The following is a 103,973-nucleotide window of genomic DNA, read 5'->3' as shown; positions in this document are numbered from 1 at the left end:
ATGGCTGTGGGGCTGTCGGCACGTGGCAGCAGCCAGCTGGTAGGGAAGGGGACATTCTTGTAGTCTAACAGTGTAGTCTAACAGGAGCTGGTGGAAGGCCAAGGCTTACGTAAAGCTGATAAGGGGGATTCAGACGGGAATGCAGACCGTCTAAACAAGAACCATCTGAAATATCTGGTTTTGGGAACCATCTGAAACAACTAGTACAAGTGTGATAAGAATCACCCTCATGCGAACTATCCTCATTATAACACTAAAAGCCACAACCCTCAAACTGGAGACCCTGGACCAAGCAGAGACCCCTCACCTCTGAGCATGCGCAGAATATTAAAATAGCACTGTAGCTCTAAGTTGAAATAAGAGAAATGTAGACCAATAGAAAACTGCTTTGTGTAATTACTTATGCATATGCATAACTGGACTGTATAAATACTGTACCTGTATGACCGAACTTTGTGCTAGCTTTGTGGAGCTACCACCTAGCACCCATCTCTGCACAGACACGAAATAAAAGACCTCTGCCCTGTGTGTACATTGGTGTCTTGCACACCGGGTAAACAACCGCACACTTGTGGGATAACAGTTTTGGCAACCCAGACGGGACTGAGCTAACAGCCTTGCCTGGTTCGTCTTGCCGCATCCGATGGGGAGAAGAGACCTGAGTGGACTCCAGCGCGCACCGACCTGTTGATCGGGGACTCCTTCAGCTCCTCTCCTGCAGTCGGGCGGTAAGCAACACAACGGTGCAATGCTACTGAAAAGAGGTATTTTGGGGGGGGATATGAGAAAAGGGGGGTAGGGGCAAGATCTCTTGGGAAGCAGGCACCATCTGTTCTGTTCTGGGCTCTGCATAAGACGCATCAGGGAAGATACGCAGCAGCAGCAGCATAGTTCTGTTTGTTTCTTCACGCTGTTCTGTTCTGATTAACAGAGATGTCCCTCCTTCTGGTTTGTGTAGAAACGCTGGGTTTTTTGGTACCGATATGGGTGCTGCTGCTTCCCAGAAGGCACCCCTTTACTCTCGTCTCAGATGCATCCTGAAGAACTGGAAGAAATTTGGGGGGGATCCCATGACTAAAAATAAGCTAAAACGATATTGTAATCAATGGTGACCACAATATCAATTGGAAGATGGTGAAAAATGGCCTGAGAGGGGATCCTTGAAGTATAACACTATATTGCAATTAATGTTGTTTTGTCGGAGATATTGCAATTAATGTTGTTTTGTCAGAGAACTGAAAAATGGGATTAAATACCTTATGTGGATATGTTTTTTTTGCATTAAGAAATGATTGGGATATTAGGAAGAAATGTGGCTTAGTGGATTCTAAACATCAGATTGGAATATACGCGTTAAAAGAGAAAAAAGGAAAATCTTGTTGTATTGAATTGAAACAATCCAGAAGGAATGTACAGTACTGTTATAATTGTAATGATGACTCATAATCCTAACTGGGGAGATGTACAGGCTCTCCTAGAATATTTGTTTACCACTGAGGAGAGAAGAATGATTTTAGAGAAGGCTAGAGAGGGACTAACTCAAGAACACGGGGGGGTGCCTAATACCAATATGTACCTCCCTGACGAGGGCCTGGCTCTGACTCAGCGTGGGCGGGGACAAGAGTGATGGCAGCAATTCCCTTCCCGTACAAGAGCAGCCCCCAGGGAGCACGAGCGACCAGGGCGTGGTGTGGCAGTTAGTGCAGTCAGGGAGTGTAGGGAAGGCGAAGGCACCTACTAGCTCAAGAGGAACTGTGAAAAGTGAGTTCATTCGGTAGTCCCCATCCTTTCAGAAGAAACTAAGCTATGGTCTTCACTCGTCAGAAAGCGATGCCCTCTGTGCTTGCCAGAGTGGATGTGGCTACCCAGATGGAGCTCCCACAAAAACATGTGGCCACCCAGGTCTCAGGCTGCAGGGAGTGCCAGGGCCTCTCACTGTTCACACATGGCAGCTGTGAGGACAGCTGTGTGAGGTGCAACCAGGTGGATGATTTGCTCTGCATGGTGGCAGAGCTATGGGAGGAGGTAGAAAGGTTAAGGAGCATCAGGGAGGCTGAGAAAGAGATAGACTGGTGGTGCCATGCTCTGTCCCCCCCGAGACAGGAACAGGAGCAGCAGCAGCCACCAGTAAGAACCCACGATCAAGGGGATCCTGTATCCCCCCACACCGGGCTGAAGGCAGCAGCTCAAAGGAGGAGAGTGAATGGAGGCGAGTCCACGCTCCTGGCGGCAGGCGAAGGCCCTCCCTGCCCACCTCGCCTCCCCAGGTGCCTCTGTACAACAGGTATGAGGCCCTGGAGGTGGAAGGCCAGTCAATGGATGATGGGGATGACAGTCCATCTACGCCAGAGGTGTTGCCCAGGTCAGAAGAACGTACCTCTCGTATTAACACCACCTCCATAAGGAAGAGAAGATGGGTTATAGTTGTGGGTGACTCCCTTCTGAGGGGAACCGAGGGTCCGATATGCCGGATGGACCCTCCTCTTAGGGAAGTCTGCTGCCTCCCTGGGGCCTGGGTGAAGGATATCACGAGGATACTCCCTAGCCTGGTACGGCCCTCGGACTATTACCCTCTACTGCTCTTCCATGTGGGGGGCGATGAAGCTGCAACACGAAGTCCTAGGGCAATCAAAAGAGACTTCAGGGCCTTGGGACGGCTAGTAAGGGACTCTGGAGCACAGGTTATTTTCTCCTCTCTCCTTCCAGTTGTGGGCAGTGACACTAGAAGGAACAGAGACACCCAATCTATTAACTCATGGCTCCGTGGCTGGTGTCATCGCCACGGTTTTGGTTTTTTTGATAACGGGATGGCCTACACAGCACCAGGTTTGCTGGCGTCTGATGGGATTCATCTTTCTCAAAGGGGAAAGAGAATCTTTGCTCAGGAGCTTGCGGGGCTCATTGACAGAGCTTTAAACTAGACTTGAAGGGGGAGGGGGATAATATCAGGCTTGCCCGAGGGAAGCTGAGGGACAACGTGCCACGGTTAGAGGGAGCGGGTGCCAGTGAGGGCACTCAGCCTGTGTCTCTGAGATGTGCAGGGTACGCTGGGGCACAGCCAAAGTCGAACAGAGTTGAGCTAGGGGATACTGAGGCAATAGGAGCCAAGAGGGAAATGCCAGTGAAACACCTCAAAGCACACAAGGGGTGTTCTTCTATGAAGGAGACATGGACGACAGCCCAGCTGAAGTGCCTCTACACCAATGCATGCAGCATGGGCAACAAGCAGGAGGAGTTGGAAGCCATTGTACACCAGGAAAACTATGATATGGTTGCCATCACGGAAACATGGTGGGATGACTCGCACAACTGGAGTGTGGCGATGGATGGCTATAAACTCTTCAGGAGGGATAGGCGAGGCAGGAGAGGCGGTGGGGTAGCCCTATACGTTAGGGAGTGTCTGGATAGTTTAGAGCTTGATGATGGTGACGATAGGGTGGAGTGTCTATGGGTAAGAATCAGGGGGAAGGCCAACAAGGCAGATATTGTGGTGGGAGTCTGTTACAGACCACCCAACCAGGATGAGGAGACTGACGAACTATTCTATAAGCAGCTGGGAGAAGCCTCACGATCGCTAGCCCTTGTTCTTGTGGGGGACTTCAACCTACCAGATGTCTGCTGGAAATACAATTCAGCAGAGAGGAAACAGTCTAGGAGGTTCCTGGAGTGTGTGGCAGATAACTTCCTGACACAGCTGGTGAGGGAGCCAACTAGGGAAGGTGCCCCGCTGGACCTCTTGTTCACGAACAGAGAAGGACTTGTGAGCCATGTGATGGTTGGAGGCCGTCTTGGGCAGAGTGATCACGAAATGATAGAGTTTTTGATACGTGGAGAAGCGAGGAGGGGGGTCAGCAAAACTGCCACCTTAGACTTCCGGAGGGCAGACTTTGGCCTGTTTAGGAGACTGGTCGACAGAGTCCCCTGGGAGGCAGCCCTAAAGGGCAAAGGAGTCCAGGAAGGCTGGACATTCTTTAAGGAGGAAGTCCTAAAGGCACAAGAGCGGGCTGTCCCCAGGTGCCGAAATACGAGCCAGCGGGAAAGAAGACTGGCCTGGCTGACTAGAGAGCTCTGGCTCGAACTCAGGAAAAAGAGGAGAGTCTATGACCTCTGGAAGAAGGGGCAGGCAACTCAGGAGGACTACAAAGGTGTAGTGAGGCTGTGCAGGGAGAAAATTAGAAGGGCCAAAGCTGAGCTAGAGCTCAATCTGGCTGCTGCTGTAAAAGACAACAAAAAATACTTCTTCATATACATTAGCAGCAAAAGGAGAGCTAAGGAGAATCTCCAGCCCCTAGTAGATGGGGGAGGGAACACAGTGAGCAAGGATGAGGAAAAGGCTGAGGTACTTAATGCCTTCTTTGCCTCAGTCTTTAATAGCAGGGCCAATTGTTCCCTGGGTACCCAGCCCCCTGAGTTGGAAGATAGGGACGGGGACCAGAATGGAGCCCCCATAATCCAGGGGGAAATGGTTAGTGACCTGCTGCACCACTTAGACACTCACAAGTCTATGGGGCCTGATGAGATCCACCCGAGAGTACTGAAGGAACTGGCAGATGTGCTCACCAAGCCCCTTTCCATCATTTACCAGCAGTCCTGGCTAACTGGGGAGGTCCCAGTTGACTGGAGATTAGCAAATGTGACACCCATCTTCAAGAAGGGCCGAAAGGAGGACCCGGGGAACTACAGGCCTGTCAGCCTGACCTCGGTACCGGGGAAGCTGATGGAGCACATCATCCTGAGTGCCATCACATGGCATGTAGAGAATAACCAAGGGATCAAGCCCAGCCAGCATGGGTTCAGGAAAGGCAGGTCCTGCTTGACCAACCTGATCTCCTTCTATGACAAGGTGACCCGCCTAGTAGATGAGGGAAAGGCTGTGGATGTTGTCTATCTAGACTTCAGTAAAGCCTTTGACACGGTTTCCCACAGCATTCTCCTGGAGAAACTGGCTGCTCATGGCTTGGATGGGTGTACTCTTCACTGGGTAAAGAACTGGCTGGATGGCCGGGCCCAGAGAGTTGTGGTGAATGGAGTTAAATCCAGTTGGCGGCCGGTCACAAGTGGTGTTCCCCAGGGCTCTGTGCTGGGGCCAGTCCTGTTTAATATCTTTATCAATGATCTGGATGAGGGGACTGAGTGCACCCTCAGTAAGTTTGCAGACGACACCAAGTTGTGTGGGAGTGTTGATCTGCTTGAGGGTAGGAAGGCTCTGCAGAGGGACCTGGACAGGCTGGATCGATGGGCTGGGGCCAATTGTATGAGGTTTAACAAGGCCAAGTGCAAGGTCCTGCACTTGGGCCACAGCAACCCCATGCAACACTACAGGCTTGGGGAAGAGTGGCTGGAAAGCTGCCTGGCAGAGAAGGACCTGGGAGTGTTGGTCGACAGCCGCCTGAATATGAGCCAGCGGTGTGCCCAGGTGGCCAAGAAAGCCAATGGCATCCTGGCTTGTATCAAAAATATTGTGGCCAGCAGGACTAGGGAAGTGATCTTGCCCCTGTACTCAGCACTGGTGAGGCCACACCTCGAATACTGTGTTCAGTTTTGGGCCCCTCAGTACAAGAAGGACATTGAGTTGCTGGAGCGTGTCCAGAGAAGGGCAACAAAGCTGGTGAAGGGTCTAGAGCACAAGTCTTATGAGGAGCAGCTGAGGGACCTGGGGTTGTTTAGCCTGGAGAAAAGGAGGCTGAGGGGAGACCTTATTGCTCTCTACAACTACCTGAAAGGAGGTTGTAGAGAGGTGGGGGTCAGTCTCTTCTCCCAGGTAACAAGTGATAGGACGAGAGGAAATGGCCTCAAGTTGTGCCAGGGGAGGTTTAGACTGGATATTAGGAAATTTTACTTCACTGAAAGGGTTATCAAGCATTGGAACAGGCTGCCCAGTGAAGTGGTTGAGTCGCCATCCCTGGAAGTATTTAAAAGACGTTTGGATGAGGTGCTTAGGGACATGGTTTAGTGGTGGTCTTGGTAATGTTAGGTTTACAGTTGGACTCGATGATCTTAAAGGTCTTTTCCAACCTGTGTGATTCTGTGAAAAGAGGATCTGGAGCGGGACCCAAATACAAGCAAAGGATTACAGAGGACAAAGGAATATCAGAAGTTAATTTTGTATGGGATTCAACATGGAGTGCAAAAGCCTAAGAATTTATCTAAACTGTATGAAGTAAGGCAGGGGGAGAAGGAAACCCCATCAGCCTTCTACGAGACATTGTGTGAAGCAGTTCGAAAATGGACGAATCTGGATCCGGAAGATGATAGCAATTCAAAGTTATTTAACATGCTGTTTATTGGTCAAGCGGCAGCAGATATAAGAAAGAAATTACAAAAGGTGGATGCGGATGGGGGGTGCAGATGGAATGACAATCTCACAGTTATTGTCAATCGCATATAAGGTGTATAAAGTTTCCCCAGCCGATCCTCCGGTTCCAGTCAAGCTGGGCAATGAAATAATAGATTTTTTTAATTGATAGTGGAGCCACACATTCTGTAGTAACTAGTTGTAGGGGACCCTTAAGTAGAACGAAAATAAGCGTTGTTGGTGCAACAGGGAAAAAGACTTTAAGGCCATTTTTACAGCCTATGGAATGTTCAATTGGAAATACTAAATTAACTCATGAATTCCTTTAGATGCCAGAATGCCCCTTACCATTGCTTGGACGAGATTTACTTTGTAAACTGAATGCACCACTAACTTCTTCTGAAGACTCTGTTCAGTTGCATATTCCTCCAGAGACTGCCTGGAAAGCCCCGATATGTTTGTTAACCGAGAAAGATCCTAATGAAGAAATGAATATTCCAGAGGAAGTACTGAATGCGGTTATACCTCTGGTATGGGCATCGAAGATACCCGGATGAGCGAAGAATGCGACCCCGGTAAAGACTGAACTGAAACCAGGAGCTCAACCGGTAAGAAAGAAACAATACCCCATTAAGCTGGAGGCCCGAAAAGGATTAGAACCTATAATAAGCTCTTTTTTAGAACATGGATTGTTACGGGAGTGGCAATCGAATTTAATACTCCCATCCTACCTGTAAAGAAGCCCCATTCTTCTGAATATAGACTGGTACAGGACTTAGGAGAAATTAATGCAAGGAGAGTAGATGTCCACCTTGTGGTTCCAAACCCATATACCCTCCTTACTACAATCCCTAACAGTAATACTTACTTCACAGTGTTAGATTTAAAGGACACCTTCTTCTGTATACCTGTGGATAAGCAGAGCCAGACCATCTTCGCCTTTGAATGGGAGAATCCAGCTACAGGACGAAAGACGCAACTCTGCTGGACTGTCCTTACCCAGGGATTCAAGAACAGCCCTACCTTGTTTGGTAACATACTAGCCAAAGAATTGGAACTATAGCAAAATGATCATGATGCTGTAACATTGTTGCAATATGTTGATGATTTACTAATTGGTTCTGACAGTTATGAGGCATGTCTGGAAGGCACCATCACTTTGCTTAACTTTCTGGGCTTGGCAGGGTATCGGGTTTCTAAGAAAAAGACTCCGATTGGGAAAAAAAGGTCCAATATATGGGGTTTGAAATCACCGAAGGACAGAGAGAATTAAGTACTGAGAGAAAAGAGGCAATTTGTAGAATTGCTGCACCTACATCAAAGAAGCAATTAAGAGGATTTCTGGGAATGGCCAGATGGTGTCGCTTATGGATTCCCAATTTTGGACTAATTGCCAAACCACTGTATGCTGCTGTGAAAGGACCTGAGGGGGTTCTCGAATGGACACCTGAATGTAGGAAGAGTTTTGATGAAATTAAAAAGAAACTCACGGAGACTTCTGCTTTGGGACTCCCGAATTTGAGGAAACCCTTCCAATTATATGTACGTGAATGACAGCAAGTGGCATTAGGAGTTTTGACACAAAAATTGGGGAGCTGGAAAAGACCGGTGGGATATTTTTCAAAGCAATTAGATGAAGTCAGTAAAGGCTGGCCCGCTTGTTTGAGGGCAGTAGCAGCTACTGCAACTTTGATTGAAGAATCTTGGAAATTGACATTGGACCAACCGATTACTGTGTTTGTACCTCATGCTGTGTCTTCTCTCCCTCAAAATAAAGGGCATCATTGGATCTGCCCAAGCAGGTTAGCTAAATATCAAGTGGTGCTGCTGGAACAAGATGATGTTGTAATCTCCCTGACCTCTGCTCTAAATCCTGCTACCCTGCTCCCAATTTACGAATCCGGTGAATTGCATCATGACTGCTTAACCACCATCGAACAAGTGTATTCTAGTAGGCCTGATCTGCGAGATGAACCCCTACCAAATGCAGAACTGGAGTTATTTACTGATGGGAGCAGCTTTATGTTGGAAGGAAGACGGAAAGCTAGATATGCAGTGGTAACACATACTCAGGCCTTAGAAGCTAAACCTTTGCCTAGTAATACATCTGCTCAAAAGGCAGAATCGGTTGCACTAACACGAGCTTTGAGCTTAGTCAGGGAAAAAGAGTCAATATTTACACAGATTCTAAGTATGCATTTGGAGTAGTGCATGTACATGGGGCAATTTGGAAAGAAAGAGGACTATTAAGTTCACACGGGACTCCGATCAAATATGGAACAGAAATAATGAAGCTCTTACAGGCAGTCCTTCAACCGAAGGAGGTTGCTATAATGCATTGTAAAGCGCATCAGAAGGAAACAATGAAATCACGAAGGGAAATCGAAAAGCAGACCAGTTAGCAAAAGAAGCAGCATTACAGAAATTGAAATTTGAAGGAGCTTTAACTCCAGTACCCCATTTGGAATTATCACCCCCACAACATACTGAGAAGGAAAATCAATTGGCAGGGCAATTAGATTGGTCCAAAAATGATCAGGGTTGGTGGGTGACACCACTGAAGCAATTATTAATTTCTGAAAATATGATGGAAATTCTACTCAAGAAACTGCACCAAGAAGCACACTCGGGAGCAGATGCATTAGTACTAATTGCCAAAAGACACGTCATTGGGCCAAGAATGCAAAGCCTAGCGGATATAATAGTCAAAAAGTGCGCTGTTGCGCCAATAATCCAAAAATTGCAAAGAAAATAATGGGAGGAATCGTAAAACAAGGAATAACTCCCGGGGAATACTGGCAAAGAGATTTTACGGAATTGCCAAGGTGTAATCTGTAGAAATATTTATTGGTAATGGTAGACACCTTTTCTGGTGGGCCCAAAGCTTTCCCTTGTTGCACTAACAAGGCTAGGGAAGTGATTAAAATTTTATTGAAAGAAATTATCCCCAGATTCGGTGTTCCAGAAGGTATATCCTCCGATAACGGACCCCACTTTATTGCAGAAATAGTGCAGGGAGTTTCTAGATTTCTAGACATTAAATGGGATTTGCATACCCCTTGGAGGCCACAGTCCAGTGGCAAAGTAGAAAGAATGAATCAAACTCTAAAAAGACAGATTTCTAAAGTGTGTCAGGAAACTCAAATGAAATGGGTAGATATTCTACCCATGGCATTAATGAGAGTATGAATTACACCCAGAGTTAGGGAGGGTGTTAGTCCATTTGAGATCCTGTATGGGAAACCATATCCAATCAATCATTTAACCACGAAGGGAGACCAAATGCATATAAAGGGACAGGCTGTCATTAAAGAGCATTTGATTTCTCTCTCGCAGAGTTTATCCTCCCTGCATAGGTACCTAAACCAGAAGACTCCCATTCCCTTGGATACAACGGTAAAGGTGAACGGGATCGACTCCTGGATTCGTCATACTAGAGTAAAGAAGGCACCAGACCAGGACAAGTGGACCTCTATGCCAACTGGAGAACTGAAATTCCGACTAACCAGGGACTGTCAATGAATTGTATCAAGGTTTTTCTTTTAGAAAACTACTATTGAAATTACTCCTAGGACACTCTCGGAAAGTGTTATTAATTTAGCATAGTTATAATGAAAATTGTATCTATCATCTCTGACGTTGATTAACCTAGCATTTACTTTTTGTAACAGAAATCTAGTCTTAAAACTTGTCCAATCCTTTGGAAGAATCCATAATGTCAGCAGTATAACAGCCTGTTCACCATTACCTAAATCTGCAGCCGATCCCCTTGAGTGGGGAATTTTAACTTTAGATTTAAACCGAAACTTTCCTCAGTCCCCAAATTACCTCCTTTCAGAGTCGAATGTGGTTGTACAATCTAACAGGACAAGTAGAACTATTAGCGAATGCAACCAGAGCAGGATTACAAGATTTAAAACACTCAATTACAGGAAACTTCAAAGATGACGTTGCAGAATAGGCTAACCTTAGATTTAATGTTATTACATGAACACGGGGTATGTGGGTACCTAAAACTGAAAAACAAAGGTTGTTGCATCCATATTCCCAATATAACTGAACATTTAGATCAACACATAGACGAAATAAAACAAGTGGCAAAACTAAGTAGAGATATTCAGGCCTCTAAACAAAGTATTACAAAGTTTTGGATTCTCCCTAACTGGATGGTTGGCAAGTTTACTTCAAATGATAATGGTAATTGTACTCATCGTGATAATCATCTGTATTGTTGTTAGTTGTGCCTTAAAATGTGTTAGATGACTAATTGTACAAGTTACTAATGAGAACTAATAATGAGACATATGAGGACTATGAAGAAAAGTCTTAGTCTCAAAGGGGGGAATTGTAGTCTAACAGGAGCTGGTGGAAGGGCAGGGCTTACATAAAGCTGATAAGGGGGATTCAGGCTGGAAAGAGGAATGTCTAAACAAGAATTACTGTCCTTGGGAGAGAAGCACATCCTGGAGAAATATGTAAGCTAATTAAGATGTTTTGGGAACCATCTGAAACAACTAGTACAAGTGTGATAAGAAGCACCCTCATGCAAACTATCCTCATTATAATACTAAAAGTCACACCCCTTGAGCTGGAGACCCCGGCCCAAGCAGAGACCCCTCACCTCTGAGCATGTGCAGAATATTAAAGTAGCACTGTAGCTCTAAGTTGAAATAAGAGAAATGTAGACCAATAGAAAACTGCTTTGTGTAATTACTTATGCATATGCATAACTGGACTGTATAAATACTGTACCTGTATGACCGAACTTTGTGCTAGCTTTGTGGAGCTACCACCTAGCACCCATCTCTGCACAGACACGAAATAAAAGACCTCTGCCCTGTGTGTACATTGGTGTCTTGCACACCGGGTAAACGACCGTACACTTGTGGGATAACACTGCTGGGGACCACAGCCTCTGCAAAATAGCCCCTGCTGCCGGGGGGGTCATGTGGTGCTGATGGTGCCCGGTCCTGTGCCCCCCACGTACCCCCACGCCGGGCAGCCCAGCCCCGGGGCTTGTGTCCTCAGCCACGGTGGCATTTCTGAGCCTTGGGCTGGGCTCACTTGGCGGCACGGGCCAGAGTGCACTGTGGGGCAAAGGGGCTGGCAGCAGCCTGGGTGGGAAAAACCTTCTCCGACCTGTTCTCTCCCTGCCTGCAGTGGGCAGGAAGCAGGCAGCCAGTCACTTGTCTAGGAGGTGGTGGTGCTGTCGCAGTGTAACCAGATGTAACCAAAGTGATTAGTTTGTTCTTTTGTAACTAAGCAACATAGAGATAGGAGCGGGGTAGGCAATGCTTTAATATTGTGTTTGTACACCTATGGCTATGGATATGCTACTATGCCCAAAGACAATTGGACAAGGAGTACTACGGTCATGCTGCTATGCTCCCCGTACAGCCCCAGCCCATCTTGACAATGAGTCAAGGAGTAGTTGGTTTGTGTTAGAATAGGAATAAGGGTGCCAATCATTGTTAGGGACCATGCACCATGAAGAAGGGAAGCAAGTTACATAAGCAAGGTGATGTTGCACATGTCCAGAAGAAGGGGTCAACTAAAGGACACACCTGTATGGCCACCAAGGACCACCAGAGACCCCCACGGAAGCCCCTCGGAGCTCAAGGACGCATGTGTAATGACCATGCAAATAGGATAAGTAGTTCTGGGAAATATAATGAATATGCATGATCATTCTGGGAAATTTGATGCATATGTATGGAACTGGACAATATAAGTTTTGTCTGATGTAACCTGTGGTATTCACGCTAGGTGGAACGATCCCCCGTGCATCCGGCACTGTAATAAAGAATGCCTGCTTCTTAATACTACATTGGTGTTAAGGAGTTTGATTCCTGATTTCGGTGACAGCAGGACCTGCCGCAGGCAGAGTGCAGCCAGCAGAGGCAACGACCCTGGCAAATTAAAAAAACAGAGATGTGGGGGAAAAAAGCAGATGTGGGTGGAGGGAGCGTTGGGGCAGTCCGGGGTGACTCGCTGCAGGCAGGATAGGGTGCATGGGGTGTCCCGTGCGCGGGGGCCGTGGATGCCGGAGCACCCACGTGTTTGCGTGTGCATGCCAGCAGAGGGGGCCCGGTCACCGCCGCTTGTCCACCGTGCACCCCTCCAACCGGGGATACCAGCTACAACCTACACGGCTGCGCCCACTGCCGCTCGGACACCCAGGCATCCGGAGGGCACGTGGGGCGGCTGCCCCGGCTCTGCGTCCCTTGTGGGACCAGGGTATCCCCCGACAAGTGCACATGGAGGGGGAGAGGAGCCGAGGTGGGGATGGGTTTTCCCAGGGCTTGGTGCGTGGCCAGCGCTGTGCCCCGGGCAGGCAGCCAGGCATATGCTTGCTGTCCCCCAGCCTGCTCCCTGGGGCACGTGGGGCTGGGGCTCGCCATGCCTTAGGGTTTCTGTAACTCCATCTCGCCTTCCCTGTCCCCTGGTCTCACGCTGAGTTTTAGTCTTTCTGCACTTGGCATCCCACGTCTTGGAGCTGACAAGTTTTCTTTCCACGAGGCTGTGCCCATCACCCTGGTCCTGGTGGTCTGTGGTGGTCCATGGTGGTCTTTGGTGGTCCATGGCAGTCTCTGGTGGTCTCTGGTGGTCTCTGGTGGTCTGTGGTGGTCCACGGAGGTCCATGATGGTCTATGGTGGACTGTGGTGGTCCATGGTGGTCCATGGTGGTCTGTGGCAGTCCATGGTGGTCTGTGGTGGTCCATGGTAGTCTGTGGTGGTCCCCGCACTGCACCAGAGCATGGTGGGCACCAAGGGCACAGCTGTGCCCCCCTGTCCCAGGGAGCTCATGCCCATGAGGTTCCCGTCTTGTTTTCTGTGTTCCATCAGGCGAACCCAAGCCCCAGGTCCCCAAAGCTGACGACTGTTTAAGTTTTTCCACCTCCTGGAGCACAGCAACGCAAGCTAGTGGGCTGCAGGGCCCTGCCAAGCACCTTCACCTCTGCACCGAGAGTGGGGCCAGAAACCCGTCAGCCCCGGGAGGTGGCTGTAAAGAGCGTGGCAGGCATCACAAGTGGGTGCCTGTGGCACGGCTGGCTCCTCTGGGGCCAGGTGGAGGAGCCATGCGGGCACCACTGTGCCGGGGCACATACAGGACTGGGGCATGGGGAGGTCTAGCATGGATGGTCAGCAGAGCCATCCTGCTGGAGGCTGGGGGCTGTAAATAGAGTTGCAAAGCGGGGGGCACGGGAAGAGGGCAGGGATGGAGAAGGCACCACTGCGGGTCCTCATCTCCATCCAGGCAGGAGCCAGGGCCCCACTGGGCTCTCCATCCCCAGTGCTGGAGGAGCCCAGCATCTCCAAAGGCCACCCCATCCCAAACAGGAGAAGAACATCTCTGGAAGGTCAGGGTGGCTTTGGCCAGGCGGGCGTGAGAAGGGCACAGGCATGCAGGGTGATCTTTGTACATATGGGCTTCCTGTGCTCCTGTTGTCAGGGCATCCCGAAGGGCTCCTTGTTTGGGTTTGGGGTTTGCATGCCAACAGCAGAAAAAATGGAGCAGAGGCAAATGTTTTAAAGGGAAAAATGGGGGTAATGCAGCAGCTGTCATCTCCCTGGTTCAGGGCAGGGGCTGTCCCAGTGTGTCTGTGGGGAGAGCCCCCAGCACCCGCACCCCTCTGTGCCCCAGACCCACGGCAGGGCCCTACGAGTGTCCTTGCAGGGCACCGGGACAAGACGTGTTACCCACGCCCCCCCCCTCAGGTGGGTGCTGCCTGTGACGAGCTGGGGGCATGCTCTGTATTGCTTTCCCCTCCATCTGCTCCGGGACCCCCAGGCTGAATACGAGGGGTCCTGGCCCCATGCCCAGATGGTCTCTTCCACCGTGAAGCCACCAGCCATCCATGGCTCTTCCTGTAGGGTGTCCCCAAAGCAGGGCAGCACCCCAAGGTGCTCCTGTGGGTCCCAGCCAACAGCCTGTGATGTACTGGGGCAATGCAGGGTGCAGGGGGAGTAATGACTGGAGCAGGGGATCTTTCTTTCTGATCCTGGAGAGAGGCTGGCGAAGATCTGCGGGATTCATCCAGGAGCCAGAAATCCCTGGTGTCCCCTGGGGCTCTCTTTGTCCCTGCACCCCGCTGGCACATAGTGCCCAGGACAGGTCTGGGAGTCCCCAGGGGCTCCCCAGCACGTCCCAGAGCAGTTACACACCGGGGTCGGCACCAGTGGCACAGCACTGTTGTGGCAAAGTCCCCTCCATTGGGGAGCTGCCCCAGATGGCTTCTCCATCGCGGTGTGCCTGGACCCCGGACGTCCCCGGTGGGTCCCCAGGCCTGACAGGCACATGGCACTTTTTTGGCTGGCGTGGCTCCTGCATGGCCCAGGAATGATCTCCCAGGGCTATTTCTGACTCACAGGACAGGAAACATTTAGGGGTTTAAGCCAAGCTGAATAATGTGCTCATTTCCTTGTGCCGACTACAAAGCACCTGCTCCAGGGGATTAATGGAGTGCCAGCCTCTCACACTCACTGAGCGGCTGCACACCCAGATGTTTTTATTTTCCCAGGATGGCCAGCAAGTGCCAAGGCCTGTTTTCCTAAACACCCCATGCCCTCCTGGCACATTTCCCTTGAGGGGAGCCTGGGCAGAGCCACGGGCAGCAGCACACCTAGGGTGCTGGGGTACCTGGGGTGCTGGGGTGCCAGCACTCTGCCAGTGCTGAGGGCAGTGGGGATGTGTGGCTAACCCACTGGTGCCAAAACCTGGCCTGGCATGGAGCAGCCACAGCTGGGATAAACGGCCCAGGAGAGTGCCAAAGGATGATGGAGAGGGATGGAGCATGGGGGCGAGCAAGGGAGGATGAGACCGTGTGAGGGAGGGCAAGGGAGGGCAAGAGGGCAAGGGAGCCTGAGGGAACTGTGGCGTGGGGCTGCCCAGACTGCGGAACCCTGCCTGCCACCAGCAGTGGGGAGGAGGCACCCAGCCTGGGGTGGGCAGAGCCCATCTCATGGCTGGGGACCCACAGACACCATCCAACCCAGGCTTGTAGAGCCCCTGCAAAACATTGTGTCCAATCCATGGGGTGGAAATGGCTCTCCCCTGCGAGGAGGGTTGGGGTGTGGGTGCTGAGCCCAGTGACACCCATGGGAGACACAGGGCATGCCAGCACACCTCCCAGCCCACGCTCCTCCGGTGGCACCGAGCTCCATCCAGCGGGCAGCCAGCCTGCAGAATAAGGTGACATCAAGGTTTTCATCATGTCCCCTCTGCTTTGTCCCCTTTTTAGACCAATAGCCTCATTGCTTAGTTCTGGTGGGGTCGGCTCTGATCCCACCCATACTTCCAACCTCCGGGAGCTATCCCATCTGGCTTACCAGCTGCGGGACGCAGGATGGTGTGAGCCGGCTGTCACTCCCTGGGTAGCGCTTTGTCCCATCCTGTCCCCCTTCCCAGCTCTTGGTTGCCCAGCTCTCTCTGACTCTCCTGCTCAGCTCTCCCCAGGGTCCAGTCATTCTGGTGAGCGGTCAGCATTCAGGTGAGTGGACATGGCTCAGAGCTGGCATCTGCCTGCATGCTGCCTACACCCTGCCCGCACCCTGCCCCAGTGCCCTGGGGGCTCTGGGGCTGAAGCATCTTCAAGGCACTGGGCGAGGAGTGTGCCCACATGCCACAGCCTCCCTGAGGCCCAAGGCAGCACCAGGGCAGTCGGCCCAGCGATACGTTGGGGTTGGGGTTTTTTTTGCTGTTTAGAGAGCAAATAAAGCCCTTGTGGGGAGCAGGAGCCAAGCTCCCCAGTGCCTAAAACAGCAATTGCAGCACTTCCTCGGATTTATGGTGTTTGCTTTCACAATGCCAGCTGGGATCCTGTTTGCTTCCTGCTCTGCAGCTGCAGTCCCAGATGAAGGCTCAGGAGATTCAGGTTTTATAACACTCCTGGATCCTGCCAATGGCAACTTGTCCAGCATCATTTATTACCCCCCCACCTCCTGCGGGGCTGGGGTGGGCCATTGTCATCCTGTCCCAGCACCCACTGCCACTGGCTCGGGTTCTCAGGCTTCACTCGCCCATCCCTCTGCTTGCCCCTGCTGGTTTGCAGGGTCCCATCCTCTGGCACCGGGGGCTTGAACAGCAGCTCTGCAGAGGGAGCGCCAAGCCAAGAGAGGAGCCCAGTGACGCTGTGCCCTCAGTGGGATGCAGCACCCAGCTCTTCCCAGGCACAGCTACCTTCCCGGGGCCAGGCCAGGCAGGAGCAGGTAGCTCTTGCTGGGGGGATGCTGAGACTTGGATGTGACCTTCTGCGGGGTCCTGGGATGCTCACGGCTGGTGACTGCTCCTCACTGGCATGCCTGGACATGCAGTCACTCCCTGCTGTTGGCCTCCACCTGATAAATCAGTGACTGAACTTACAGCGAGGCACTTCTTCCAGCCCCTACATCCCTTCTGCAGCTCTTCCCTGGGTCTCAGTTGTCCCCCCGAGATCTGAGCACCGAAACTGGCTGCCCCCTTTCACTCCCTGGGGCAAAACCTCCTCCGGGATGCACCAGCTAGCGCAGCCAGAGAGGGTGTCGGCTCCTCCAGCCATGGCATCCCTTGGGTACCCGAGCTGAAGCTCTTGAGCATTGAGTCCATCTCCAGCTGCTGCTTTCCAAGCTACAAGCCCCTGCCAAAATGCTCTGGACTCCTGATGGAGCTGTGTGCTGGGGCCAGGCGGGCACCCAGGGAAGCAAAAGGCAGGGAAGGAGAGTGGCTGGGAGGGGAAAGAGTGGGAGTGACAGGCTGCAGGGGACCACCAGCCCCATCCCTTGATGCACAGCCACGGCATGGAGGGTGCTTCGCCGCCTGGGTCCCTCTGCAACGCGTCGAGGGGCGTCCTGACCCCCTTTCCTCCTCCTCTGCATTTACCCAGCAGACTGCTTTGATGAAATACCCAAAGGCCGCGAGCAGGCTGGTAACCTTAACCTTCTCTTTGGGAAACCAGAACGGCCAAGCTACAGAAATCCCAGGAATGTCTCCCCACATCCCCGGCAGAGCAGGGGCAGTGCCCCTCCATGTGGCTGAGATGCTCTTGCCCCAGATTTTTGGCGCCCTTCTGGAAGCCTGGCCAAATTATGCAGGCCTCCAAATGAAACCCACTGCTTTTGTTTAACATTTGCTCTACTTGGTGATGAAACGATGATGGATTATTTCATCGCGGTTGCTAGTGTGCCAGACTTCTTTTTCCAAACACACAATAGGAATATTAATTTACTGCTCCAATGACAAAAGCTTTTATCCTCCTTATATAGTAACAACTCTGCACCAAAGAGCGAGTTTCGTTTGTCACTGATACACTTCACCATCCTGGCTCACGGCTCCGCAGTCAGCAGGTTATTCACAGGTGCCCCAAGTTTCTCTGATTTATTATCAGCCTTTTCCAACTGATCTCACCCTCATTGCCATCCAGCCCAGAGGGCACAGCAGCATCCAGGGCACTACGAGAGGGCTGGGGTAACTCTCCGAGGGGGAGAGGGGATGCAAAGCCAGGGCTGCTCCCTCAGAGGCGAGACTACAAGATGCAGGATGGGGATGCAACGGGATGGCGAGGGGGCCTGGAGCACCAGCGCAAAGGGAATATGCCTTCAAATCCGAAGGTGGTGAATACAAAGCAGATAAAAGGAAGTGTGGGGGTTTTTTTTCCACTCCATGCTTAATTAGGCTGCCACAGGAAAATGCTCAGGCCAAAATTTAGCAGGATTCAAGGAGGGATTGGGCATTTATGGGGATAACAAAAATATCCAGCTATAATAGCAGATGCCAACACAAATTCTGGAAGGAATATTAAGCCTCACATGTCAGGGTGTAAACCTATCCCAAACTCCCAGAAAGTAGGGAGCTTAATGCAGGGGCAGATGACCCACATATGCTACCGCTGCCACCTCCCTGCCGGCACGGCCCCGCACTGGCCAAGCTGCCGGCTGGACCGTCCCAGGAGCCCTGCTGTTTCCTGCTGCCAGCAGTGCCTCTGAAGAGGGCTGCAAATTTCTTCTGGCAATTCAGCCCTTCACTTGTAGCTCCCTGATCTCCTCCACCTCACCCATCCCCTCACTTTGCCCACTGATAACAGACTTATCACTTCAACCTAGAGGCAGCTGCTCTGGGCAAGGGTCTGTGTGGATCACGGGCATGTCCTCAGGTAGCGTGGCATCTTCCCATGGCTTCTTGCTTCCAGCCAAGACCCTCATTTGCCTCTCAGGTCACTTGTTGCCCAAATTTACCTTTGCCTCCTGTATTTCATCCCTTCTGTTCCCTGTTTCTGCTGGGGCTGGTCTCCAGCCTCTGAAAGGGGCTGCTCAGCTCTGACGTCTCAGGGGTGCTGCACATACACAGGCATAGCCCTGCTCTCACACTCACATGGGCACTGCTGAGCTGAGCCCTGGGGACATGGGTGCCTCGTGCAGAACCTTCCTTATCTGCTCTGCATCGGTGGCAATCACCATACTGCCTACTCTTGGCCGAAAAAACCTGCCATCGCCCCCAGCCCATGCATGGCCACAAGCCTGGCACAGCTGCAGCCCAGGCTGGGGTGAAACTGCCCCCCCGTGGTACCCAGGAGCTGGGTGCAGGCATCTCTGCGCCTGCTGAGGATGGTGCCCTTGTGTCCCACACTGGTTGTTAATGGGATGCCTGTGCCGCTCTGGTCCCTGCGAGATAGGATGCTCCCAAGAGCTTGGTTGCTGTGAGGGATCAGAGATGGCTCAGAGCAACCAGAGGGGAGCCCGGAGCTCTTCTCCTGGTCAGGGGCCAGGGGCTCCCGCGCTTGCCACTTGCACACCCGCCACCCTGCCAAGGGCAACCCCGCTGGAGTCCCTTGAATCTCCCCTCACTGTGGCACCTTGCACCCACAGGGGCTTCCAACTGGAGACGTTTCTGGAGGGCATGAATCAGCTTTTCACAGCTTGTTAAAAATCTTGATCTTACCTCTTGTTTTCATGCCTTTCAAATCAGGAAATGAGTTTTACAACTTTTCCAGTGGGGCACAGCTGGTAGCCAGGGTCATAAAGCTGAACTTTATAAATATCTCTTGTTGGGATCAGGGGAAGAGCATTAAAAAGGCACAGAGACAGAGAGAGAGAAAAAAGGGAAAGGAGCAACAGAGAAGCAAGGCAACCTCGGCAGGACAGCGAAGCAGCCCAGCTCAATGCTGGCCATGGCCACACAAGTGCAGAAGATGGGGCGTGCTTGGGGCAGGCTTTGCCTGCTGCTCTCCCTCCTCCTCCAGCTGCTGGGCTCCCAGGCCAAATGCTACTTCCAGGCTAAAGGTAAGAGGGGAGGTGAGCCAGGAAGATGCCAATGGGAAGAGGCCTCAGCTTTCCCCAGGCTGCGTGCCTGCAAAGCATGGAAGGGACTGCGCTAAGCTCAGGAGCATGATCGTGGGCCAGCGATGAGTGGAAGGACCAGTCTATAAATCACAGAACAGCTCCCCAGGGCTCTGGCTGAGAAACAGCTCGCTGGGCCACGAAGAGCTCCTGGCAGGAGCCTGGCTTGGGCCGAGCGCGCAGGACTAGCAGCAAAGGGAGGAGGGCTGCCCATCTTTCCTCTGCTGCCTCCTTCCAGGGCTGCAGAGATGCAGGCCTGCAGGTGCTCATCACCGCCATTTCCTTTGCAGCTCTCTGCAAGTATGAGGGGAAGCAGTTCTCCCTTGGGGAGTCATGGCTGAGCACCAACTGCCTGCTCTGCGCCTGCCTGCACCCCATTGGTGTGGGCTGCTGTGAGACGTGAGTGAGGGGCCGAGGAGCGCTGGGGGTGGGCTACTGTGAGACGTGAGTGAGGGGCCAAGGAGCGCTGGGGGTGGGCTACTGCCAGCAATGCTGCCCTGCTACAGCACCTCTGCGCCCGCAGCGGGGAGGAGGTCACGTGGGTCTGGCAGCCACACATGCAGTGGAGCAAATGTCAGAGCCCTGAGGGACTGTGGAGTGTCAGGCCCTGGGGGACAAGAGGCAGAGGTGGGCAGGAGCCCACCAGGGCGCTGAGGGTGGTGGGGTGAGTCAGGGAGCCAGGGACAGCAGGCAGCAGGGGTGTCTCAGCACAGCGAGATGCCCAGACATGCCAGGAGCTGTGGCCCAGCCTGCCCAAGCTGGCCTGGGAGACACCCTGGCCGGCTGGACTGGCAACAGAGGAAGCCACCTGGCCCTGCCAGCAGCCCCCTGGCACAAACCAGGGGGAGCTGATGGCACCATGCCCTCTCCCGCAGGACCCAGCACCCCATCGACTTCCCCAACTGGTGCGAGGCCCACTACAACTCACAGACCTGCCAGATCTCGGTGGTGCAGAAGGCTGACCCCAGCCTGCCCTGCGTGAAGAGCATGGAGCACGAGCGGGGCTAGGCCAGCACCCCCGAGCCGCTGAGCAACAAGGTGCTGGGCACGGGGCTGAGCAGATAAAGGCTCGTCGGCACCCTGTGCCCCCCAGCATCAGCCTCCCTCCTTCAGAGCACACCTCCCACATGCTCCAGACCTGCCCCATCCCGTAGAGGCATCACTGCAGCCACCTTTGAGGAAAACCACTATCCACACACTATGGTACTGAGTTAACATTTACACCCTAGCGCTGCCACAGTAGGGCTTTGCTTCCACCTTCAGCTTCCTGAACTGAACCAGGGCCTCCTCCCTGCACACCATGGGAATGTGGATCCTACAGGATCTCCTCCCAGGTGGGCAGGAAAGCTCCAGCTACTAAAGAAAGGGCTACGGGACCAAATTAGCCTGTGTCATGGCGGTCTTGTACTCCTGCATCCTGACACAAGCTAAGCAGCTCCCTCCTCCCTCTGAGATCCCCATCCCCCTGCACAGCAGCTGCTAGGAGCTTGCTGGGGAGCACCGCGGCCCTTCGTGCAGGACCTGCACACCCCGGCCAGCCCCTTCTCTGCCCTGGAGCACAAGGGGCACAACCCACCCCCAGAACCACTAATGCCCCTGTTCCCACAGCTCCTGGGGCCAAAGGGGGTCCCTGGCACTGCAGGCCAGCCCTAGGCAACACTGCAACAGAGCCAGCCCAGGGCAGGCAGCAGAGCACCAGGTGAGTGGGGGGAACCACTAGAAGGTGTCCCCAGGAAGAGCTCAGCCTCCCCCATGCTGGCTGCCCCATCCCAGCTGCAGGGAAGCAGGGTGGGGAGCCAGGTGCCCTGCTAGGGTTCAGGGAGCTGAAGCAATGTCTGGTGCCAGCTGGTGCCATGCCTGTGTTGTGCAGAACCTTGTGTAGATGTTTGTTCTTGCAATAAAGTTATTAAACAAATAGGAAGTCTCCAGCCTGTGACTGTCATGCAGGGCAGGCTCTGTCCAGCATGGGGAACAGTGTAGGAATAAGGCTCTTTGGAAGGCCAAGTTTTGCATGTTCAGATGTTTATTAGATTTCCATGCAAAGAGGAAAACTCTTTGAAAGGTTTGGTAGAAACAGGGAGCTGGCTGTTGAGCAGGGAGATCTCCATCCCAGCTCCTGAATGCACAGCATGCATTCACTCCAGCTCCCCAAGGATCCCAAGACCAGCAGGATGCCTTTGCGCCCAGGAGCACAGGCAGAGAACAGCCCAGGTGCTCAGTGCTTCTCAGTTTTGGATCATCGCTATTGTGCTGCCACAGCACACAGCCGCATCCAGGACACCAGCATGTGCCAGCAGCGCAGGGATGGCCTGCCAGGACCTGCCTCCTCCGAAGGTAACAGGGGTGCTGGGCTGTGCATGAGACATCCTTCCCAAGAGGCAGGACATGTGCCAGGGCAGGAGAGCAGGCTCCCACCCAGCCCAGGTGGCCAGCATGCCTCACCTGGACACCAGACCTCTGCTTGAGGGGTCTCCACTGTAGGGGCACGGCCTTCACCCAAGGCTGGCATGGGGCTTCACCAGAAGAGCTCCGCTCTCCTTTCCCTGGGCTGGGCCCTTCCCTCTTGGAAGCCCCTCATGGAGTAAAGGCACATTGGGCCATTCCTTGGGAGGCAGATTTCCTTTTGGTGAGTGCTGGGACTCGTGCCTTCACCCAGGCAGGAAGGGTCCGGCTCCCAGCCAAAGGCTGCAGCACAAGACACCGCAGCAAGTGCAGCGCTCCTCCATCCACAGGCAGGGCAGACTCACCTGGTGCCCACCTGGGTGTCACAGATGAACCCAGGGGGATGTTGGGGTGCACACCCTGCAGCGCACCAGTGACAGTCCTGCCTGCCATTCCCACCGGTGGCACATGCCTGCAGCACCACAGGTCCCTACCAGCTCTCTCCACTTCAGATGGTGATGGAGTTGGTGCTGGAGAACTGAGATACATAGGAAGCCAGGATGGGGTTGGTGGGAAGGACTTTGATGGGCAAGTCCCAGCTGAAAGTGTCCACTTCAATCTGCTCCACCCCAGTCCAGGTGATGGCCTCCAACTGGCTCCCACGAACCAGGCAAGTCCCCACCAACTCCCCAGAGGTCACAAACTCAAAGTGCAGCCTCCTCTTCAGGGACACTGTGGGCAAGAGGAGTGTCAGCAGCCAACACCACAAGGGACAGGGACAGCAGCTGTCTCAGTGCTGGCTGTCCTGGCAAGGGGACAAGCCCACTCACACAGGCCAGCTCCCTCCCACACAACACAGCTGTGGGGGGCAGTTAAGGCAGGACTGGGGACATTGTAGTCCTCCTGCAGAGATCAGCAGGGGCGGGTCCCTTCCCTGGTGGCCGCTAACCAATGTTGGTGGTGAATCCTGGGGTAGAGCCGAGTGGGATGGGCAGGAAGAAGCTGCTCTGGGCCGTGTGCAGGCAGGCCTCCTGATGGTGGGCGTGTGTGCTGAAGGAGATGGGCTGACCTGGCCAGTGCTGGAACTCCTCCTGGATGCTCTCCTCTGTCTGCAGGCTCACGGAGAACTGCAGGGCAATCAGCAGGGTGCTCACTCACACAGCCCTGGCCCAAAGCCCTGGGGCCTCCGTTTCCCAAACGAGCTCAGAACTGAAGCCCTTCCCCACCTCATACCTCAAGGGGACCTCAGCTGGGTCCCACTAGAAACCCTCACTAGAAACCCCACAGCAGCCCAGTGCCACCCCAATCCCTTCTCCCACTCCCCCACCTGAAACCCCTGCCTCTCCCCACAGTGATCTCGAAGCCAGCACTGACCTGCAGACATGGGATGTCTCCTGAGAAGTTAAAGGTCCCAATGACATCCTCTCCGATGTTATACATGGTCTTAAAGATGCAGAACATCCCCACCTTCCTACGAGTGTTGCTGATGTTATACAGGTCTGTGGAGCAAGAAGAGGGGGGGACAGGGTTGCAGCAGGATGAGGCTCTGCTCCATACAGCACTCTGGGTTAATCACAGAGCCCAGCAGAAATGACCCCACGCCTGCTGCTTGGGTGTGAAGGACAGGCCCTGGAGGCAGCATTCCCTTTGAGAAACACCTGCAATGAGCAAGAGCAAACCACATGCTGGATACACTGGGAAGAAGGTCTCTCTGGCTGAATTAAGAAGAGCCTGAGACTGGCAGGGAGAGCCTATGGGAAACTCTGATCTGAGCAGGCCCTGATGGAGCTGCTCCACAGCCCCAGTCAGAGCTTTGCTTTGCCAGCAAGAGATATTTGCAGCAAGCACTGAGCTGTGCTTCACACCCAGGTTAGGACAGCAGGTTCAAGCAGGGGAAATGACCTATGCAGGCTGCGTCGGGAGGTGGCCACCATGAGCAGTTGTCACCAGGTCCACCAGGTGAGAGTCTTTCTTCAAGCCCTCCTCCTCCTCCAGGAAGGGGTTTGAGGGCACCACGGCCTCATCCTGTGGGAACTGGTAATCCTTGAGTCCTGGGGAGAAGGTGAGAATGTCATTGGGGCAGAGTGCAGCCAGGCCTGCATCTGCAGGGAGGGCAGCACGTGGCCTTACCATGCAGCACAAGGACACGGAAGGGTACGCGCAGCAGGAGCTTGATGGGGGAGTTGACACGCTGGCAGCCAATGGTCAACTTGTACACGTACTTCACTGACTGTTCCCGGAAAGAGGGAGGGCTGTCTATGGGCAGCATCTCACAATACGAATCTGCAACAAGTACAGAAAGGTTTGCTTTCCAAGGCCAAAAGGAAGTTCCTGGAGCTGTTGCTCACAGGCTCCCTGCACCGATAGTTAGGAACAGCAGCAGGGCTGAGCTAGGGACAGTGCATGGTGCTTTCTGCCATCTCCTCTTTCCCACAGCAGGCCAAGCACATCCCTGGCTTCCCTGCACCAGTGCACTGCTCCTCACCTCGCATCACATGCACTGTCATCCAGACATTGCTTCCAGCACATACAACCACACACACAAACTCTGCCTCAAAAGAATGTGAAAGATGTAAAATCCAGGAACACAAACACGAGAGCTAAACTTACTCATCACAAGTTCAACCTGAATTTGCCTCTGCACACTTCCTTCACACGCCGCTTTCAAGATGCGGTCACATGCTGCGGTTTCCTTAGGGCCTGTTCACGCACAAACAATACTGAAGGCAGAGAGGTGCTGATCGATACCTCATGCCTCTTTTGATATTCACTTTACACAAAGCCCAAACTCAGCAACAAAAATTAGTTTCTTCCTGTGTTTTTCTCTGAAGCACCGGGTCTAAATGGCCAAGAAACAATTAACACGAGAGGAGCAGCACTGCACGCTGATGGGATCGGTGTGAACAGCCTGGCAAAGCCGGGGCTGTGATATGGGGGTTTCAGTGCTAAAAAGCCCAGTACCACACACAATGGCATTGCGCATGACACACGTAAGGGACATGTGCATCGTGCAACCAAGGGGAAAGGCTGTAACATATGGCCAAGGCACCTCAAAGTGTAGAAGAGTTTGTGTCCTTCTCATGGAGCTGCGTCCAAGCACAAGGCAGACACAGGCTCAGTGTCATCCAGTGGCAGAGTGAACACACACACACAATACAACATCACTCCAAGGAACAGACTATCGCTAGCTTAGCTGGGGGCTGAACAGCTTCTGCCTGCAAAGCCAGAGCACAAGGAAATCCTCTCAATCCACCTGGAGGTTGGACTGTAGTCATTGATCTGCTCTCCCAGAGACTGCCAAGCCTGCCTGAGACACTCCAGGATAAGGGGCTTCCCCCTGCTCCTGAAGAATGGATGCTCCAGACCCACATCTGTCAGCAGTGAGGAACGCAGGAGAATCCACGTGAGCCTCAGGCCAGCTAAGATTTCTGCCTCCTCCTCCCTGGCACGACCACTTTCAGAAAGCACAGTGGACCTTGGCTCTCATGTGGCAGGGCCAGCTCCTTTCACCCGCATGCTGCTATAGAATAGTAAAGTAAATAACTAAACGTCCTCAGACAATAGGCTTTGCAGTTTAGGACATGGCCCCAGACAGCACTGCCCCACCCTGCTAACCACCTAGTCGAGCCAGGTTGGTTTTGCCCTGTCCACCTTTCCCTCCAGTCAGGCCCCTCCAGGCCCAGAAAGGCAGGAGGTCCTTGCTTCAAAACCAGCATGTTACAGCCTGCAGCTCCTTGGTCTCGCTTGCAGCTCTGCTCTCACCTCCTCCCCAGAGCTCAATGCTCCAGAGGAGCCCCCCTCCACCACAGGCACTGCCTCTGCTCCCTTTGCTCTGTGATTTGAGAGGTCTCCATCACCCGTTCCCAGCAGACCCCTAGGACAACTTGAGGAAGCTGTTCACACATAGCCTGCAATGCCTAATGTTATGCTGCTGCTGGACCACGGGCCCCTGGAACACAAAGGAGATCTGACACAAACTGACAGGCTGGGTCACACAGCCACCGACCAAGAGACAACAGCACATATTTGTATTTTCACAGCTGTCTACTCAGGTAAAGTCCCCGACAGAAGCAGCTGCCTGAACTAGAAAAACGAGTTGCTGCAAATGCCCTGTGAAAAGGATGAAAATGTCTCTAAACAGCAAAAGGGAAAGTAGTGAAGGAGAGCTTAAAGGGGGCCTGCTGGAAGGACACCGTTTGAGGGCTTTGGAGACATGGAGAGCTTTGAGCCAGAGAAGATGAGAAGTGCTCACTTTTACAGCAGAAAGGTCAGGAAAACTAGAACAGGCAGAAGACTCTGCGATCTCCAGGACAGCCACAACCTGAAGAGGAAACATGGACCTTCAGAGGATGCCAGCCTAAATCCCAAGAATATTCCAGTGTGGCTGAAGAAATAGAAGGTGTGTGGGGAAATGCAGGAGGGGGGGGAAGGCAGGGAAATGCAGGTGTGTGTATCCATTCCTTCAGCTTCAGCCAGGTATTTCAAAATGCTTTATGCCTCGCAGCTACACAACGGACCTGTGGCAAAGGACACGGGCCAGGGGCAGGACTGAGGGGCACATTGCAGTACGCAGCCCTCATACGGTGGAGAACAGACTCTGGACGATGCAGCAGGGAGCAGTTCCTTAGCACTCCCACTCCCACTGAGGCACCTCACCTTCCGCAAGCACCAGGGTCTCCCACTTGCAGCACTTGGGTCTGCAAAGCCAGCTTGAGAGTGGGGCTCCCCAGAGGCGAGGCGAGCTCTCTGAGCAGGGGAAGAGAAGACAGGACTCACAGGACTTTGAATCCCCGGGATCCAGTTGCAAGTCACAGAAGAGAATCTTTGGTGGAGTGGACAGGATACACTGACCCTGCTCTCCTGGAAGAGAAGAACCACATGAATGCTGCTCAGCCTCGGGGCCCAGGCCAAGGGGGGTACTCACCGTGCCCAGGCCAGCCAGGCCTTAGCCTCACGGGGAGGAATGGGGAGGAGAAGGGGCCGAGGAGGAAATATCTCATGCCCCAGTCAGATCATGAGACATTCCCAGAACAGCTGTACTGACAACCGTCACGTTTCACTCCAAGCTAGCACCACTTTGATCTTAGCACGAATGAGGTCCTGCAGCAGCCATCACCAGGGAATTACACAAGGAAAGCAACACAGACTTCCCGCTCGCTTCTACGCATGCTGTCCTCAGACACGCGTTATAGTCTGCTTGATTCCTGCTCGCTGTGCTCTCACCGTCCCTACCCAGGAGTAGTAACAGGAGTAGCACTCACCTCTGCTGGGGATGAAGACTGTCTCATTCTCTGCCTGCATGTCGTGCTTGCTGCCATCAGAGGGAGGGAGCACTATCCGGTTCTCACTGGTGTGAAACTGGCAGTGGATCTGGGCACTGGCCCACGCCAGCATTTCACTGAGAGCAAAGAGGAGCAACACTCATGTCTATGCTTTAAACCTGGATTACAGCAAGCATGAATTGGGAGAAGAGCAGCTCTTGCTGCTCAGCTCCATGCGGGACTGTTTTTCTGGAAAGAAGGCGGCCTTGCTTCACTGTCACCGAAGCCACTCTCAAAGCCCCACTCCAAAGAAGCCTTCGGGGCAAGCTCAAGCTGGGGTGCTGACCTGAAGCCACTTCCACCCCAGCCACTGACAGGAGTTTTACCCAAGGCCTGGCTCTGTGGCCCGAGGGCTCTTGTTTAGCAACAATTTTTGCAGTCTGAGCCACACCACCTTGGGCACAGCACAGACATGGAGCGAGGAGACACCCCTGCCCCAAGAAGCCCACTGTACATGCATGGCATAAGACAGCAAGCAGCGCAGGTCTACAGAGACAGAGCTGAACCCCACAGAGATCCTCCGGCAAACATGCTGAGGTCAAGTGTCCAAAGCCTTACTCACTTGGTCACCTTTCTCATCACGCCTGTCCAGCAGGGCACAGCTTGGGACTGGCCACAGACTGCACTGTTGAGAGGACAGCTCTAGCTGTCGTGCATGGGCCAGGCCTGGCAGAGGACTTTTAGCCATGAAGAGCTAAATCCCAAGCCAGAAGTGACATGCAGAGCAGCACGCCGAGGCATCTCTGGCAATAACGCAACCATCAGGGAAGTGGGCAGATTCAAAAGCAACAAATATCTGCAACCTGGGCTCAGCTGCCCCTGCCCACAGCACCACCTAGCTCCTCAAAGCTCGACACTCCCCAGGGCAGGCAGGGTGCAGACCTCCCTCCCCACAGCATGGTCCCCTTCAAGAACATCAACTTCTGGTCATGTCGGACCAGAGAAGGACACTTCTGGGCCAAGATGAGGCAGCACCACAGCTGCAGAGATACCTCTCTGGGCTGCACCGCTCCTCCCACAGCTCTCCAGGAGACAAAAATAAGGCCACGTCTACTGCCCTGCTCTGAGACTGGGCCATTCTCAGTATCTGTCACAAACTCCTGGGGTACCTACAACTGCACCAGCAGCACTGGGTTCGGGGCTGAACCCCCAGTTCAGCTGGGAAAGTGGGGAGATCCCACTGGAAAACAAGCACAATGGCCATGTGCTGCTTACAGAAGATGACTCCTGCTGAGCAGAACGGGCAGCCTGGGCCCAGCACGGAGGGCACAAGCACCAGCCTGGTGTCCACCCTCTGCTCGCTCTCGGGGAACCCTGGGCCTGGCACATGCCTGCCATTTCTCCCCTCCTGTCTGCCAGCCAGCTTTTTCAGGGCACCCCCTGCCCTCACCCACCTGCTCAGGCAGTGGTTGAACTCAGGCTCTGGGCAGCCCTCCCCATCTCCTCTGCAGGCCACCTCATAGGCATAAGGCTCTTGTACCTGAAACACTACTAAACTTGACACTCTCCCTGCCCACAGTATTATTTTCTCCTCATGATGCAAGGGATTTGCTGAAGGGTATAGGGGAGGTGAAGGTGTCATTTTGCCCCCTCTCTGTACAGCCACAAGAATTGGTTGCATCCAACATGAAAAATAGTCTTGCATTTTGGACTCCACTATGACCTCAGCTGTTCCACAGGGTATTTCCCATGGCATTACTGACACCTTTCAGTTTCCAAAACCCTTATCTATTTTTATTTCAATAGCAGTCTCATGAATTTAGCCAGTGTCCGATTCCTCTGGTGTTTTCTAACATCATGATCTGATTAGTAAGCACTGACAACAGAGTTTTAGGTGGCACTGTAGTCAATCTGGAGCTGGTGGAAGGCCGAGACATACGTAAAGCTGATAAGGGGAATTCAGACCGGAATGTGGAATGTTTAATCAAAATTATTGTCCTTGGGAGTGAAACACATCCTGGAGAAATATTATAAGCCAAGTAAGATGTTTTGGGAACAATCTGAAGCTACTAGTAGAAGTGTGACAAGAAGCACCCTCACACAAACTATCCTCATTATAATACTAAAAGTCTCACTCCTTGAGCTGGAGACCCCAAGCAGAGACCCCTCACCTCTGGGCATGCGTAGAATATTAAAGTAGTACTGTAGCTTTAAGAGTAAGACAAGAAAATGTAGACCAATAGAAAACTGTTTTACATAATTACTTATGCATATGTATAACTAGACCGTATAAATACTGCACCTGTATGAATGAGTGGTGTGCTAGCTTTGTGGAGCTACCACCTAGCACCCAGTCTTGCACAAAACTTGAAATAAACTGATATCTCGGCTCTGTGTGCGTATTGGGTGTTGCACACCGGGTAATGAACTCCGTTTGTGAGACAACAGCACAGGGATTTTTTGTGGCACATGGGTATCTCTTGATGCGACACATCAGAGCAGTTAAACGTCTAGACGGACCAGAGAAAAAGGTGTGCTGCATTCATTTCAGCTGACTAATTACGCGCTATTTGATCTTTTGTATGTGCTGGCCGCCTTCACGCAAACACGCGTCGGATACTCTACCTTTACCTCTAACCCTACAATTGTAATTCTGTATCTTCAAAAGCTTTTCCATAAGGGCTGCCATAAGGTTTTCTGTCATAAGGTATCTGCTATATGGAAACAGAGAAATGCTCTTACTTAAGAGACAATGTTTACTAATTTTATATAAGCTTAGCATGATTACCGTACCTTCAAACACAGTATTTTGAATCTTTTTTTTTCCCCAGTATTGCCTAACAATATGCCACCAGATTGTTTTAATTTTTTAACCAGACTCACAAACAAAATTTACATGTGCCTTCCTACTGGCAGACCTGGCTTGTCCAGCTGGCAGGGCGCAGAAGGATCCTGCGCTGGTGCTGAGGTCACTTCCCTCTTCTCTCACTTCCCCCTACAACTCCTGCTGTAGGCCATAAGCGCTGCACTCCACACAGCCTTTGGGCAGAACAGCTTTGTTTCTTGTACGCCTCGTACGCCACAATCGAATTCACTTTCTGCCACTTACTTATTGTCCTTCAGTTCTGTTCCTATGCTTGAAATACGTGCCTCTCAGTTTCTCCGCCTGCATCGCAGCTTTTGCTAGCCCTGAAAGCTTCTAGTCCCTGACAGGTTTATCTGCCTGTTGCAGTGATTGCACTTTGATCTGGCTACTGCCTTTACGCAACCCACAGCTTCAATTTCCAAGCCACCAATCTATTTGGTGTTGACACTCGTATGACTTAGCCAGGTCTTGTCAGTTTGGTCACCTGCTTTTTTATTTTAAAAACTTTCCTTTTCCAAGAGGGGGTTTTCTACGGACCACAACACACCTGAAGCTCCCAAATGAAGCTCCCGTAACTGTGCTGCAAACCTCCAAAACTGCTCCACCTGGTACCTTTGCAGTCCCACATGTTTCAGAGCCGGGAAAAACAGCACTGTCACCACAAGACAAAACTCCGGAAAGCTAGATGCTTATGCCACAGCTGAATTTGAAAGTTTAATTCAGCAGGGAAGAGGAACCAGGAAGAAAAGATGGAAAGTTAAGGAAGGCAATAAAAAAAATAAGCCCTACAGCGGTAGTACAAAAGACTGCTTTGCTGCTGCTGCTGAGACTGCAAGCACTGGAGGTGGGTCCATCAAAACAATCACCTATGAAACGTGTACTGGCAATGAAAAGATGCTGAACCTGACAGAGCTGGAAATGGACGCTTCCCAGGAAGGGCCCAAGATGAGAAAGCACCCCGGGAGAATCAGACAAGACCACACACTCAGCAGACACAGAGGCTTCAGGTGACTTCTTGTGATGTGGAGTCACCCCCTGTGAACTAATATAGGAAGCTCCCATCTTCTCACATTTCCTCAACACCTATTTCAGGCATAGTAATGATAAGGGGAGAGGCAGTGAGCAAAGGCTGGGCCACAGAAAATGCTGCCACAAAAAGCTGCCTCTTCCTCCCTCTAGGCACTGCTTGCCCCTTTGACCGCCAGCTCTGGAGGCAGGGATCACGCTGATATATCAGCACACTGCCAGACAGAGAGTTCCCTCCATAAATGTAGGAAATAATGACGTTGTCTGGATGCTGCCCTGTGAGACTGTCACCTGGTGTAACTAGATATCCTGCCTTGACAGCCAATTTGGCTTCATTTTCTGCCAGTAACCCTGTCGCTGAGGGCTCACCTGAGGGGCAGTTAAGAGCATCTCTAACTGCATACTTTTTTCTCATCTCTTTCTTGGGGGCAGAAAACCAGAATAATTATCTCAGTTTCAGCCCTGAAATAGTGATGGTGCAAAGCACCCTTAAGGGAGTACCTCGGGCAGAGAAGTCACCAGTGGCTGAGCTGGCACCATTGCCCCACAACCCAGCCACGACTACACCTGGCTGCTTGGAGGGAGGGCTGTTCCCTCTGGCGGGAATCAGACAGTACTGCCACCGCAAGGCTTCACGTGTAGAGGGGCCCACTGGCACAGGCTGCCATACCTACTGGCAGAGGTGAATGAGGCTGATAATAGGTTGGTAAAAGTGATCACGCACTCCAGCACCTCCCCTGCCAGGAAGACGGGCCCGCAGCCCAGCTTGGCCAATACCTCGATCGTGGCTTGGACAGCCCTGCTGCACACCTGCCAAAAAAACCCAACAAACCAGTGGGCATGGAGAGAGGGCTGGGTACTGTAACAGCAGGGGAACGGCAACAGCCAGGCTGGGCACATGCACATGGGGAGATCAGGAAGAGCTCCAGCTCTAGACACAGCACATAGACACGTACAGGGATCAGGGACAGCCCTAGCCTTGCACATACACACATGGGGGGGCAGAGACAGCCCCAGCCCAGGCCCCCCCCAGGTGTACAGGGGAAACGTGCACAGCCCTAGCCATATGCATACATACACCCCCCCCCAGACGTAGGGGGGTCAGAACATAATGTTGAGGGTAAGGGACAGCCCTAATCCCCCCCCCAGGGCTCAGGGACGGCCCCGGCCACAAACACAAAACACCCACGAGAGGGACCAGGGACCGCCCTGGCTCAGCGCGCAGGTGCGCGCGTCCCCCGCAGCCTCCACCCCAGGCCCAGGCCGCCCCAGCCCCCACTCGCTGTCCCGCACAGGCCCTGCTCACTCCGGGGCTGGCTTCCGTTCAGCGGCTCTCCCGACCTGCTCGGCGGGGCTCAGGGCCTGCTCGGCAACGTTCAGGAAGCCTCAGGCAGTGCTTGGAGCTCACTCGGAAGCTCTCGGGCACTACTCAGTAGCACTCGGGAACTCTCTCTCGAGCCCCTCTCAGCAGCACTCGGTCAGGCGCCCTAGAGATTGCAGGTCACGCCGGTGGCGGGGCGAGTCCGGGTTTCCGGACGGGCGGGGCGCGGCGTGGCGGCACGCGCGGTGAAGAGGCGCGCTGGTGCAGCGGTACGAGGGTGTGGCGCGACAGTGGCTGGCTATTGCGTCTGCCTGGCGCACTGCTTCGAGGAGCTGCGGCAGCCCTACGGTGATGCTGATGATGTGTCGCTCCATGATGTCCTGCGGCACATCGGCCTTGCCTTGCGGTATGGGAGAAAACAGGTACCGGGATCACCCCGGGAGGGGAGATGAGGCATAGGGGGTGTCCCGGGGGCAGGGCGTGGTAGCACCGTGCCGCATCTGAGCACCCTGGTGCTGGTGGGTGGCTCACCCCGGGGAGACACCACGATGCTCGGTGTGTGGAGGGCAGGGCACGGTAGATCACGGAAGGCCCTGGGCTGGAGGGAGTTGCTCTCCTCCTGCCCTGAACTGCTGGCACCCACCTGCCTCCCAGGTGCCAGCAGTGGTGCAGACTGGCCGAAGCTGGCTTAGGGGCAGCACCCAATGCTCGTGCTCTCCAAAACTGAGCAGGAGCTGGGAGGGCTTTGGGCATTGCTTCTGGGGGTTAGGTAGGGAGACCCCTATTTCCCACTTTTTAGGCTTGCTGCTGGTGCTCATCACTGCTGCACCTTCCCCGGCCAGTGTCAGGTGCTCAGCCCCTTGCATAAGGCACCTTTTGGCAGATAGAGATTAAACTCGAGGTTAATTAGGAGGATTTTGAAATGCCGTGTGCTATAGCAGGTTTGGGAATGGAGACTTCTTCCGGAGCGTGGCAGGGCTGACTTTGCATTAGGGTGAGCTGGAAGTAACCAGGAAAAATGCTCGTGGGAAACAACAGTGTTATTTTAACCTTTAAAACCTCTACCTGGGTGCTGGCGGTGTTTGTGTACCCATCAGGCTGAACATTGAAACCACTGATGGTATGATTTATTTCCTTGTGCTTGCTTTGCATCTCCTGCCTCCATTTTCTGAGCCCTTTTCTGCTCCTGCCCTCCCTCTGAGGGCTGGGAAAAAGTGTTTGGGATGGGAAGCTGTGCCTTGGCCCTGCTCGACGTCCTTGGAGGTTGCTGCGTGCAAAGACTGACGAAGGGGCAGATAGTGGATTGCTTTGGGGTGCGTGGCATGCTGGTCTGACCTGAGACATCCTCAACGTGAGCCTGGGCATCAGAAAAGGGAGAGCGTGGGTCGTGTGTGGGAGATAAAGGCTGCTAGAAAAGCTGCTGCAGCAGATTGGGGACAAGCTAAGCATGTGGGAAAGCGTGAAGCAGGGAGTGAGCAGGTGGGGTGAGCAGGGAGAGGTGATTGCCTCTGCGCCAGCTTGGGGAGGCCACTCCTGGCCTGTTTTCATTGGGGTCTCAGAATAGAAGTGGCTTGTATCAGTCCTAGAAAAAGGTTTTAAGGTTCAAAAGACTGGCTTTTAAGCAAGAAGCTAAAAGTCAAACTACTGCCTCTTCCCCTGTACAAATTTAGGAGGCAATTTGGTTGTGATCTCAAAATACTTGTGCAGGGCAAAGCTTCCTTGCAAGGAGACTCCAGCCTAGAAAGCAGAGGAGAGGAAGAGCCAGGGCGGCGAGAAATACCTGCGTGGGTTTGAATTAAAACCCGAGGGCAGTGGTGATGACTGGCGAGGGGTGGTTAATGTGGGGATGCAAGGAAGTGTGGGAGGCTGTGTGCTCCTGGCATTGGTGGGCACCCACGTGTCTGCCTGGCAGAGGCAGCCAGCTGATGGAAACCTGGGTGCTGATGCTGCCAGAGGAGCCTGGAGCTCGGTCCCATGGCACAGTGCATGGATCTAAACCTCTGGAGCCTTGCATGTTGGCGTGACCTCTCCCAAATGGCCAGTGATGAGCAGCAGCCCCTCTCTCAGGGGCACCCGTGCCAGGGGTGCTCTCAAAATCTGGCATGGCTTGGAGCACCAGAAGTGCAAAGTTGCCTGGTACAGGCACTTGTACCTCCCAAGATGGCTGGGAGCGCCTTGGGGTTGCTGCACATCTTCAGCCGAGGAAGTCTAGGACCTGCAGAGGAGCCACCACATCCTGGGTTGACGTGGTGTCATGTTGAGTTAAGCCTCTGGCTGATGGGTATCCTCTCCTGCAGCACCAGCCCCTGCTGCAGTTGGCATGGCTGGGGGTGTTGACAGCCCTGGGGTGGGATTTTGTTAATCAGGGCTCATCGGGGTAACTCCTTCATGGGGACACCCACAGCTGCAAATATGGAAAGAAAAGGTTGTGTGAATGTTTGAGCTGTGGCAGGTGCTGGGGCTGGTGGGGCAGGAGGAGAGGTGTGGGCAGGTTTCCGCAGAGGTGGCTGGTGTGCCCTGGAAGGGGGTTACAGCACGAACCCAGAATGTCTGGGTGATGTCTGGACAGGTTTTAATTCCACTGCCAATTTGAAGGGAAAGAAATGCCCTCTGGCCCTGGCAGGGCTTTTGGTGTTGCAGATCATGAAGACTTTCTCCTGGTTATTTTGCAGCCCTGGGAGAGCTGTTAATAGCCAGCAATTGGGCATTGACCACCTTCTCCTCTCGGCCTGTGCCATGTGGGGAGAAGCTGGCAGATAGCAAAACAGCTCAAGCAGTGGCTGGCTGTAAATCCCAAACCTCTCCTGCTGTGTGCTCCTGGAAAAAATGCTTTTTGAAATCCCTCCATCACCTCCTTTCCAAGGAGCCAGGATGCCCTGCCGGGCTGTGCTGCAGCCACTCTGCCTGGGTACCTTATTTCCTATTGCCAGAAACCTGCTGGGGAAGCAGCTGGGTTGGTTCTCTGACACTGGGTTTTAAAAAAAAAAAAAAAAAATCATTTCAGAGAGAGAGAGAGAGAGCGCGCATGCTGCCAAAACTTTGCCTCGGCAGCATAAAGCCAGGGCTGTCTTGGCTAGGAGCAGTTGCAGTAGGTGTAGCTCAAAGATAGCAGCAGGCTCTGATTCAGAGCGGTCATGCAGGACAGGCTGGTTCTCTTGGCGCCCTGGACCTCTGCAGGCAAAATGTCCCTAAACAGTCAAATGTGAAGGTGAGTACACAGGAATGGAGAGTGGGCTGCAATTGGGTCCCATGACTGCATCCCAGAAAATGTCATCCTGAGAGGGATTTGGGGACCTTAAAAGTTGGCGAATAAAGGTGAATGTCTGGTGACCATGCAGCCAAAAAGGCAAGAGTGGTTTGTTTTTACTGGGGAGGAGTGTGTAGGAGCAGGGGGCGTTGTAGAAGAGCCTCTCCCCCTTGATGCCCCTGTCCCCACGAAGCTAGGGGTACATGTCCCAGGGGAATAGTGCTCACTCATTGCCCACTGCCTGGGCTCTGCATCCTGTGAGCTGCTGGAGCAGGACAGGCTGTGGGTTCCTAGCTGGAGTGGCTTTCTCCTCTTGACAGTATGGCACCAGTGCCCACGGGTAGCTCAGGGATGTTCCCCACTACAGGGGCTCCTGTGCTCACCTGGCACCTGGGGCTGTGGAGCGGCCACTTGGTCTTGCTGGTCTGTTTGCTCAGGGAAGTTCAGCAGCTTCTTCTAATCTGGTAGCTGGTTTCTGTATGATAATTGTCTCCAGATGGAAGATTTAACTTGGGGTGGTTCATTAGCAAAAGCCAGTCCCTTATTAGTGCTGACTTGGGAGCTCAGCCCTGCTCCTCTTGCCTGGAGTGGTGCCGGCACACCCAGGTTTGGGTGTCTCTTGATTCCCAGGCCTTTGGGTGAGAAATTATCTGATGGGCAGTGCCTGGCTGTGCAGCCGGCATGCAAGTGGAGGTGAGTCCCTGGGATCCTGCCAGCTGCAGACAGCAAGCATCACCTACTACAGGGCAAGGCTGCCCTGTGCCATCCGCCCCTGGGGATGTGGCACTGGGGATGTGGAGGTGGAAGAGCAAGGCTCACATCCACGGAGCAGTGTATGGCTTCTCCGAGCTTGTGCCTCTGCTCTGAGACCTTCCTTAGCAGGACGTGCCCTACCAGGCACGGTGGTGGTCCTTGTGCGTGTTGCTGCTTCTCGGTGGGGTGGCTGGGAAAGCTCCCTGCATGAGCTGGGAGCCCTGCTCTTGGGTATTGGAGTGCTCTGTTTTCACGCTGTGCCCTTGCAGGCAGCCCTGGGCTGCTTGAGCTCTGCCTGCTTGTGTCTGCTGACTGATACACACTGCAGATGGATGGCAGGGGATGTCACCCCACGTGCCCTGGGACACAGGTCCCTGTTGTACATCTCTACAAGAGGGGCAGCTGCAATGTGTGCCAGTCACATCCTCCTGCACAGTGATGCCAGCTCCTGTCTTCTTTCATACCTCTCCTTCCCTTGCTTGCAGATACTTCAGGTGGTGGTACAAGACCCGCATAGAGAAGAAATCTGCCTTCGTTTGTCACCGAAATCGGGAATAAACCTCTTAACACCAATGTAGCATTAAGAAGCAGGCATTCTCTTTATTGCAGCGCTGGATGCATGGGGGATCCTTCCGCCTAATGTGCGTACCAGTTTACACAGATCTAGGTTCATTTATACAGTATATCTTTCCATATGCATAGGTTTTCACACTACTAGGTGGGACTATGTTAATGAGTATCTTGCATAATGATGATTTAGCATAACGCATGCTCAGTTTTTCACATGGGGTCTGCTGGTGGTCGCTGGTGGTCGTAGACCCCAAAACCATGCTTTTCAGGTCATGAATTCAGGGTCATTCTTCCTTTTAAGGCTTAATTTTGTCCATGGTTAAATATCACATGCTGGAAGATCCGGTTTCACCAGGATATTCTTGGGTTTCTTTTGTTCCTTCTTGGTTGACCCTTTGAACTTTATTCTTTACATGTTCCTCACTTATTTTCCAACATTTTCCCCCTTTGAGACTTATTGATAACTGACCCTTATTCGATGAGTCTCACTTTAATTTTGCACAACCAATACACACGCTTGGGATAATTGTCTAGTAATCAAGCTTCTCAAACATCCAAACAGAACAAGAACTACCGTCATTATTATTAGAAAGACAATTACATTTTGCAACAGACTCTGTAACCATCCTGTTAGGGAGAATCCTAATCCATGTAAAATCTTGTTAAGCCGTCCTGTTTCCATAGCCTCCCTTAAATTACGACTTGACTTTGCCACATTTTGTATAGTATCGAGTTGTGTCTCCAAATTCTCAGTCATGTTTGGGATATGTATACAACATTTATCATAGTTCAAACTCAAATAGCCCCAAACACCACGTTCATGTAGTAATAAGAGATCTAATGTAATGTAATGTTCCTCACTTATTTTCCAACACTAGCAAGCTGAAGGGGGGGGGGGGGGGGTGGTCACAGCTTGGTGCTGCCCAAGGTGCTAGTATGACCCCCAGCCCCCAGTGTGACCTGCAGGGCATGTGGAGGAACAAGCTGGGCTCCAACGTGACCCTCTTGGCCCTGGACATGGCTGGGACCTTCTCGGGCTCCTACCACACCACCATGGCAGCCACCAACAAGCAGATCCTGGTGTCACCCCTGCAAGGGGCCCAGCAGCACCCCGGCGCCAAGGGGCAGCCCACCTTCAGCTTCACTGTGCAGTGGCAGTTCACAGGTACAGTGGTGCACAGCACCGGCAGCATCCCAGGGCAGCCAGCAAGCCCCTGCCCATGTTGGGAGCAGGGTGCCCCCCGGCTGGTCCCCCATACCCCCCGTGGCACTCAGAGAAACCCTGGCTGCGGCCATGGACCGGCTGCTCTTGCTCCCACTGTGGGATGCGACAGGGGGACAGCTGTCTGTCTGGGGCAGGTGGCAGGGGTGTCTGTCTGTCTGCCAGGGGCAGTGGCCCAGATTGCCCTGTCCAGAGGTGCAGGCTCTGAGCCCCCTCTGCCCCACTTGAACCCCTGCCAGACTCCACCACCGCCTTTGTGGGCCAGTGCTTCATGGACCACTGCAGGAAGGAGATGCTGGAGACCATGTGGCTTCTGTGGGAAAAGGTCCCATCCCGCAGGGATGCCTGGAAAGCCACCAGGTGAGCCCTGCCCCTGCCCTGCCACCCTGCAGCCCTCCCTCCCCTCCTGCTGACATGGCTTCCCTGCAGGGTCAGCACCTCTGTCTTCACCCACATCAAGTGACTGGAGGATTGGGAACCGGAGCTGCCTGCACCCTGCTGTCCCACCTGTGTCCCTGAGGCTCTCTGCTGCCCTGGCCCCAGGCTGGGCTCCTGCCTGCTCCCAGCATCCTGGCAGGGAAACACAGCCTCGCCCTGCCCTGCTTCCTCCCAGTGCCTTCCAGCAGCCTGCTGGCGGGGCCCTCCTCCCAAATCTTGTTGCCCCTGCACAAGGAGCCAAATAAACCCTTCTCCTCCTGGCAGAGAGCTGTGCCCCGTGTGTCCCTGGGGAAAATGTCCCTGGTGCAAGAAGCCACTCTGTGGCTGTGGGCAGGGCAAGGCAGGAGGCAGGCGGTGGCTGGGGGAGGGCAGGGCGGTGTTTCAGGGGTCCGAGAGGGATGGGGCTGGGGGACAACAGGAGGACAGCAGCTGGATAATCCTGCTTCCTGGCCACGGCTTCGGGCCTTGGTGGGTGCCTTCTTGCCTGTGCACCCATTTGGGGCACCTGCAGGGGCCCCACAGTGGGTGGCCCCAGGCAGCATCCCTGGTGTGGAGCAGTGGGATGCTCCATGGCCAGGGGTCAGGGTGAAGGCTGCATGCAGGCAGGTCAGTACACTCGCCTGGCCTCATTCTGCATCTCTGCACCTCAGTCTCCCGTCTTCCTGTTAAACTCCATTTCCAGCTACTGCCTTGGGCGAGGGGCTTGGTCCTGGGTGCACATATGGGGGAGGGCTGGGTGCCAGCCCCCGCAGAGGGAACCACAGTCACAAGCTGGGAGCCTGGGCTGTTGGGGTGGCCCTAAGTCTGGGCTGGATACCGGAGGGACCACAGGAGGGACCTGGGGCTCCAGGGGCAACTACTGGGCAGACTGGGTGGCTAAGGCCAGATACTGGAGGGATCTATGCTGTATATATGTACATAGGCATATATTTCCCACTAACTGGCTGTCACCCCATCAGCCAGAGGGTGGAATAGGATGAGGCTCCGTTTGGAGCACTCAAATTCACAGGACAATGTCACCTGTATGTTAAACTTTATTTTATGAGCTCATGTGGTGGGTTGACCTTGGCTGGCCACCAGGTGCCCACCAAAAGCTGCTCTATCACTCCCCCTCCTCATCTGGACAGGGGAGAGAAAATATGATGAAAGGCTCATGGGTCGAGATAAGGACAGGGAGATCACTCAGCAATTACTGTCACAGGCAAAACAGACTCAACTCGGGGAAATTAATTTAATTTATTGCCAATCAAAAGTCAGAGAAGGATAATGAGAAATAACAACAAATCTAAAAACACCTTCCCTCCCAACCCTCCCTTCTTCCCGGGCTCAACTTCACTCCCAACTTCTACCTCTTCTCCCTGAGCAGTGCAGGGGGTCAGGCAATGGGGGTTGCGGTCAGTTCATCATGCATTGTCTCTGCTGCTCCTTCCTCCTCACGCTCTTCCCCTGCTCCAGCATGGGGTCCCTCCCACGGGAGACAGTCCTCCATGAACTTCTCCAATGTGGGTCCTTCCCAGGGGCTGCAGTTCTTAATGAACTGCTCTAGCGTGGGTCCCTTCCACAGGGTGCAGTCCTTCAGGAACAGACTGCTCCAGCATGGGTCCCTCACGGGGTCACAGGTCCTGCCAGAAGACCTGGTCCAGCGTGGGCTCTTCTCTCCACGGGGTCACAGACTCCTTCGGGCGCATCCACCTGCTCTGGCGTGGGGTCCTCTGTGGGCTGCAGGTGGATATCTGCTCCACCATAGACCTCCATGGGCTGCAGGGGGACAACCTGTGTCATCATGGTCTTCACCATGGGCTGCAGGGGAATCTCTGCTCTGGCACCTGGAGCACCTCCTCCCCCTCCTTCTTCACTGACCTTGGTGTCTGCAGAGTTGTTTCTCTCACATATTCTCACTTCTCTCTCCCAGCTGCTGTTGCACAGCAGTTTTTTTTCCCCTTCTTAAATATGTTATCACAGAGGTGCTACGACCGTCGCTGATTGGCTCAGCTTTGGCCAGCGGCGGGTCCGTCTTGGAGCCGGCTGGCACTGGCTCTGTCAGACATGGGGGAAACTTCTGGTATCTTATCACAGAAGCCGCCCCTGCAGCCCCCCCTGCTACCAAAACCTTGCCACGCAAACCCAATACGCTCATTAGGAAAGAAAACAAACATGTCAAACAAGGGCTCAATGCCCTTTGCATGGACTCATCTAACACGTGAACTCACTAATTCATCACTTCAGCAACTCACAAAGTTTCTAACTCACAAATTCCCTAATCCCTAACTCGCAGCTCCTAACTTGGGTGCCTATGAGCACCCCAGGCAGGAGCCGCGCAGGCAGGGAGAGGCACGAAGGGCTTGGGCAGGGGGATGTACCTGGGGGCTGCAGGGCTGCCAGGGGAAGAAACTGTTGGATGGGGCAGGGATTTTGAGGTAGCGAGCACACAGTGCCCTGGGCAAGTGTCAGGGCCTGTCCACCATCCTCTTCCTCTTGCAGGGTGCCCCTGCCTGCCCTTCCCCAGCCTTCCTCTCCCTCTGCTCCTCTCCTTTCCTGCTGGGCTCTGGGGCTGCTCTCAGGCCCCCCAGCTCCTGGGGAGTGCACAGACCAGAGCCTGTCCAGGGTATGCCTTTACCGGCCAAGCCACAACTGGCTGAGGTGTCTGGTGGTTCAGCTTTTGATCAGAAGCCACCCCTGCATCTTCATCCTCACCCCTGCACCCTCATCTTTACCCCTCCACTCTCGTCCTCACCCCTGCACTCTCATCCTCACCCCTGCACCCTCATCCTAACCACTGCATCCTCAGGGCTCATTCTCATTCTCACCCTCCCCAAACGCCAGCTGTGGCTGTCACCAGCAGCATGAGCAGGTCCCTGCCTCAGCACTTCCCTTTCAAACCGCTTCTCCAAATGGTCTGTGAGGTTAAAGCCTCGGGAGCCCAGCGGGAGCGGGAGGATGAGACTGGGAGCCCTGGCAGGGGAGGCCACAGGGGATGTGGGACCACTGAGAACCATGTGGGACCGGGGAGTAAAACTTCATTTCTGTCCTTTCATCACCCCCATGGCTGGGGGGTGTCTCTTGGGGTCTCCTAAAAAGGCAGCCCACAGGATAGGAGACGATGTAAGCAGTCTGCTTGTTTAATTGTGGAACAGAAATAGAAAGCAAAACCACAGAGTTTACAGGAAGCCAGCACCTACAGTGCTATCGCCACTGCCCTGCCCCAAGCTGCACCTGTCAGGTGCCCCAAACATCCCCCCATCCTGGCCCCACTTCCCATATGGCCCCATCCTTGATCCTTCAGCATCTGTCCTGCTCCCCTGCAGGAACAGCCCACCCTGGCCTGATCCTGCCCTGATGTTCACTGACCTTTTGTTCTCGCCTGGTAAGTGTGACTGGGGCTTCCCACCTCCGGCCTGCAACGCCCTGGGGTTTTCCTATTGCTGTTGGGGCAGGTTCGCTTCCTTCATCTGCTGAATCTCTGGAGATGCTGCAGAACACCACCTGTTCCCGCACACATACCCTCGCCCTGCCCTCACGACTCCCTGTCCTTCTGTCCATCCCCTGCAACGACCAGGGGGTGGTTTGGGGTGCGGGGGCTCCTGCAGGGCAGGGGTGAAACCCAGGCACAGCCCTCAGCCAGGGGCTGCCAGGACCCAGGCCAGGGACTCCCAGGCTGGGCCATGTCAGCGAGCAGCTCCAGTCATCCTCGTCTACATCCCCATCCCCGTGCCCGTCCCCATCCCGATTCCCATTCCCATCCCCGTCCCTGTCCCCGGCCATGCCCATCCCCGTCCCCATCCCATCCCCGTCCCCATCCCATCCCCATGCCCGTGCACGTCCCCGTCCCTGTCCCTCCCGCTGGTGCCGGCCGGGACTTTCCGGGAAGGCAGCGGCGGGGCCGAGCCGGACTATAAAGGGGAGGGTGGCCCCGGCACGGTGTGCTCCGGTCTCGCCGCTGCAGCCCGATGAGCCACCGCCTCCTCTCCGCTCTCGCCCTGCCCGTCGGGGCGGCCCTGGCCGCGGCCGCGGCGGGGAGCCAGGTGGAAGCGGGGACACGCGTGGTAGCGCCTGCTGCGGGTGGCTGCTGGGCGACGCGCGTGGGAAATTCGGCCCTGGGGGAGGATGCATGGGGGCACGCGTGGGGATCCCGGTGTCCGGGGAGGGACACGCGTGGGACACCCACCCCGGGGGGGGCACATGTGGGGGCTGCAGCACTTGGGGGGAGGAGGGACACGCGTGGAGGACCCACCCGCGGGGGGGAGTCCCCCGGCAGCAGGAGGACCCTCTGCTCCAGGGGGGACACTGACGGGAGCTCCTGCCGAGGGGGGTGCTCCGAGGGGGAGGGATGCTCCGGGGTTGTCTGTGTCACCGGGAGGGATGTGCATGGGGATCCCTTCCCTGGTGCAGGGGGACATGCAGGGGAATTGGGGCAGGTGTAACCTGGGGACCCTGCCCCAAGGGGTGGCTTGCCCCTGCCCAGGGAGGGGAGGGAGTGCTTGGAGCCGGAGCTGGAGCCTTGCAGGTGGGCTGCTGCAGGGCACTGGCTGTGCCACCTCCTTGGCCACGCAGGAGCCTACCATGGACCAGTGGGCTCTCCACTTGTACCACGCACCAGTGCTGAGCACAGCACACGTCCCTACAGGCACGGGCAGATGTGTCCTGGGGTAACACAGCTCACCTAGCAGGGCTGGAAGCGGGGGTCCTGCCCATGTTCCTGCCTGTCTGGGACTCTTGCCTTTAGCTTTTCCTCTTCACCTCTCCCCTTCTACTTGGCTTACTCCAGCTTTTGGCCCTCCTGACGTGGCTGAGATGGCGTTGACTTTATAAATCATGTCTCTTAAAAATGAGTGCCTGAGCACTCGCGGGGCTCTGGAGAAACCCTGCTGTGCCACTGCCCACAGCTTGCCCCTGTGTTTCATTTCTTTTGCAAGCTCCTCTGCCAGGCAGCCGAGATCCCTGGGGGAGGAAAGGCTGGTGCAAAGGAGGCAAAGGCGACCAACACCAAGTGGTGGCTGGGCCGCAAGCAGAAACACCCCGCAAGGAACGGCAAGGTGAGTGCTGGCACCCCGTGGGCATCAGGGGGGTGCAGGCAGGGGGGTCAGCCCGCAGGGCAGGGTTAGGCACTGCATGCGGACAACCCCTGGGGACATGCCCGCTCATTCCCTGGCAGTGTGACCTGACCGGCTGGTGGGAGAATGAGCTGGGCTCCAGGATGCACATGTCAGGGCAACTTCTCTGGTGAGTACCACACCGCTGTGTTGAGTGCCCAGAAACCCATCGAGCCATCCCCCCTCGTTGGCTCCCAGCACTTGGATGAGGACGGGCAGTGCACCTTCGGCTTCACCATCAACTGGAAGAAGTTTTCTGGTCAGTAGCTGCAGTGGTGGCCGTGCCCGGATGGGGCAGGGGATGGGAAGGGGAGCTTAGGCTCAGCTCCCCCAGCACTCACCTCGCATCCCTCTGTCCCCTCCTCTCTTGTCCCCAGTCTGTCTTTCCCCGACCTCTCCCTGCTCTGGCTGGTGTCTGCAGACAGCAGGAGACTTCCTGAAACACTGTTCAGGCATCAAAAGTTGCTTTGACAGCATCTCTGCCGCAGAGCGTTTCCCTGCAACCATTGGGACCCACCCAGACTCTGTGAGCATTAAACCCGCTGGTGCTTGTGAAGCCCCAAAAGCAGCCGGGACCCCACTGGGATGCTAATGGCCACCACTCCCCCAGACTCCACAGCTGTCTTTGTGAGCCAGTGCTTCGCTGGGGCTGGCGGGGAGGAGGTCGACTCCCTGCCCAGAGACTGGAAAGGCACCAGGTGAGCCACGGGACCCCTGGCCTGGCTGGGACACATGCCCCTCTGCTGGCCAGGCACCGATGGGCTTCTGCTTCCCTGCAGGACCAGCTGCAATGTCTTCACTTGGATGGGCTGAAGGGAGGAAGGAGAAGCCTCTCACCCTCCATTTAGCATTTATCGCTCTCACAACCTGATGGAAAGCAGAGCAATCACTGGCTCCCCAGCTCCAACCGGGCTTGGGGGACTGGGGGACCCCTCAGCAGCATCAGTGTGTACCAGCATCGGGACTGTTATCAGCTCTGGAGGAAGATACCCCCAAAAACCAATTAAAATTAAAGTTTTTTTCTTTAAACCCAACCTTGTGCGGTCTATGGATATGTCCTGGGGAAGCTGGGCTAAAGCACTGCGGTGGGTGCAGGGCAAAGCTCTCACCCCGTTACTCCGGGAAGAGACTGGCCCTGAGAAAGCCCCTTTTCCAGCCCAAAGGAGCTTTGCAGCCGCTGCAGATCACTGCAGGTTGCCAAAGAGAGAAGGGCAACCAGTGTGGGTAAGGTAAGGATCAGGAAAGGTCTTTGGGAAGCCAGCACGGAGGAGAAGATGGTCTCTACACAGGCACATTTGTTGTCTGGTTTCTCCTGCCAGGTGCTCCTTCTGCCCCAAGAAAGTCCGACTTTATTTTCAGTACAGATTAGCCGCTAGTGCCAAAGTGGCTCCAGCTCAGGACATGGTGTCAGGCTCCAGTCAACCCTAATTCCTGCTGGGGAGGATGGATTCCCTCCCCTCTGGGGGATCCCACTCCCAAAGGGGCTCCCTCCTCCTGCCAGGCAGAAGCCTGGGGCGCTGCATCCGAGAGGTGGGGGGGGGAACAACACAGGGATGGCGCATCCCCAAAGTGACCCTCTGACACCAAGCGTGGGTCAGCACTGGCTCTTCCCTGCTCACTGCTGGGTGAGTGTGATGGGAGGGTGAGCTGGGGGGGCCCTTCTGCACCCCGAAAAGCTGGGTCTCAGGCAGCCCTCAGGTAGGCAGGTGTGGGGTCCCAGCTGTGCCCATGCTCCTGGTGAGTGGCGAGGGCTGCTCCGTGCCGGCAGCACAGTGCCGGTAGCTGCAGCACATCCAGCCCCAAACCTCTTCCTAGGGAAATGTGCATGATTTACTGGAAAGGGGAAGCCCAGCAAACCCAGCCCCAAACCCCTGCCTGCCGGACTTTGTGACTTACTGTAAATGGGCAGCACTGGTGCTGCCTGAGTTGCCCCTCCCAGCCGAAACAAATAATTTCCAGGAAACTCAGCTTGGGGGTCTGAATCAAAACTTGGTCCTTGAGCTGCCTGGTCCCAAAATAACCCCGAACAGTGCTGCATGCCCCATGCTGGCATCCTGCCTGGGATTTGGGCAGCCCAAAGGCAGGAGTGGGCTGGCAGGGCTGCCACCTCCCACTGCTCCCCTGGCTTTCCTGCCGCGGATGCTGTGGGAGAACTTTGCTAACAGCATCTGCAGCTTTAACAAGTTTTCCACCTGCTCTTTGTGTTGGCCTGCCTTGTTGTGGACTTGCACATGATTTGCTTTTCACATTTTCTCTCGTTGTAGGAATTATACAGCCACCACCTAGACCATGGTAGGAATTAAGCGGACGCCACCTCAACAGGGCTTGTCCCTAGGTTCCGCTTTAATAAAAGAATCAAACAGAGTTCCTTCTTCTGCTATGTTTAATATCCAATAGTAGTTACAGCTCGAGCTGGGTGCCTCTCAAGAGGGACCCCATCTGTCAATTGTTACTGGATTTTATAGTCTCTATAGGTCGCTTGATTTCCTGATGGCACTTCTGCTCATCCAATCCTGTTCGTGGAGTCGGGGGGGGGGGGTGGGGGGGGGTGGTGTCTTCTTCTGATTTGCTCTCGCAGCCTCCAGGCACCCTTTTTGTCTGTGTCTTGAGACATTTCCTTATCTTTTGTTACAGAATATCCTGTACTTAAAGTTTTACTTATACTTCCTTACCTACCAGTTACATTTCCATAGATAAAAACAAAGGTTAAAGCACAATTCATGCGGACTAAGGCTTCATTTACTTTAGTCACTAGTGCTAAGCTCTGGCACAAATTAGTCTCTCACTACACTCTCTTGGGTGCATCTTCCTCTTCTGGAGTGATGCTGCTGTTTCCTTCTTGGTGCCTCCCTAGAATTTCTCCAGCTTTTTCGGTTCTTTTACAGCCTAAGTAGAGTGCCTTTACATCAGCCCTCTGCTATGGGATCCTTGGGTCTGTGCTGCCTTTTACCTGCTTTCGAGGAACCTGGGGATTAGGAAAGAGGGCGGCAGAGGGGCCACTGGACTGTGCTCTCGCCCCGAAGCATGGCCAGCTCAGCAATGGGGCATCCCGCTAAGCCTGCAGCTTTACCACACCCGTCCTCCTGACTTTATTGTCGCCTTCATGTCAACATTTCCCCGGGGCAGGGCTCCCAGGAGGCAGCAGTCCTGGGGCGCTCCAGCAAGGTGGCAGTGCTGACTGCGGTTTGAGCAGTCTGCAAATCCCCGCGGGCAGCCACGGTGCTGGTGAGAAATGCAGCGGGCACGGGCTGGCAGAGCTGTTTGCAAGGCCAGTCTCTATATGAGGGCACTCAGCAAGGCTGCAACACACCTAGCATCTCGGTTTGGGGGTGATAGAATGTGGTGTGCCGGGGGTGCTTGCGGGGCTCTGGGGGGCTGTGGCTGAGGATGCTTCCCCGTGGATGTTGGGCATTCATCAGCACTGGGTTTTACCCAGCTGCAAGACCTGCTCGCAGTGCTTTGCATGCTGCTCATGTCTGCTCTGCCTCTCTGAGCCGCAAACCTGGCGCTATTCACCTCCTTCCAGCTCAGGCTCATCAGCACAGCAAAGCTGAGCAGCAGGGTCCCCTTCAGCCCCACTGCAGACCTCCCTCTGGGAGGAAAAACCAGCCGTTGCTCCTGCATGGCAGGCCTTGGTTGTGGTCGTTTACGTACTGTGAATGCCTTTGGAAGCACAGGGAGCTGGAGGAAGCAGGAAGCACTTTGCAATCACACTGTCGTGGTTTAGCCCCAGATGGCAACTAAGCACCACGCAGCCGCTCACTCACTCCACCCCCCCTACCCTCGTGGTGGGATGGGGAAGAGAATCGGAAGAGCAAAAGTGAGAACACTCGTGGGTTGAGATAAGGACAGTTTAATAGGTAAAGCAAAAGCCGCGTGCACGAGCAAAGAGAAGCAAGGAATTCATTCACTACTTCCCATGGGCAGGCAGGTGTTCAGCCATCTCCAGGAAAGCAGGGCTCCCTCACGCGTAATGGTTGCTTGGGAAGACAAACACCATCACTCCGAATGTCCCCCCCTTCCTTCTTCTTCCCCAGCTTTATATACTGAGCATGACGTCATGTGGTATGGAATAGCCCTTTGGTCAGTTTGGATCAACAATCCTGGCTGTGTCCCCTCCCAGCTTCTTGGGCACCTGGCAGAGCATGGGGAGCTGAAAAAAGTCCTTGACCAGTGTAAATACCGCTCAGCAACAGCCAAAACATCAGCGTGTTGTCAATATTATTCTCATACTAAAACCCAAAACACAGTACTACACCAGCCACTAGGAAGGAAATCAACTCTATCCCAGCTGAAACCAGGACACACACGCAGCGTATCGCTGCTGCCGTGTCTGTGTTGCACAGGTGCTCACAGGTAGTGTATCAGTTAAAAAAAAGAAAAACTAATTTATTGGGATCTTGGCATGGGGTAATGCTCACGTAGGGGATCAGTTGGTCACTCTCCGGATGGAGGAGTCTCCGTTGCAGGGGTTCTTGCAGCAGCACCTCCAGCGGGGTCAGGTAAGACTCCCTGAACCACTCCCTGTTCAGCTCTTGTCCAGCTGTTAGCCATGCTCCAGTGCATGCATGATCCATCGCTACTGCTTGTCTCAGCTACGTGGGAAACAGCACTTACATGTCTTAACCACATGCAGAAGACTGTCCTACGTGACCATTTCTGCAGGGACTGTTCCTAGCAACTGTTTACAAATGTCTCAGCACTGAACATCTCAGTGCTCAATGTCTCAGTGCCCAACATCTGTCTCAATCCAGCTGTTGTCCCACCTAAGCAGATGGAGCTGGGGAGTTCCCAGGTCACCCAGGGACTCCATGGCTGGTTGGTACCAAGACATGCTGCAGTGATGACAAAAGAATAAATCTGATTTTCAAGCCTATAACTTCACTTATAAATGAAGTCCCGTAGCTCCTGCCCCCTCCACCGTGTCCACGTGGTCATCACTCCTGCCAGCCCCCTGGTTGGGACCGCACACACTGCTCTGCTCCTCTGCCTCTCTCCTTGGCCCAGCTCTGGCTGCATCCTTGCCAAGCATGGACCATCATGCTGGGAGGATGGAGGAGCTCCTTGGCCAGGTCCCCAGACCTTCCTGGAGCTGACTAGGAGCCAGGGCACCATCCCACAAAGCCAGGCAGCACCCAGTTCAGCAGCGAGCTCCCACTCTGGAGGACGATGGGCAGGCTTAGCATCACTCTCCTCTTCACCCTGACCACAGCATCCCTCAGCGCCGCGTTGCAGCCAAAGGTAAGATTTGGTGCCAGGTCTGGGCCGGCACACTGCGCAGAGACAGACAGTGGGGCTGTAGCTCCCAGGGATGCCTGCTCCTGCCGCCCTGCCTGCCATCCATCTGTCCTGCCCCATCCCCAACCCCAGAGCTGCATGACTGGTGGCACCTCCATGTCCCCACTTCTGGCTCTTGTCCGAGCAGGTTCTGCCCAGGATGAGGTGAGGCAGAGCTGGATGCAGGCTCATCTGGGCTCATCCCCCCATGCCCTGCATATCCCATGCCTGTCCAGTGCCGCATCCCTGGTCCCAGTGGGGCAGGAGGCTGGGGAGGGAAACATCACCCACCTGCAAGCAGCCTTTCCCACTCCCAAACTGGCAAGCTGGCTGCCTAACAGAGGGAAACCACTCACCCTGGCACTCTCTCCCACCTCCCACCCCTTCCGCAGACTCCACCACTGCCTTCGTGGGCCAGTGCTTTGTGAACAAGGATGGGAAGGAAATACTGAGGACCATGTGGATCACATGAAGTGAGGTTGACAGCCTCAAGGGCAACTGGAAAGCCAGCAGGTGAGCCCAGGGCAGAACAGGGCCATGGGATGCTGCTCCATCCCTGCTCTGTGCTGGGGCTGCACCCATGGGTGCAGCATGGAGCCCCTGGGGGGAGCGCTGAGCCCCGGGGGTGGGTGCCAGTGCTGGGAGCCAGCTGGGCAACAAGCAAGGGAGAGCGGTGCCGGGACCCCAAGGGCTGTTGGAGCAAGTCCCCGGGATGGGATCTGAAGGCAGCTACTATAATTTTCTAATTAAAAACAAAGTGCAATTTGCACATGAGCATTGCTGCATTGTGCTCTCTGAGGAGGAGGAGAGTGGCCCTCCTGGTGCCTTCACCCCTGGGGCAGATGTGTCTCTGGAGGATGCTGTAAGCAGACGCTCATCCCCTGTGCAGGGCAGGGGCCAGAGGTCCCTCCTGACCTGGACATGGCCAAGTGCCAGCTCTGTCTTCCCCTGCAGCATCAGCAGAGACATGTTCACCTGGTTGGAGAGATGTCTCGGAGGAGGTGGCTGTGCCATGTCCCTGTGCAGCAGCCAGGTGGTCCGAGGACCCCTGCCCACCCGCCCATCCTCGGTACAGTCTCATACCATTAAAGACCCCTTGGGAGGGCTCTGACAGGACTCTACCGTGGAGCTGTGCCCTGCTCGGCCTCAAAGCACCATGCATGGGGCATCACCTCCCATGGGGTCTGTGCCCAGGGCACCACACATCCCCTCCTGCAGGGGCAAGCAGATTTTAATATCTACATATCTTCCAGAAAAGCCCTTGTGCACTTACAAGAGGGATTAATTCAGGGGTGCCCAACAGCTCCTGCTGCAGTGACAGTCACAGCTCCCAGATGCAGGGAAAACCCAGCACAATGAGGAGAAAAATGGCTTAGAAACAGCAGCAGAAACTTGTAACACGGGAGGGGACTGCCGTGAGGACAAACTCTCACGGGCAGACACACCACCCTTCAGTGCAGCGAAGAGCTGGTCGGGCTGTGCTCATTGCAGTGCTGTGTTTGGATGGCAGCAGTGGGATGGTGGCAGTGGGACAGCATCAGGCTGCTGTGCCCACCCCAAGGGCTCCGTCGTGGAGCAAGGAATGGGTTAGCAGAGCCCCTTGGCTAGTGGATGTGCAGCCGTGCTCAGCCCTGTGTTCCTCCAGTGCTGCCCAGGTCACACAGACCTCCTCACCTCGCCTGCCCCGGGTGCCCTGCCACCCAGCCACCTGCCATGCTGCTGCCAGCTCGGTGCCTGCAAGGCTCTGGTTACAGCCCTATAAAGGGGGCCGGGGCGTGGGGCTGGGAGGGAGCCGCGTTAGGTGCTTCGCAGCCTCATGGCCATGAGGAGCGGCGCTTTCGCCCTGGTCCTCACCCTGGCCCTGGCAGTGTGCGTTGCCCCTGCGGAGAGGAAGGTACAGGGATGGGTGGTGATGGGGACATGGCAGACATGGCACTGGGATGCAGCGTGGGCAGCTGGAGGTCCTCTCAAATGCCATTTTAGGCTGAGGCAAGCAGGAGAGCTTTGCAAGCACCTAGTTCAGGCAATGGGCAGGGTATTTCTGGTTCATCCTCAGCCACCTGGTCACCACCTCCACAAAGTTTCTCTCTCACAGGGGCACCATATACTGGGCAGCCCTTCCCGCAGGGTCTGTGCCCAGGGGCACCACACACAGGGCATCCCTTCCCATGAGATCTGTGCCCGGGGGCACCGCACATGGGGCATCCCCTCCCACAGAGTTTGTGCCCAGGGGCACCATGCATGCTGATGGGGTGGGATGTGCTGGCCAAGCTGCACCGCCTGCTCAGCAGCCGGCAGCACCTGGGGGAGCATTTCCTCAAACTGGGGACAGGGAGAGCTGTGCCCTGCAGTCGCACCTGCAGCAGGGCTTGCGGCTCTGGCTGTGGGGCAGTGGGAGGGATGGGGTCCCCCTCTGTGCCATGCGCAGGGGCAGAGGGCCCATGGCCATGCCCCTTCAGTGCCAGCTCAGTGGGATGTGGAGGAATGAGCAGGACTTGCTGATGGAGATTTCAGTGGTGAGGGAAGACAGGGACTTCCAGGGGAAATACCTCACACAGGTCACCCTCGCCAGCGGCTGTGCCTGTGCTTCCCCCCCCGAAGGGCGCCCAGCAGCAGCCCAGTGAGGGGGGGGCTGGCCCACCTTTGCCTTCACTGTGCTCTGGGACAAGTTCTCCAGTAAGTGCTGGGACACCTGGGGCTGGCACCACCGGGACACCGGGAGCCGGGCAGGCAGTCAGCAGGATTTTTCCTCTGCTGGAAAGTCTGCTGGGTGATGCTTTGGTGCAGCTAAGCAGAGGGAGACAGTGGTACCTGGCCAGCACAGGGCTAACAGGCAACGCTGGGCTCGCATGGGGCAACCCCTCCTCACCCAGCATCTTTGCACCCATCCCTGCTGGGCAGCCCAAGGTGCCCGTGGTGGGTCTGGATCCTGTTAGGACACGGGGATGTGGTGTCACAGAGCCTGCCTTGCCCGAGGGAGCCGCTGGGGAAGGGCAGGTCCCCCTGGGCACGGGCTGGTGGGGCGCATGGCCGTCGGAGTGGGAACACGGCTGCAGCCGGGAGGACCCCGGGGAAGGGTGGGAAGCAGCACAGGTGCTGTCCCCCTCCAACCCCTCACCAAGTGCATCCCCCAGATGCCACCACCACCTTCGCGGGGCAGTGCTTCATGGACGCGGACAGAAAGGAGACGCTGACCACCACATGGCTGCTGCACGAAGCCATTGGGTCCCTTGAAGAGGACTGGAAAGCCACGAGGTAACGGGGGGATGCGGTGGGCAGCAGCCTCACAGAGGGGGCCTCCCCAGGACCCCCAAGGACGAGCATCCCCCTGGGCAAAGGGACCACCCCTGGTAACCCCCCCAGCATGGGTTTGCAGCAGGGATGCCAATGCCTCCTGGCAAGGGGCTTGCCCTGGACAGGGGCATCTGGCAGCTGCTCGGGGCAAGTTGGGGAGCATTTAGGGCCACCCCTGAGTGGGTCATGTCTGCAGGTAACTCCATGGGATCTCTCTGCTTCTCCTCAGGGTGGGCAGAAATGTCTTCACATGCAAACACACCCTGAAAGGAAAGATCCTGCCAAGCTTGTCCCCATCCTGCAAGGATGCAGCTTCGCCCACCCTGTGATGGCACGCTTTGGCTGCAACCTGGCCCTCCCAAGGCAAGCAAAATCAGCCTCTCACATAAAAAAAAATTTAAAAATCATGTCAGCTGTGGTTGTCTTTTTTAAAAAACTGCCCTTGCTCCCCCTCTGAGGCAGCTTCTGTCCCCACAGGTCCCCCTGCAGAGGGGAGGGCTCATTGCTATCTGCTAACCACAACTGCCCTTCCCCGGGGATATCTGGATCCCCCCTGATTACCCTTATCCAGCTCCCTGAGCTCATTTCACACTTTATCCTAATCTGAACTTCCACCCTGCACCATCGCTCCACGCCTGCCCGCCGGTAGCAGAGGTGACATCAGCATTCTGAATCCAGCTGCCTGCCTTATGGTGCCTTCACACCCATCCCTGCCAGATGCCTTTCCAGCCCCAGGACTCTCTGTAGAGTTGGGTGATGGAGGTAACGGTATCGATAGATGCGAGATGTTGGTGAAGCGCTTCCTTTGTGCTGCACGGCACCCTAAGTAAAACATGCACAGTCAAGGTCCCCATCCTGTCCCATCCCATCCCTCTGGGTTACAACCAGGGATTTTACCCTTCTCTGCTACTGCGTTTCGGCAGTGTTGCTCAATCAGCTTCTGTGGACACTTGCCAAGCTTGCGCTTTTGACACAAGGTTTTTGGCAGGTCCATGGGTGAACCCAAAGCCTCTTGCAGAAGCGTTACAAATATAACCCAGTGTGGGATAATAGCTGGAGGTGACTTAGAAATTAAACTTCTATTCACACTTTTAGGTAAGGTACAGCATTGAAGAAGATTCCCGGGTGGAATGCGGCTGACATGCAAGGCCATTCCATGGAAGTTCCCTAGGCCTGTAACCTTAGACGTCAGTGACGCCAGGGGAGCTTGGTGTACTGACTCTAAGAAGGTACTGTTCGGAGGGTGGAGCGGTGTGGAGACGCCGCGGCCAGGCTCTGCAATTAAATGGGAACTCAAAGGTATTGTGTGTGACCAGTAAGCTGCACATTTGCTATCCTGGGCCAACAGTCTGCCATGTTTCTGACAAAATGCTGTCCTTTGATGAACTTTGCTCATTATAACATCATTATAATACCAAAACACACCTCCATCCCAAAAGCTACCCGCCTCCAAGGTGCAACCACTCCTCACTGAGCTTGCGCTCTGAATTTTTCCTAGCCTATACCTTTAAAAGCGAAGCGAGAAAACTTTACACCAATCCTAAACAAAGATGTATGACTAGAGTCACTCAAGCTCCACCCGAAAGGTGAAAGATAGTATAAAATGGCTTAAGAGAAAGCGAACGTTAGGGAAGACACCATCACGTACCACTCTGACCTCTGGGATCAGTCGACGGGCTGAGCCTCTCTTCCCCCCCCATCGGGATGCCTTTGGGTAAGAGTCGAACACTTGGTTATTCCAAGTGCCTCCCCGGGAAACTTAGAAATCTCTCTAGAGTTGCTTTATCATCTTTAACGCATTTATAGCCGGCAGTGTCACTCATACTCTTGATATTTGCACGTGCTTTGCAGACAGTAAATTTATCACCGGTAATCCAAAGAATCTGTGTATCATCTGTTGCTCTAATAAACTGCACTCTTTATTAATGTGGCCGTGATAGTTCATGCAACACGACTAGACTGGGGGGTGCAGCGCGTTTAAATTAACGCTGTCGCCTTTACTCTGATGAATGGCTGCATATACAGTCCTTAGAAAATAACCGTTGACCAAGTCTGAGACTAGGACTGGACTTAGCTGCCCCTAGACTCCTCTCTGAGAAGGAGTTTAGAAAGCAAGGGGGTCCTGTCTGAACCTCGTGACTCAACAGGAGGGTTCCCCCCCCCTCAGCCACTCCTCAGATTCCTACACGACAGTAACTCTTAACGTAACACCCAGCACCAGGGATGCTGACACACAAGCCATACAGTCCATCCAGCCTGGCCCAGCCCCAGTGAGGCCGGTGCACGTTGCCGTGTGCGACATGGCGCGGTGGCTGCCACCTCCCTGGCACTTCAAACGGGGTGGCTTGTCCCTGCCAAACAGCGCAGAAAGGCAGGGGCTGGTGTCAGGCCAAAAGGATGGAGCGTGGCATCCAGGGCAAGGGCAAGAGAGCCCCCAGGGGGGATTTCTCAGGCCTCTGTGAAAAGCCTGTGAGTTTGGGACTGTGTAAAAGGCAACAAGGAGGAGTGATGTGTTAGGAGAGGGATGGTTTCCGCTCGCCCCAGCCTTCAGGGCCACCCGGACCGGAGGAAGAGGTGCTGAGCAGCAGCAGCAGTGGGGCCCCAGGGTGTGCCAGGGCTCGTGGCAGGCGCTGAGTGGCGTGGGTGGTGGTGCCTGCCACCCCAGTGTGGGGCCTCCACCACCCCCAGTACGCACACCACAGCCCTGGTGCCATCCAGTGCCCCAGACACTGCCATCCTGGAGATGGCATGTATTTAGGCACTTGAATCCCACCTTAATTTTTGGTTGTCCACAGCCCCATGCCTGCTCTGGGCACTGCAGGGAGCAGAGCAGCAGCTCGGGCGCACAGGGACAGTGCACACCCTGTTGTGCACATCCAAAGCCCCTAAGAGCAGCAATGCAAACACAAGGAAGGTTAGTGTGTTTAGTAAACACACTTGCTTGGACCCTAGCATCCCACTGCGGTTACTTCTTCCTCTAACTCCTGTAAAAGCAAAAGCAGCAAAATTAGCAGGCAATATGCAGAAGATGCTGGGGAAATGTTATTGCTGCTAAAGCAGAAGGCAGGGTGAGCCTTCCCTCCTGCACAGCACTGCAGCCACTGCAGCTTGCCTCTGCCAGGGATGCCCCAGCACCACATGCGTGACACCCTGGCCAGGCAGTAGCACCAGCAAAGCAGGGAGCAGTTAAATGTTTAAACAGGTAATAATTTCCAGCCTGCATGCACAGGAGACGAATTCCCAAAGAAGGCAGCTGATGCTTTCCAGGCTGCTATTAGGGCCTTAAAAAAACCCCACTGCCCCCACCTCTCTCCACAGCCGTGCTCATCCCCACATTCCTCTGGCGCTGCCTGGGTCACACAGACCTCCTCGCCTCACCTGTCCCAGGCGCCCTGCCACCTGGCTGCCCACTCTGCAGCTGCCAGCCCGGTGCCTGCTGTGCCCCAGTTACAGCCCTATAAAGGGGGCCAGGGCACGGGGCCAGGAGGGAGCTGTGCTGGGCGCTTTGCAGCCCCACGTCCATGGGGAGCGGCACTTTCGCCATGGTCCTCACCCTGGCTGCGCACGTCACCCCTGTGGAGAGGAAGGTACGGGGATGGGTGGTGATGGGGACATGGTGCTGGCACCCTGCTACACCCCAAAGACTGGGGCTGGGGGCTGCGGTGCTCGGCAGGGAGCCAGGGCCGGGCTGCTGGACCAGCGCTACACAACGCCGGGGGAAGCTGCGGAGAGACCAGGAGGGAGGGACCACTCGTGCAAGGATGCTCCTCGCTGTGGGAATCCGCCCAGAGACAGGCAGAGCCATGCCCCAGAGAAACTCCATTTCCCACCAAGTGCACAAAGAAAGCAGCGCATCCTGCTTTAGCGTGGGGAGGACCCACTCTCCCCTGGGTGGGAGCAGCAAACACCCCAGAGCAGCAGCTGGGCTGAAGGCAATTGGTGCCGGCAGGTGCAATGCCTGTGCTGAGGGGGCAATGCTGGTGGCATGAGCTTCACGTGGGGTCCACAGTGCATCCCCCAGTGCCGCCCCGGGGCAGAGCCAGGGTGGTGGGATGGAAGCAGGGTGCCCCCCCTGCCTGGCCAGGTACCCCAAGCCACAGCACTGGCCTTGCAGTGCCTCCTCTCCGAGTCCTGGCAGAGTGACACCAGCCGCCGGATGGTTGTGTCCGTCCTCAGCGAGGATGGCAGCTTCTCCAGTTCCTACTTGCCGGGGCCTGCGGCCAGTGACCCCGAAATCCTCACCTCGCTGCTGGAGGGGTCCCAGCAGGATGCGGGGCTGGTCTCACAGCCCACCTTCTCTTTCATTGTGCGCTGGCAGCACCGAGGTAGGTGGGAGGGGGCCAACGCCCCACAGCGGGGATGCCAGCAGGACCCAGGGGGGTGGCTTCGTGCCTTGCCGCCCCAGCTCATGCCCCCTCAGACCCTTCCAGACTCAGAGAGAGACCGGACAACCACCTTCCTGGGCCAGCGCTATGTGGGCACCAACGGGGAAGAGACCCTGCACACCCTGTGGCTCCTGCAAGAGGTGGCTGAGGGCCCTGCTGAGGACTGGAAAGCTACCCGATGAGTGCCAGGTCCCGGCCACCGCTGTGCTGAGCTTTCCTGCGCCCCAGGCTGGAGAGGGGATAAATCCCATGGGATGAGGCACAGTGGGACCAGGAGGGTGAAATGGGTTTGTCACTGGTGATGAACAGGGGCTAAGGAGCATCCCTGTGACCTGGCCAGTTCCTGCATCCCAGGTGCGCCCCAGGGCTGGGTGAGCACAGGATGGGGTCTGGCCCCAGCTGGACCCCCCTGGGACTCCCCTCACACATAGCCCGGGGGGGGAGAGAGCAGAGCATGATGCCAGCACCCAGATCAGCCTCCGCCACAGGGTGCTGGAGCCCTGGGCATCCCGCTCAGCACCCAGCAAGGACACAGCGCCCCCCCCTCGGGTTTCCCCTCTGTACCCACCACCACAGCATAGGTGACCCCAGCTGAATGAACCACAGTGATTTGGGGTTTCCTGCAGGATTGGCACCAGCATTTTCACCCGGATAAAATAACAGCAAGTGGGGAAATCCAGGAGGCACAGGCCAGGCCCACAAGGAGACGGCGCTCCCCCCAACCAGGCTCTGCCTGTGCTGATGTGCTGCGTTTCGGCAGCTCTCAGTCCACGGGTTCATGTTTTCCCAGGCAAGTTCAGCCTAGCATGAAGGCTGGGCACCAGGCACAAAATAAAGGGTTTCTGTGGGGATGTAGGACTTGGCTCTGGTTTCTGCCCTGCCTCGAACCTGCAGGGTTTGTCTTGCCCCACAGCCACCCTCCCATGGGAAGGTTTCGTGCATCATCGCTGAGGGCAGCAGGGGCCCTGGGAATGGGGGCTGTCCCATGTCCCCTCCCTGGCAGTGTGCAGTAGCACTGCACCTGCAAATCTGCCGCCATGCTGCGGGCAACTTGTCCCTCAGGGTCCCTCACAAACATCCCCAGGAGGTGCAGGGCAAACTGGGCTGTGTTCAGGTGGTGGGATAATGCACAGCCTCAGTGGGACACTGTGGGGTCCGGGGCAGGCTCCAGGCAGCTTGCGCTCCCCGCGTGAGCAGAGCAGAGGAAGTTTCTCAGGCGCCTGAATGCACGGGGCAGCTGCAAATGGCTTTTGCAGAGCCAGCAGCCTCCTGTTCCCAGCCCCGGCGGATGCACTGCAGCGGCCAGCTGCCAACCGCCCTCCTGCATCAGGGGCGGAGAAAGCTCCCAAACAGCCCGTCCCAAGAGAGCCCCCTCGGCGTGGCTGTGTCCCCTGAGCAATGCACACGAAGGGGTCTCCAGCCAAGCCCCTGCTATACAGCGTGTGGCCAGGGAAAGGGAAGAGGGGAAGGACACATCTGGCACCGGCTTTTTTTTCTTTTCAGGCATCCCAGGCCAACCTCTCTGCTTTCTGCCTCAGACACCTTGCCAAAGCAGTCCTGACACAACCAGCTCCCTTGGGGGTTCAACAGCCCTGGGGCTGAGGTGCCCAGTTTCAGGAGCTGGGGGAAGGTGGTGGCTCCATTGCTGTATTTCCAGCTTCTTTTTTAACCAGGCGCTCAGATTTCTGCTAGATTTTCTGTTTCCACCAATATCCAGCAGCTGGTGCTAGTGGATAAAAATAGGATGGATACTAACATGGGGTTTAGGTTTCCCTTGGAAAGGAGGATATGTCTTACTTCTGCTCCTGACTAAAATTCTCACCTCGCCGAGAAACCCCGATTCCTTTAAAGCTGTGAGCAGGAGGTATTTTGTACCGGTCACACAACCAGCAATAGGAGACAAATTTCATTTCACACTTTCAAAAACTTTCAATATAAGCTGCTACCACGGAAGGGAAATGGCACTACCAACACTCAGGGAGTCACCAAGCAAAAAAGAGAGGGTTTCCATTCGGCAACACCTGTAGGGACTTACCGAGGGCTGAGCAGAATATTTTGCCCCGAAAGGCTCATGTTTCTGGTCCATTGGCGCACTCCCACGCTGCTGATGCAGACACCTGCCAGGGGACACGCATGGGATGTGATTCAACCTCGGGAATAACAGAGGGAACACAGTGGGAAGGGCAAGCAGGGACCGTAACATCAACCCAAGCCAGAATGTGGAGGCCACGTGTGCATGCAGGCAGTGCACAATGCACAGATAGCATGCGCTCTGATCCCTGCAGCATGCAAGGAATAAAGATGTCATGGACAGGCTGCAGCAAGGATGAGGAGGGTCGCAGAATTACCAGGCTCCTCCTGTTCCTCTGCCTGATGGAAACAAGGTGCGAGCCTCCTCAGCCAAAGGACTCATTCCGGGCATTTTTATCATTGCTGCCCCTTAACCCAAGGCGTGAGGCCCAGGCTGGGCTTCCTTCCTCTCGCTGGCTCAGAGCCACTCACTGTGGGACCAATGCAAGAACACAGAAAGCAATGAAAAACAGAAGCCCTGGGGCAGCATGGGCTGAGATCACAGAGCAACCATTCCCAAAACTCCCAGTGCAGTACCGGGACCAGCTCTGGGCTCTGAGATATCCCCACCTCTGCCACAATCTTTCCGCATGGAAGGGCTGTGCTGGCTGGTGTGGGCAGTGCCTAGTGGCAGGAGCATGTGTTTGGCTGTGTTTGATGAAGAGCCTGCTGTGCTTGCCTGGCTCCCTGCCCACTCTCCCAGAGCTATCTCCCCTCCTGACATTTGGCCAAGCAAGCCAGACTGCTGCGGAGCATGGTGCTAACCCCATCACCCCTGGCCAAACAACAGCTCTGGTGGCCACTGCCTGCATTGCTAGCAATATCACTGTGTTTTATTTCGGATGACTCCTACAGATATTAATTAGCACTGGGCCAGGGACTCCAGGTGACATCAGTGGCATTACGCACGCTGGCCTTGAACTGCAAAAAATGAAACGAAAGCAAGGATGGGGTCCTAGACCTTCTTGCCACCACACAGCTCCTGGGGAAAAAGGTTCAGTGGTTCCCTGGGGATGCTCACAGGCTGCCCTCCCTGGGCAGGGCAGAGCTGTGACTTGATGCTGTTACAAGTGTGCCATCACCTGCCCTGAGACACGGCCCGTGGGTGAGCCACCCTCTGGCTGTTTCTCCTCCACGGGCAGAGAAACAGCACTCAATTTTACATCTCATCTGTCTGCACAAGTGCCCTTTGCTTCCTGGGCAGGTTGCAAGTGCAATGCTGCTTGCACCCATCGCCTCACTGGGCTCCCATGCGCCCAAACTCTGTGCTGGGCTCAGCAGTCTGAGCTCAGGGTCTGCTAGTGCCTCTTGTGGATCCAGTGATCTCAACTGAACCCAGGGCACAGCCCTGATTCAGCAACCACCCAGCAGACAGAGCCCACTCCGCAGCCCCTGGCTGAAGGGACTAGGCTGTTTCACCACCCTGGCTCTGCACTGTTTCCTGCGATTGTGCAGTTGCAGTTCCCCGTTACGAAAGCAGCGGTGGGGGCAGACACCAGCTCCTCGCGCTTCCTACAAGGGAAGCTGCTCGCTTTCACTGCACCAGCAGCTTCAGTGTGCACAGGTCGCACATGGGCACTGGGTGCTCACAACATCCATTTGTCTCCAAAAGTGTTTCAAGGGTGTTGGTGCACCCTTGAAGGGGGGTGAGAGCAGAGCACTGCCCAGCAAACTTGCACCGTGCCTCAACAAGCCCCTCTGCACAGCTGCAGCCACAGGAAGGGAAGGCAGCACCCACTCCCCTTTGTTAGGCTACAAGGGTGGTCACCCCCCCAGCCTCCACTGGGTTCCTCCCACAATGCTCCCAGCCCCTGGCACAGCCCCTAGCCTCCACTGGCCAGCCCAGCCCTGCACCAAAACAACCATGGAGGGCCCAGTCACACAGAGGGCACATTTTATTTACACATCATTAATATTTATTTACACATCACTAATAAGGAAATGTCCTCACCAGTGTAGATCTGAAGTAGGACAAGGAAAGATGCTCAACAAGTACCACTAAGCTGCACTCCAGGAAAGACACCACTTGCCAGCTCAAAGTGTTTCCGCACAGACCTGGGGTGCAACCAGAGCCGGACAACCGCCTCACCGGCCAGTGCAGCAAAGCTCAGGCACACGAGGACACAACTTTGAAACCAGCCTGTGGCCAGGAAAGCCTTCAGAAGAGCGAACAGCTCTGCTGTTCTCTGCTCCACGCCCCCTCAGCAGTCCAGTTCAAGGCATGCCTTCTCTACCTGAGGCATGGACCAGAAGCCCTGCTCCCAGGGTTGTGGGAAATGAAAGGCTCAGCCCCTATGAAGGGAAACAGCATGCGTGGCTCGGGAGGGACTCCACAGCATCTTCTCTAGCCAGGCCAGGAGCTGTGCCCGTGGCTCAACACCTAGCAGGAACAGGGGAAACACAGGGTCTGTCGCAATGGCAGGACCGCTCCCTGCTGGGGCACTGAAGGTCAGCTCGCCATCTCACCCGGAAATCAGGCAACACTGCACGATTAAAGGGAAGGGACAAGGGACAGATGCTTGCAGCCACCAGACACGGTAAGAAGTGCAGGACCCAGCCTGTTCACCTCCACTTGGGCAGGGAAGAAGCAGGGCAGCAGCATTCATCACCACCTGCCTCCAGTCAGATCAGGTACAGGTACCTCAGGCCCAACCACCTTCACCCTCCATATGCCACAGCCTGTCCCTGCAAGCCACGGGACACACCCCAGGCTGCAGGCCACATCAGCAGCCGTAGCAAAGTTCCCACAATTTCCTACCCCATCTCAGATAGGGTCCTGCTATGGACATACAGAGCAGAGTGTAAAATTAGGTCATCCCTAAAATGATTCCTCCCTGGTAAACCCTCTGAGCTGCCAGCAATCAGGAGTATTCAAAAGCATCTGCTTTGATAGATTATCTGTTAACACAGCTCTGCTTGTCCCTGCCCAGCAGGGTGCCCGGTGTGACCCCAACAGGCTGAAGGAGGCAGCAGTCACATCTCATCGGCACGGTGCTGCTGGATGACAACGCTGGCAGTGCATTCCACCCACTCCTGCCTCTTGGCTTTCCATGCTGCCGGCACCGCCGTGTGCAAAGGGTCATTCTGTGAGCGCTGCTCCTGAGGCTGGGGAGGGCCCAGCTCAGAGCCTGCTGCTGCTGGAGGGTCGGAGGATGAGTTGCTGTTGAAAGCAGATCTGGGATTGGACTTGGGTGGACTCTGTCCCTCTTCCCATGACCAATTGAAGCTGCCCAACAACGAGGGGTCCTCAGGGTCTGGGCTGAGCCTCTCCAGTGCAGCTTCCTCCTGCACATCAGGTGCTGCCTGCCTAACCTGGTTTGGGAACTCATGGATCCGCCATGACAGCACTGCAAGAGAGGTAGAGCCAGCCTTGTCATTCCCGCCTTGAGAGCTGGACACACCAGCCTCTCACGGTCCTGCTCTGAGCATGGGCCACCACAGAGCCCATGAAAGGGGAACAAACTGTTCAACTAGGGCTGCCTCCTCCCGGGGAGGCAGGGAGAGGATGCTGCACAGCCGCAAAGCACAAGCTGTGCTTGTGCTCCAAGAGGGACTGGATACATCCAGTTCTGGTACTGTCCTTGACCCAGGGCCCTGCCCCCCAAGCGGGCCTCCGCAACAGGACTGAGGAAGAGTCCAGAGCTGGGGCGAGACAGCAAAGCCAAACCAAGTGGTCATCCCAGGCAAGGGGCTGCTGGGTTGGAGGTGCCCCAGAGTTCAGGCTGTCCCCCAGGAAGGTGCTCTGCCCCAGAGGGCAGCACTTCACCTGGAACCACGCCTCAGCCCTCGGGCACTCACCTCTGAGCTCCGGCTGTGGCGCTCTGCTCCCAAATGAGTAGAGGCTGGGGGAGAGAATGAGGCAGAAGGACAGGACCAGGACCTGGAAACAGAAAGATCAGCAAAGCCCTCAGCAAAGGACATGGATATGCATCACTGGCGGCAATAAACACCTCTCTCCTAGACTTATGGGGACAGCAGAGACCCCTTCACAGACACTGGGGCTGAAGCCACTCACCATGATGCAGGTGCTTGCTGTGGTAGTTTTGGTGGTGGACTGTCTCACCAAGGCCTGCAGTTTCCACAGCTGCTCAAGCAGTGACCTGCAGGAGAGCAGGCAACGCAGCAGCTGAACCAAGAGCTGCACTCCCCTCCTGCCCCTTTGTGGCCAGGGATATACCACAATCCCAAGAGGAACAACCTTCCCCACCACATCTCCTGCCATGTCCAACAATGAGAACTCACATGTTCTGCTTCTGCAGCAGCTGCACCTTCTTCTGCAGCTCGTGGTTCTGAGCCATGCAGGCTGCCACCCTTCCCGGGAAAGATGCACGGGGGAAAAACACAGAGAGATTTTGTTAGTCAACAACAGGGACTCCACCAGAGTCACTCCCTCAGGGAATCAGCCACCAACTCTGGGTGGCTGGGGCAGCTACAAGTGCTCCTGGGGTCTACCTGGCACCAGCTGGAGCAAAGCCCAGAGAATGACATCTCACACCAGGTTTGGGGAGGGGTAAGCCCTGCCCAGTCCCACAGAGAAGCACCAGATTAATCCCTAAGGATGCTTGCTCCTAGCAGCACACCAGCCCTGCAGATCAGAGACACCAGGCTGTATTACAAACTAGCCTAACCTGGAGAACACACTGGACCTGGCAGGCCAGTACCTGGCTCAAATGGAGAAAGCTCTGGGCCATCTCCAAGCCTAAGAGAGCAGGGCAGGATATGCCCTGAGCTTCTGAGCCTCTTGAGAAGACCACAGGGGTCAGCCTCACTTTCTGCCCAGGGTGGCAAGACCCCAGCAGCAGCACAGCATGGCTGCTGCATGCCCATACCTGTTTTCCAGGCCATCCACGTAGATCTTCTTCCTGCGACGACTATCTTGGGCTGACTGCTTGTTCCGGATCTTCCGACGCACTTTCTTCAGAAGCCGCTCTTCAGCCTGCAAGGGCCATTTCTCATTAGCAGCCACCCCAGGGCATTAGCAATCCAGCCCTCACAAATCCTGCATACATCTCAGTGCTCAGCCCTGCTTAGAAAGGCAGCAACCCACATGCTTTTGTCCTCTGTCCCTCCCACACCGCTGAATGAACTGCATGAGCTGCAAGGCAAACCCTGGCCTGCTGATGAGGCCAGCAGCTTCCCCAGCGTAGCAGAAGAGTGAGGCACACCTAAGGGAGATGAAAAGCACACAGCTCACAAAACATTAAGGCAAGCGGAAAGAAAAAGGCACTTGTGGTGTAACTGCTTCCTGCAAGCAGTCGCAAGTGGGGAGACTGACAGCAGCCAGGTCTTGCTGCTCTTCGTATCTACCTGACTAGTAAAGCAGAGGCTGCTATGCACGTGGATACCCCCTGGGCCTCCAAGGGAGGAGGAAGACACCAAGCCCTGCCGCATGCTGCCCTGAATGCAGCACCTGGGTGCTAACGCTCTCACCAAGGCACCATCCTGCATTTTTGACCCCTACTCTGGCTGAAGGGTTTGAGTGGTCCAAGTCTGTTTGGGAGTGACAGGCTGTAGCGAGGACTCACTTTGGTCAGTGGCAGACAGGTTGGTAATGAAACACCTTCTTTCTCCAGGAGCTGCCTCTCCTCCTCTGTCAGGACCAGCTCTGGGAAGTCAGACTAGAAAACAGCAAAAATACACCCACTGAGAATGCAAAGTAAAGGGAGTCCGCCCCAGGGCAGAGAGGGCATGCAGAAAGCCTACAGAACCAGGATCAGCTCTCCCAAAGCAGCATCAAACTTTCCTCTGAGATATCCCTCACAGGAGTCAAGCCAGGAGAGAAGGGGAAACATGAGCAGAAGGCCGGGGCCCACACACTTCCTAAGGCATGGCAGTCAGTACCTGCATGGTGGCTCCGGGCACAAGCTGGGGTCCAGCGTCCACAGCAACAGCAATGGGGAAACTGGAACTCTGTTCCAGCACCTCACTTGTGCCTTCCAAACCCATCCATGTCTCTGGAGAAGGAAAGGAGAGTCAAGCTCCAGGCCTCAGTGAGGCAGCACTCGACCAGCCAGCTTTGAGTGGCACAAAACTACAATTTTATGGCAGCAGAAAGCCACCCAACTCGGCTTTCTCCATCGCTGCCTGGCACCTCCCCAAAAACCCCTACGTGGGACTGCTTTTCTGCCCGTAGCCAGGACAGAAAGAGCCCACGCACATCACTTACCAAGGTCAATGGAAACATTTTCTGCCATTTCAGATCTCACACTTTCAAGCACAGGCCAATCCTGATGGAGGGAATAGTTGTGATCAAACTGCACAACGTCTGAGTTCTGAGGGCTGCCGGCAAAGCCACTGCCAGGGCTATGGGACAGATTCTGATCCTCAGAAATGCTGCTGTCACTGTCAGCAGGCGAATAACCCTGCAGCATGCCTAGTTCATCTTCAAAGGGGCTCAGCAGGGAGCTGATGAAGTCATCCATCTCCTCGTTCAGGAGCTGCAGAGAAAAAGCTTTTAATAAGCAGGGAGCCAAACCTCCCCACAACCCAGCAGCAATTGCTCCTGAAGAACTCACCTCAGGCTCTGGCAGGCCCCAGTCTTCCAGCAGACCATTCTCCTCCCCTGGGATTTCAGGGCAGGGAGCATCACCCTTCATGAGGAAGTCAAGCAGGTCCTCATCTGCCAGGGCAGCCAATTCCTCTGGACACGACATCTGAGCAAGACACCCAAAGTGAGCACAGGCCCTGGGGGAGACACCAGCACTCCTTTAGGATGTCACTCAGCCCCTACTGACAAAGCCTCCCCATGCAATGGCAACAGCTGCCAGGGCCCTGCAGCAACAACCAGGCCATGAGTACTGTCCCAACAAGGCTGTTAGCAGCACTGGTGGCCCCACCAGACTACTGGGACCCAGCCACAGGAGCCAGGCTCCACCCAGAATGCAAAAGCTGCAGGAAGAAGAGGGAAAGTGGAAGGGCCCCAGACTTTTTGCCATGGAGGGTATGCAAGATCCTGCCATTCCACTGAAGCCCAAAGGTGCCGTACCCCTGACATGCAGCCAGCTGGGACAGCCTCCCCATTAGCACCATTAAGATTTCAGATCTAGCTGACAGGTGTCACGGCCCACAAAAAAAAAAAAAAAAAGAAAAAAGATGGCCAGGGCAGACTCCAGTCACAGGGCTGCTGTGCCAGCTACCTGGGAGCAGGAAGTTGGTGTGTGGGGCTGCCCTGCCAGATGGCACAGAGAGCAGAGTCTAGCCAGCAGGAAGCAGAGTAGTGAGAGGAAGGGGAGGTGGGCAGAGTCCAGGCAATGCTGGGGCCCGTTGTTTCCACAGACACTCTATCTATCTAGGACTCTCTATCTAGGAAGCGAGCACTGGGCAGGCAGCAAGGAGAGGAAGAGAACAAGAGGAGACAACAGCATGTGAGGTAGAAGGAAAGGTCACAGGAGCGTGCAGGGCAGGAACCGTTCCCCCGCCTGGACACCCATCCAAAGGAAGCCAAAAAAAACTCTCACAGCCCCAGCCGTGGGGCTGGCCCACAGGCAAGCACGGCGTGCCGCTGCCTAGGGTACAGCCAACAAGTCCCTGCCGGGCAGCACAACCCGAGGCCTGACAGCACAGCCCCACGCGGGAGGAGGGCCGAGGCCCCAGGCGCCCCACCAGCGGGCTGTCAGCGGCAGGCCACGCCACGGCTACGAGCTCCCCTAGCCACCAGCCCCCGCGCCCAACGCCCCGCAGGGTCCCCCAGCCCGGGTGGGGTGAAAGGAGGGCAGCGGGCCGGACCCAACCCAGCCCTCACCTCAGCGCGACAGTACCCAGCCACGCCGCTTCCAACGCACTACTAGTGACGCCACCCGCCTCCCAGCAGGCCGCGCACGCTCAGTAGCCCTACCCCTCCCAGGGGTGACGCCATGGTGCCGGCACCTATTAGCTGACAGCGCGTGGGCAGTGGGAGCGCGCGGCGGCCGTGGGCGGGGGGTACGGCCGGGGGTGCCCGGCCCCCGGTTGCTGTGGGGGCTCGGGGGTGTGAGCAGCGGGCGTAGGGCCGTGCCGCTCAGGCACCGGGCAGTGCGCAACTCTGGGCGTGGGGCCGGGATGCGGGGGGACCGGGCGGAGCGTAGCCCTGGGATACTGTACCGTGCTGTACAGAACCGTACCGCCCAGCGGCGCGCGGTGCCCCAGCGCATGCGCGGTGGGGGGTGGTGGGGCGGGAAGCGGGCGGTGCCGCCCCGCTCCACACAGCCTCGGCGGGGTCACTGCGCTGTTCCTGCCCGCGCACAGGTATGGGGGGGGGGGCAAAGGGTCCCGGTAACCGGTAGCACTCTGGCTCCCGGGGGCTGCTGGAAGAGGATGTCCTGGGGGGAGCCTCCCGCTTACAGGGGGGCAGGGGAGAGTAGTGCCTCGGTTACCGGGGCTGAGCCTTCCCTGCTCCTACTGGGGTGCCTCCCCGGAAGGAGAGGCTGTGGTCATCCCAGGGGCTTCCGAGGGGACGGTCATGCCTTAGCTTGGTTTTGGGGCGTGTCCTATCGTCCCCGGGGCTGGCGGCACCCTCCTGCCGGGCACCGGCACCCGCCGGTGCTGGTGACCGCGGTGCGGGCAGGCACGGCCGGGCTGGGCCTAGCCATGGCTTGGCCTTGGCTCCATTAATCCCGGCCCTGTCCTTGTCCTTCCCCAAAATAGCCGCCACAGGCCTCGGCCTGAAGTCAGCGCTTGCCAGGCCCTGGTTGGCGTCCCCGCCTCGGGGGTCCCCGGGGACCGAGCGGGAGAGGCCTGGGTGTGGCCACAGGCCCTCAAACCAGGGGGAATAGTTTTGGCACTGGTTGGTTACGGTGGTGAAGCTTTCCTGCTGCCCTTCCTCCCCGCCCTGCCTGTACGCGGAGGAAAACGAGTGGGAAGGGTGTCTCCGGCCCGCGGCGTGGTTTTGGGTGGGGACGCTGGAGGACGCGCTCCCCACAGCCGCGACGTAGCCAGGGGAGGTAACCCCGGCAGCTCCCGATGATCGTCCTGGTACAGAAGGCTGGTTGTGCCCCTCCCCCCCCCGGGACGGGGCGCTGGGGTGAGATGCATGGGGATGGGGTGGGTGCTGTGGAGCAGGACTGACTCCCAATGGGGAAAAGCACAGGTCCCGACCATGCCCTGTCTGGAGCAGCTAACCAGGCAAAGGAAACCCTGCTATATCCTCTGCCTTTTCCCTCCCTAGCCTTGCTCTCTGCTGGCTCTTGCCCACACCCCTGCAAGCTCCCCGGCCCTTTGAATCTGCTGGCAGGATGTCTACGTGCTTCTGCCATGGCTTTGTTGCTGGCTGTTAGACCCATATTTGGTAGTGATAATTGTTTACTCCCTTCTGCTCTCTCCCTGTGCCTCGCTGCTGAGAAGGGGAGGGGATGTATTTTTGGCATCTTTAGCTTTGCTGGAGCCCACAGGTTGCCCAGTAAAGAGTCTGAACTCCCCCCCCAACTACGGGTGAAACTCCCCAAGTGCTAAATGAGCAGCCGCTGCTGCACAATGTGCATGATGGTGTGCAGTGAGCACCAGCCAAGTGTGCGGCTTGCTCGCTGAATGACAGCGGCGGGAGCTTGGTGCATCCTGAAGTGGCATGTCCTGGCAGATTTGGGAAAGGGGAGCAGGAAGGCTGGGGAACAGGGACCTGTGGGGTGCCCTCCTTTTTGCTGGCTGAGCATGCCATCCTCCTGCCCTTGCTTGCCCCTGTGCCTGCCTTGGTGGTGGGCAGCCCGGGTGTGCTGCTGTTTGTGCCCCCTTCCTTTGGAGGGCAGGGGATGTGTGGGAAACCCCAGTGGTTAATGGCCAGAGCCACTTCTTCACCCTGGTGTGGGTGAGCTTGTGGGCTGCCTGCATCTGTGGCTGTGATCCCCCAGCCCTGCTGCCTGTCCCCTGCCTGTTTCCCGTGCTGAGCAGGGCTGCCCTCCCTGTGGGGGCAAGAGAATGCTCCTGCCCCAGCCGCAGGTAATAGCTGGGTGGTCGCAGAGGTGCCGTGGGGCTGGGCTCACCAGCCACTTACATTCCCCAGGAGCAAGCTTGGCCTTGGCTGGAAGAAACCATCTCACCGTCCAATGTGGCCATGCAGCTGGGAAAGAGGAAGCGGGCTGAATAGGCTCAGCAGTGTGCAGTATTGTCATTGGCCAGGGCTGCTGGCTCAGCCTTCCCATCAGCGTGAAGCTGAGCCACCCGTGCCCCCAGTGCCTGCTGTGGCTGTGTATACTGGTCTCATACTGGAGGACCTGTCCAGAGCCGGGTCCAGCTTCTTACTGGGTTAATTTTTGACCCAGTTCCTTCTGCTGTTGTGCAAATGCTGGTGTGCGGGCAGAGCTGCTGCTGGCAGGCGTCACAGTGGCCTGGGACCTGCCTGGCTGTGCCAGCAGCCATGCTGGCTGGGCGGGCAGCCCTGTGCCTGTGGAAAGCCCCAGCAGTGGGGCAGTTTGCAGCTGATAAAGCTTCCTGCAGCTGGCTCCCGGCACTGCTTCATCCCCAGCCCGGGGATGATCCAGAGCAGGGCCTTTCCCAAATTAAATTTGGCATTGCTGTAAAAACAAAACCAACCAAACAAACAAACAAAAACCAAAAAAACCACCCAAACCTCATCCGGAGTCTCCCTTAGAAAGGGCACGTTAAAAATGGCGAAATTGATGCATTTGAAGATTTGTGGCTTGTTCTGGAAACTTGCCATGAGTGCACTGGCAGGCTGTTTCAATGCTATTGAATTTTGGTTTGTGGTGTATTTTTGTTTGGTTTGGTTTGGTTGTTGGTTTTTTGTTTGTTTTGGTTTTAGATATAAAACCTCTGTAACCGTTCTCGCAGCACTGAACTCAGCCGATACAAATATAGCAGTTATGTCATGTGGTGGAAAACTCACTCTCGGTAGTCCTGGCAATGACGCAGTGGTTCCTCAGGATGGTGCGGCACTGGCTCCCCATGGCTGTCCCTGCTTGTGCTGGCCCTGCCTTTAAGCAGAGCCCCAAGCCAGGAGACCTCCACCACCGCAGTGGTTTTGCTCACCTAGTGCGGGGTGAGGTGGAGGCAGTCAGGACGGCTCCCAAGGGGGTTGGACCTCACCAAGAACAACCCCCCATTTTGGGATCAGCTCAAAGGGTTGCACACAGCTTGCCATAAAATGCAGAAAGTGCCTTAATCTGGCTGCCAGCTGGCCAGCTCACTGCTCTGGTGCCTTATCTGCCTTTGCATACCGACAACCGATTGCGAACGGGTTTGCTTGCTCTGGAGGCGAGCCAGTGCAGAAATTTGGTGTGTGTTTGTCAAGACTTGGTTTGTTTGTTTTTTTCTTTCCAGAGGGACAGCTTGAATTTTGCTGTCCTTTTCCTTTATTTTTCTGGTTTGCAGCACTGGACTCCCGCACTGTCCTGTCCCTTACGTCTAGTCCAGCTTTTCCTTCCCCACGTGGTACCTGGAGGGAAGAGGTCTGCAGGGGCCAAGCCCTGCGTCAGTGCCCTCTCGCAGGAGGAGGTGTGCAGGCAGATTTGCAAACCCCATGTGATTAATTGCCACGTTTGCTGACAAATCTCTCCAGGGTTTGAGGAGGTATACTACTTATGCAGCAGAGAGCGTTTCTGCTTTAGACATTGATGTCAGCAAAGTTCAACTGCTGGAGCCTGAACCATTTCTGTAGAATATGGGAATTAAAATGAACCATCTATCTCCCTTTCCTCCAAGGGCTTGCTTGATGTTGTAAGCACCTTCCCTTCTAAGCTGTCATTTTTGTAAGAGCTTGGGAGTAGGAAGGCTTGAGCAGTCATCCTCCTGTGAGGTCTTGGAAAGCACGGTGGCCCCCATGAAGGGCATGCTAAGGGGTGCCTCCGGTGCAGCGCCTGATTTTGGGTGGCTCTGGGAGGGCAAGAGGAAGCTGCAGAAATGGCTGGGGCAGGAGTGACACTGGCATGGCCTGGCTCCTCTCGGTTCCTCTCTGCCGTCCAGCATCCTCCCCTCCTCTTCCTTCGTGGTTTCTGACCTCGTCCTGGTGTTGGCATGTTCTCCTTTTCCTGCAGAGGGACAGAGCGCAGCTTTATGCTCAACTTGAGAATATTTTTAGATATAGAGATGATGTTGAGTACTGGCCTGGTGACCGCAGCAGCCCGCCCTGTGTATGAAATACTCAAAAAGCCCTTTCTACAGCAGGGTGTTCCTCATCCCTTCAGTCCTACAGCTTTGCTGGTACTTTTGGGTGGACAGCAATGGCACACGCAGGTGCCTCTGCCACCTCCTTCCCGCTGCCAGCAGGCTCACTCGCTCCGGACCCAAAATGCATTTCATTCCTCGTCAGCGGAGCCAGTGGGGGCTGTGGGCCTCCACAGAAACATTGCAGAACGGCTCAGGAATGCGGAGCTGGAGCGGCTCCATGTGCTGGCGGGGGCAGCGAACTCCTCTGTCCCTGCCTCCCACCCGACTTTGTGGCTCTACAGGAGCAGGACCCCTGCCCTCTGCCTCTCCTTGCTCTGACTCGCTCCTGCCCAAAATTGGATGCAGGAACTTTTTATCCATCACAGGTCCTGCCCCTAGCCTGCTTGGGTCTGCAGTTGGAAGCAGCCTGCACCAGTGTACTCCCTTCCACGGGGGACCAAAGCCGGCAGTGCCAGGCAGGGATGCACAGGCTTGCCATCTGCTGCTGTGGTGCAAGGCGGGTGAGGGAGGCTGCTAGCAAGTCTTGCCCAAGAACCTTCCCGGGCCAGGCTGAGGATGCACGTGGCCAGTAACCTTTCCCTGACAGCTATAATAGGAAGCCTGGTAAGAGAAAATCAATCTAAAAGAGGACAAGTAGATATGGTGCATCCTGCTGGTGCTCTTGTGTCTTCCTATCAGCTGGGGTTTAAGGACAAGGCAGCCTGGGTCAAGGCAGAGCAGGGGACTCCTTCCCTATGAGCAGGCTCTCAGGGAGAGGAAAAGGGGTGTCACTACTGGAGAGCGTCGGGTTGGAGCCAGCCAGGGATTGGGGATGCTGAGAAGGGCAGGGAGCAGCGGGGCAGGGAGAAGGACCCAGCGCAGGAACCCCAAGGCATGCAGCAACCTGGGAAAGCACTGAAAGCTTCTTGCACGGCAGGTAAACCCAAAGGAAAAGGCTCACCCTACAAGCCACAGCAGGCAAGTGGGGGGGACTTATTTACAACCTCCTTTTGTTATTTCTTTCCAATTTTGCTCTGCTGTAAGAATATCGTCATTCTAATTAGGTGTTATTAAACCTGGTGTTTCGGAGCCCTGTTGAGGAGTGCTTGTTCTGAAGCTGATCTATGCAATCCTTCAAGCTTGAAGCTGATCCTTCAAGCTGGACCCAGCTTAGGGCCCATTTCAGATGGCGTGGTGTGGTTCTTGTGTGCCCTTGCAGCAAGAGCTGCAGCAGCTGGGTCCCTCGCCCTCCTGCGCATCACCCTGCACATGGGCTCCCCTGCTCTGGGTTTGTGCCACGGCTGCTGCCGTAGACCCCAGTCTCCAAGCGCCGATGTGGTACTCGGCGCGAGTGGTGCTTTCCCCAGGTAATTATTTTTAATGGGTGGGTTCAGTACCTGGCGCCCTTATCTCGCCTTCCTGAGCGACTCCAGGCTTTTCCATCCCTCCGGGTCCATCTGTGCTCGGGCTGCCGGCTCAGCACCGTCCGCTGGCGACGTGGGGGGCCCTGATAGCCGGGGCAGGGCCCCACCAGCTCTGGGTCAAAGCTTGGTTTTCCTCTTGTGGCTTCTGTGTCGCAGCAGGTTTAATTATAACCCCTTCCGTCGCGCTCTCCCGGCTTATCTCGCGTGCTCCCACGCACTTGCTTCCTCCTTGCTGGCAACATCTCTGCCGAGTACCAGCTGCCGTTGCTCCCGCAGGCAAGCAAAATCGGCTTTGGGACCTTGGGATGGGGAGACAAGGGTCCCAACGCTGGCCAGAGACCCCGGGGTCAGCACAGGGCTGGAAAGTGGGACCCCCTCGCGGGCTCACCAGCGTGGGGTGCAGCCCTTGCTTGCCGCTAGAAGCCAGGTCCCAGCTTTTGGGGAGCAGAGGTGCTGCTGGAGGAAGAGGAAGGACCCTGTGCATCAGAGGGGACCGCGTGGGGATGGCAGTCAGAGCTAACCCGGCTGTCTCCTCCAGCAGGTGACTCAGGAGTGGGGACAGCTGAGCCGCCACCATGGTCGCCCTCTCGCTGAAGATCAGCATTGGCAACGTGGTGAAGACGATGCAGTTTGAACCCTCCACCATGGTGTACGATGCCTGCCGGATGATCCGTGAGCGGGTGCCCGAGGCCCAGATGGGACAGCGTAAGTCTGCGGTGGGGCTGTCTGCCATGATGCTGTGCCAGGGCCACCCCGGCTTGGCTCCTGGCATTTCACTGGCTTCCCTTTCCTCTCTTGTCCCTGTGCCTGTCTGGGCTTTCCTAGCCGACACAGAGCAGTGGGGAGGTGGGGGGAGCAAGGTCCAAGTCCTCCTGCCTGGTTGAGGCGAGGGGCTGAGCTCCTTGGGCTCCCTCCTTGACACCCCAGAAGAAATTTGGGGGCTTGAGAGGTAGGAAAACACATTTGGAAGTGAAATACTCATTGAGCTCTTTGAGCCTGCTGCCCTTTCTGTCTCTGCTCCTTTCTCCTACTTGCATTCATCACCACTATCTAAGACTAGGTGGGTTTAAACAGTCACAGGGGCTGTAGTGAGCATTAATAAACCATATAAGTTAGTTTTTCCTTTCTTGGGGAATATATAGTCCTCCATCAGGTCTGTCCTCCCTCCCAGCAGCTCTCTGCCAGACTCTGTGCTGGTGCTCCATTACCTTGCTAAGCTTTCTCAGCTCTAATATCTCCCTGCTGCTGCAAGGCTCAAAAGTAAGCTTATGGCACATGAGCTCATGATGCAATTCATGCCCACATGGATGTGGCCTGTCCCTGGCATGGACAGGGGAGCTGGAGCGCTGGGACATCCTCTTAGGGGCTCTCCTGGGTCCCTGCCACCTCCGAAAGCAGCTCTGCCACGGAGGAGAGCCGTGCATCAGGCAGGCAGCAAACAGGAGGTCAGGAGTTGTGTGAAGAGGAGGGGGAGCGTGGCAACATCTGGGAGCTGCGAATTCCTCATGGATGAAAGGAAATGCATTCTTGTGCAGTGCCCGGCTGGCCCGTGGGACGTGGTCTGGTGGATCACGGGTTTCGGAGAGGGACTGGATGTTTATGTGGATGCAGGGCTGTAACGGTGTTGGAAGAAGCGTTGCATTTCCTGCTCCTGGGTGTGAGCCCGCCTGCTTATTAAAAAAAAAAAAAAAAGGCAAGGGGAAAGCCTTAAAGGGAACTGTTTATTCCCAAGTTCCTTTTCAGTTGCTCACAGCTTTTCTTTTCCTATCGGTTCCTTGTAGCTTTTGTTTCTCTTTGCTCTCCTTACCCGGTGGCACTCAGGGGTCCCTTTTTGAGCTGCCCTGTTTTTTTGTGACCTTTGGACTGGGGGAGCTTTGGTGTAGGTTTCCAGCCCTGCTCTTGCTCTGTCTCTAGAAGCACCTCTCCCTGCCCAAGCTATGTATCTGGGGCAAGCTGCTCAGTTTTCAGTGCTTTAGAATTATCCTTTTAGAATTTGCTTTGAAAATAGCTTTTTTTAAAAAAAAAAAAAGAAAAAAAAAAAAGGCAAGCCTCAGTGATTTTTCTGCTCCCTGTTTAGTAGGATCCTAACAGCAGTGTTAGCCAGGCAGGAGTGGGGTGCTTCAGGAATTTGTCTCTCCCCACAGAGAGCTGCTAACAAGGTGACTCATTATAAACTTAGCAGCCAGCCAAGACAGCCTGTGGCACTGGGTTGTTGGAAAGGTGGAGAAGGACCTTTCCCAGGGCTGGACACTGACCTCTTGCAGCAAGAAGACGGGGCCATCCCCGTGGGTCCAAGCTGGGATGCCACTGCCTGGGCATCAGCAGCAGCACTCTTACTGGGTACCCCAGCCCTGAGGGAGCAGGATTTGGTGAACAGCACTTCTACACTTTCTCACCACCTCTGAAACCTTGTAAGCTTCAATCCCATCCATCCTCCTTCAATGTCCTCCCCAAACAGAGGAGTCCCAGCTCCTTTAGTCCCTCGTACCAAGGCTCTATCATTTAAGTTGCCCATCTCTGTATCTTTTCAAACTCCGCTGTGTCCTTCTGGGGAGGTGCAGACCATACCACCACAGAGTACTCAAAGTGTGGATGTGCCTAGGTTTTATAGACCAGTTCCCAGCACCCTTCCTGATGATGCCTAGCACTTTACTACCTTGCTTTGGCCGCTGCTACATGTTGCACTGAAGATTTTGGAGAGCTGTCAACCATGACTCCAAGCTCTTCCTTCAGTTGTGGTCAGTTCCAAGTTTGGCATTGCGTAGGCATGCTTCAGATGATTTTTTCCATAGATAACTATATGGTAAAACATGTACCTTGAAGCTTGCTTACCAGCTTCTTGCTGGGCTCCAGCATGCACAGTACTGCTGTGCTTCGCGTGCTGGGCTGCAGGCACATCCCTGGGCACAGGCTGGCATCTTGGTGGCCCTGTCCTGCTCAGGATTACCCTGGCAGAGACTTTACCTGTTTTTCAGCCAATGATTTTGGGCTGTTCCTCTCTGATGAAGACCCAAAGAAAGGGATCTGGCTGGAGGCTGGGAAGGCTCTGGACTACTACATGCTTCGCAACGGGGTAAGCATCCATTCCCACATCCTTCCAGCTGGTACCCGCCTCGGCTCTGTGGTCAGATGTGCCCACGGTGGGGAGGTGCTGTGGGTGCCTGCCCTGCTGCCTTGCATCACGCCTGGATGTACCCCATGCCTCCCCCCCCACAATTGTACCGGGGAGATGGGAGCTGTCGGCACAGTGGCAGGATGTGGGTGCCCTGCGCCAGTGCTGCTGCTGGGAGCTATGCTCCGCTGTGCTCGCAGGACACCATGGAGTACAAGAAGAAGCAGCGGCCCCTGAAGATCCGCATGCTGGATGGGACAGTGAAAACGGTGATGGTGGATGACTCCAAAACAGTCACAGACATGCTCATGACGATCTGTGCCCGGATTGGTGAGAGGAGGAGGCAGCAGCAAGGGGGGAGGAAGGGAGGTGGGGAGAGATGGCAGCATCTGGTGGGGGGTACCGGCAGTAGCTCTGCAGCAGATAGCCTGGCAGCGGGGATGTCCGAGGGGTGTGTGATGCTGGGGAGGGGACACTGCTCTGCACCCCTGCATTGCTCCAGGCTCTGTATTTGGCAGTGATGTCACGCTGAGCTCGGTCCTCTGCGCTCCTGCAGGCATCACCAACTACGATGAGTACTCACTTGTTCGGGAGATTATGGAAGAGAAGAAGGAGGAGGTTACCGGCACCCTCAAGAAGGACAAGACCCTGCTGCGAGATGAGAAGAAGATGGAGAAGCTTAAGCAGAAGTTGCACACGGATGATGAGTGTACATGCCTGCACATGCTGGGGACGGGATCAGCCTGTGCCGAAGGCAGTGGGGAGGAGAGCTGGTGGGCAGGGAGGGGAGCAGGGACCCCCCCCACACAAGGGGAAGACCCAACGCAGGGGAGTGGAGAGGACTGTGATGAGGGGACATGTGCCCATGCTTCTTGGAATCTCTACTTCTGCGTGGAGGCCCAGGGCAGAGGGACGAGAGCTGGGATGTACCAAATAGACATCCATTTCTTGCTCCGCATGAGCAGTCCTGGGGCTGGGACCAACCCTGCCTGGGTTGTCCGTCCCTGCTCACGCCCTGGCGTTGCCTGCAGTGAATTGGCTGGACCACGGCCGGACCCTGCGTGAGCAAGGCATTGACGACAACGAAACACTGCTGCTGCGGCGCAAGTTCTTCTACTCCGACCAGAATGTGGACTCACGAGATCCTGTGCAGCTCAACCTGCTCTACGTGCAGGTACAGCCCCCTGAAGCACCTCTCTCCACCCTGTGCCAGCCCCCTGCCAGGGCTGGTGGCTGAGGGTTTTGGCCTGGAGCCACCACAGGGGGCACTTCAGGATGCCCAGTTATCTCCTGGGAGAGATTTCCTGGGTAAGAGCCAATGCTGGCAATCCCAGCCCTGCCCTCTGTGTACCCTAGAGCTCCCCAGGGGATCCTGTGTCTCTGCCTGGTAGGAACCATCCTGAAGTCCTGCTGCTGTTCCTCTCCCAGGCATGGTGATGGTCCCTGTAGGGGACAGCCTGCCCCTAGATCTTCCTCTTTTTTCATGACCATTTCTTTTCTGTTTGGAAAACAGGTCCTGCCCGGTGTGGAGGAGAGCGGTGGCAGGGCTGCATGGCTGCCCAGCCCACAGCGGTGTCTTCTCTTCCCGTGCAGGCTCGTGATGACATCCTTAACGGTTCCCACCCTGTCTCTTTTGACAAAGCCTGCGAGTTTGCTGGCTACCAGTGCCAGATCCAGTTCGGGCCGCACAACGAGCAGAAGCACAAGCCGGGCTTTCTGGAGTGAGTGTCCCAGGGAGCCCCTGGGCTTGTCTCCAAGCAGCTCGGCAGCCCCCAGCACTGTGCCGGCACACAGTGCTTGGGGATACAGATGTCTCTGGAGTGACCCCTCTCTTCCCTGCAGCATGGTGCCCAAGCGTGGAGGTCCGTGCCAGCTGCAAGGGGTGCCAGCCCCCCATCCTACTCCTTCTGGCACCTCCCTGGGATGTGCAGCCATGATGGGGGGGGACCTCAGCCCACTGTACAGCCTCCCCTGATGCCATGCAAGGGGCTGCATCCTTAGCACCTCCACCCTGCTCTCGGCAGGGTGGCTCCTGGGGCAGCTTTCATTACTGCAGCAACCTCTCCCACATCCTTCCTGCTCCCAAAAACTCCCAGCCCGTGCCCTGGCAGGGGTTTGTCCGAGGCTCTGGGTTGGGCCTCTTTGTAGGCGAAGACAAATGCTGGCTTTGGGCTCTGCTGCTAATAGCTGGCTTGGCTGTCTCTTGGCAGACTCAAGGATTTCCTGCCCAAGGAGTACATCAAGCAGAAAGGGGAGCGCAAGATCTTCATGGTACGTGCAGGGGGGGCGTTAAGACCTGGGCTTCTTGTTCCTCCTTGCCAAAGGTTGAGGCTGTTCTTGTCCCTGGAGGCAGCATGTAGTGGCTTGGCAGGTGAGAAATAGGAGCATGAAGCTGTAGGTGGGCAGACAAGGTAGCCCCTGAGGTTTGAGGGTCAGAGGGATGCTGTAGCAGGGGCAGGGGATGCTGGTGGGACGGGGAGAGCCTGGAAAGGCAATGGCAGGGCGATGGTGGCACAGCCAGGGGACCGTGGAGCTAGCGTAATGTTCTCTTTGCTGTTGCAGGCCCACAAGAACTGCGGGAACATGAGCGAGATCGAGGCCAAAGTTCGCTACGTGAAACTTGCCCGTTCCCTCAAGACTTACGGGGTCTCCTTCTTCCTGGTCAAGGTAGAGCAGTGGATCCCCTGGCCAAAACTTCCCTTCTCCAGCATCTCTCAGTCTGTTGTTGAGCTGCTACCCATCAACCCACGTTGCTCCAGTCTTCCCTGTGTCCCCACTATCTGCCTGTCCTCCTTGGCCTTCCCTGTGCACTGCCTTCCCACTTCTTGGTTCACACTTTTTCTCGCTTTCAAGCCCCATGTCACGGTTGTCACCACCTGAAAGTGTGGCCTTGGGGGTGTTTGGTAGCCAAGGGAGACCTTAAAGGTCTCTGCCTGGATGGATCCATCCCGGGAGCAGCCCGCAACCCTTCTGTCGTGGCCCGCAGGAGAAGATGAAGGGGAAGAACAAGCTGGTGCCACGGTTGCTGGGGATTACCAAGGAGTGTGTGATGCGTGTGGATGAGAAGACCAAGGAAGTGATTCAGGAGTGGAGCCTGACCAACATCAAGCGCTGGGCAGCCTCACCCAAGAGTTTCACCCTGGTAGGGGCCAGCCCTGGTCCTCCATCCCACCTCCCTGGTGGTGCCCCTGTGGGGCTGCTCTCATGCCAACTCCTCTCTTGGGTATTGCCCTGTGATGGGACGGCTTTGCCCTCCTCCGGTGCCTCTCTCAGCCCTGGCTTCTGTTTTGGAGGCCAGTGCTGGGTGCTTAGTGCATACCAGAGGGGCTCAAGATAGCTGCCAGCGCCCTGCTCCGGTGCTACCCACGTGCTGTGCCATTGCAGGATTTTGGAGATTACCAGGATGGTTATTACTCAGTGCAGACGACAGAGGGAGAGCAGATCGCCCAGCTGATTGCCGGCTACATTGACATCATCCTGAAAAAGGTGAGGATGTGCTGGGAAGGGCAGCTGGGAGCCGATAACCGTCCCCTCTCCAGAGAGGGGTGCAGGGTGCCCCTTCCAGCTGTCTCCAGACAGCTGTTGGCACATGGTGCTGCTGGGGGGACCCTGTGGTCCTGGTATGGTGCCTGGGCTGCAGGAGGAGGGGAAGGCTGGGAGATGTGTGCTGGCTGACGTGTTTTTTCTTTCCCTCCGCAGAAAAAGAGCAAAGACCACTTTGGACTGGAGGGGGATGAGGAGTCCACCATGCTGGAAGACTCCGTGTCTCCAAAGAAGTAAGTCCTCTAGGAGCAAGTTAGCTGCCAACCAGAAGTTGAATGGAGAAGCGGGCTCCAGCCAAGCTTGCAGCACAGCGTGTCTGGAGGAAGAGTTGCCAGTCCTTCAGCAGCAGTGGTCCTGGAGAGCCTGGTGCCAGGGTCATGGGCATCCCTTGACCTGGTATTTCTCCCTGTTTCAGGTCGACCGTCTTGCAGCAGCAGTTTAACCACGTAGGCAAGGTGGAGCTGGGCTCAGTGGCCCTGCCAGCCATCATGCGGACAGGGGCTGGAGGGCCAGAAAACTTCCAGGTGGGCACGATGCCGCAGGCTCAACTGCAAATCACCAGCGGCCAGATGCACCGAGGGCACATGCCTCCCATGGTAAGCTCTCCCCACACCCACTGTAGGGCACAGACTCCGAGAGGTGCCCGTCAGGCTCACGTAGACTCGTCTATTTGGGTCCGTGGCCAGGCGTTTGCTTGCTGTGAAGAGCAGGGGCTCTGTGCTGCTGGCCTTGTGCGCTTGCTGGCCTGGCTGAGCTGGTGTCCTCCTGCAAACTTGAGCTCCACCCTGGCCTTTTTCCCTGGCTGGCAGCCGCAGCCTCTCCTTCAGGTTGTGCCACCCCAAGCTGCTGTGCCCAGCCAGCCCCACCAGTGCCATGGTTTGCAGCAGAGCTCTGTGCCTGGTGTTGGTTCCCTTCCCCCCCCCCCGCATCCTTCTCTGCAGCCAGAGAAGCATTTAAAAAGGTCCCTCTGCATCTGCTCCCTGCTCCCTAAGAGCTGCTTAACTGCAGGACTCACTCCTAAGAGCTGCCTAACTGCAGGACTCACTCATACCCATCCTGGGCAGATGCTTTGCAGTGGGCTGGGGCATTTCCCTGGGGGAGGTACAGAGGGGAGACCCCCTTTTTGCTGGGCACACCCCCCTCTTGTAGAGGCGCTTGCCTAGAGCACTGTCATCAACAGCATGTTACACCACGTTGTGGGGGGGTGCGTGAGCTGAATATTTGAGCCTGGACATGGAGCCCCTGGCGTACCTCAATCTGTCCCTGTGTTGTAGACTTCAGCCCAGCAAGCCCTGACTGGCACCATCAACTCCAGCATGCAGGCTGTGCACACAGCCCAGGCCACACTGGATGACTTTGAGACCTTGCCACCCCTCGGGCAGGATGCTGTGAGTGCCGGGTGAAGAGGAGGTGCTGGGGGGAACCTCGCTGGAGGTTGCTGGCCAGACTGGGTAAGGCTGGCCACGTTCCTAGAAGTGTCAAGCAGCCCCCGGGAAGATCTGCTGCCTGCAAAGAGGTGGGGTTGTATCCAGTTCTGGAGGCAGGAGCAGAGGGGAGTGCTTGGTCACATCACTTGGTCAGGATGGGCTGGGGAGTTTTGGGTGGTGACAGCTCTTCCTTTCCTCTTTCTTGTCTCTTCTCTCCCGCATCATTCTGCGTGAGCATGGGTGCAGCTCCCTGCCTCCACCATCACCTCCTGACCTTGTTCTCCCAATTTCAGGCATCCAAAGCTTGGCGCAAAAACAAGATGGATGAGTCGAAGCATGAGATCCACTCCCAAGTGGATGCTATCACTGCTGGCACAGCCTCGGTGGTCAACCTCACTGCAGGTATATGGAGGGTTGGAGAAGAGGGATGCCCCTGTCTCTGGAGAAGGCTTGGTCTCTCTTGTCTGGTTGAAGGTTGCATCTTCTGCCCTCCATCAGAGACTGGAGGAGCCAGGCTGCCCTAGCTAGAGCTAAATCACCCCTGACTGCTACTAATGTGCCTGTAGAGCCAGCTGTGCCCCTGCAGCTCACCCTGCCTTTACATCTCCCAACATCCCTGCCTGTGCCCAGCCCAGTCCTTCCTCCTGGTCATCGGCTGACCTGCCATCCTCTGAACCAGGAGTGTGTTGTCCAGTCCCTGCTATAGCTCTAGGCACAGCCGTGACACGGTGCAGCTCTGCTTCCTCAGGCTCTCCTGCCCAAACTCAGCTGATGCGACTGTCTTTTGGGCTTAGGAGCCAGGGCATCTCTCCCCCTGCTCCTGGGAAGGAGGACCATATCTGTGACAGGCGCAGGGATGCTCTTGGAGCATCACTGAAGCACATCCCCTCCTGACTCATCTCCTCCCTGTGCAGGGGATCCAGCGGACACAGACTACACCGCCGTGGGCTGTGCCGTCACCACCATTTCTTCCAACCTGACGGAGATGTCCAAGGGCGTGAAGCTGCTGGCCGCACTGATGGAGGACGAGGGAGGGAATGGGCGGCAGCTTCTGCAGGCAGCCAAGAATCTGGCAAGCGCTGTCTCAGACCTGCTGAAAACGGCACAGCCTGCCAGTGCTGAGGTGGGGGGCAGGAGGGGCCATGGGGCCAAGAGGCAGATGGAAGCCAAGGGGAACCATCAGGAGTTTTTAGGGCTTGCTTATGAGCCTGGCGTTGCTTTTGCCTTGTTCCTCGCAGCCTCGCCAGAATCTCCTGCAGGCTGCTGGCCTTGTGGGCCAGACCAGTGGGGAGCTGCTGCAGCAGATTGGGGAGAATGACACCGACCCTTGGTTCCAGGTGAGTGCACCCAGCGGCACCCAGGGACACCTGCTCCCTAAAACCATCAGCCTTTGCACAGGACCGGCAGGAGGGCTCCAGGCCAAAGCTTGGCCCAGTGCATGGCAGTGACTTTGCTGAGGGAAGGGACAGGCCATTGCCTATCTCTGGTCCTAGAGCTGCTGTGATATAATGCCTCTTATCTTGTGGATTCCCATGTAGATCCCAGAAAGCCGGTGTACTTGGATCCTGCCTGCCTCTGACCCAAAGACGGTAAAAGGGGGCTGTAGGCATGTCTTGGTGGTCCCTGCCCTCTCTGATGTGAGGAGTGCTTCTCTGGGGACAATCAGCTGAACTCTTTGGAGAAGGGCTCTTGTCAAAAATCTGCTGTTCTGGTGGTCAGCTCTCAGAAGTCCATGCACTCAGGTCGCCGCTCAGGCGAGCGCTGCCCCAGGAATCCTCCCTCGCAGCCACCTCAGCTCCTGCCTGCCACCCCCTGCCCGTGGTCGGGAGCTGCCTGCCTGCCCCCCATCAGGGAACTGGGAACCAGGGTGGCTGGAGCCTCGTGGGATGTTTTATTTGGTTGTGGGTTGGTGGTTTGGTTGTTTTTTTTTTTTCTTTTTTGGCTGAGCTGGCTTCCAGCCGGCCTGTTTTCCCACGACTGCTGCTTCCAGCACAAGGGAGGTAGCACACTGTGCTGGGGAGGGGGATCCAGCCATAGTATAGACCAAAACGGACTCCAGAAAGGAGGAGTTTCCATTCACTGCAGCCACATGGCCTCAACACGAGCAGAAAAGCCTGGACAGAGCCAAGAGGAGCAGAAAAGCTAGTGCCAGGGCAGAGGGCCATGCATGGCCAGGCAGCAGTGTCAGAACAGGGCAGCCCCAAGGGGCAGATTTAGGACCTGGAAGACAATTTGCACACATGTGGGGTGCTCTGCCCTGCAGCTGCCAGACCCGAGTGTATCTACTTCCCTCCCTGGGCTCCTCTGGTGGGGTGGCCGCTTCTTTGCTGCAGTCGGATGCTGTGGTCTGGGGTCTCTGGAGCTGGGTGCATGTGCTCTCCAGCTTCTCCTGTCTGGAAGGATGATGGTTTGCAACGGGAGTAGTCTTGGCTTGCAGGAGGTGAGGGGATGCTGTGACGTTTTTGGCTTGGTGGCCGGAGCCTTAGCTGCTGTGGGGTGGGGGGCCACTCACTGTGGGTCTGGGTCTGGTGCCCGGTGGGGAAGCAGTTTGCCACGTACTGGTTGCTGCCTGTTGCATGCTGGCAGGGTGGCCCCATGCCTTCCCTGCTACCTCTGGGGGAGAGGAGGCTGGTTGCTGTGTCATACCCCTCCTTTAGCCCCAGGAATGACAGCAGAGATGTAGCCTGTTGCTAAAGAGCTAGAAAATAGCTAGCATGTCTGCAGTACAGGTGACCAGTGTTGGCAGCAGCTCCTGCTCACCTCTTGCTGGTGGGGTGAGCCCATGGGCAGGCACTGGATGCTGCCTACAGTGCGGCTGTGCCCATGGCTGGCTTGTGCCTGCTGTTTGGCCAGAGCCCGGCACGGGGTGCGAAGCTGGGCAGTGCTGGTGGTGCCTCACAGCAGGTTGTCACTGTGGTACAGTCAGGGACTCGGTGCAGGTTGTTGCCTGGGGAGCGGGCGGTGAACAGGTCGTGGGTGTTGGGGTGATGCTGAGTGTTGCCCAAGCTGCTCTGGCCGATGGTCATGGCAGCATCCTGGAGCAAGGAGGTGCCACGGTGCAGACTGTGGCTCGAAGCCAGGTTACAACCTCACTGCCGTAGGGATGGGTTTGAGGTGTTACTGGCTACTCCAGGTGTTTGGGGCTGGGGTGGATGAAAGCCGGTGCTCCCACTGCTGCTCCCGCACTGACCCTCTCAGTCGTCCCCCCCCCCCCCCCCCAGGACATGCTCATGCAGCTGGCGAAGGCGGTGGCCAGTGCCACTGCCACACTGGTGCTCAAAGCCAAGAATGTGGCTCAGAAAACAGATGACTCGGCACTACAGACAAAGGTGATCACTGCTGCCACCCAGTGCGCCCTCTCTACCTCCCAGCTGGTGGCCTGCACCAAGGTAAGTGGCATTAACCCTTGCTTCAGCGTGACTGCAAGCATCACCTGGGTGGTGGCAGCTCTAGCCAGTGGGGTTGTAGGTGTGCCAGGACCACATGTCCTCAGGTGGGATGTTAGGGGTCTGGCACCAGAAGCATGCGCTGCCTCGGGCGTTTGCCGCCCCCAAATGCTGAATATCCTCTTTGGAGGAGCAGAAGTTGGGGACGGTTGTCCCTGCATGGCTCCTATAAGGAGCACACCACGCTCGCTGCCCAGCCTTTTCTCCTCCTCTCCAGGTAGTGGCTCCCACAATCAGCTCCCCAGTCTGCCAGGAGCAGCTGATTGAGGCTGGCAAGTTGGTGGCCAAGTCGGTGGAGGGCTGCATGGAGGCCTCCAAGGCGGCCACCAGCGATGACCAGCTCCTGAAGCAGGTGGGGGTGGCAGCCACAGCCGTCACCCAGGCCCTGAACAACCTGCTGCAACATATCAAGCAGCACGCCACAGGCAGGCAGCCCATCGGGCGCTACGACCAGGCCACCGACACCATCCTCAACGTCACCGAGAACATATTCAGCTCCATGGGTGACGCGGGTGAGAGTGGCTGATGGCACCCGGGGTAGAGCACGGTGGGTGGGGAGGTATCAGGGAGCCCGTGGGACTTGCTAACAGGCTACCCTTCCTTTCTTTCCCAGGGGAAATGGTGCGTCAGGCTCGTATTCTGGCCCAGGCCACCTCTGACCTTGTCAACGCCATCAAAGCTGACGCGGAGGGAGAAACAGACCTGGAGAACTCGCGCAAGCTGCTGAGCGCAGCCAAGATCCTGGCTGACGCCACCGCCAAGATGGTGGAGGCTGCGAAGGTTTGTGGCGTGCAGAAGGATGGGCACTGGCTCCGGCCCCTGTCCGATGTCATTGGCTCAGTGCTGCAGAGGGGACGAGCAGCCTCTGGGTTGGGGAGCAGTTCCCGGAGTAAGATCCTGCACCGAGCTAAGGGCCTGTGCAGTGGAGTGGGGCTCCTCCTGAAGCTGCAGGTGGTAGCAGAGGAGCTGTTAGCTCTCCTGCTGCTGAGCTCTCTGGGAGAGGCTTCGGGCATATCCCCAGCACCATAAGCAGCTGGGCTGCCTCGGGGGTGTTCCTTGGCATCAGGCCCAAGTACAGCTGCTGCTGTCAGGAGGACAAGGGACCCGGTGGCCCCTGCAAGGTGTGATGGGTTTCCTGCTTTCTCCAGGGAGCCGCAGCCCACCCAGACAGTGAGGAGCAGCAGCAGCGGCTGCGCGAGGCAGCAGAGGGGCTCCGCATGGCGACCAACGCTGCAGCCCAGAATGCCATCAAGAAGAAGCTTGTGCGCAAGCTGGAGGTGAGACACTGGGCAAGGGGCCGTGGAGGGTGAGCAGGCACGGTCAGCGAATGAGACCTGGCTGGGAGCCCCTGTGTCCCTGAGCTTTTCGGAGGGATAAAGTCCTCTTCGTGTACAGTGTCCATACTGCATCCCGCAGAGACCTCCCCGCTGCTCCCTTCCCTTCCCTTGTGTGCACCGTGTTGCTTCAGGATGCTGGGCATCAAGGGTGCTGGGGATACTCCATTGTCGCAGGTGGAGGCATGGGAGAAGAAGCTTAGGGGGAGCTGGGCCCCAGTGCATGGCAGGGAGGCTCCAGGGTAGGCTGCCCTGCTGCCAGTGCTAACCCGTGCCTCCCCCTGCCAGCACGCAGCCAAGCAAGCCGCTGCCTCCGCCACCCAGACCATCGCCGCCATGCAGCACGCTGCCTCCTCCAACAAGAACCCTGCCGCGCAGCAGCAGCTGGTACAGAGCTGCAAGGTAGGGGCCTGGGCCTGATCCTGGCATCTCCTGCACCACCTGTCCCTGTCCCTTCTCCCATCAGCTGTGCCAGGGCTCTGTGCTCAGCCTCAGTGGGCAGGCAGACCTTGGGGTCCTTGTGCGGCTCCCCCAGGAGCCAGTCTTCTGGTCACTGGTCCCGGATTAGATCCGTGGGGAGTGCTGTTTCCTCCCAGCTGAGCCTCTTCAGTGACTCTCCTTTCTGGCAGGTGGTGGCAGAGCAGATCCCGATGCTGGTGCAGGGCGTGCGAGGAAGCCGGTCCCAGCCGGACAGCCCCAGTGCCCAGCTGGCTCTCATTGCTGCCAGCCAGAACTTCCTGCAGGTACCCGCGCTGCCTGGAGCCTCCCGTGCTGGCTCCGGCATGGGCATTACAGCTTTCATACTGTGCTTGGCCCTCCTAAGATACTGGGAAACCTACTGTATGTGGGCAGCAGAGAGATGCTGCATGTTTGTCCCCTTCTCACGGCTTTTTCTTTTGGCCCGGCAGCCTGGTGGGAAGATGGTAGCTGCAGCCAAGGCCACCGTCCCCACCATCGCGGACCAAGCCTCTGGAATGCAGCTCAGCCAGTGTGCCAAGAACTTGGCTGCGGCTCTGGCTGAGCTCCGTACAGCTGCCCAGAAGGTGAGAGGCTGGGTCTTGTCACGTGGCAGAACCCTGGCTACGCAGAGCAGGGTGGGGACAGTGGGGTGATGGGGACGGCCCCATGGCAGGTCACGGTCTCTGCCGCAGCAGGGTGGGCTCAGCGGTCACCCTGCTCACCTTCCCTTCTCCCTTATCGCAGGCTCAGGAGGCATGTGGCCCCCTGGAGATAGACTCCGCGCTGGGTCTCGTGCAGAGCCTGGAGAGGGACTTGCAGGAAGCTAAGGCAGCTGCCCACGACAGCAAGCTCAAGCCTCTGCCAGGAGAGACGGTGAGGGTGTGGGGAAGGGTGGCGCAGGATGGGTGCTGGGGCAGGGGAGCCGCTGCGGTGGAGGCTGGAGGTGCAGCCCACCAGCATGTCCCCACTCATCCCCCCGCAGATGGAGAAGTGTGCCCAAGACCTGGGGAACAGCACAAGAGCTGTCAGCTCTGCCATCGCTCACCTCCTGGGAGAGGTGGCCCAGGGCAACGAGAACTATACAGGTACTGGCCTCCACACCAGGGCTGAGAGAGGAGGGGAGGGGACTGCACCGGCAGCAACTGACCTCTCCACCCCCCCAGGGATCGCTGCCCGAGAGGTGGCCCAGGCCCTGCGCTTGCTCAGCCAGGCTGCCCGCGGTGTGGCGGCCAGCATCCCCGACCCACAGGCGCAGAGTGCCACACTGGAGTGCGCTGGCAACGTCATGGATAAAGCCAACAGCCTCATTGAGGAGGCGCGGAAAGCGGTGGCCAAGCCTGGTGATGCAGAGAGCCAGCAGTGCCTGGCCCAGGTGGGGGAAGCCACCCCTGGTGCCCATTGACAGCCCGTGGGAAGGGCATGGGGCTGGCTGGGGGATGGTGACCGCTCTTTGCTTCTCTGCAGGTGGCCAAGGCGGTGTCGCAGGCCCTGAGCTGCTGCGTCAACTGCCTGCCAGGACAGCGGGATGTGGATGCTGCTATCTGCATGGTGGGAGAGGCCAGCAAGAGGTTGCTCGTGGATTTGGTGAGCTGAGCCAGGGCAGGAGGGGAAGGGGGGGAGCCTTGTAGGGATGCAAGCCGGTCCGTCCATGCTGGGTTCCCCTCTAGCGTGTCCCCAAGCAGGTGCCAGATCTTCATCCTCTGTCTCCGTCCTCTTCGCCACCTCTCCTAACCCCTCTCCCTGCCTCCAGTTCCCTCCCAGCACTAAGAGCTTCCAGGAGGCGCAGAGCCAGCTGAACCAGGCGGCCGCGGGGCTCAACCAGTCTGCCAACGAGCTGGTGCAGGCATCGCGTGGCACCCCTCAAGACCTGGCCACGTCCTCTGGCAAATTTGGGCAGGACTTCAATGAGTTCCTGCAGGCGGGAGTGGAGATGGCCAGCCAGTCCCCGGTGAGAGCAAATACCCATTGGGGGATCCTGGGTACGGTGAGAGGTTTGGGGTGCCTGGGAAAGCAGCTGACTGCAGGCAGGGTGGCAGGGCAGTGGTGGTCAGGGTGGCTGTAGCCAATGCAGCCAGTGAGATGGGGGTCTGGGGCTGTGCAAAACCACAGCAGCAGGGGGAAAGTGGCTTGGGTTGGTTCAGTGAGTGTTGCTGCCATATCCTTGCTGTTGGTGGATGAGTTAGATGAAGGGAACTAGCTCAGCTTGGAAACCACTGTAGAAGATTCAGGGTTGGTGTGGAGCTTGGAAACCTGTTGCAGGTAACTCTTCTTGGCTCCTTGCAGAATAAGGAAGACCAGGCACAGGTGGTGTCGAACTTGAAGAGCATCTCCATGTCCTCCAGTAAGCTGCTGCTGGCTGCAAAGGCGCTCTCTGCTGACCCTGCAGCCCCCAACCTCAAGAATCAGCTGGCGGCAGCAGCATGGTAGGAGGAACCGCTCCCTGTGAACTGTTTGCTGTAGCAGTGGGGCTGGGTGACAGAGCCAGCGTTGATCCGTGGGTGTCTCCCCTGTCCCCGGCAGGGCCGTGACCGACAGTATTAACCAGCTGATCACCATGTGCACCCAGCAGGCGCCGGGCCAGAAGGAATGTGACAACGCCCTGCGGGAGCTGGAGGTGAGAAGCCACATCTCGCCAAGGCAGTAGAGGGGCTGAGATGGCTGAGTGCTGAGATGGTGAGGAGGGGGCAGCTGTACCCTGCTGCGAGGGGCGGGAGGGAGCGAAGAGGAGGTGCAAGCGGAGGGCATGGACCCTTCCCCTGGATGTGACAGCCATGTCCCTGCAGACGGTGAAGGAACTGTTGGAGAACCCCACCCAGACAGTCAATGACATGTCCTACTTCAACTGCCTCGACAGCGTCATGGAGAACTCCAAGGTGAGCCCTGAGCTGAGGGGGGAGGTTAGGGAAGGATGTGGGGACAAAAGGAAAGGTGATTCCTCCCCCGTTGATGAAGCACGGTGAGCTCTGAGCCTGGGAGCACTGTGGGAGCGGGAAGTGGTCTCTAACTGGCACGTGGTGTGTCCTGCAGGTGCTGGGTGAGTCTATGGCTGGCATCTCCCAGAATGCCAAGAACAGCAAACTGCCTGAGTTCGGCAAGTCTATCAGTGCCGCCTCCAAAGCTCTCTGTGGGCTGACAGAGGCAGCTGCCCAGGTGAGATGCACTCAGTCCCAGCCCTGAGTGTTACGCCTGATGCATAGTTGCTGTACGCACCCCTCCTCTGCCCCTCCAAGCCTGGCCCCATGGGATGGTGCTGCTAGCCTCCTCCCCAGCCTATGCCTGCTCTAAGCTTCCCCACCGTGCGCAAGCTCTCACTGCCTCTCTTGTGCTTCCAGGCTGCCTACCTCGTGGGGGTCTCAGACCCCAACAGCCAGGCTGGACAGCAGGGCTTGGTAGACCCCACTCAGTTTGCCAGAGCTAACCAGGCCATTCAGATGGCCTGCCAGAACCTGGTGGACCCTGCCTGCACCCAGTCCCAGGTGAGCATGAGGCGGGGCACTGTTAAGGGCATTTTCTTGCATGAAAGGGAGTGTGAGGCTAGCAGGAAGAACTGTGTCCCAAGAGTTGGCCAAAATTATAGGTAGTGTCTCATCAGGCCCCATCAGCTGTACTGGGAACTAGCTGGCAACAGTGACAGTCCAGATGGGGGACTGTATGGACATGCAGGACCTTGATGATCCTTCTTGGGTCCCAAGAGGGACCTCTGCGGTCACTGGTGCCCTGTGTGGGGCTGGTGGGAAGGGAGAGCTGCGGGGATGGGGAGACGCGGTGGGTCCTGCCTCACCTTGCTCTTCCTCGCAGGTGCTGTCAGCAGCCACCATTGTAGCAAAGCACACCTCAGCCCTGTGCAACACATGCCGCCTGGCCTCCTCCCGCACCGCCAACCCTGTGGCCAAGCGCCAGTTCGTCCAGTCAGCCAAGGAGGTGGCTAATAGCACGGCCAACCTGGTGAAGACTATCAAGGTGCAGTCTCCCTGCTGGGCTGCTGTGGGTAGGGATGAGATTTGGGGCATGGTGGGGGCTGGATAACTGTCCCAGTCTCTCTACGCCAGGCCCTGGATGGCGCGTTCAACAAAGAGAACCGGGAGCGGTGCCACGCCGCCACCACCCCTCTCATAGAGGCTGTGGATAACCTGACGGCCTTTGCCTCCAACCCAGAGTTTGCCACCGTTCCTGCCCAGATCAGCCTGGAGGTAGGATGCTGCAGGGGCAGGGAGGGCATGGCCCGGCTGTGACAGGGGCTGCTGAAGGGTGGGGAGGAGCTGTGCATCCCCTGAGCTTGGGATGGGGCCCCAGCGTGGGGCTGGAGCTTGGGGGGGTGTGATGGGGAGGTGGCAGCAAGCCTTGGGCTTCAAGGGGCTGCTCCAGGGTGAGGGTCGTGGGAGAGGGAGGGGGTAACTTTCCACACAGTCCCCTGTGCGCGTCACCAGCCTATCATCTCCCCGTGCAGGGGTGCAGAGCCATGGAGCCCATCGTCTCTTCGGCCAAGACCATGCTGGAGAGCTCTGCTGGCCTCATCCAGACCGCCCGCTCTCTGGCTGTCAACCCCAAGGACCCGCCGCAGTGGTCAGTGCTGGCCAGCCACTCTCGCACCGTCTCAGACTCCATCAAGAAGCTGATTACCAACGTGAGGTGAGGCAAGTCCTGCCTGCTTGGCCATGGCCCTGTTCCCACTGGTGGGTACCCCTGCTCAGGCTTACTCCAAGTGAGCATCCCCAGGGATGTTTTGGCTCATCTTCTTCTCGGCTGCTGCTAGGGGGGAGTCAAGGGATGGGATGGAAGATGCCATCCCCCGTCCTGTACGGGAGCTGCTCCTCCAGCCCTGGCACAGGTTGATGGGGACACATGCTGGTGTGCCTGGGCTCTGACACCGGGTTGCCCCTGGCCCAGGAGAAGGGGTCCTGCCCCTCGCCAGCACCAGCTGAGGCCAGGGGCAAAGGGGTGGCATAGCGCCAGGCTGATCTGTCTGTCACGCAGGGACAAAGCTCCGGGACAGCGGGAGTGTGACGAGGCCATTGAGGTGCTGAACAGATGCATGCGGGAAGTGGACCAGGCCTCCCTCGCTGCCATCAGCCAGCAGCTGGCCCCCCGAGAAGATATCTCCCAGGAGGTGGGTTGGGGACACGCTGCTGCAAGCTCAACTGGGGCAGGTGTCCTTCCCCCTGGCTCCCAGCAGTGCACGATGACCCTGGCCCCACTGCAGCCTCATGCAATGCCCTCTCTTTGCAACAGGTTTTGCACAACCAGATGATCACGGCTGTTCAGGAGATCAGCAACCTGATTGAGCCCGTGGCCGGTGCGGCACGGGCTGAGGCCTCACAGCTGGGGCACAAGGTAATGTGGGGACGGGGATGGGGAGCTGCTGACAAGGTGCTTGGTGCATGTGGAGGAGCTCGCAGTGGGAGGAGAGGCACGAGGCAGCCGGTGCTGGAAGCTGCTGGTGCTGACGCTGCTCTTCCTAGGTGTCCCAGATGGCTCAGTACTTTGAGCCTTTCATTATAGCAGCTATCGGCGCTGCCTCCAAAACACCCAACCACCAGCAGCAGATGAACCTCCTGGACCAGACCAAAACACTGGCCGAGTCCGCCCTGCAGATGCTGTATACAGCCAAGGAGGCCGGTGGGAACCCGAAGGTGAGCAGGAGGGGCACGTGTTGACAGCGTGCTCCCCTTCATGCATGGGTGCCTTATGAGAGGCTTGGCCGCGTGCCGCACGTGTATGCCAGACACGGAAACCTGGCTGGGGCTGCTGTAAGTGTGTGGCATTCCCAGTGGGAGGGGAGCTGCTGCTGCCTGCTTTCCCTCACTCTGGCTCATCCTTGCAGCAAGCTGCCCACACCCAGGAGGCTCTGGAGGAGGCCATGCAGATGATGAAGGAAGCGGTGGAGGACCTGACCACCACCCTGAACGAGGCAGCCAGTGCTGCGGGTGTTGTGGGGGGCATGGTGGACTCCATCACCCAAGCCATCAACCAGGTGAGGGGAGCGTGGAGAGGACCCAGCCAGGGCTGGGGGTGGAGAAGAGGAAGAGTCAGCCAAACCCTACAAGGTCTCTGGGCTGGGGCTGGAGCCAGACTCTCCTGATGGTCTCTTGCAGCTGGACGAGGGGCCGATGGGTGAGCCAGAGGGGACCTTTGTGGACTACCAGACCACGATGGTGAAGACGGCCAAGGCCGTTGCAGTGACTGTGCAGGAGATGGTGGGTGCAAGCAAGCCTGTCACCACAGAAAGTGATGCCTGCCACCCAGGCAGGGCAACCACCCTCCTTGTTTGCCTGTCCCAGCGTAGGGCCCCTCCACCTCCTGCTCTTCTTCCATCGGCAGGTCACCAAATCCACCACCAACCCAGATGAGCTGGGCGTACTGGCCAACCAGCTTACCAATGACTACGGGAAGCTGGCGCAAGAGGCCAAGCCGGCTGCACTCACCGCCGAGAATGAGGAGGTGCGAGCATGGGGTGTGCCATGGGGCAGAGCAGGATCTGCTGGGGCACGAGAGCAGAGGACGGGGGCACTCGAACCTCCTGTCGGAGCTGGGGGCAGGCAGCATTCAGACCTCCCTTGCAACACGGTGTGGAAACGCGGAGTAAAGCCATGTTTCCTTTTTCCTCCTCCTGAGTTGGGAGGATTGGGAGAGAGGAGCTGGGTGGGGGTGGCTGGTGTTTCCCAGTGGGTATCACGGATGCAGGGCTTAGTTCCCTGCTGGCGCTCTCACACACATGTTCCCCTCCAGATCGGCTCCCACATCAAGTGCCGGGTGCAGGAGCTGGGTCACGGCTGTGCTGCCCTAGTCACTAAGGCTGGAGCCTTGCAGTGCAGCCCCAGCGATGCCTACACCAAGAAGGAGTTGATAGAGAGCGCGCGCAAGGTTTCTGAGAAGGTGAGCAGCCCAGAGAGAGGCGCGATGGCGTGGCAAGGTGGGAGGGATGCTGGATTGAGCTATGTGCCCTTGGAGCCACTGTGCTTAGTTCTCCCCTGGTCTTGTTGGGCTCTGTCGGCTCTCTCAGCCGCGCTTGCCCTGGCCTGATTCAGCTGATGGAGTGGAGGATGGATCCCCCTCTCCAGGCACTTTTAACAGCAGCTGGTGCTGTGATGGGCGAGTGCGACAACCAGGTGCTGCCTGCTGACATGCCGATGATGTCCTGCTAGGGAAGACTAATCTACACCTTGGTGGCAGCCCAAGGCCCTCCAAATCAGCTCTTGCAGTGGTGGGTGTAGCATTTGCTGTGTCTCTAGCCAGCCTGCAGCTCATGCTGGGTGATCGATCTCTCCTGTACCTTTTGCTGGCATGGTGGAAAGCATCCTGTCCATCAGTCAATCTGAAGAGCACACTTCTGAATAATAGACAAAAATATGGCTAAAAAACTCTAGTTGATAAGGGTAGAGCAGCAATGCTTGTAAGCAAGGTTACAAAAGCAAAACAAACACTTGTTCGTAGTGCCTGGCACCTGTCTGCACGCTCAGGGCCTCCTGCAGGTCATTCCTTTCCAAGATTGCTTTCCATCAGGAAACATGTTCTCCTATGAGTGCTTGCCCAAGTACAGAAATTGAGTTGAGCAGTTAAAGGAGGAATGAGTTGCGATGTTCTGATGCCCATCGTGCAAACCTTATTCATTTGGAAACTAGAAGAGTCCAATATCTCCTGGACCCCCAAACATGATAGGTACAAGGTAAAAATATGGAAACTAAGAAGGGGTGTCCAGACCACACGATTCCCGATTCCCCTCCTTGGTGTGAAGTGGCTCCATCCTGGGGAGGTGTTGGAGGAGGTGTGCAGTGGGGGTTGCCTGAACCTGCTCTGCTCCCCCAGTCACCCTGCTCGTACTCTGCAGGTGTCTCACGTGCTGGCAGCCCTGCAGGCTGGGAACCGCGGGACACAAGCCTGCATCACAGCAGCCAGCACCGTCTCTGGTATCATTGCTGACCTTGATACCACCATCATGTTTGCCACGGCAGGAACCCTCAATCAGGAGAACTCTGAGACCTTCGCTGACCACAGGTACCTGGGTGCCTCGCTCAGCCTCTGCTCAGCCAGAGATGGGGGGGCAGGCTGTGTCCTGCAGTTTCCCATCTTTCTGAGCTGTGGACCAGTCCCAAGGAGAGCTGCAAGTTCAGGTTGCGCTGACTGTTTCCCCTCCAGCTTGTACATACAGAAGACAGGGTCTAGAGTCTCTCTACACCCCAAGGAGCATGTGTGTGTGTAGAGGGTTGTGTCCTCTCTGACTCCCTTCTTCTCCGTAGGGAGGGCATCTTGAAGACAGCCAAGGCGCTGGTGGAGGACACCAAGGTGCTGGTGCAGAATGCCACGGCCAGCCAGGAGAAGCTAGCCCAGGCTGCCCAGTCCTCCGTGTCCACCATCACCCACCTGGCAGAGGTGGTGAAGCTGGGTGCTGCCAGCCTGGGATCTGAAGACCCCGAGACTCAGGTGGGATGGGGTGTGTGGGGTGAACGGGAGGCTGCTCATAGCTTGCTTGATGAAGGGGCTGAGGGTTGAAGGTGTTGTGTGGTGCTCTGGGCTGGACTCTGCGTGTTGTAGGAGAGGGCTGTCTGGGCACTGGCTGAGCTGGATTCTGTATATACAGTGTGCCCTGGGGTGTCCAAATTTCCTACTGCTGGGCCACACCAGCCCCAGCCTGAGTGTAACCATAGCCAAGCTGTTGCCCTGGTCTTGTTCTCCCCCAGGTGGTCCTGATCAATGCTGTGAAGGATGTGGCCAAGGCACTTGGGGACCTGATCAGTGCCACCAAGGCAGCTGCTGGCAAAGCTGGGGATGACCCTGCTGTCTACCAGCTGAAGAATTCTGCCAAGGTCTGAGCTGGATGTGGTGGGAAGGAGGGGATGGGGCAGGGGGGCTTCTCTGCCTGCCTGGGGGCAGGAGGACAACTGGGGGGCAGTCAGGGCAAGGGGGGAGGAAGGGGCACATAAAAGGTGGAGCACAACATGCAGAGGAGGCGTTGATGGGAGAACAAGATGAGGTGGTGTGAGTGGAGTATGGGGACGGGGCAGTTTTGGACCAAACTACGAGGGAGGGACAGGTGCTGGCAGCAGCCCAGAGCTTGCATGGGGCTTCACCTGGTGCTCTTCTCCCTTCCATAGGTGATGGTGACAAATGTCACTTCCTTGTTGAAGACAGTGAAAGCCGTTGAGGATGAGGCCACGAAGGGGACGCGGGCACTGGAGGCCACGATAGAGCACATACGCCAAGAGCTGGCAGTGAGTACAGCCGCCGCAGCGTGGCTGCCATCCTGCCCGCCGGCTGCCCCCACGCCTCACCGCCACCTCTTGCCTCACAGGTCTTCTCCTCCTCCGTGCCTCCTGCCAAGGTCTCCACCCCGGAGGACTTCATCCGTATGACAAAAGGTATTACGATGGCCACAGCCAAAGCAGTGGCTGCTGGCAACTCATGTCGGCAGGAGGACATTATCGCCACGGCGAACCTGAGCCGCTGTGCCATCATGGATATGCTGTGTGCCTGCAAGGTATGGCAGGGGTCAGCAGGGGCTGTGGGTCTAGCATGGGTTTCTGGGGGGTAGCGTGCACCCTGCAGGGGAGGTGCCTGGATGTGAATCGGGGTTTGCTGTCTCTGGGTTTCAGGAAGCCACCTACCACCCGGAGGTGAGTGGGGATGTGCGGCAGCGGGCACTGCGCTTTGGCAAGGAGTGCACCAATGGCTACCTGGAGCTGCTGGAGCATGTGCTGGTGGTGAGTGTCCCTGCCCCGGTTCCCAGGGTGTGCAGAGGCTGCCCGTGGATGCCAGGGTGCTCCCCAAACCCCCAAGGTCCTCTGGGCTCTGCACCTCCTCCTGCTGAGGTCTTTGCACAGCCCCCTTCACTGCCTGTGCCAGCACAGCACATAGCCGAGCCCCTGCTATGGAAGCAGATGTCAGAGAGATGAACAGGCTCTGAAGAAAGGTATTTGGCTATGACAGACAGAGATTAACTGGCTGTAAACAGGTGGACACTGGAAATTCAACAACACAGGAGCAAAATCCTGAAGCAGCTTCCAGTGAGAGTGGTGGGAGTAAGAGACTTCAGCCAGTGGGAGAGGAGCAGTGCCTGCAATGGCAGAGGTGATGACTGCAAGCGCCAGCTGCACCCTTTTGATCCAGTCTTCCTCTAGCTTAGTCCTGAGGACTTCAGCTGGCTGCTTTAATCAACTCTCCTACAAGATGAGTGTAGTTTACAAGAAGCAAATTAAGACTGGATTAACCAAGAGAGTGGTAGAAAGGATCCGGTGAGGTTCTCCTAGCAGTTTGCATTCTTGGTGAGATCACAAAGATGGAGTCAAGGGTGCTGGAGGGATGCACAGACCCACACCTGCGGAGCTGTAAGAGCCCTCAAACCAGGGTCAGGACAAAGATTGAGGGCAAGTCAGCTCTGCAGCAGGATTTCACTAAGCTGGTTAGAAGGGCTTGGTAAGAGCGTGCCATTCAGGTTCACCAGATACAAGGCGGTAGAGCTCAGACTGTGGTTTCCCACAGGGAAAAAGCCCCTTTAGGCAGAGGGTAACCAGTGCTGGCAGCACAAAGAGGAGGTGGGCAGGAATCAATGGCTAGAAATTGAAGCTGGGCAGAGGGGAGGTCAAAGGATGGTTTTAACCGAAGGAGGTAACCACTGGGGTACAGTTCCAAGGGGAGCAGTGAGTTTTCTGTCCTCTGCATCTAGATCAAATGTCTGCCTGGAAGATGCTTTAGCCACATGTAAGTCATCACAGCCAAGGCTGTAGTGCTAAGGAAAAATTCTCTGGCTGACCTGTTGTTAACAGATGATTGGGCTAATGACTTACTGTAGCAGTGCCTGAGGTCAGCCTACTTGCAGGAACACACTATTCTACTGTATTTTGGGTGTAACCGTCTAGCTGCTATGTGGCATCTCTTGAATATCATACATGAGGTACATCCCCTGAAACATTCACTGGAGGTGCATCATACCTTAGTATGAGCTACTAAGCTCATACCTTCTAGGCTGCCTTCAGCTCCTGATAGAGATCATTCAGCAGTTTTAAACACATCATCAGAGCAGACAGCAGACTTAATAATGTGGCATCTTGTCTGGATGCGCTTATGAGGGCAAACTGTCTGTTGCTGTGTGCCATCAGCTCGGGGACTCCGAGCCACGTGCAGCTCTAGTGACTTTGCTGGGATGGCCCCACGCGAGCAAGTCCAGAATAAAGTCATGACCCTCCCAGCCTCCACAGCACTCTGGCCTGCGAAGGCAGGGATGAAGCGCATGGGTCACATTTATCAGAGGGCAGCAGGTTCCTGGAAAGCCATGAGCAGGAAGGACATAGGGGAATGGGAAGGGAGATGGCAGATGCGATGTTGCCTCGCTCCCTGGCAGCAGCAAGACCATTGCTGTACACTGGGTCCCCATGGGAACCAGCACCTCACACGGAGCGTGAACAAGGATGGTTAGGGTTTGAGAAAGGGGGTTATTTGACTCTGAATGGAAAACATGGCTCCTGGCAGAAGAGTGGGAAAGCCTGTATATTTCACTGGGGAGGGGAAGGAATTCAAACCTCCACGGGGACTTGGCATTTTGTAACGATAGGTGTCTCTCTTCAAAAGCAGAGAGATCTGGTGGATGAAAACCGCAGTGAAGCAATTCAGGGTGGGGAGAAATAAGGTGCAAAGGGGGGCGAGGAGGAGAGCAGCTCTGTGGCTGCTCTGGGTGTAGGTGGCTCCTCCAGCCCCGGGAGCCTCTGGGTCTGGGCAGCCAGTCTCCTCTGGGTGCCCTGGCTCCCCTGGCCCTGCCGAGGCTGAAGTATGAACTAACGCTGGCAGCACAGCTCCCCACCCAGGGCCTCTGATCCTTAATTCCCACCTCTCCTCTTGGCTGCCCTTCACCCCCCACCAGAGAGCACCCACCTTCCTGTGCTCCCCATCCCCAGCACCCATGTTTCCTGTCTGGGGCATTTACTGCTGCTTTCTCTCTCTTCTCCCTCCCTCCCTGTCAGCTGGTGAGTAAGGTGACATCGGGGTGCCTGCCAGTGTCTAACTTCAGCACGAGCCTTGCTCACGGCATGTCTGCGTGCCCAGCCCAGCGCTGGGGTGGCATTTGCATGTGTCTGCAAGGACCCCGGGGTCTGTGTGTGTGTGTGCATGTGTATTCGCACCCGCTCTAGTTGATGGGGTGGCTGCCGCCTGTGCAGTGCGAGTCAGGCCAGCAGCGAGCTCTGCTTGCGCATATGGACCATGCGTGTGCGCACACGCACGTGCCATGGTATGCGCATGTCTGCCCCCCTGCCCCAGTGAAGAACCCCTCTGGGCTCTGCCTGCCACCTTGCACTGGTGGGGCCAGCCCTCCTGGGCTGGGATGTGGCTCCAGGGTTTCCCCCCCCCCTTGCCCAGCTTGTGTTTGCAGACAAACCTCCAAAATGGGAACAGTGAGGGGGAGAAATGCATGCTTTGCTTTTTTTTTTTTGGGGGGGGGAGGGGGGGAAAATCCTGGAGGGGGTAGCCACTGAGCACAGGAAGGTTTGCACTGAGGGACTTGTGTCTGCGAGATGTCCCAGAAGCTGTGGACGCTCATCCCATCCTCGGGCAGGAGGAGACTGGCCAGGATCACTCGAGAAAGCATCGCAGACAATGCCTGATACATACACACATGCAGTGGGGCTGGGGGATCCCACTCTCCTTCCCTGGGGAGAGCACCCCGAACAGGCCAGTGGGGCCCCCCCCTTTTCCAGGTGCTTACCTCTACTCATTCCCCACAGATCCTGCAGAAGCCAACTCAGGAGCTGAAGCAGCAGCTGGCAGGCTACTCCAAGCGTGTGGCCAGCTCTGTCACCGAGCTCATTCAGGCAGCCGAAGCCATGAAAGGTAAGGAAAGGTCCTGCTCAAGGGGGCAGGACTAAGGACTGAGATTAGGGTGGAGGGCTCAGCAGCTGCTGGAGGAGGTAGGGCAAGTCAGAAATGAGGTTGCACACAGGTTTAACCTGCCTTACTTCCTGGTTTTTCTAGGGACGGAGTGGGTTGACCCAGAAGACCCCACCGTCATTGCTGAGAACGAGCTGCTGGGGGCAGCGGCTGCCATTGAGGCTGCAGCCAAGAAGCTGGAGCAGCTGAAACCAAGGGCCAAGCCCAAGGTGTAGTGGTGCTGAGCCCCATGCTCAGCTTGGGGCAGGCTGGGGCTCTCCTGCCTGGGCCTCAACCAGACATGAAGGGTCATGTGTGGAAAGCCCCATCCAACAGCCAATCTCTCTTCCTGCACTCCTGCTGCCTCACATCCTCAGCTGGACCTTCCTTGGGCAGCCCGCACCTTCCTGCACCCCATGGCCTTTAATCCAGCTCTATATGTGCCCCCTGCAGCCATCTTCCTGCTCTGCCTCATCTGTCCCAGTGCCCCTGCCTGGGACTTACGCCCTGCTTTTGCCTGCAGCAAGCAGATGAGAGCCTGAACTTCGAGGAGCAGATCCTGGAAGCTGCCAAATCCATTGCTGCAGCCACGAGCGCCCTGGTGAAGGCAGCTTCAGCAGCCCAGCGAGAATTAGTGGCCCAAGGAAAGGTAAGGCTGGAAGGGGGGAAAAAAAATCTAGGGCCATGGTGGGCTCCCTTCTCCTGGGGCTGCTTGCAGCCCTTGGACCCTGTGGCAAGGGGTGTGTGGGGCAGTGAGCCTCACTCCTCCTCTCCTGCCTTGCAGGTGGGTGCCATCCCTGCCAACGCAGTGGATGATGGACAGTGGTCCCAGGGACTCATTTCAGCTGTGAGTATCAAGGTTATGCCCATGGGATGGGGGGGACCCTCCTCTTGGCTCCTGCTGTAAAGATGAGAATGCTTTCCCTTTGTGCTTCTCCTCCGTGGAAGAAGCAGCCTCTTTTCTTGCTCCCTCTCCCACCAGCTGAGACATGACATGGAAGCTGGTCATCCCCATCCTATGTCCCACTACCTCCTTGGGGCCGATCTGGGCATATCCTCTCCAGGGGAGGCTCCTGCACCACCACCCCCCACCCCCCCAACAGCCTCTCTCACTGCAGGCACGCATGGTGGCTGCTGCCACCAACAACCTGTGCGAAGCCGCCAATGCAGCGGTGCAGGGCCATGCCAGTGAGGAGAAGCTCATCTCATCAGCCAAGCAGGTGGCTGCCTCCACAGCACAGCTCCTGGTGGCCTGCAAGGTGAAGGCTGACCATGACTCGGAGGCCATGAAGCGGCTCCAGGTGAGTCCCAGGCTGCCCTCCAGCCTCAGCTGCCTCCTCCCAGCTGCTTGAGAGGTGGGTGCGAGTGGGGTGAGGGCATGTGGGACTTCAGGATGGGGCCCTCCACAGCAGAGGTGTCTCCCCCCAAGGCTCATGCTCCCTGCCTGTGTGTATCAGTGGGGAGCTTGTTGGGGTGCAGGCTCCAGGTAGCTTGGACTTTACTGCTACTGCATGCTGGGTGTATGTGTGATGCTAGGCTGCTGAGCCCGGGGGCATTCAGGGCTGATGAACTGGCACAGAAATGCCCGAAATGTGTGCACTGGATCCCTGGCATTCGAGAGGTTTGGGGGGCATGTTTTGTAGCACTCTTAATCCTCAGAGGCCGTGGCACACAAGAGGTTAATGCCCATGTGTTGGGGGGGTTAACACAGGGTCCCAGTGCCAGTCCCTCAGGGCGAAGGGCTGGGGAGTGTCAGTGGGGCTGCCCCCCAGTCCCTGCCCCACAGCTCAGATGGGAGCCAGAGCCCAGATGGGAGCAGCAGTGCCTGAAATGGTCATGAGTGGTGGTAGTGGTGTGGCAGCGAGCCATGTAAAAGAATCCCTGCCCGCAGCTCCCAGCATGCCCGGCTACCTCTCCTGCCTGCCAGCCTGGCCCGGGGCAGGGGTTCCTTCACACACCACCCAGGCAGCAGTCGTGCCCTGGGGCTGGGACTTATGCTGCTGCTCCCCCTCTTCTCCACTGCAGGCTGCTGGCAACGCGGTGAAGAGAGCGTCGGACAATCTGGTGAAGGCAGCACAGAAGGCAGCTGCCTTCCAGGCCCATGACGAGACAGTGGTGGTGAAGGAGAAGATGGTTGGGGGAATTGCACAGGTGAGGAGTGGGGCTGCTTTCATGGAGCAGGGGTGGCTCTGGCTGCTACTGCAGCTTATGTGTGCCCGTCTCAGGAGCATGTCCTACCACCCACCGGCACGGGGCATGTCTCTGGAGAGCCTCAAAAAAATGCTGCGGGTTCACCTATCCCACCTAGCACCAATTAAACACCGTGGCTTCACCCTTGTCCTGCCACATGTAGCAGCAGGTACAGCCCATGACCCTGCATGCTCCCAGGATTGTAACGCCCTGGCTTCTCCTTGGTGTGGTGCCTGTACCATCCCAGTGTCCAGGACGTGTGAAGGGCAGAGCATTGGGTAAGGGGTGAGAGCTGCCTGGTATGGGCTGCCATAGGTCCCAGCGCTGCCTCCTGGCCATGGGCTTGCAGCTGAGACCCCCCGCAGGGTGTGTGGGGCTGAGCCATGAGATGAGCCATGAGAGCTCTGCTGCTCCCTGTTATCTCTGGAGGACCGCAGTCCCACCATAGGGATAGTAGCCCTTATGCCTGGGGCCATGCCAGCCTAGGGAGGCTGTGATGGGGGGGAAGCGGCAGCCTGATAGCCTGGCTCTGGGCTCGGTATTGCCACGGCAGAGGCTCTGGCTCTGGCAGAGGCGGAGGCAGCTGTGACCCCGGGGCACTTGCCACGCTCTCCTGGCAGATCATCGCTGCCCAAGAGGAAATGCTGCGCAAGGAGCGGGAGCTGGAGGAGGCACGGAAGAAGCTGGCCATGATCCGGCAGCAGCAGTATAAGTTCCTGCCCTCGGAGCTGCGGGACGAGGAGCAGAACTGAGCTTCTGCCCTCCTGCCACTCACCACATAGACTGCTGCCCCACCTGCCTGCTTGCTCCTATTTAAGATGACCTGCCTCAAGCAAAGGGCTGCCTGGACTAGACCAGAGCTCTGCCTGCACCCGGAGTGCTGGGCCTAACCCAGGCCCCACTCGCTGGTGCTGCACCAGCAACTCTGCTTCATGGCCTAGTCCACCTTCCCACATGCATCCAGGGCAGGTTCAGAGCACCTCCAGGGGCCCGGCTGGGGTGGGAGCTGGGGCTGCACTGGCTCAGGGCTCACCCACCAGCCCCAGGGTGGGGGGCTGGAGAGCTCTCCACGGTGGGGGATGTTTCCATGTGCCTTTGTCATTCCCACTTGTGCTCCTTCTCTCTCCTCTGCATGGGCGGGGAGAGTTGGGCGGCTTGCCCTCTCCTGTGCGAATGGAGTGCAGGGAGCAGCGTCGTCCCTTGCTGAGCTCTTGCACTGAGCTGCTTTTCATCTCTAATGCCTTATTGCTGGCTGAATCTCCCTCCTCCTCCTCTTTCTTTTCCTCCCCAGCTTCTCTGGGAGGCACCAAGTTCCTCCCCCCATGAGCATCTTCTTCAGCCTTGGCCCCTCCTGGGAGTGACAGGGCTGGAAGCTGCACTGCCTCTACTGAGGGTGGGGGAATGCGATGGGTTTGCCCTTGGAGCTGCTCTTTGCCTTCCCTCATGGGAAGGCAGGGTGCTATGGGGGTGCAGGTGAGGGGCACCCTGGTCACCAGCAGCCCACTGGTGGGGAAGCGGCAGCGCTTGGTGTGCAGCAGGGCTGGGAATGCATCTAGAGCCCTCCTGGGTGCTGGTACTGAGCTCAAGTCCCAAAATATCCCCCTGGGGCCAACCTGTGTGGGTGGCAGCTGCCCTGAGCATGTCCCCACCTGTTCCCACTCTGTCACTCAGCGTGGGAACTCTTTGCCTACCCTCGTGGCCCTAGCCAGCTCTGTCCTCTTCCTCCTTCCCAAGTGCCTGCATAATTTTCCAATATCTGCAGTATTTTTGTAACTTTTCAATTTCTCTAGTATTGAGCCTGCAGCTTTCAACATTCATTTATTAAGCTTCCCCTATTAACCGGTGGAGGAAACTAGCTTCCCCCTGAGACTCTGGGCTGGGGGCTGTTCACGTCTCCTTGGAAAGACATGTTCATCAATAAAATCTGGTTTTCCTGCTTTCTGTATCAATGGGACCACCTAGGAGAATGAGGGGGCTGGTGGGCAGGGGAGCCCATGGGCCCCTGTCCTCCTGGGGGGGGGGGAATGCTGTGTGGGTGCTTATACAGCATGGAAAACATTTGAGGCATGTCCAGTCATGTGCCAGCCCTCACAGGTGCTGCTGGGGGGCTACTGCTGCATGAGGGGGCCCTGGGGCTTTTGTTGCTGGGGGATTTGGGCTTCAGGGGGGGACTGGACAGGCTCCTGGCCATACTCCCACCACCAGCCAAAAATATCTCTGGGTAGGGTGCTATGGGGGTGCAGGTGAGGGGCACCCTGGTCACCATCAGCCCACTGGTGGGGAAGTGGCAGCGCTTGGTGTGCAGCAGGGCTGGGAATGCATCTGGAGCCCTCCTGGCTGCTGGTACTGAGCTCAAGTCCCGAAATATCCCCCTGGGGCCAACCTGCATGGGTGGCAGCTGCCCTGAGCATGTCCCCACCTGTTCCCACCCTGTCACTCAGCAGGGGTTTAGGGGGCCTAAGCAGTGGTGGGGCAGGCAGGGATGCTGTGGAGTGGAGCAGGGATATGGCCTGGCTGGCATGTGTTCCCTGTCTCTAGGACCTGTCCACAGCAGCATGAGCTACAAGCATTGTGAGGGGTGAAGGCAGCATCTTGCAGCATCACTGCTAGCGACCTCTTGTCCTCCCCCAGGCATGTCCCCAGGGGTGTGGAGAGGCTGTCCTCCTTGGCACTGGCCTGACCTGGCACCAGGCTCTTACCCAGGTACCAGCTGGCATAGGGCCCCTCTGAGCAGCCAGCAAGGACAGCAAGTGGGTGCGGTGCAGCAGCGGCCCTGGCCTCATCCGGGCAGCCCAGGGCCACGGGAGCTCTGGCGCCCCTGACATGGGGCTGCAAGTGCACCCCCCCAGCCATGTCCTCCAGGCTGGGGTATAGGTAAGGGGTGGTGGCACAAACACCAGGGGAGGGATATGGGGTGCGATTTGCCCCAACCCCCTAAATTTCCCCTGCTGGAGTGAGGGGTTATTTTGGCAGGCAGGTTTGGGCAAGCACATGTGGGGGCTTGGAGCTGGGACGCTGTAGTCATAAGGTGCCAGCACCTCTGTGAGGACTCAAATCTGGCCAAGCTGGAGGTGGGCAGGGAAGCCACAGCCCGACTTCTCAGGGAACCCAGGGACGGGGTGACACTGAGGCATGGGTTGCACCCAGAAAGTTCCTGTTAGATGGTGGGACAAGCCTTTCCCCTGGAGGGGTGGTCGGACCCTGGAGTGGGGCATGGAGGGGGGATCCCTGTCCTTGGAGTCCTTAGCCTGGGGCTGGGCTGGGCATGGGGCAGCAATGGAAGGGATGTGCACCCACACCCCTCTGCAC

General features: G+C 56.5%; 6 protein-coding genes and 1 pseudogene across 16 annotated transcripts; 5 read left to right on the top strand and 2 right to left on the bottom strand.

The window, feature by feature from the left end:
- Positions 1-19,437: 19,437 nt before the first annotated feature.
- On the top strand, positions 19,438-20,614 carry MSMP (microseminoprotein, prostate associated). The gene is made up of 3 exons (XM_072860671.1): positions 19,438-19,549; positions 19,897-20,005; positions 20,482-20,614. Exons 1-3 carry the CDS (start codon positions 19,438-19,440, stop codon positions 20,612-20,614), a joined length of 354 nt encoding a protein of 117 aa, XP_072716772.1.
- A 1,868-nt stretch (positions 20,615-22,482) lies between these two features.
- Positions 22,483-34,654, bottom strand: RGP1 (RGP1 homolog, RAB6A GEF complex partner 1). The gene is given in 11 exon segments (XM_072859611.1): positions 22,483-22,720; positions 22,938-23,115; positions 23,363-23,487; positions 23,895-23,929; positions 23,931-24,039; positions 24,119-24,271; positions 26,765-26,848; positions 27,250-27,386; positions 31,812-31,951; positions 32,810-32,862; positions 34,615-34,654. Coding segments are annotated over 11 exon segments (1,278 nt in total). The 3' UTR covers positions 22,483-22,496.
- Positions 34,655-37,968: 3,314 nt separating this feature from the next.
- On the top strand, positions 37,969-38,717 carry LOC140650816 (avidin-like). The gene is made up of 3 exons (XM_072859610.1): positions 37,969-38,197; positions 38,494-38,614; positions 38,684-38,717. The coding sequence occupies exons 1-3, from the start codon at positions 37,969-37,971 to the stop codon at positions 38,715-38,717; spliced, it is 384 nt and encodes a 127-aa protein (XP_072715711.1).
- Positions 38,718-40,030: 1,313 nt separating this feature from the next.
- Positions 40,031-66,896, bottom strand: CREB3 (cAMP responsive element binding protein 3). 9 transcript variants are annotated; one of them, XM_072860339.1, is made up of 11 exons: positions 66,550-66,671; positions 65,324-65,492; positions 64,975-65,245; positions 64,650-64,762; positions 64,334-64,426; positions 63,638-63,744; positions 63,051-63,119; positions 62,824-62,908; positions 62,607-62,688; positions 58,774-58,855; positions 40,031-40,450 (listed from the first exon to the last, which is right to left on the bottom strand). In XM_072860339.1, the coding sequence occupies exons 2-11, from the start codon at positions 65,459-65,461 to the stop codon at positions 40,306-40,308; spliced, it is 1,185 nt and encodes a 394-aa protein (XP_072716440.1). In that variant the 5' UTR covers positions 65,462-65,492; positions 66,550-66,671; the 3' UTR covers positions 40,031-40,305. The 9 variants fall into 9 exon arrangements, with proteins under 9 accessions (XP_072716440.1, XP_072716443.1, XP_072716439.1 ...); XM_072860342.1 differs by lacking the exon at positions 40,031-40,450 and adding an exon at positions 40,666-40,729; XM_072860338.1 differs by lacking the exon at positions 40,031-40,450 and adding an exon at positions 47,769-47,935.
- LOC140651175 (avidin-like) lies at positions 50,882-52,682 on the top strand (annotated as a pseudogene).
- On the top strand, positions 55,875-56,920 carry LOC140651176 (avidin-like). Its single transcript, XM_072860343.1, has 3 exons — positions 55,875-55,940; positions 56,468-56,678; positions 56,784-56,920. Exons 1-3 carry the CDS (start codon positions 55,875-55,877, stop codon positions 56,918-56,920), a joined length of 414 nt encoding a protein of 137 aa, XP_072716444.1.
- Positions 66,897-66,912: 16 nt separating the features above from the next.
- Positions 66,913-102,593, top strand: TLN1 (talin 1). 3 transcript variants are annotated; one of them, XM_072860331.1, is made up of 58 exons: positions 66,913-67,031; positions 72,846-73,009; positions 75,280-75,377; positions 75,617-75,746; positions 75,973-76,125; positions 76,448-76,590; positions 77,010-77,137; positions 77,627-77,687; positions 77,979-78,083; positions 78,403-78,558; positions 78,801-78,902; positions 79,116-79,192; positions 79,375-79,555; positions 80,234-80,347; positions 80,680-80,788; positions 81,301-81,509; positions 81,625-81,723; positions 81,925-81,975; positions 83,608-83,775; positions 84,050-84,344; positions 84,446-84,612; positions 84,981-85,109; positions 85,455-85,568; positions 85,796-85,909; positions 86,075-86,209; positions 86,370-86,498; positions 86,608-86,710; positions 86,789-86,997; positions 87,090-87,209; positions 87,376-87,573; positions 87,909-88,048; positions 88,146-88,239; positions 88,409-88,498; positions 88,653-88,775; positions 88,958-89,101; positions 89,424-89,585; positions 89,675-89,815; positions 90,073-90,254; positions 90,600-90,732; positions 90,855-90,956; positions 91,085-91,255; positions 91,447-91,596; positions 91,718-91,819; positions 91,944-92,063; positions 92,352-92,498; positions 93,451-93,617; positions 93,860-94,043; positions 94,301-94,426; positions 94,715-94,831; positions 94,912-95,097; positions 95,213-95,320; positions 98,333-98,438; positions 98,580-98,704; positions 98,998-99,123; positions 99,259-99,321; positions 99,593-99,775; positions 100,500-100,625; positions 101,285-102,593. In XM_072860331.1, the coding sequence occupies exons 2-58, from the start codon at positions 72,880-72,882 to the stop codon at positions 101,414-101,416; spliced, it is 7,677 nt and encodes a 2,558-aa protein (XP_072716432.1). In that variant the 5' UTR covers positions 66,913-67,031; positions 72,846-72,879; the 3' UTR covers positions 101,417-102,593. The 3 variants fall into 3 exon arrangements, with proteins under 3 accessions (XP_072716432.1, XP_072716431.1, XP_072716433.1); XM_072860330.1 differs by having other exon boundaries at positions 66,944-67,031; positions 72,843-73,009; XM_072860332.1 differs by lacking the exon at positions 81,925-81,975 and having other exon boundaries at positions 66,944-67,031; positions 72,843-73,009.
- The last annotated feature ends 1,380 nt before the right edge of the window (positions 102,594-103,973 follow it).

Source organism: Ciconia boyciana, chromosome 4, assembly GCF_034638445.1.
Source record: "Ciconia boyciana chromosome 4, ASM3463844v1, whole genome shotgun sequence".
NCBI lineage: Eukaryota > Metazoa > Chordata > Aves > Ciconiiformes > Ciconiidae > Ciconia > Ciconia boyciana.
This window is presented reverse-complemented; position numbering and strand designations above follow the sequence as displayed.

Coding starts and splice junctions, on each gene's coding strand:
- MSMP (XM_072860671.1), top strand. CDS start 19,438: ATGGCCACACAAGTGCAGAAGATGGGGCGTGCTTGGGGCAGGCTTTGC. Junction 19,550..19,896: donor ATGCTACTTCCAGGCTAAAG/GTAAGAGGGGAG, acceptor TTTCCTTTGCAG/CTCTCTGCAAGTATGAGGGG. Junction 20,006..20,481: donor GGTGTGGGCTGCTGTGAGAC/GTGAGTGAGGGG, acceptor CCTCTCCCGCAG/GACCCAGCACCCCATCGACT.
- LOC140650816 (XM_072859610.1), top strand. CDS start 37,969: ATGACCCCCAGCCCCCAGTGTGACCTGCAGGGCATGTGGAGGAACAAG. Junction 38,198..38,493: donor TGTGCAGTGGCAGTTCACAG/GTACAGTGGTGC, acceptor AACCCCTGCCAG/ACTCCACCACCGCCTTTGTG. Junction 38,615..38,683: donor GATGCCTGGAAAGCCACCAG/GTGAGCCCTGCC, acceptor GCTTCCCTGCAG/GGTCAGCACCTCTGTCTTCA.
- LOC140651176 (XM_072860343.1), top strand. CDS start 55,875: ATGGGGAGCGGCACTTTCGCCATGGTCCTCACCCTGGCTGCGCACGTC. Junction 55,941..56,467: donor TCACCCCTGTGGAGAGGAAG/GTACGGGGATGG, acceptor CTGGCCTTGCAG/TGCCTCCTCTCCGAGTCCTG. Junction 56,679..56,783: donor TGTGCGCTGGCAGCACCGAG/GTAGGTGGGAGG, acceptor AGACCCTTCCAG/ACTCAGAGAGAGACCGGACA.
- CREB3 (XM_072860336.1), bottom strand. CDS start 65,461: ATGTCGTGTCCAGAGGAATTGGCTGCCCTGGCAGATGAGGACCTGCTT. Junction 63,745..64,333: donor CCTGTCTGCCACTGACCAAA/GTGAGTCCTCGC, acceptor TGGCCCTTGCAG/GCTGAAGAGCGGCTTCTGAA. Junction 62,689..62,823: donor CAGCAAGCACCTGCATCATG/GTGAGTGGCTTC, acceptor TTCTGTTTCCAG/GTCCTGGTCCTGTCCTTCTG.
- TLN1 (XM_072860331.1), top strand. CDS start 72,880: ATGGTCGCCCTCTCGCTGAAGATCAGCATTGGCAACGTGGTGAAGACG. Junction 85,110..85,454: donor AGCTTGTGCGCAAGCTGGAG/GTGAGACACTGG, acceptor TCCCCCTGCCAG/CACGCAGCCAAGCAAGCCGC. Junction 91,597..91,717: donor TCACCCAAGCCATCAACCAG/GTGAGGGGAGCG, acceptor GGTCTCTTGCAG/CTGGACGAGGGGCCGATGGG.